The sequence below is a fragment of the Osmia lignaria genome, unplaced genomic scaffold (genome assembly GCF_051020975.1).
Source record: "Osmia lignaria lignaria isolate PbOS001 unplaced genomic scaffold, iyOsmLign1 scaffold0012, whole genome shotgun sequence".
NCBI classification, from domain to species: domain Eukaryota; kingdom Metazoa; phylum Arthropoda; class Insecta; order Hymenoptera; family Megachilidae; genus Osmia; species Osmia lignaria.
Window position 1 is genome coordinate 11076675 of NW_027478166.1, and position 144179 is coordinate 11220853.

Below are 144179 nucleotides of genomic sequence, written 5' to 3' on the forward strand. Positions count from 1 at the left end.
ATATTTAAAAGTTCCGAAGCCGCACCAACATAATAGAGATACAGAAACACCGTGGCCCCTTTCTTTGAGATAACTCTGCACTATTGCGAGCTGGAAATGCCACTTCCAGTTTAGCTGTGCAGAAGAAGAACAACAAGAAGAAGAAATATCTCGAAATATGTCCGTTAGGCCCCTTCCCTTGAGATAAATCTGCAAATATCTCGGAAACGAAGCGAGCTATGGCAAAATGTTAAGAGACCTTTTTTGTAGAGAATTAAGTTTCCTACTTTTTATCTTCTATGATGTTTTTTGATCAGATGCGTAGTTCTCGAGATATATCAAGATATTTAAAAGTTCCGAAGCCGCACCGACATAATAGAGATACAGAAACACCGTGGCCCCTTTCTTTGGGATAACTCTGCACTATTGCTAGCTGCAAATGCCACTTCCAGCTTAGCTGTGCAGAACAAGAACAACAAGAAGAAGAAATATCTCGAAATATGTCCGTCAGGCCACTTCCCTTGAGATAAATCTGCAAATATCTCGGAAACGAAGCGAGCTATGGCAAAATGTTAAGAGACCTTTTTTGTAGAGAATTAAGTTTCCTACTTTTTATGTTCTGTGATATTTTTTGATCAGAAGCGTAGTTTTCGAGATATATCGAGATATTTAAAAGTTCCGAAGCCGCACCAACATAATAGAGATACAGAAACACCGTGGCCCCTTTCTTGGAGATAACTCTGCACTAGTGCGAGCTGCAAATGCCACTTCCAGCTTAGCTGTGCAGAAGAAGAACAACAAGAAGAAGAAATATCTCGAAATATGTCCGTCAGGCCCCTTCCCTTGAGATAAATCTGCAAATATCTCGGAAACGAAGCGAGCTATGGCAAAATGTTAAGAGACCTTTTTTGTAGAGAATTAAGTTTCCTACTTTGTATGTTCTATGATATTTTTTGATCAGATGCGTAGTTCTCGAGATATATCAAGATATTTAAAAGTTCCGAAGCTGCACCAACATAGTAGAGGTACAGAAACACCGTGGCCTCTTGCTTTGAGATAACTCTGCACTATTGCGAGCTGCAAATGCCGCTTCGAGCTTAGCTGTGCAGAAGAAGAACAACAAGAAGAAGAAATATCTCGAAATATGTCCGTCAGACCCCTTCCCTTGAGATGAATCTGCAAATATCTCGGAAACGAAGCGAGCTATGGCAAAATGTTAAGAGACCTTTTTTGTAGAGAATAATGTTTCCTACAATTTACGTTCTATGATATTTTTTGATCAGAAGCGTAGTTTTCGAGATATATCGAGATATTTAAAAGTTCCGAAGACGCACCAACATAATAGAGATACAGAAACACCGTGGCCCCTTTCTTTGAGATAACTCTGCACTATTGCGACCTGCAAATGCCACTTCCAGCTCAGCTGTGCAGAAGAAGAACATCAAGAAGAAGAAATATCTCGAAATATGTCCGTCAGGCCCCTTCCCTTGAGATAAATCTGCAAATATCTCGGAAACGAAGCGAGCTATGGCAAAATGTTAAGAGACCTTTTTTGTAGAGAATTAAGTTTCCTACTTTTTATGTTCTATGATATTTTTTGATCAGATGCGTAGTTCTCGAGATATATCAAGATATTTAAAAGTTCCGAAGCCGCACCAACATAATAGAGATACAGAAACACCGTGGCCCCCTTCTTTGAGATAACTCTGCACTATTGCGAGCTGGAAATGCCACTTCCAGTTTAGCTGTGCAGAAGAAGAACAACAAGAAGAAGAAATATCTCGAAATATGTCCGTTAGGCCCCTTCCCTTGAGATAAATCTGCAAATATCTCGGAAACGAAGCGAGCTATGGCAAAATGTTAAGAGACCTTTTTTGTAGAGAATTAAGTTTCCTACTTTTTATCCTCTATGATATTTTTTGATCAGATGCGTAGTTCTCGAGATATATCAAGATATTTAAAAGTTCCGAAGCCGCACCAACATAATAGAGATACAGAAACACCGTGGCCGCTTTCTTTGGGATAACTCTGCACTATTGCGAGCTGCAAATGCCACTTCCAGCTTAGCTGTGCAGAACAAGAACAACAAGAAGAAGAAATATCTCGAAATATGTCCGTCAGGCCACATCCCTTGAGATAAATCTGCAAATATCTCGGAAACGAAGCGAGCTATGGCAAAATGTTGAGAGACCTTTTTTGTAGAGAATTAAGTTTCCTACTTTTTATGTTCGATGATATTTTTTGATCAGATGCGTAGTTCTCGAGATATATCAAGATATTTAAAAGTTCCGAAGCTGCACCAACATAATAGAGGTACAGAAACACCGTGGCCCCTTTCTTTGAGATAACTCTGCACTATTGCGACCTGCAAATGCCACTTCCAGCTCAGCTGTGCAGAAGAAGAACAACAAGAAGAAGAAATATCTCGAAATATGTCCGTCAGGCCCCTTCCCTTGAGATATATCTGCAAATATCTCGGAAACCAAGCGAGCTATGGCAAAATGTTAAGAGACCTTTTTTGTAGAGAATTATGTTTCCTACAATTTATGTTCTATGATATTTTTTGATCAGAAGCGTAGTTTTCGAGATATATCGAGATATTTGAAAGTTCCGAAGCCGCACCAACATAATAGGGATACAGAAACACCGTGGCCCCTTTCTTTGAGATAACTCTGCACTAGTGCGAGCCGCAAATGCCACTTCCAGCTTAGCTGTGCAGAAGAAGAACAACAAGAAGAAGAAATATCTCGAAATATGTCCGTCAGGCCCCTTCCCTTGAGATCAATCTGCAAATATCTCGGAAACGAAGCGAGCTATGGCAAAACGTTAAGAGACCTTTTTTGTAGAGAATAATGTTTCCTACAATTTACGTTCTATGATATTTTTTGATCAGAAGCGTAGTTTTCGAGATATATCGAGATATTTAAAAGTTCCGAAGCCGCACCAACATAATAGAGATACAGAAACACCGTGGCCCCTTTCTTTGAGATAACTCTGCACTATTGCGACCTGCAAATGCCACTTCCAGCTCAGCTGTGCACAAGAAGAACAACAAGAAGAAGAAATATCTCGAAATATGTCCGTCAGGCCCCTTCCCTTGAGATAAATCTGCAAATATCTCGGAAACGAAGCGAGCTATGGCAAAATGTTAAGAGACATTTTTTGTAGAGAATTAAGTTTCCTACTTTTTATGTTCTATGATATTTTTTGATCAGATGCGTAGTTCTCGAGATATATCAAGATATTTAAAAGTTCCGAAGCCGCACCAACATAATAGAGATACAGAAACACCGTGGCCCCTTTCTTTGAGATAACTCTGCACTATTGCGAGCTGGAAATGCCACTTCCAGTTTAGCTGTGCAGAAGGAGAACAACAAGAAGAAGAAATATCTCGAAATATGTCCGTTAGGCCCCTTCCCTTGAGATAAATCTGCAAATATCTCGGAAACGAAGCGAGCTATGGCAAAATGTTAAGAGACCTTTTTTGTAGAGAATTAAGTTTGCTACTTTTTATCTTCTATGATATTTTTTGATCAGATGCGTAGTTCTCGAGATATATCAAGATATTTAAAAGTTCCGAAGCCGCACCAACATAATAGAGATACAGAAACACCGTGGCCCCTTTCTTTGGGATAACTCTGCACTATTGCGAGCTGCAAATGCCACTTCCAGCTTAGCTGTGCAGAACAAGAACAACAAGAAGGAGAAATATCTCGAAATATGTCCGTCAGGCCACTTCCCTTGAGATAAATCTGCAAATATCTCGGAAACGAAGCGAGCTATGGCAAAATGTTGAGAGACCTTTTTTGTAGAGAATTAAGTTTCCTACTTTTTATGTTCGATGATATTTTTTGATCAGATGCGTAGTTCTCGAGATATATCAAGATATTTAAAAGTTCCGAAGCCGCACCAACATAATAGGGATACAGAAACACCGTGGCCCCTTTCTTTGAGATAACTCTGCACTATTGCGAGCTGTAAATGCCACTTCCAGCTTAGCTGTGCAGAAGAAGAATAACAAGAAGAAGAAATATCTCGAAATATGTCCGTCAGGCCCCTTCCCTTGAGATATATCTGCAAATATCTCGGAAACGAAGCGAGCTATGGCAAAATGTTAAGAGACCTTTTTTGTAGAGAATTATGTTTCCTACAACTTAGGTTCTATGACATTTTTTGATCAGAAGCGTAGTTATCGAGATGTATCGAGATATTTAAAAGTTCCGAAGCCGCACCAACATAATAGAGATACAGAAACACCGTGGCCCCTTTCTTTGAGATAACTCTGCACTAGTGCGAGCCGCAAATGCCACTTCCAGCTTAGCTGTGCAGAAGAAGAACAACAAGAAGAAGAAATATCTCGAAATATGTCCGTCAGGCCCCTTCCCTTGAGATATATCTGCAAATATCTCGGAAACGAAGCGAGCTATGGCAAAATGTTAAGAGACCTTTTTTGTAGAGAATTATGTTTCCTACAATTTATGTTCTATGATATTTTTTGATCAGAAGCGTAGTTTTCGAGATATATCGAGATATTTAAAAGTTCCGAAGCCGCACCAACATAATAGAGATACAGAAACACCGTGGCCCCTTTCTTTGAGATAACTCTGCACTAGTGCGAGCCGCAAATGCCACTTCCAGCTTAGCTGTGCAGAAGAAGAACAACAAGAAGAAGAAATATCTCGAAATATGTCCGTCAGGCCCCTTCCCTTGAGATAAATCTGCAAATATCTCGGAAACGAAGCGAGCTATGGCAAAATGTTAAGAGACCTTTTTTGTAGAGAATTAAGTTTCCTACTTTTTATGTTCTATGATATTTTTTGATCAGATGCGTAGTTCTCGAGATATATCAAGATATTTAAAAGTTCCGAACCCGCACCAACATAACAGAGATACAGAAACACCGTGGCCGCATTCTTTGAGATAACTCTGCACTATTGCGAGCTGCAAATGCCACTTCCAGCTTAGCTGTGCAGAGGAAGAACAACAAGAAGAAGAAATATCTCGAAATATGTCCGTCAGGCCAGTTCCTTTGAGCTGAATCTGCAAATATCTCGGAAACGAAGCGAGCTATGGCAAAATGTTAAGAGACGTTTTTTATAGAGAATTATGTTTCCTACAATTTATGTTCTATGATATTTTTTGATCAGAAGCGTAGTTTTCGAGATATATCGAGATATTTAAAAGTTCCGAAGCCGCACCAACATAATAGGGATACAGAAACACCGTGGCCCCTTTCTTTGAGATAACTCTGCACTAGTGCGAGCCGCAAATGCCACTTCCAGCTTAGCTGTGCAGAAGAAGAACAACAAGAAGAAGAAATATCTCGAAATATGTCCGTCAGGCCCCTTCCCTTGAGATATATCTGCAAATATCTCGGAAACGAAGCGAGCAATGGCAAAATGTTAAGAGACCTTTTTCGTAGAGAATTGTGTTTCCTACAATTTATGTTCTATGATATTTTTTGATCACAAGCGTAGTTTTCGAGATATATCGAGATATTTAAAAGTTCCGAAGCCGCACCAACATAATAGGGATACAGAAACACCGTGGCCCCTTTCTTTGAGATAACTCTGCACTAGTGCGAGCCGCAAATGCCACTTCCAGCTTAGCTGTGCAGAAGAAGAACAACAAGAAGAAGAAATATCTCGAAATATGTCCGTCAGGCCCCTTCCCTTGAGATATATCTGCAAATATCTCGGAAACGAAGCGAGCTATGGCAAAATGTTAAGAGACCTTTTTTGTAGAGCATTATGTTTCCTACAATTTATGTTCTATGATATTTTTTGATCAGAAGCGTAGTTTTCGAGATATATCGAGATATTTAAAAGTTCCGAAGCCGCACCAACATAATAGGGATACAGAAACACCGTGGCCCCTTTCTTTGAGATAACTCTGCACTATTGCGAGCTGTAAATGCCACTTCCAGCTTAGCTGTGCAGAAGAAGAATAACAAGAAGAAGAAATATCTCGAAATATGTCCGTCAGGCCCCTTCCCTTGAGATATATCTGCAAATATCTCGGAAACGAAGCGAGCTATGGCAAAATGTTAAGAGACCTTTTTTGTAGAGAATTATGTTTCCTACAACTTAGGTTCTATGACATTTTTTGATCAGAAGCGTAGTTATCGAGATGTATCGAGATATTTAAAAGTTCCGAAGCCGCACCAACATAATAGAGATACAGAAACACCGTGGCCCCTTTCTTTGAGATAACTCTGCACTAGTGCGAGCCGCAAATGCCACTTCCAGCTTAGCTGTGCAGAAGAAGAACAACAAGAAGAAGAAATATCTCGAAATATGTCCGTCAGGCCAGTTCCTTTGAGCTGAATCTGCAAATATCTCGGAAACGAAGCGAGCTATGGCAAAATGTTAAGAGACCTTTTTTGTAGACAATTATGTTTCCTACAATTTATGTTCTATGATATTTTTTGATCAGAAGCGTAGTTTTCGAGATATATCGAGATATTTAAAAGTTCCGAAGCCGCACCAACATAATAGGGATACAGAAACACCGTGGCCCCTTTCTTTGAGATAACTCTGCACTAGTGCGAGCCGCAAATGCCACTTCCAGCTTAGCTGTGCAGAAGAAGAACAACAAGAAGAAGAAATATCTCGAAATATGTCCGTCAGGCCCCTTCCCTTGAGATATATCTGCAAATATCTCGGAAACGAAGCGAGCTATGGCAAAATGTTAAGAGACCTTTTTTGTAGAGAATTAAGTTTCCTACTTTTTATGTTCTACGATATTTTTTGATCAGATGCGTAGTTCTCGAGATATATCAAGATATTTAAAAGTTCCGAACCCGCACCAACATAATAGAGATACAGAAACACCGTGGCCCCTTTCTTTGAGATAACTCTGCACTATTGCGAGCTGCAAATGCCACTTCCAGCTTAGCTGTGCAGAGGAAGAACAACAAGAAGAAGAAATATCTCGAAATATGTCCGTCAGGCCAGTTCCTTTGAGCTGAATCTGCAAATATCTCGGAAACGAAGCGAGCTATGGCAAAATGTTAAGAGACGTTTTTTGTAGAGAATTACGTTTCCTACAATTTATGTTCTATGATATTTTTTGATCAGAAGCGTAGTTCTCGAGATATATCGAGATATTTAAAAGTTCCGAAGCCGCACCAACATAATAGGGATACAGAAACACCGTGGCCCCTTTCTTTGAGATAACTCTGCACTAGTGCGAGCCGCAAATGCCACTTCCAGCTTAGCTGTGCAGAAGAAGAACAACAAGAAGAAGAAATATCTCGAAACATGTCCGTCAGGCCCCTTCCCTTGAGATAAATCTGCAAATATCTCGGAAACGAAGCGAGCTATGGCAAAATGTTAAGAGACCTTTTTTGTAGAGAATTAAGTTTCCTACTTTCTATGTTCTATGATATTTTTTGATCAGATGCGTAGTTCTCGAGATATATCAAGATATTTAAAAGTTCCGAAGCCGCACCAACATAATAGAGATACAGAAACACCGTGGCCCCTTTCTTTGAGATAACTCTGCACTATTGCGAGCTGTAAATGCCACTTCCAGCATAGCTGTGCAGAAGAAGAATAACAAGAAGAAGAAATATCTCGAAATATGTCCGTCAGGCCCCTTCCCTTGAGATATATCTGCAAATATCTCGGAAACGAAGCGAGCTATGGCAAAATGTTAAGAGACCTTTTTTGTAGAGAATTATGTTTCCTACAATTTAGGTTCTATGATATTTTTTGATCAGAAGCGTAGTTTTCGAGATGTATCGAGATATTTAAAAGTTCCGAAGCCGCACCAACATAATAGAGATACAGAAACACCGTGGCCCCTTTCTTTGAGATAACTCTGCACTAGTGCGAGCCGCAAATGCCACTTCCAGCTTAGCTGTGCAGAAGAAGAACAACAAGAAGAAGAAATATCTCGAAATATGTCCGTCAGGCCCCTTCCCTTGAGATATATCTGCAAATATCTCGGAAACGAAGCGAGCTATGGCAAAATGTTAAGAGACCTTTTTTGTAGAGAATTATGTTTCCTACAATTTATGTTCTATGATATTTTTTGATCAGAAGCGTAGTTTTCGAGATATATCGAGATATTTAAAAGTTCCGAAGCCGCACCAACATAATAGGGATACAGAAACACCGTGGCCCCTTTCTTTGAGATAACTCTGCACTAGTGCGAGCCGCAAATGCCACTTCCAGCTTAGCTGTGCAGAGGAAGAACAACAAGAAGAAGAAATATCTCGAAATATGTCCGTCAGGCCAGTTCCTTTGAGCTGAATCTGCAAATATCTCGGAAACGAAGCGAGCTATGGCAAAATGTTAAGAGACGTTTTTTATAGAGAATTATGTTTCCTACAATTTATGTTCTATGATATTTTTTGATCAGAAGCGTAGTTTTCGAGATATATCGAGATATTTAAAAGTTCCGAAGCCGCACCAACATAATAGGGATACAGAAACACCGTGGCCCCTTTCTTTGAGATAACTCTGCACTAGTGCGAGCCGCAAATGCCACTTCCAGCTTAGCTGTGCAGAAGAAGAACAACAAGAAGAAGAAATATCTCGAAATATGTCCGTCAGGCCCCTTCCCTTGAGATATATCTGCAAATATCTCGGAAACGAAGCGAGCTATGGCAAAATGTTAAGAGACCTTTTTTGTAGAGAATTAAGTTTCCTACTTTTTATGTTCTACGATATTTTTTGATCAGATGCGTAGTTCTCGAGATATATCAAGATATTTAAAAGTTCCGAACCCGCACCAACATAATAGAGATACAGAAACACCGTGGCCCCTTTCTTTGAGATAACTCTGCACTATTGCGAGCTGCAAATGCCACTTCCAGCTTAGCTGTGCAGAGGAAGAACAACAAGAAGAAGAAATATCTCGAAATATGTCCGTCAGGCCAGTTCCTTTGAGCTGAATCTGCAAATATCTCGGAAACGAAGCGAGCTATGGCAAAATGTTAAGAGACGTTTTTTGTAGAGAATTACGTTTCCTACAATTTATGTTCTATGATATTTTTTGATCAGAAGCGTAGTTCTCGAGATATATCGAGATATTTAAAAGTTCCGAAGCCGCACCAACATAATAGGGATACAGAAACACCGTGGCCCCTTTCTTTGAGATAACTCTGCACTAGTGCGAGCCGCAAATGCCACTTCCAGCTTAGCTGTGCAGAAGAAGAACAACAAGAAGAAGAAATATCTCGAAACATGTCCGTCAGGCCCCTTCCCTTGAGATAAATCTGCAAATATCTCGGAAACGAAGCGAGCTATGGCAAAATGTTAAGAGACCTTTTTTGTAGAGAATTAAGTTTCCTACTTTCTATGTTCTATGATATTTTTTGATCAGATGCGTAGTTCTCGAGATATATCAAGATATTTAAAAGTTCCGAAGCCGCACCAACATAATAGAGATACAGAAACACCGTGGCCCCTTTCTTTGAGATAACTCTGCACTATTGCGAGCTGTAAATGCCACTTCCAGCATAGCTGTGCAGAAGAAGAATAACAAGAAGAAGAAATATCTCGAAATATGTCCGTCAGGCCCCTTCCCTTGAGATATATCTGCAAATATCTCGGAAACGAAGCGAGCTATGGCAAAATGTTAAGAGACCTTTTTTGTAGAGAATTATGTTTCCTACAATTTAGGTTCTATGATATTTTTTGATCAGAAGCGTAGTTTTCGAGATGTATCGAGATATTTAAAAGTTCCGAAGCCGCACCAACATAATAGAGATACAGAAACACCGTGGCCCCTTTCTTTGAGATAACTCTGCACTAGTGCGAGCCGCAAATGCCACTTCCAGCTTAGCTGTGCAGAAGAAGAACAACAAGAAGAAGAAATATCTCGAAATATGTCCGTCAGGCCCCTTCCCTTGAGATATATCTGCAAATATCTCGGAAACGAAGCGAGCTATGGCAAAATGTTAAGAGACCTTTTTTGTAGAGAATTATGTTTCCTACAATTTATGTTCTATGATATTTTTTGATCAGAAGCGTAGTTTTCGAGATATATCGAGATATTTAAAAGTTCCGAAGCCGCACCAACATAATAGGGATACAGAAACACCGTGGCCCCTTTCTTTGAGATAACTCTGCACTAGTGCGAGCCGCAAATGCCACTTCCAGCTTAGCTGTGCAGAGGAAGAACAACAAGAAGAAGAAATATCTCGAAATATGTCCGTCAGGCCATTTCCTTTGAGCTGAATCTGCAAATATCTCGGAAACGAAGCGAGCTATGGCAAAATGTTAAGAGACGTTTTTTATAGAGAATTATGTTTCCTACAATTTATGTTCTATGATATTTTTTGATCAGAAGCGTAGTTTTCGAGATATATCGAGATATTTAAAAGTTCCGAAGCCGCACCAACATAATAGGGATACAGAAACACCGTGGCCCCTTTCTTTGAGATAACTCTGCACTAGTGCGAGCCGCAAATGCCACTTCCAGCTTAGCTGTGCAGAAGAAGAACAACAAGAAGAAGAAATATCTCGAAATATGTCCGTCAGGCCCCTTCCCTTGAGATATATCTGCAAATATCTCGGAAACGAAGCGAGCTATGGCAAAATGTTAAGAGACCTTTTTTGTAGAGAATTAAGTTTCCTACTTTTTATGTTCTACGATATTTTTTGATCAGATGCGTAGTTCTCGAGATATATCAAGATATTTAAAAGTTCCGAACCCGCACCAACATAATAGAGATACAGAAACACCGTGGCCCCTTTCTTTGAGATAACTCTGCACTATTGCGAGCTGCAAATGCCACTTCCAGCTTAGCTGTGCAGAGGAAGAACAACAAGAAGAAGAAATATCTCGAAATATGTCCGTCAGACCAGTTCCTTTGAGCTGAATCTGCAAATATCTCGGAAACGAAGCGAGCTATGGCAAAATGTTAAGAGACGTTTTTTGTAGAGAATCACGTTTCCTACAATTTATGTTCTATGATATTTTTTGATCAGAAGCGTAGTTCTCGAGATATATCGAGATATTTAAAAGTTCCGAAGCCGCACCAACATAATAGGGATACAGAAACACCGTGGCCCCTTTCTTTGAGATAACTCTGCACTAGTGCGAGCCGCAAATGCCACTTCCAGCTTAGCTGTGCAGAAGAAGAACAACAAGAAGAAGAAATATCTCGAAATATGTCCGTCAGGCCCCTTCCCTTGAGATAAATCTGCAAATATCTCGGAAACGAAGCGAGCTATGGCAAAATGTTAAGAGACATTTTTTGTAGAGAATTAAGTTTCCTACTTTTTATGTTCTATGATATTTTTTGATCAGATGCGTAGTTCTCGAGATATATCAAGATATTTAAAAGTTCCGAAGCCGCACCAACATAATAGAGATACAGAAACACCGTGGCCCCTTTCTTTGAGATAACTCTGCACTATTGCGAGCTGTAAATGCCACTTCCAGCTTAGCTGTGCAGAAGAAGAATAACAAGAAGAAGAAATATCTCGAAATATGTCCGTCAGGCCCCTTCCCTTGAGATATATCTGCAAATATCTCGGAAACGAAGCGAGCTATGGCAAAATGTTAAGAGACCTTTTTTGTAGAGAATTATGTTTCCTACAATTTAGGTTCTATGATATTTTTTGATCAGAAGCGTAGTTTTCGAGATGTATCGAGATATTTAAAAGTTCCGAAGCCTCACCAACATAATAGAGATACAGAAACACCGTGGCCCCTTTCTTTGAGATAACTCTGCACTAGTGCGAGCCGCAAATGCCACTTCCAGCTTAGCTGTGCAGAAGAAGAACAACAAGAAGAAGAAATATCTCGAAATATGTCCGTCAGGCCCCTTCCCTTGAGATATATCTGCAAATATCTCGGAAACGAAGCGAGCTATGGCAAAACGTTAAGAGACCTTTTTTGTAGAGAATTATGTTTCCTACAATTTATGTTCTATGATATTTTTTGATCAGAAGCGTAGTTTTCGAGATATATCGAGATATTTAAAAGTTCCGAAGCCGCACCAACATAATAGGGATACAGAAACACCGTGGCCCCTTTCTTTGAGATAACTCTGCACTAGTGCGAGCCGCAAATGCCACTTCCAGCTTAGCTGTGCAGAAGAAGAACAACAAGAAGAAGAAATATCTCGAAATATGTCCGTCAGGCCCCTTCCCTTGAGATATATCTGCAAATATCTCGGAAACGAAGCGAGCTATGGCAAAATGTTAAGAGAGCTTTTTTGTAGAGAATTATGTTTCCTACAATTTATGTTCTATGATATTTTTTGATCAGAAGCGTAGTTTTCGAGATATATCGAGATATTTAAAAGTTCCGAAGCCGCACCAACATAATAGAGATACAGAAACACCGTGGCCCCTTTCTTTGAGATAACTCTGTACTAGTGCGAGCCGCAAATGCCACTTCCAGCTTAGCTGTGCAGAAGAAGAACAACAAGAAGAAGAAATATCTCGAAATATGTCCGTCAGGCCCCTTCCCTTGAGATAAATCTGCAAATATCTCGGAAACGAAGCGAGCTATGGCAAAATGTTAAGAGACCTTTTTTGTAGAGAATTAAGTTTCCTACTTTTTATGTTCTATGATATTTTTTGATCAGATGCGTAGTTCTCGAGATATATCAAGATATTTAAAAGTTCCGAACCCGCACCAACATAATAGAGATACAGAAACACCGTGGCCCCTTTCTTTGAGATAACTCTGCACTATTGCGAGCTGCAAATGCCACTTCCAGCTTAGCTGTGCAGAGGAAGAACAACAAGAAGAAGAAATATCTCGAAATATGTCCGTCGGGCCAGTTCCTTTGAGCTGAATCTGCAAATATCTCGGAAACGAAGCGAGCTATGGCAAAATGTTAAGAGACGTTTTTTATAGAGAATTATGTTTCCTACAATTTATGTTCTATGATATTTTTTGATCAGAAGCGTAGTTTTCGAGATATATCGAGATATTTAAAAGTTCCGAAGCCGCACCAACATAATAGGGATACAGAAACACCGTGGCCCCTTTCTTTGAGATAACTCTGCACTAGTGCGAGCCGCAAATGCCACTTCCAGCTTAGCTGTGCAGAAGAAGAACTACAAGAAGAAGAAATATCTCGAAATATGTCCGTCAGGCCCCTTCCCTTGAGCTATATCTGCAAATATCTCGGAAACGAAGCGAGCTATGGCAAAATGTTAAGAGACCTTTTTTGTAGAGAATTATGTTTCCTACAGTTTATGTTCTATGATATTTTTTGATCAGAAGCGTAGTTCTCGAGATATATCGAGATATTTAAAAGTTCCGAAGCCGCACCAACATAATAGAGATACAGAAACACCGTGGCCCCTTTCTTTGAGATAACTCTGCACTAGTGCGAGCCGCAAATGCCACTTCCAGCTTAGCTGTGCAGAAGAAGAACAACAAGAAGAAGAAATATCTCGAAATATGCCCGTCAGGCCCCTTCCATTGAGATAAATCTGCAAATATCTCGGAAACGAAGCGAGCTATGGCAAAATGTTAAGAGACCTTTTTTGTAGAGAATTAAGTTTCCTACTTTTTATGTTCTATGATATTTTTTGATGAGTAGCGTAGTTTTCGAGATATATCGAGATATGTAAAAGTTCCGAAGCCGCACCAACATAATAGGGATACAGAAACACCGTGGCCCCTTTCTTTGAGATAACTCTGCACTAGTGCGAGCCGCAAATGCCACTTCCAGCTTAGCTGTGCAGAAGAAGAACAACAAGAAGAAGAAATATCTCGAAATATGTCCGTCAGGCCCCTTCCCTTGAGATAAATCTGCAAATATCTCGGAAACGAAGCGAGCTATGGCAAAATTTTAAGAGACCTTTTTTGTAGAGAATTAAGTTTCCTACATTTTATGTTCTATGATATTTTTTGATGAGTAGCGTAGTTTTCGAGATATATCGAGATATTTAAAAGTTCCGAAGCCGCACCAACATAATAGGGATACAGAAACACCGTGGCCCCTTTCTTTGAGATAACTCTGCACTAGTGCGAGCCGCAAATGCCACTTCCAGCTTAGCTGTGCAGAAGAAGAACAACAAGAAGAAGAAATATCTCGAAATATGTCCGTCAGGCCCCTTCCCTTGAGATATATCTGCAAATATCTCGGAAACGAAGCGAGCTATGGCAAAATGTTAAGAGACCTTTTTTGTAGAGAATTATGTTTCCTACAATTTATGTTCTATGATATTTTTTGATCAGATGCGTAGTTTTCGAGATATATCGAGATATTTAAAAGTTCCGCAGCCGCACCAAAATAATAGAGATACAGAAACACCGTGGCCCCTTTCTTTGAGATAACTCTGCACTAGTGCGAGCCGCAAATGCCACTTCCAGCTTAGCTGTGCAGAGGAAGAACAACAAGAAGAAGAAATATCTCGAAATATGTCCGTCAGGCTCCTTCCCTTGAGATAAATCTGCAAATATCTCGGAAACGAAGCGAGCTATGGCAAAATGTTAAGAGACCTTTTTTGTAGAGAATTAAGTTTCCTACAATTTATGTTCTATGCTAGTTTTTGATCAGAAGCGTAGTTTTCGAGATATATCGAGATATTTAAAAGTTCCGAAGCCGCACCAACATAATAGGGATACAGAAACACCGTGGCCCCTTTCTTTGAGATAACTCTGCACTAGTGCGAGCCGCAAATGCCACTTCCAGCTTAGCTGTGCAGAAGAAGAACAACAAGAACAAGAAATATCTCGAAATATGTCCGTCAGGCCCCTTCCCTTGAGATATATCTGCAAATCTCTCGGAAACGAAGCGAGCTGTGGCAAAATGTTAAGAGACCTTTTTTGTAGAGAATTATGTTTCCTACAATTTATGTTCTATGATATTTTTTGATCAGAAGCGTAGTTTTCGAGATATATCGAGATATTTAAAAGTTCCGAAGCCGCACCAACATAATAGAGATACAGAAACACCGTGGCCCCTTTCTTTGAGATAACTCTGCACTAGTGCGAGCCGCAAATGCCACTTCCAGCTTAGCTGTACAGAAGAAGAACAACAAGAAGAAGAAATATCTCGAAATATGTCCGTCAGGCCCCTTTCCTTGAGATAAATCTGCAAATAACTCGGAAACGAAGCGAGCTATGGCAAAATGTTAAGAGACTTTTTTTGTAGAGAATTAAGTTTCCTACTTTTTATGTTCTATCATATTTTTTGATCAGATGCGTAGTTCTCGAGATATATCGAGATATTTAAAAGTTCCGAAGCCGCACCAACATAATAGAGATACAGAAACACCGTGGCCCCTTTCTTTGAGATAACTCTGCACTAGTGCGAGCCGCAAATGCCACTTCCAGCTTAGCTGTGCAGAAGAAGAACAACAAGAAGAAGAAATATCTCGAAATATGTCCGTCAGGCCCCTTCCCTTGAGATAAATCTGCAAATATCTCGGAAATGAAGCGAGCTATGGCAAAATTTTAAGAGACCTTTTTTGTAGAGAATTAAGTTTCCTACATTTTATGTTCTATGATATTTTTTGATGAGTAGCGTAGTTTTCGAGATATATCGAGATATTTAAAAGTTCCGAAGCCGCACCAACATAATAGAGATACAGAAACACCGTGGCCCCTTTCGTTGAGATAACTCTGCACTAGTGCGAGCCGCAAATGCCACTTCCAGCTTAGCTGTGCAGAAGAAGAACAACAAGAAGAAGAAATATCTCGAAATATGTCCGTCAGGCCCCTTCCCTTGAGATATATCTGCAAATATCTCGGAAACGCAGCGAGCTATGGCAAAATGTTAAGAGACCTTTTTTGTAGAGAATTATGTTTCCTACAATTTATGTTCTATGATATTTTTTGATCAGAAGCGTAGTTTTCGAGATATATCGAGATATTTAAAAGTTCCGAAGCCGCACCAACATAATAGGGATACAGAAACACCGTGGCCCCTTTCTTTGAGATAACTCTGCACTAGTGCGAGCCGCAAATGCCACTTCCAGCTTAGCTGTGCAGAAGAAGAACAACAAGAAGAAGAAATATCTCGAAATATGTCCGTCAGGCCCCTTTCCTTGAGATAAATCTGCAAATAACTCGGAAACGAAGCGAGCTATGGCAAAATGTTAAGAGACTTTTTTTGTAGAGAATTAAGTTTCCTACTTTTTATGTTCTATGATATTTTTTGATCAGATGCGTAGTTCTCGAGATATATCAAGATATTTAAAAGTTCCGAAGCCGCACCAACATAATAGAGATACAGAAACACCGTGGCCCCTTTCTTTGAGATAACTCTGCACTATTGCGAGCTGTAAATGCCACTTCCAGCTTAGCTGTGCAGAAGAAGAACAACAAGAAGAAGAAATATCTCGAAATATGTCCGTCAGGCCCCTTCCCTTGAGATATATCTGCAAATATCTCGGAAACGAAGCGAGCTATGGCAAAATGTTAAGACACCTTTTTTGTAGAGAATTAAGTTTCCTACTTTTTATATTCTATGATATTTTTTGATCAGATGCGTAGTTCTCGAGATATATCAAGATATTTAAAAGTTCCGAAGCCGCACCAACATAATAGAGATACAGAAACACCGTGGCCCCTCTCTTTGAGATAACTCTGCACTATTGCGAGCTGTAAATGCCACTTCCAGCTTAGCTGTGCAGAAGAAGAACAACAAGAAGAAGAAATATCTCGAAATATGTCCGTCAGGCCCCTTCCCTTGAGATATATCTGCAAATATCTCGGAAACGAAGCGAGCTATGGCAAAATGTTAAGAGACCTTTTTTGTAGAGAATTATGTTTCCTACAATTTATGTTCTATGATATTTTTTGATCAGAAGCGTAGTTTTCGAGATATATCGAGATATTTAAAAGTTCCGAAGCCGCACCAACATAATAGAGATACAGAAACACCGTGGCCCCTTTCGTTGAGATAACTCTGCACTAGTGCGAGCCGCAAATGCCACTTCCAGCTTAGCTGTGCAGAAGAAGAACAACAAGAAGAAGAAATATCTCGAAATATGTCCGTCAGGCCCCTTCCCTTGAGATATATCTGCAAATATCTCGGAAACGAAGCGAGCTATGGCAAAATGTTAAGAGACCTTTTTTGTAGAGAATTATGGTTCCTACAATTTATGTTCTATGATATTTTTTGATCAGAAGCGTAGTTTTCGAGATATATCGAGATATTTAAAAGTTCCGAAGCCGCACCAACATAATAGAGATACAGAAACACCGTGGCCCCTTTCGTTGAGATAACTCTGCACTAGTGCGAGCCGCAAATGCCACTTCCAGCTTAGCTGTGCAGAAGAAGAACAACAAGAAGAAGAAATATCTCGAAATATGTCCGTCAGGCCAGTTCCTTTGAGCTGAATCTGCAAATATCTCGGAAACGAAGCGAGCTATGGCAAAATGTTAAGAGACGTTTTTTGTAGAGAATTATGTTTCCTATAATTTATGTTCTATGATATTTTTTGATCAGAAGCGTAGTTTTCGAGATATATCGAGATATTTAAAAGTTCCGAAGCCGCACCAACATAATAGGGATACAGAAACACCGTGGCCCCTTTCTTTGAGATAACTCTGCACTAGTGCGAGCCGCAAATGCCACTTCCAGCTTAGCTGTGCAGAAGAAGAACAACAAGACGAAGAAATATCTCGAAATATGTCCGTCAGGCCCCTTACCTTGTGATAAATCTGCAAATATCTCGGAAACGAAGCGAGCTATGGCAAAATGTTAAGAGACCTTTTTTGTAGAGAATTAAGTTTCCTACTTTTTATCTTCTATGATATTTTCTGATCAGATGCGTAGTTCTCGAGATATATCAAGATATTTAAAAGTTCCGAAGCCGCACCAACATAATAGAGATACAGAAACACCGTGGCCCCTTTCTTTGAGATAACTCTGCACTAGTGCGAGCCGCAAATGCCACTTCCAGCTTAGCTGTGCAGAAGAAGAACAACAAGAAGAAGAAATATCTCGAAATATGTCCGTCAGGCCCCTTCCCTTGAGATAAACCTGCAAATATCTCGGAAAGGAAGCGAGCTATGGCAAAATGTTGAGAGACCTTTTTTGTAGAGAATTAAGTTTCCTACTTTTTATGTTCTATGATATTTTTTGATCAGATGCGTAGTTCTCGAGATATATCAAGATATTTAAAAGTTCCGAAGCCGCACCAACATAATAGAGATACAGAAACACCGTGGCCCCTTTCTTTGAGATAACTCTGCACTATTGCGAGCTGCAAATGCCACTTCCAGCTTAGCTGTGCAGAAGAAGAACAACAAGAAGAAGAAATATCTCGAAATATGTCCGTCAGGCCCCTTCCCTTGAGATAAATCTGCAAATATCTCGGAAACGAAGCTAGCTATGGCAAAATGTTAAGAGACCTTTTTTGTAGAGAATTCTGTTTCCTACAATTTATGCTCTATGATATTTTTTGATCAGAGGCGTAGTTTTCGAGATATATCGAGATATTTAAAAGTTCCGAAGCCGCACCAACATAATAGGGATACAGAAACACCGTGGCCCCTTTCTTTGAGATAACTCTGCACTAGTGCGAGCCGCAAATGCCACTTCCAGCTTAGCTGTGCAGAAGAAGAACAACAAGAAGAAGAAATATCTCGAAATATGTCCGTCAGGCCCCTTCCCTTGAGATAAATCTGCAAATATCTCGGAAACGAAGCGAGCTATGGCAAAATGTTAAGAGACCTTTTTTGTAGAGAATTAAGTTTCCTACTTTTTATCTTCTATGATATTTTTTGATCAGATGCGTAGTTCTCGAGATATATCGAGATATTTAAAAGTTCCGAAGCCGCACCAACATAATAGAGATACAGAAACACCGTGGCCCCTCTCTTTGAGATAACTCTGCACTATTGCGAGCTGTAAATGCCACTTCCAGCTTAGCTGTGCAGAAGAAGAACAACAAGAAGAAGAAATATCTCGAAATATGTCCGTCAGGCCCCTTCCCTTGAGATATATCTGCAAATATCTCGGAAACGCAGCGAGCTATGGCAAAATGTTAAGAGACCTTTTTTGTAGAGAATTATGTTTCCTACAATTTATGTTCTATGATATTTTTTTATCAGAAGCGTAGTTTTCGAGATATATCGAGATATTTAAAAGTTCCGAAGCCGCACCAACATAATAGGGATACAGAAACACCGTGGCCCCTTTCTTTGAGATAACTCTGCACTAGTGCGAGCCGCAAATGCCACTTCCAGCTTAGCTGTGCAGAAGAAGAACAACAAGAAGAAGAAATATCTCGAAATATATCCGTCAGACCCCTTCCCTTGAGATGAATCTGCAAATATCTCGGAAACGAAGCGAGCTATGGCAAAATGTTAAGAGACCTTTTTTGTAGAGAATAATGTTTCCTACAATTTACGCTCTATGATATTTTTTGATCAGAAGCGTAGTTTTCGAGATATATCGAGATATTTAAAAGTTCCGAAGCCGCACCAACATAATAGAGATACAGAAACACCGTGGCCCCTTTCTTTGAGATAACTCTGCACTATTGCGAGCTGTAAATGCCACTTCCAGCTTAGCTGTGCAGAAGAAGAACAACAAGAAGAAGAAATATCTCGAAATATGTCCGTCAGGCCCCTGCCCTTGAGATATATCTGCAAATATCTCGGAAACCAAGCGAGCTATGGCAAAATGTTAAGAGACCTTTTTTGTAGAGAATTATGTTTCCTACAATTTATGTTCTATGATATTTTTTGATCAGAAGCGTAGTTTTCGAGATATATCGAGATATTTAAAAGTTACGAAGCCGCACCAACATAATAGAGATACAGAAACACCGTGGCCCCTTTCTTTGAGATAACTCTGCAATAGTGCGAGCCGCAAATGCCACTTCCAGCTTAGCTGTGCAGAAGAAGAACAACAAGAAGAAGAAATATTTCGAAATATGTCCGACAGGCCCCTTCCCTTGAGATAAATCTGCAAATATCTCGGAAACGAAGCGAGCTATGGCGAAATGTTAAGAGACCTTTTTTGTAGAGAATTAAGTTTCCTACTTTTTATCTTCTATGATATTTTTTGATCAGATGCGTAGTTCTCGAGATATATCAAGATATTTAAAAGCGCCGAAGCCGCACCAACATAATACAGATACAGAAATACCGTGGCCCCTTTCTTTGAGATAACTCTGCACTAGTGCGAGCCGCAAATGCCACTTCCAGCTTAGCTGTGCAGAAGAAGAACAACAAGAAGAAGAAATATCTCGAAATATGTCCGTCAGGCCCCTTCCCTTGAGATAAATCTGCAAATATCTCGGAAACGAAGCGAGCTATGGCAAAATGTTAAGAGACCTTTTTTGTAGAGAATTAAGTTTCCTACTTTTTATGTTCTATGATATTTTTTGATCAGATGCGTAGTTCTCGACATATATCAAGATATTTAAAAGTTCCGAAACCGCACCAACATAATAGAGATACAGAAGCACCGTGGCCCCTTTCTTTGAGATAACTCTGCACTATTGCGAGCTGTAAATGCCACTTCCAGCTTAGCTGTGCAGAAGAAGAACAACAAGAAGAAGAAATATCTCGAAATATGTCCGTCAGGCCCCTGCCCTTGAGATATATCTGCAAATATCTCGGAAACCAAGCGAGCTATGGCAAAATGTTAAGAGACCTTTTTTGTAGAGAATTATGTTTCCTACAATTTATGTTCTATGATATTTTTTGATCAGAAGCGTAGTTTTCGAGATATATCGAGATATTTAAAAGTTACGAAGCCGCACCAACATAATAGAGATACAGAAACACCGTGGCCCCTTTCTTTGAGATAACTCTGCACTATTGCGAGCTGCAAATGCCACTACCAGCTTAGCTGTGCAGAGGAAGAACAACAAGAAGAAGAAATATCTCGAAATATGTCCGTCAGGCCAGTTCCTTTGAGCTGAATCTGCAAATATCTCGGAAACGAAGCGAGCTATGGCAAAATGTTAAGAGACGTTTTTTGTAGAGAATTATGTTTCCTACAATTTATGTTGTATGATATTTTTTGATCAGAAGCGTAGTTTTCGAGATATATCGAGATACTTAAAAGTTCCGAAGCCGCACCAACATAATAGAGATACAGAAACACCGTGGCCCCTTTCTTTGTGATAACTCTGCACTATTGCGAGCTGCAAATGCCACTTCCAGCTTAGCTGTGCAGAGGAAGAACAACAAGAAGAAGAAATATCTCGAAATATGTCCGTCAGGCCAGTTCCTTTGAGGTGAATCTGCAAATATCTCGGAAACGAAGCGAGCTATGGCAAAATGTTAAGAGACGTTTTTTGTAGAGAATTATGTTTCCTACAATTTATGTTCTATGATATTTTTTGATCAGAAGCGTAGTTTTCGAGATATATCGAGATACTTAAAAGTTCCGAAGCCGCACCAACATATTAGAGATACAGAAACACCGTGGCCCCTTTCTTTGAGATAACTGTGCACTAGTGCGAGCCGCAAATGCCACTTCCAGCTTAGCTGTGCAGAAGAAGAACAACAAGAAGAAGAAATATCTCGAAATATGTCCGTCAGGCCCCTTCCCTTGAGATATTTCTGCAAATATCTCGGAAACGAAGCGAGCTATGGCAAAATCTTAAGAGACCTTTTTTGTAGAGAATTATGTTTCCTACAATTTATGTTCTATGATATTTTTTGATCAGAAGCGTAGTTTTCGAGATATATCGAGATATTTAAAAGTTCCGAAGCCGCACCAACATAATAGAGATACAGAAACACCGTGGCCCCTTTCTTTGAGATAACTCTGCACTATTGCGAGCTGCAAATGCCACTTCCAGCTTAGCTGTGCAGAAGAGGAACAACAAGAAGAAGAAATATCTCGAAATATGTCCGTCAGGCCCCTTCCCTTGAGATAAATCTGCAAATATCTCGGAAACGAAGAGAGCTATGGCAAAATGTTAAGAGACCTTCTTTGTAGAGAATTAAGTTTCCTACTTTTCATGTTCTATGATATTTTTTGATCAGATGCGTAGTTCTCGAGATATATCAAGATATTTAAAAGTTCCGAAGCCGCACCAACATAATAGAGATACAGAAACACCGTGGCCCCTTTCTTTGAGATAACTCTGCACTATTGCGAGCTGTAAATGCCACTTCCAGCTTAGCTGTGCAGAAGAAGAACAACAAGAAGAAGAAATATCTCGAAATATGTCCGTCAGGCCCCTTCCCTTGAGATAAATCTGCAAATATCTCGGAAACGAAGCGAGCTATGGCAAAATGTTAAGAGACCTTTTTTGTAGAGAATTAAGTTTCCTACTTTTTATGTTCTATGATATTTTTTGATCAGATGCGTAGTTCTCGAGATATATCAAGATATTTAAAAGTTCCGAAGCCGCACCAACATAATAGAGATACAGAAACACCGTGGCCCCTTTCTTTGAGATAACTCTGCACTATTGCGAGCTGCAAATGCCACTTCCAGCTTAGCTGTGCAGAGGAAGAACAACAAGAAGAAGAAGTATCTCGAAATATGTCCGTCAGGCCCGTTCCTTTGAGCTGAATCTGCAAATATCTCGGAAACGAAGCGAGCTATGGCAAAATGTTAAGAGACGTTTTTTGTAGAGAATTATCTTTCCTACAATTTATGTTCTATGTTATTTTTTGATCAGAAGCGTAGTTTTCGAGATATATCGAGATATTTAAAAGTTCCGAAGCCGCACCAACATAATAGAGATACAGAAACACCGTGGCCCCTTTCTTTGAGATAACTCTGCACTAGTGCGAGCCGCAAATGCCACTTCCAGCTTAGCTGTGCAGAAGAAGAACAACAAGAAGAAGAAATATCTCGAAATATGTCCGTCAGGCCCCTTCCCTTGAGATAAATCTGCAAATATCTCGGAAACCAAGCGAGCTATGGCAAAATGGTAAGAGATCTTTTTTGTAGAGAATTAAGTTTCCTACTTTTTATGTTCTATGATATTTTTTGATCAGATGCGTAGTTCTCGAGATATATCAAGATATTTAAAAGTTCCGAAGCCGCACCAACATAATAGAGATACAGAAACACCGTGGCCCCTTTCTTTGAGATAACTCTGCACTATTGCGAGCTGTAAATGCCATTTCCAGCTTAGCTGTGCAGAAGAAGAACAACAAGAAGAAGAAATATCTCGAAATATGTCCGTCAGGCCCCTTCCCTTGAGATATATCTGCAAGTATCTCGGAAACGAAGCGAGCTATGGCAAAATGTTAGCAGACCTTTTTTGTAGAGAATTATGGTTTCTACAATTTATGTTCTATGATATTTTTTGATCAGAAGCGTAGTTTTCGAGATATATCGAGATATTTAAAAGTTCCGAAGCCGCACCAACATAATAGAGATACAGAAACACCGTGGCCCCTTTCTTTGAGATAACCCTGCACTAGTGCGAGCCGCAAATGCCACTTCCAGCTTAGCTGTGCAGAAGAAGAACAACAAGAAGAAGAAATATCTCGAAATATGTCCGTCAGGCCCCTTCCCTTGAGATAAATCTGCAAATATCTCGGAAACGAAGCGAGCTATGGCAAAATGTTAAGAGACCTTTTTTGTAGAGAATTAAGTTTCCTACTTTTTATGTTCTATGATATTTTTTGATCAGATGCGTAGTTTTCGAGATATATCGAGATATTTAAAAGTTCCGAAGCCGCACCAACATAATAGGGATACAGAAACACCGTGGCCCCTTTCTTTGAGATAACTCTGCACTAGTGCGAGCCGCAAATGCCACTTCCAGCTTAGCTGTGCAGAAGAAGAACAACAAGAAGAAGAAATATCTCGAAATATTTCCGTTAGGCTCCTTCCCTTGAGATAAATCTGCAAATATCTCGGAAACGAAGCGACCTATGGCAAAATGTTCAGAGATCTTTTTTGTAGAGAATTAAGTTTCCTACTTTTTATGTTCTATGATATTTTTTGATCAGATGCGTAGTTCTCGAGATATATCAAGATATTTAAAAGTTCCGAAGCCGCACCAACATAATAGAGATACAGAAACACCGTGGCCCCTTTCTTTGAGATAACTCTGCACTATTGCGAGCTGTAAATGCCACTTCCAGCTTAGCTGTGCAGAAGAAGAACAACAAGAAGAAGAAATATCTCGAAATATGTCCGTCAGGCCAGTTCCTTTGAGCTGAATCTGCAAATATCTCGGAAACGAAGCGAGCTATGGCAAAATGTTTAGAGACGTTTTTTGTAGAGAATTATGTTTCCTACAATTTATGTTCTATGATATTTTTTGATCAGAAGCGTAGTTTTCGAGATATATCGAGATATTTAAAAGTTCCGAAGACGCACCAACATAATAGAGATACAGAAACACCGTGGCCCCTTTCTTTGAGATAACTGTGCACTAGTGCGAGCCGCAAATGCCACTTCCAGCTTAGCTGTGCAGAAGAAGAACAACAAGAAGAAGAAATATCTCGAAATATGTCCGTCAGGCCCCTTCCCTTGAGATATATCTGCAAATATCTCGGAAACGAAGCGAGCTATGGCAAAATGTTAAGAGACCGTTTTTGTAGAGAATTAAGTTTCCTACTTTTTATGTTCTATGATATTTTTTGATCAGACTCGTAGTTCTCGAGATATATCAAGATATTTAAAAGTTCCGAAGCCGCACCAACATAATAGAGATACAGAAACACCGTGGCCCCTTTCTTTGAGATAACTCTGCACTATTGCGAGCTGCAAATGCCACTTCCAGCTTAGCTGTGCAGAAGAGGAACAACAAGAAGAAGAAATATCTCGAAATATGTCCGTCAGACCCCTTCCCTTGAGATGAATCTGCAAATATCTCGGAAACGAAGCGAGCTATGGCAAAATGTTAAGAGACCTTTTTTGTAGAGAATAATGTTTCCTACAATTTACGTTCTATGATATTTTTTGATCAGAAGCGTAGTTTTCGAGATATATCGAGATATTTAAAAGTTCCGAAGCCGCACCAACATAATAGAGATACAGAAGCACCGTGGCCCCTTTCGTTGAGATAACTCTGCACTAGTGCGAGCCGCAAATGCCACTTCCAGCTTAGCTGTGCAGAAGAAGAATAACAAGAAGAAGAAATATCTCGAAATATGTCCGTCAGGCCCCTTCCCTTGAGATAAATCTGCAAATATCTCGGAAACGAAGCGAGCTATGGCAAAATGTTAAGAGACCTTTTTTGTAGAGAATTAAGTTTCCTACTTTTTATGTTCTATGATATTTTTTGATCAGATGCGTAGTTCTCGAGATATATCAAGATATTTAAAAGTTCCGAAGCCGCACCAACATAATAGAGATACAGAAACACCGTGGCCCCTTTCTTTGAGATAACTCTGCACTATTGCGAGCTGTAAATGCCACTTCCAGCTTAGCTGTGCAGAAGAAGAACAACAAGAAGAAGAAATATCTCGAAATATGTCCGTCAGGCCCCTTCCCTTGAGATATATCTGCAAATATCTCGGAAACGAAGCGAGCTATGGCAAAATGTTAACAGACCTTTTTTGTAGAGAATTATGGTTTCTACAATTTATGTTCTATGATATTTTTTGATCAGAAGCGTAGTTTTCGAGATATATCGAGATATTTAAAAGTTCCGAAGCCGCACCAACATAATAGAGATACAGAAACACCGTGGCCCCTTTCTTTGAGATAACTCTGCACTAGTGCGAGCCGCAAATGCCACTTCCAGCTTAGCTGTGCAGAAGAAGAACAACAAGAAGAAGAAATATCTCGAAATATTTCCGTTGGGCTCCTTCCCTTGAGATAAGTCTGCAAATATCTCGGAAACGAAGCGACCTATGGCAAAATGTTCAGAGATCTTTTTTGTAGAGAATTAAGTTTCCTACTTTTTATGTTCTATGATATTTTTTGATCAGATGCGTAGTTCTCGAGATATATCAAGATATTTAAAAGTTCCGAAGCCGCACCAACATAATAGAGATACAGAAACACCGTGGCCCCTTTCTTTGAGATAACTCTGCACTATTGCGAGCTGTAAATGCCACTTCCAGCTTAGCTGTGCAGAAGAAGAACAACAAGAAGAAGAAATATCTCGAAATATGTCCGTCAGGCCAGTTCCTTTGAGCTGAATCTGCAAATATCTCGGAAACGAAGCGAGCTATGGCAAAATGTTTAGAGACGTTTTTTGTAGAGAATTATGTTTCCTACAATTTATGTTCTATGATATTTTTTGATCAGAAGCGTAGTTTTCGAGATATATCGAGATATTTAAAAGTTCCGAAGACGCACCAACATAATAGAGATACAGAAACACCGTGGCCCCTTTCTTTGAGATAACTGTGCACTAGTGCGAGCCGCAAATGCCACTTCCAGCTTAGCTGTGCAGAAGAAGAACAACAAGAAGAAGAAATATCTCGAAATATGTCCGTCAGGCCCCTTCCCTTGAGATATATCTGCAAATATCTCGGAAACGAAGCGAGCTATGGCAAAATGTTAAGAGACCGTTTTTGTAGAGAATTAAGTTTCCTACTTTTTATGTTCTATGATATTTTTTGATCAGACTCGTAGTTCTCGAGATATATCAAGATATTTAAAAGTTCCGAAGCCGCACCAACATAATAGAGATACAGAAACACCGTGGCCCCTTTCTTTGAGATAACTCTGCACTATTGCGAGCTGCAAATGCCACTTCCAGCTTAGCTGTGCAGAAGAGGAACAACAAGAAGAAGAAATATCTCGAAATATGTCCGTCAGACCCCTTCCCTTGAGATGAATCTGCAAATATCTCGGAAACGAAGCGAGCTATGGCAAAATGTTAAGAGACCTTTTTTGTAGAGAATAATGTTTCCTACAATTTACGTTCTATGATATTTTTTGATCAGAAGCGTAGTTTTCGAGATATATCGAGATATTTAAAAGTTCCGAAGCCGCACCAACATAATAGAGATACAGAAGCACCGTGGCCCCTTTCGTTGAGATAACTCTGCACTAGTGCGAGCCGCAAATGCCACTTCCAGCTTAGCTGTGCAGAAGAAGAATAACAAGAAGAAGAAATATCTCGAAATATGTCCGTCAGGCCCCTTCCCTTGAGATAAATCTGCAAATATCTCGGAAACGAAGCGAGCTATGGCAAAATGTTAAGAGACCTTTTGTGTAGAGAATTAAGTTTCCTACTTTTTATGTTCTATGATATTTTTTGATCAGATGCGTAGTTCTCGAGATATATCAAGATATTTAAAAGTTCCGAAGCCGCACCAACATAATAGAGATACAGAAACACCGTGGCCCCTTTCTTTGAGATAACTCTGCACTATTGCGAGCTGTAAATGCCACTTCCAGCTTAGCTGTGCAGAAGAAGAACAACAAGAAGAAGAAATATCTCGAAATATTTCCGTTGGGCTCCTTCCCTTGAGATAAGTCTGCAAATATCTCGGAAACGAAGCGACCTATGGCAAAATGTTCAGAGATCTTTTTTGTAGAGAATTAAGTTTCCTACTTTTTATGTTCTATGATATTTTTTGATCAGATGCGTAGTTCTCGAGATATATCAAGATATTTAAAAGTTCCGAAGCCGCACCAACATAATAGAGATACAGAAACACCGTGGCCCCTTTCTTTGAGATAACTCTGCACTATTGCGAGCTGTAAATGCCACTTCCAGCTTAGCTGTGCAGAAGAAGAACAACAAGAAGAAGAAATATCTCGAAATATGTCCGTCAGGCCCCTTCCGTTGAGATAATTCTGCAAATATCTCGGAACCGAAGCGAGCTATGGCAAAATGTTAAGAGACCTTTTTTGTAGAGAATTATGTTTCCTACAATTTATGTTCTATGATATTTTTTGATCAGAAGCGTAGTTTTCGAGATATATCGAGATATTTAAAAGTTCCGAAGCCGCACCAACATAATAGAGATACAGAAACACCGTGGCCCCTTTCTTTGAGATAACTCTGCACTATTGCGAGCTGTAAATGCCACTTCCAGCTTAGCTGTGCAGAAGAAGAACAACAAGAAGAAGAAATATCTCGAAATATGTCCGTCAGGCCCGTTTCTTTGAGCTGAATCTGCAAATATCTCGGAAACGAAGCGAGCTATGGCAAAATATTAAGAGACGTTTTTTGTAGAGAATTATGTTTCCTACAATTTATGTTCTATGATATTTTTTGATCAGAAGCGTAGTTTTCGAGATATATCGAGATATTTAAAAGTTCCGAAGCCGCACCAACATAATAGAGATACAGAAACACCGTGGCTCCTTTCTTTGAGATAACTCTGCACTAGTGCGAGCCGCAAATGCCACTTCCAGCTTAGCTGTGCAGAAGAAGAACAACAAGAAGAAGAAATATCTCGAAATATGTCCGTCAGGCCACTTCCCTTGAGATAAATCTGCAAATATCTCGGAAACGAAGCGAGCTATGGCAAAATGTTAAGAGACCTTCTTTGTAGAGAATTATGTTTCCTACTTTTTATGTTCGATGATATTTTTTGAGCAGATGCGTAGTTCTCGAGATATATCAAGATATTTAAAAGTTCCGAAGCTGCACCAACATAATAGAGGTACAGAAACACCGTGGCCTCTTTCTTTGAGATAACTCTGCACTATTGCGAGCTGCAAATGCCACTTCGAGCTTAGCTGTGCAGAAGAAGAACAACAAGAAGAAGAAGTATCTCGAAATATGTCCGTCAGACCCCTTCCCTTGAGATGAATCTGCAAATATCTCGGAAACGAAGCGAGGTATGGCAAAATGTTAAGAGACCTTTTTTGTAGAGAATAATGTTTCCTACAATTTACGTTCTATGATATTTTTTGATCAGAAGCGTAGTTTTCGAGATATATCGAGATATTTAAAAGTTCCGAAGACGCACCAACATAATAGAGATACAGAAACACCGTGGCCCCTTTCTTTGAGATAACTGTGCACTAGTGCGAGCCGCAAATGCCACTTCCAGCTTAGCTGTGCAGAAGAAGAACAACAAGAAGAAGAAATATCTCGAAATATGTCCGTCAGGCCCCTTCCCTTGAGATATATCTGCAAATATCTCGGAAACGAAGCGAGCTGTGGCAAAATGTTAAGAGACCGTTTTTGTAGAGAATTAAGTTTCCTACTTTTTATGTTCTATGATATTTTTTGATCAGACTCGTAGTTCTCGAGATATATCAAGATATTTAAAAGTTCCGAAGCCGCACCAACATAATAGAGATACAGAAACACCGTGGCCCCTTTCTTTGAGATAACTCTGCACTATTGCGAGCTGCAAATGCCACTTCCAGCTTAGCTGTGCAGAAGAGGAACAACAAGAAGAAGAAATATCTCGAAATATGTCCGTCAGGCCCCTTCCCTTGAGATAAATCTGCAAATATCTCGGAAACGAAGAGAGCTATGGCAAAATGTTAAGAGACCTTTTTTGTAGAGAATTAAGTTTCCTACTTTTCATGTTCTATGATATTTTTTGATCAGATGCGTAGTTCTCGAGATATGTCAAGATATTTAAAAGTTCCGAAGCCGCACCAACATAATAGAGATACAGAAACACCGTGGCCCCTTTCTTTGAGATAACTCTGCACTATTGCGAGCTGTAAATGCCACTTCCAGCTTAGCTGTGCAGAAGAAGAACAACAAGAAGAAGAAATATCTCGAAATATGTCCGTCAGGCCCGTTTCTTTGAGCTGAATCTGCAAATATCTCGGAAACGAAGCGAGCTATGGCAAAATATTAAGAGACGTTTTTTGTAGAGAATTATGTTTCCTACAATTTATGTTCTATGATATTTTTTGATCAGAAGCGTAGTTTTCGAGATATATCGAGATATTTAAAAGTTCCGAAGCCGCACCAACATAATAGAGATACAGAAACACCGTGGCTCCTTTCTTTGAGATAACTCTGCACTAGTGCGAGCCGCAAATGCCACTTCCAGCTTAGCTGTGCAGAAGAAGAACAACAAGAAGAAGAAATATCTCGAAATATGTCCGTCAGGCCACTTCCCTTGAGATAAATCTGCAAATATCTCGGAAACGAAGCGAGCTATGGCAAAATGTTAAGAGACCTTCTTTGTAGAGAATTATGTTTCCTACTTTTTATGTTCGATGATATTTTTTGAGCAGATGCGTAGTTCTCGAGATATATCAAGATATTTAAAAGTTCCGAAGCTGCACCAACATAATAGAGGTACAGAAACACCGTGGCCTCTTTCTTTGAGATAACTCTGCACTATTGCGAGCTGCAAATGCCACTTCGAGCTTAGCTGTGCAGAAGAAGAACAACAAGAAGAAGAAGTATCTCGAAATATGTCCGTCAGACCCCTTCCCTTGAGATGAATCTGCAAATATCTCGGAAACGAAGCGAGCTATGGCAAAATGTTAAGAGACCTTTTTTGTAGAGAATAATGTTTCCTACAATTTACGTTCTATGATATTTTTTGATCAGAAGCGTAGTTTTCGAGATATATCGAGATATTTAAAAGTTCCGAAGCCGCACCAACATAATAGAGATACAGAAGCACCGTGGCCCCTTTCGTTGAGATAACTCTGCACTAGTGCGAGCCGCAAATGCCACTTCCAGCTTAGCTGTGCAGAAGAAGAATAACAAGAAGAAGAAATATCTCGAAATATGTCCGTCAGGCCCCTTCCCTTGAGATAAATCTGCAAATATCTCGGAAACCAAGCGAGCTATGGCAAAATGTTAAGAGACCTTTTTTGTAGAGAATTAAGTTTCCTACTTTTTATGTTCTATGATATTTTTTGATCAGATGCGTAGTTCTCGAGATATATCAAGATATTTAAAAGTTCCGAAGCCGCACCAACATAATAGAGATACAGAAACACCGTGGCCCCTTTCTTTGAGATAACTCTGCACTATTGCGAGCTGTAAATGCCACTTCCAGCTTAGCTGTGCAGAAGAAGAACAACAAGAAGAAGAAATATCTCGAAATATGTCCGTCAGGCCCCTTCCCTTGAGATATATCTGCAAATATCTCGGAAACGAAGCGAGCTATGGCAAAATGTTAACAGACCTTTTTTGTAGAGAATTATGGTTTCTACAATTTATGTTCTATGATATTTTTTGATCAGAAGCGTAGTTTTCGAGATATATCGAGATATTTAAAAGTTCCGAAGCCGCACCAACATAATAGAGATACAGAAACACCGTGGCCCCTTTCTTTGAGATAACTCTGCACTAGTGCGAGCCGCAAATGCCACTTCCAGCTTAGCTGTGCAGAAGAAGAACAACAAGAAGAAGAAATATCTCGAAATATGTCCGTCAGGCCCCTTCCCTTGAGATAAATCTGCAAATATCTCGGAAACGAAGCGAGCTATGGCAAAATGTTAAGAGACCTTTTTTGTAGAGAATTAAGTTTCCTACTTTTTATGTTCTATGATATTTTTTGATCAGATGCGTAGTTTTCGAGATATATCGAGATATTTAAAAGTTCCGAAGCCGCACCAACATAATAGGGATACAGAAACACCGTGGCCCCTTTCTTTGAGATAACTCTGCACTAGTGCGAGCCGCAAATGCCACTTCCAGCTTAGCTGTGCAGAAGAAGAACAACAAGAAGAAGAAATATCTCGAAATATTTCCGTTGGGCTCCTTCCCTTGAGATAAGTCTGCAAATATCTCGGAAACGAAGCGACCTATGGCAAAATGTTCAGAGATCTTTTTTGTAGAGAATTAAGTTTCCTACTTTTTATGTTCTATGATATTTTTTGATCAGATGCGTAGTTCTCGAGATATATCAAGATATTTAAAAGTTCCGAAGCCGCACCAACATAATAGAGATACAGAAACACCGTGGCCCCTTTCTTTGAGATAACTCTGCACTATTGCGAGCTGTAAATGCCACTTCCAGCTTAGCTGTGCAGAAGAAGAACAACAAGAAGAAGAAATATCTCGAAATATGTCCGTCAGGCCCCTTCCCTTGAGATAATTCTGCAAATATCTCGGAACCGAAGCGAGCTATGGCAAAATGTTAAGAGACCTTTTTTGTAGAGAATTATGTTTCCTACAATTTATGTTCTATGATATTTTTTGATCAGAAGCGTAGTTTTCGAGATATATCGAGATATTTAAAAGTTCCGAAGCCGCACCAACATAATAGAGATACAGAAACACCGTGGCCCCTTTCTTTGAGATAACTCTGCACTATTGCGAGCTGTAAATGCCACTTCCAGCTTAGCTGTGCAGAAGAAGAACAACAAGAAGAAGAAATATCTCGAAATATGTCCGTCAGGCCCCTTCCCTTGAGATATATCTGCAAATATCTCGGAAACGAAGCGAGCTATGGCAAAATGTTAACAGACCTTTTTTGTAGAGAATTATGGTTTCTACAATTTATGTTCTATGATATTTTTTGATCAGAAGCGTAGTTTTCGAGATATATCGAGATATTTAAAAGTTCCGAAGCCGCACCAACATAATAGAGATACAGAAACACCGTGGCCCCTTTCTTTGAGATAACTCTGCACTAGTGCGAGCCGCAAATGCCACTTCCAGCTTAGCTGTGCAGAAGAAGAAATATCTCGAAATATGTCCGTCAGGCCCCTTCCCTTGAGATAAATCTGCAAATATCTCGGAAACGAAGCGAGCTATGGCAAAATGTTAAGAGACCTTTTTTGTAGAGAATTAAGTTTCCTACTTTTTATGTTCTATGATATTTTTTGATCAGATGCGTAGTTTTCGAGATATATCGAGATATTTAAAAGTTCCGAAGCCGCACCAACATAATAGGGATACAGAAACACCGTGGCCCCTTTCTTTGAGATAACTCTGCACTAGTGCGAGCCGCAAATGCCACTTCCAGCTTAGCTGTGCAGAAGAAGAACAACAAGAAGAAGAAATATCTCGAAATATTTCCGTTGGGCTCCTTCCCTTGAGATAAATCTGCAAATATCTCGGAAACGAAGCGACCTATGGCAAAATGTTCAGAGATCTTTTTTGTAGAGAATTAAGTTTCCTACTTTTTATGTTCTATGATATTTTTTGATCAGATGCGTAGTTCTCGAGATATATCAAGATATTTAAAAGTTCCGAAGCCGCACCAACATAATAGAGATACAGAAACACCGTGGCCCCTTTCTTTGAGATAACTCTGCACTATTGCGAGCTGTAAATGCCACTTCCAGCTTAGCTGTGCAGAAGAAGAACAACAAGAAGAAGAAATATCTCGAAATATGTCCGTCAGGCCCCTTCCCTTGAGATAATTCTGCAAATATCTCGGAACCGAAGCGAGCTATGGCAAAATGTTAAGAGACCTTTTTTGTAGAGAATTATGTTTCCTACAATTTATGTTCTATGATATTTTTTGATCAGAAGCGTAGTTTTCGAGATATATCGAGATATTTAAAAGTTCCGAAGCCGCACCAACATAATAGAGATACAGAAACACCGTGGCCCCTTTCTTTGAGATAACTCTGCACTAGTGCGAGCCGCAAATGCCACTTCCAGCTTAGCTGTGCAGAAGAAGAACAACAAGAAGAAGAAATATCTCGAAATATTTCCGTTGGGCTCCTTCCCTTGAGATAAATCTGCAAATATCTCGGAAACGAAGCGACCTATGGCAAAATGTTCAGAGATCTTTTTTGTAGAGAATTAAGTTTCCTACTTTTTATGTTCTATGATATTTTTTGATCAGATGCGTAGTTCTCGAGATATATCAAGATATTTAAAAGTTCCGAAGCCGCACCAACATAATAGAGATACAGAAACACCGTGGCCCCTTTCTTTGAGATAACTCTGCACTATTGCGAGCTGTAAATGCCACTTCCAGCTTAGCTGTGCAGAAGAAGAACAACAAGAAGAAGAAATATCTCGAAATATGTCCGTCAGGCCCCTTCCCTTGAGATAATTCTGCAAATATCTCGGAACCGAAGCGAGCTATGGCAAAATGTTAAGAGACCTTTTTTGTAGAGAATTATGTTTCCTACAATTTATGTTCTATGATATTTTTTGATCAGAAGCGTAGTTTTCGAGATATATCGAGATATTTAAAAGTTCCGAAGCCGCACCAACATAATAGAGATACAGAAACACCGTGGCCCCTTTCTTTGAGATAACTGTGCACTAGTGCGAGCCGCAAATGCCACTTCCAGCTTAGCTGTGCAGAAGAAGAACAACAAGAAGAAGAAATATCTCGAAATATGTCCGACAGGCCCCTTCCCTTGAGATAAATCTGCAAATATCTCGGAAACGAAGCGAGCTATGGCGAAATGTTAAGAGACCTTTTTTGTAGAGAATTAAGTTTCCTACTTTTTATCTTCTATGATATTTTTTGATCAGATGCGTAGTTCTCGAGATATATCAAGATATTTAAAAGTTCCGAAGCCGCACCAACATAATAGAGATACAGAAACACCGTGGCCCCTCTCTTTGAGATAACTCTGCACTATTGCGAGCTGCAAATGCCACTTCCAGCTTAGCTGTGCAGAAGAAGAACAACAAGAAGAAGAAATATCTCGAAATATGTCCGTCAGGCCAGTTCCTTTGAGCTGAATCTGCAAATATCTCGGAAACGAAGCGAGCTATGGCAAAATGTTAAGAGACCTTTTTTGTAGAGAATTAAGTTTCCTACTTTTTATGTTCTATGATATTTTTTGATCAGAAGCGTAGTTTTCGAGATATATCGAGATATTTAAAAGTTCCGAAGCCGCACCAACATAATAGGGATACAGAAACACCGTGGCCCCTTTCTTTGAGATAACTCTGCACTAGTGCGAGCCGCAAATGCCACTTCCAGCTTAGCTGTGCAGAAGAAGAACAACAAGAAGAAGAAATATCTCGAAATATTTCCGTTGGGCTCCTTCCCTTGAGATAAATCTGCAAATATCTCGGAAACGAAGCGACCTATGGCAAAATGTTCAGAGATCTTTTTTGTAGAGAATTAAGTTTCCTACTTTTTATGTTCTATGATATTTTTTGATCAGATGCGTAGTTCTCGAGATATATCAAGATATTTAAAAGTTCCGAAGCCGCACCAACATAATAGAGATACAGAAACACCGTGGCCCCTTTCTTTGAGATAACTCTGCACTATTGCGAGCTGTAAATGCCACTTCCAGCTTAGCTGTGCAGAAGAAGAACAACAAGAAGAAGAAATATCTCGAAATATGTCCGTCAGGCCCCTTCCCTTGAGATAATTCTGCAAATATCTCGGAACCGAAGCGAGCTATGGCAAAATGTTAAGAGACCTTTTTTGTAGAGAATTATGTTTCCTACAATTTATGTTCTATGATATTTTTTGATCAGAAGCGTAGTTTTCGAGATATATCGAGATATTTAAAAGTTCCGAAGCCGCACCAACATAATAGAGATACAGAAACACCGTGGCCCCTTTCTTTGAGATAACTCTGCACTAGTGCGAGCCGCAAATGCCACTTCCAGCTTAGCTGTGCAGAAGAAGAACAACAAGAAGAAGAAATATCTCGAAATATTTCCGTTGGGCTCCTTCCCTTGAGATAAATCTGCAAATATCTCGGAAACGAAGCGACCTATGGCAAAATGTTCAGAGATCTTTTTTGTAGAGAATTAAGTTTCCTACTTTTTATGTTCTATGATATTTTTTGATCAGATGCGTAGTTCTCGAGATATATCAAGATATTTAAAAGTTCCGAAGCCGCACCAACATAATAGAGATACAGAAACACCGTGGCCCCTTTCTTTGAGATAACTCTGCACTATTGCGAGCTGTAAATGCCACTTCCAGCTTAGCTGTGCAGAAGAAGAACAACAAGAAGAAGAAATATCTCGAAATATGTCCGTCAGGCCCCTTCCCTTGAGATAATTCTGCAAATATCTCGGAACCGAAGCGAGCTATGGCAAAATGTTAAGAGACCTTTTTTGTAGAGAATTATGTTTCCTACAATTTATGTTCTATGATATTTTTTGATCAGAAGCGTAGTTTTCGAGATATATCGAGATATTTAAAAGTTCCGAAGCCGCACCAACATAATAGAGATACAGAAACACCGTGGCCCCTTTCTTTGAGATAACTCTGCACTAGTGCGAGCCGCAAATGCCACTTCCAGCTTAGCTGTGCAGAAGAAGAACAACAAGAAGAAGAAATATCTCGAAATATTTCCGTTGGGCTCCTTCCCTTGAGATAAATCTGCAAATATCTCGGAAACGAAGCGACCTATGGCAAAATGTTCAGAGATCTTTTTTGTAGAGAATTAAGTTTCCTACTTTTTATGTTCTATGATATTTTTTGATCAGATGCGTAGTTCTCGAGATATATCAAGATATTTAAAAGTTCCGAAGCCGCACCAACATAATAGAGATACAGAAACACCGTGGCCCCTTTCTTTGAGATAACTCTGCACTATTGCGAGCTGTAAATGCCACTTCCAGCTTAGCTGTGCAGAAGAAGAACAACAAGAAGAAGAAATATCTCGAAATATGTCCGTCAGGCCCCTTCCCTTGAGATAATTCTGCAAATATCTCGGAACCGAAGCGAGCTATGGCAAAATGTTAAGAGACCTTTTTTGTAGAGAATTATGTTTCCTACAATTTATGTTCTATGATATTTTTTGATCAGAAGCGTAGTTTTCGAGATATATCGAGATATTTAAAAGTTCCGAAGCCGCACCAACATAATAGAGATACAGAAACACCGTGGCCCCTTTCTTTGAGATAACTGTGCACTAGTGCGAGCCGCAAATGCCACTTCCAGCTTAGCTGTGCAGAAGAAGAACAACAAGAAGAAGAAATATCTCGAAATATGTCCGACAGGCCCCTTCCCTTGAGATAAATCTGCAAATATCTCGGAAACGAAGCGAGCTATGGCGAAATGTTAAGAGACCTTTTTTGTAGAGAATTAAGTTTCCTACTTTTTATCTTCTATGATATTTTTTGATCAGATGCGTAGTTCTCGAGATATATCAAGATATTTAAAAGTTCCGAAGCCGCACCAACATAATAGAGATACAGAAACACCGTGGCCCCTCTCTTTGAGATAACTCTGCACTATTGCGAGCTGCAAATGCCACTTCCAGCTTAGCTGTGCAGAAGAAGAACAACAAGAAGAAGAAATATCTCGAAATATGTCCGTCAGGCCAGTTCCTTTGAGCTGAATCTGCAAATATCTCGGAAACGAAGCGAGCTATGGCAAAATGTTAAGAGACCTTTTTTGTAGAGAATTAAGTTTCCTACTTTTTATGTTCTATGATATTTTTTGATCAGAAGCGTAGTTTTCGAGATATATCGAGATATTTAAAAGTTCCGAAGCCGCACCAACATAATAGGGATACAGAAACACCGTGGCCCCTTTCTTTGAGATAACTCTGCACTAGTGCGAGCCGCAAATGCCACTTCCAGCTTAGCTGTGCAGAAGAAGAACAACAAGAAGAAGAAATATCTCGAAATATTTCCGTTGGGCTCCTTCCCTTGAGATAAATCTGCAAATATCTCGGAAACGAAGCGACCTATGGCAAAATGTTCAGAGATCTTTTTTGTAGAGAATTAAGTTTCCTACTTTTTATGTTCTATGATATTTTTTGATCAGATGCGTAGTTCTCGAGATATATCAAGATATTTAAAAGTTCCGAAGCCGCACCAACATAATAGAGATACAGAAACACCGTGGCCCCTTTCTTTGAGATAACTCTGCACTATTGCGAGCTGTAAATGCCACTTCCAGCTTAGCTGTGCAGAAGAAGAACAACAAGAAGAAGAAATATCTCGAAATATGTCCGTCAGGCCCCTTCCCTTGAGATAATTCTGCAAATATCTCGGAACCGAAGCGAGCTATGGCAAAATGTTAAGAGACCTTTTTTGTAGAGAATTATGTTTCCTACAATTTATGTTCTATGATATTTTTTGATCAGAAGCGTAGTTTTCGAGATATATCGAGATATTTAAAAGTTCCGAAGCCGCACCAACATAATAGAGATACAGAAACACCGTGGCCCCTTTCTTTGAGATAACTCTGCACTAGTGCGAGCCGCAAATGCCACTTCCAGCTTAGCTGTGCAGAAGAAGAACAACAAGAAGAAGAAATATCTCGAAATATTTCCGTTGGGCTCCTTCCCTTGAGATAAATCTGCAAATATCTCGGAAACGAAGCGACCTATGGCAAAATGTTCAGAGATCTTTTTTGTAGAGAATTAAGTTTCCTACTTTTTATGTTCTATGATATTTTTTGATCAGATGCGTAGTTCTCGAGATATATCAAGATATTTAAAAGTTCCGAAGCCGCACCAACATAATAGAGATACAGAAACACCGTGGCCCCTTTCTTTGAGATAACTCTGCACTATTGCGAGCTGTAAATGCCACTTCCAGCTTAGCTGTGCAGAAGAAGAACAACAAGAAGAAGAAATATCTCGAAATATGTCCGTCAGGCCCCTTCCCTTGAGATAATTCTGCAAATATCTCGGAACCGAAGCGAGCTATGGCAAAATGTTAAGAGACCTTTTTTGTAGAGAATTATGTTTCCTACAATTTATGTTCTATGATATTTTTTGATCAGAAGCGTAGTTTTCGAGATATATCGAGATATTTAAAAGTTCCGAAGCCGCACCAACATAATAGAGATACAGAAACACCGTGGCCCCTTTCTTTGAGATAACTGTGCACTAGTGCGAGCCGCAAATGCCACTCCCAGCTTAGCTGTGCAGAAGAAGAACAACAAGAAGAAGAAATATCTCGAAATATGTCCGACAGGCCCCTTCCCTTGAGATAAATCTGCAAATATCTCGGAAACGAAGCGAGCTATGGCGAAATGTTAAGAGACCTTTTTTGTAGAGAATTAAGTTTCCTACTTTTTATCTTCTATGATATTTTTTGATCAGATGCGTAGTTCTCGAGATATATCAAGATATTTAAAAGTTCCGAAGCCGCACCAACATAATAGAGATACAGAAACACCGTGGCCCCTCTCTTTGAGATAACTCTGCACTATTGGGAGCTGCAAATGCCACTTCCAGCTTAGCTGTGCAGAAGAAGAACAACAAGAAGAAGAAATATCTCGAAATATGTCCGTCAGGCCAGTTCCTTTGAGCTGAATCTGCAAATATCTCGGAAACGAAGCGAGCTATGGCAAAATGTTAAGAGACCTTTTTTGTAGAGAATTAAGTTTCCTACTTTTTATGTTCTATGATATTTTTTGATCAGAAGCGTAGTTTTCGAGATATATCGAGATATTTAAAAGTTCCGAAGACGCACCAACATAATAGAGATACAGAAACACCGTGGCCACTTTCTTTGAGATAACTGTGCACTAGTGCGAGCCGCAAATGCCACTTCCAGCTTAGCTGTGCAGAAGAAGAACAACAAGAAGAAGAAATATCTCGAAATATGTCCGTCAGGCCAGTTCCTTTGAGCTGAATCTGCAAATATCTCGGAAACGAAGCGAGCTATGGCAAAATGTTAAGAGACGTTTTTTGTAGAGAATTATGTTTCCTACAATTTATGTTCTATGATATTTTTTGATCAGAAGCGTAGTTTTCGAGATATATCGAGATATTTAAAAGTTCCGAAGACGCACCAACATAATAGAGATACAGAAACACCGTGGCCCCTTTCTTTGAGATAACTGTGCACTAGTGCGAGCCGCAAATGCCACTTCCAGCTTAGCTGTGCAGAAGAAGAACAACAAGAAGAAGAAATATCTCGAAATATGTCCGTCAGGCCCCTTCCCTTGAGATATATCTGCAAATATCTCGGAAACGAAGCGAGCTGTGGCAAAATGTTAAGAGACCGTTTTTGTAGAGAATTAAGTTTCCTACTTTTTATGTTCTATGATATTTTTTGATCAGACTCGTAGTTCTCGAGATATATCAAGATATTTAAAAGTTCCGAAGCCGCACCAACATAATAGAGATACAGAAACACCGTGGCCCCTTTCTTTGAGATAACTCTGCACTATTGCGAGCTGCAAATGCCACTTCCAGCTTAGCTGTGCAGAAGAGGAACAACAAGAAGAAGAAATATCTCGAAATATGTCCGTCAGGCCCCTTCCCTTGAGATAAATCTGCAAATATCTCGGAAACGAAGAGAGCTATGGCAAAATGTTAAGAGACCTTTTTTGTAGAGAATTAAGTTTCCTACTTTTCATGTTCTATGATATTTTTTGATCAGATGCGTAGTTCTCGAGATATGTCAAGATATTTAAAAGTTCCGAAGCCGCACCAACATAATAGAGATACAGAAACACCGTGGCCCCTTTCTTTGAGATAACTCTGCACTATTGCGAGCTGTAAATGCCACTTCCAGCTTAGCTGTGCAGAAGAAGAACAACAAGAAGAAGAAATATCTCGAAATATGTCCGTCAGGCCCCTTCCCTTGAGATATATCTGCAAATATCTCGGAAACGAAGCGAGCTATGGCAAAATGTTAAGAGACCTTTTTTGTAGAGAATTATGCTTCCTACAATTTATGTTCTATGATATTTTTTGATCAGAAGCGTAGTTTTCGAGATATATCGAGATATATAAAAGTTCCGAAGCCGCACCAACATAATAGAGATACAGAAACACCGTGGCCCCTTTCGTTGAGACAACTCTGCACTAGTGCGAGCCGCAAATGCCACTTCCAGCTTAGCTGTGCAGAAGAAGAACAACAAGAAGAAGAAATATCTCGAAATATGTCCGTCAGGCCCCTTCCCTTGAGATAAATCTGCAAATATCTCGGAAACGAAGCGAGCTATGGCAAAATGTTAAGAGACCTTTTTTGTAGAGAATTATGTTTCCTACTTTTTATGTTCTATGATATTTTTTGATCAGATGCGTAGTTCTCGAGATATATCAAGATATTTAAAAGTTCCGAAGCCGCACCAACATAATAGAGATACAGAAACACCGTGGCCCCTTTCTTTGAGATAACTCTGCACTATTGCGAGCTGCAAATGCCACTTCCAGCTTAGCTGTGCAGAGGAAGAACAACAAGAAGAAGAAGTATCTCGAAATATGTCCGTCAGGCCCGTTTCTTTGAGCTGAATCTGCAAATATCTCGGAAACGAAGCGAGCTATGGCAAAATATTAAGAGACGTTTTTTGTAGAGAATTATGTTTCCTACAATTTATGTTCTATGATATTTTTTGATCAGAAGCGTAGTTTTCGAGATATATCGAGATATTTAAAAGTTCCGAAGCCGCACCAACATAATAGAGATACAGAAACACCGTGGCTCCTTTCTTTGAGATAACTCTGCACTAGTGCGAGCCGCAAATGCCACTTCCAGCTTAGCTGTGCAGAAGAAGAACAACAAGAAGAAGAAATATCTCGAAATATGTCCGTCAGGCCACTTCCCTTGAGATAAATCTGCAAATATCTCGGAAACGAAGCGAGCTATGGCAAAATGTTAAGAGACCTTCTTTGTAGAGAATTATGTTTCCTACTTTTTATGTTCGATGATATTTTTTGATCAGATGCGTAGTTCTCGAGATATATCAAGATATTTAAAAGTTCCGAAGCTGCACCAACATAATAGAGGTACAGAAACACCGTGGCCTCTTTCTTTGAGATAACTCTGCACTATTGCGAGCTGCAAATGCCACTTCGAGCTTAGCTGTGCAGAAGAAGAACAACAAGAAGAAGAAGTATCTCGAAATATGTCCGTCAGACCCCTTCCCTTGAGATGAATCTGCAAATATCTCGGAAACGAAGCGAGCTATGGCAAAATGTTAAGAGACCTTTTTTGTAGAGAATAATGTTTCCTACAATTTACGTTCTATGATATTTTTTGATCAGAAGCGTAGTTTTCGAGATATATCGAGATATTTAAAAGTTCCGAAGCCGCACCAACATAATAGAGATACAGAAGCACCGTGGCCCCTTTCGTTGAGATAACTCTGCACTAGTGCGAGCCGCAAATGCCACTTCCAGCTTAGCTGTGCAGAAGAAGAATAACAAGAAGAAGAAATATCTCGAAATATGTCCGTCAGGCCCCTTCCCTTGAGATAAATCTGCAAATATCTCGGAAACGAAGCGAGCTATGGCAAAATGTTAAGAGACCTTTTTTGTAGAGAATTAAGTTTCCTACTTTCTATGTTCTATGATATTTTTTGATCAGATGCGTAGTTCTCGAGATATATCAAGATATTTAAAAGTTCCGAAGCCGCACCAACATAATAGAGATACAGAAACACCGTGGCCCCTTTCTTTGAGATAACTCTGCACTATTGCGAGCTGCAAATGCCACTTCCAGCTTAGCTGTGCAGAGGAAGAACAACAAGAAGAAGAAATATCTCGAAATATGTCCGTCAGGCCAGTTCCTTTGAGCTGAATCTGCAAATATCTCGGAAACGAAGCGAGCTATGGCAAAATGTTAAGAGACGTTTTTGGTAGAGAATTATGTTTCCTACAATTTATGTTCTATGATATTTTTTCATCAGAAGCGTAGTTTTCGAGATATATCGAGATATTTAAAAGTTCCGAAGCCGCACCAACATAATAGGGATACAGAAACACCGTGGCCCCTTTCTTTGAGATAACTCTGCACTAGTGTGAGCCGCAAATGCAACTTCCAGCTTAGCTGTGCAGAAGAAGAACAACAAGAAGAAGAAATATCTCGAAATATGTCCGTCAGGCGCCTTCCCTTGAGATAAATCTCCAAATATCTCGGAAACGAAGCGAGCTATGGCAAAATGTTAAGAGACCTTTTTTGTAGAAAATTAGGTTTCCTACTTTTTATGTTCTATGATATTTTTTGATCAGATGCGTAGTTCTCGAGATATATCAAGATACTTAAAAGTTCCGAAGCCGCACCAACATAATAGAGATACAGAAACACCGTGGCCCCTTTCTTTGAGATAACTCTGCACTATTGCGAGCTGTGAATGCCACTTCCAGCTTCGCTGTGCAGAAGAAGAACAACAAGAAGAAGAAATATCTCGAAATATGTCCGTCAGGCCCCTTCCCTTGAGATATATCTGCAAATATCTCGGAAACGAAGCGAGCTATGGCAAAATGTTGAGAGACCTTTTTTGTAGAGAATTATGTTTCCTACAATTCATGTTCTATGATATTTTTTGATCAGAAGCGTAGTTTTCGAGATATATCGAGATATTTAAAAGTTCCGAAGCCGCACCAACATAATAGAGATACAGAAACACCGTGGCCCCTTTCATTGAGATAACTCTGCACTAGTGCGAGCTGCCAATGCCACTTCCAGCTTAGCTATGCAGAAGAAGAACAACAAGAAGAAGAAATATCTCGAAATATGTCCGTCAGGCCCCTTCCCTTGAGATAAATCTGCAAATATCTCGGAAACGAAGCGAGCTATGGCAAAATGTTAAGAGACCTTTTTTGTAGAGAATTAAGTTTCCTACTTTTTATGTTCTATGATATTTTTTGATCAGATGCGTAGTTCTCGAGATATATCAAGATATTTAAAAGTTCCGAAGCCGCACCAACATAATAGAGATACAGAAACACCGTGGCCCCTTTCTTTGAGATAACTCTGCACTATTGCGAGCTGCAAATGCCACTTCCAGCTTAGCTGTGCAGAGGAAGAACAACAAGAAGAAGAAGTATCTCGAAATATGTCCGTCAGGCCCGTTCCTTTGAGCTGAATCTGCAAATCTCTCGGAAACAAAGCGAGCTATGGCAAAATGTTAAGAGACCTTTTTTGTAGAGAATTAAGTTTCCTACTTTTCATGTTCTATGATATTTTTTGATCAGATGCGTAGTTCTCGAGATATATCAAGATATTTAAAAGTTCCGAAGCAGCACCAACATAATAGAGATACAGAAACACCGTGGCCCCTTTCTTTGAGATAACTCTGCACTATTGCGAGCTGTAAATGCCACTTCCAGCGTAGCTGTGCAGAAGAAGAACAACAAGAAGAAGAAATATCTCGAAATATGTCCGTCAGGCCCCTTCCCTTGAGATAAATATGCAAATATCTCGGAAACGAAGCGAGCTATGGCAAAATGTTAAGAGACCTTTTTTGTAGAGAATTAAGTTTCCTACTTTTTATGTTCTATGATATTTTTTGATCAGATGCGTAGTTCTCGAGATATATCAAGATATTTAAAAGTTCCGAAGCCGCACCAACATAATAGAGATACAGAAACACCGTGGCCCCTTTCTTTGAGATAACTCTGCACTATTGCGAGCTGCAAATGCCACTTCCAGCTTAGCTGTGCAGAGGAAGAACAACAAGAAGAAGAAATATCTCGAAATATGTCCGTCAGGCCAGTTCCTTTGAGCTGAATCTGCAAATATCTCGGAAACGAAACGAGCTATGGCAAAATGTTAAGAGACCTTTTTTGTAGAGAATTATGTTTGCTACAATTTATGTTCTATGATATTTTTTGATCAGAAGCGTAGTTTTCGAGATATATCGAGATATTTAAAAGTTCCGAAGCCGCACCAACATAATAGAGATACAGAAACACCGTGGCCCCTTTCTTTGAGATAACTCTGCACTATTGCGAGCTGCAAATGCCACTTCCAGCTTAGCTGTGCAGAAGAAGAACAACAAGAAGAAGAAATATCTCGAAATATGTCCGTCAGGCCCCTTCCCTTGAGATATATCTGCAAATATCTCGGAAACGAAGAGAGCTACGGCAAAATGTTAAGACACCTTTTTTGTAGAGAATTAAGTTTCCTACTTTTCATGTTCTATGATATTTTTTGATCAGATGCGTAGTTCTCGAGATATATCAAGATATTTAAAAGTTCCGAAGCCGCACCAACGTAATAGAGATACAGAAACACCGTGGCCCCTTTCTTTGAGATAACTCTGCACTATTGCGAGCTGTAAATGCCACTTCCAGCTTAGCTGTGCAGAAGAAGAACAACAAGAAGAAGAAATATCTCGAAATATGTCCATCAGGACCCTTCCCTTGAGATAAATCTGCAAATATCTCGGAAACGAAATGAGCTATGGCAAAATGTTAAGAGACCTTTTTTGTAGAGAATTATGTTTCCTACAATTTATGTTCTATGATATTTTTTGATCAGAAGCGTAGTTTTCGAGATATATCGAGATATGTAAAAGTTCCGAAGCCGCACCAACATAATAGAGATACAGAAACACCGTGGCCTCTTTCTTTGGGATAACTCTGCACTCTTGCGAGCTGCAAATGCCACTTCCAGCTTAGCTGTGCAGAAGAAGAACAACAAGAAGAAGAAATATCTCGAAATATGTCCGTCAGGCCACTTCCCTTGAGATAAATCTGCAAATATCTCGGAAACGAAGCGAGCTGTGGCAAAATGTTAAGAGACCTTTTTTGTAGAGAATTAAGTTTCCTACTTTTTATGTTCTATAATATTTTTTGATCAGATGCGTAGTTCTCGAGATATATCAAGATATTTAAAAGTTCCAAAGCCCCACCAACATAATAGAGATACAGAAACACCGTGGCCCCTTTCTTTGAGATAACTCTGCACTATTGCGAGCTGCAAATGCCACTTCCAGCTTAGCTGTGCAGAGGAAGAACAACAAGAAGAAGAAATATCTCGAAATATGTCCGTCAGGCCAGTTCCTTTGAGCTGAATCTGCAAATATCTCGGAAACGAAACGAGCTATGGCAAAATGTTAAGAGACGTTTTTTGTAGAGAATTATGTTTCCTACAATTTATGTTCTATGATATTTTTTGATCAGAAGCGTAGTTTTCGAGATATATCGAGATATTTAAAAGTTCCGAAGACGCACCAACATAATAGAGATACAGAAACACCGTGGCCCCTTTCTTTGAGATAACTCTGCACTAGTGCGAGCCGCAAATGCCACTTCCAGCTTAGCTGTGCAGAAGAAGAACAACAAGAAGAAGAAATATCTCGAAATATGTCCGTCAGGCCCCTTCCCTTGAGATATATCTGCAAATATCTCGGAAACGAAGAGAGCTATGGCAAAATGTTAAGAGACCTTTTTTGTAGAGAATTAAGTTTCCTACTTTTCATGTTCTATGATATTTTTTGATCGGATGCGTAGTTCTCGAGATATATCAAGATATTTAAAAGTTCCGAAGCCGCACCAACATAATAGAGATTCAGAAACACCGTGGCCCCTTTCTTTGAGATAACTCTGCACTATTGCGAGCTGTAAATGCCACTTCCAGCTTAGCTGTGCAGAAAAAGAACAACAAGAAGAAGAAATATCTCGAAATATGCCCGTTAGGCCCCTTCCCTTGAGATATATCTGCAAATATCTCGGAAACGAAGCGAGCTATGGCAAAATGTTGAGAGACCTTTTTTGTACAGAATTATGTTTCCTACTTTTTACGTTCTATGATATTTTTTGATCAGACGCGTAGTTCTCGAGATATATCAAGATATTTAAAAGTTCCGAAGCCGCACCAACATAATAGAGATACAGAAACACCGTGGCCCCTTTCTTTGAGATATCTCTGCACTATTGCGAGCTGCAAATGCCACTTCCAGCTTAGCTGTGCAGAAGAAGAACAACAAGAAGAAGAAATATCTCGAAATATGTCCGTCAGGACCCTGCCCTTGAGATATATCTGCAAATATCTCGGAAACGAAGCGAGCTAACGCAAAATGTTGAGAGACCTTTTTTGTAGAGAATTATGTTTCCTATAATTTATGTTCTATGATATTTTTTGATCAGAAGTGTAGTTTTCGAGATATGTCGAGATATTTAAAAGTTCCGTAGCCGCACCAACATAATAGAGATACAGAAACACCGTGGCCCCTTTCTTTGATATAACTCTGCACTAGTGCGAGCCGCAAATGCCACTTCCAGCTTAGCTGTGCAGAAGAAGAACAACAAGAAGAAGAAATATCTCGAAATATGTCCGTTAGGCCCCTTCCCTTGAGATAAATCTGCAAATATCTCGGAAACGAAGCGAGCTATGGCAAAATGTTAAGCGACCTTTTTTGTAGAGAATTAAGTTTCCTACTTTTTATGTTCTATGATATTTTTTGATCAGATGCGTAGTTCTCGAGATATATCAAGATATTTAAAAGTTCCGAAGCCCCACCAACATAATAGAGATACAGAAACACCGTGGCCCCTTTCTTTGAGATAACTCTGCACTATTGCGAGCTGCAAATGCCACTTCCAGCTTAGCTGTGCAGAGGAAGAACAACAAGAAGAAGAAATATCTCGAAATATGTCCGTCAGGCCAGTTCCTTTGAGCTGAATCTGCAAATATCTCGGAAACGAAGCGAGCTATGGCAAAATGTTAAGCGAGCTTTATTGTAGAGAATTAAGTTTCCTACTTTTTATGTTCTATGATATTTTTTGATCAGATGCGTAGTTCTCGAGATATATCAAGATATTTAAAAGTTCCGAAGCCCCACCAACATAGTAGAGATACAGAAACACCGTGGCCCCTTTCTTTGAGATAACTCTGCACTATTGCGAGCTGCAAATGCCACTTCCAGCTTAGCTGTGCAGAGGAAGAACAACAAGAAGAAGAAATATCTCGAAATATGTCCGTCAGGCCAGTTCCTTTGAGCTGAATCTGCAAATATCTCGGAAACGAAGCGAGCTATGGCAAGATGTTAAGAGACGTTTTTTGTAGAGAATTATGTTTCCTACAATTTATGTTCTATGATATTTTTTGATCAGAAGCGTAGTTTTCGAGATATATCGAGATACTTAAAAGTTCCGAAGCCGCACCAACATAATAGAGATACAGAAACACCGTGGCCCCTTTCTTTGAGATAACTGTGCACTAGTGCGAGCCGCAAATGCCACTTCCAGCTTAGCTGTGCAGAAGAAGAACAACAAGAAGCAGAAATATCTCGAAATATGTCCGTTAGGCCCCTTCCCTTGAGATAAATCTGCAAATATCTCGGAAACAAAGCGAGCTATGGCAAAATGTTAAGAGACCTTTTTTGTAGAGAATTAAGTTTCCTACTTTTTATGTTCTATGATATTTTTTGATCAGATGCGTAGTTCTCGAGATATATTAAGATATTTAAAAGTTCCGAAGCCGCACCAACATAATAGAGATACAGAAACACCGTGGCCCCTTTCTTTGAGATAACTCTGCACTATTGCGAGCTGCAAATGCCACTTCCAGCTTAGCTGTGCAGAAGAAGAACAACAAGAAGAAGAAGTATCTCGAAATATGTCCGTCAGGCCCCTTCCCTTGAGATAAATCTGCAAATATCTCGGAAACGAAGAGAGATATGGCAAAATGTTAAGAGACCTTTTTTGTAGAGAATTAAGTTTCCTACTTTTTATGTTCTATGATATTTTTTGATCAGATGCGTAGTTCTCGAGATATATCAAGATATTTAAAAGTTCCGAAGCCGCACCAACATAATAGAGATACAGAAACACCGTGGCCCCTTTCTTTGAGATAACTCTGCACTATTGCGAGCTGTAAATGCCACTTCCAGCTTAGCTGTGCAGAAGAAGAACAACAAGAAGAAGAAATATCTCGAAATATGTCCGTCAGGCCCCTTCCCTTGAGATAAATCTGGAAATATCTCGGAAACGAAGAGAGCTATGGCAAAATGTTAAGAGACCTTTTTTGTAGAGAATTAAGTTTTCTACAATTTATGTTCTATGATATTTTTTGATCAGAAGCGTAGTTTTCGAGATATATCGAGAGATTTAAAAGATCCGAAGCCGCACCAACATAATAGAGATACAGAAACACCGTGGCCCCTTTCTTTGAGATAACTCTGCACTAGTGCGAGCCGCAAATGCCGCTTCCAGTTTAGCTGTGCAGAAGAAGAACAACAAGAAGAAGAAATATCTCGAAATATGTCCGTCAGGCCCCTTCCCTCGAGATAAATCTGCAAATATCTCGGAAACGAAGCGAGCTATGGCAAAATGTTAAGAGACCTTTTTTGTAGAGAATTAAGTTTCCTACTTTTTATGTTCTATGATATTTTTTGATCGGATGCGTAGTTCTCGAGATATATCAAGATATTTAAAAGTTCCGAAGCCGCACCAACATAATAGAGATACAGAAACACCGTGGCCCCTGTCTTTGAGGTAACTCTGCACTATTGCGAGCTGCAAATGCCACTTCCAGCTTAGCTGTGCAGAAGAAGAACAACAAGAAGAAGAAATATCTCGAAATATGTCCGTCAGGCCCCTTCCCTTGAGATAAATCTGCAAATATCTCGGAAACCAAGCGAGCTATCGCAAAATGTTAAGAGACCTTATTTGTAGAGAATTAAGTTTCCTACTTTTTATGTTCTATGATATTTTTTGATCAGATGCGTAGTTCTCGAGATATATCCTGATACTTAAAAGTTCCGAAGCGGCACCAACATAATAGAGATACAGAAACACCGTGGCCCCTTTCTTTGAGGTAACTCTGCACTATTGCGAGCTGCAAATGCCACTTCCAGCTTAGCTGTGCAGAAGAAGAAGAACAAGAAGAAGAAATATCTCGAAATATGTCCGTCAGGCCCCTTCCCTTGAGATAAATCTGCAAATATCTCGGAAACGAAGCGAGCTATGGCAAAATGTTAAGAGACCTTTTTTGTAGAGAATTAAGTTTCCTACTTTTTATGTTCTATGATATTTTTCGATCAGAGGCGTAGTTCTCGAGATATATCAAGATATTTAAAAGTTCCGAAGCCGCACCAACATAATAGAGATACAGAAACACCGTGGCCCCTCTCTTTGAGATAACTCTGCACGATTGCGAGCTGGAAATGCCACTTCCAGTTTAGCTGTGCAGAAGAAGAACAACAATAAGAAGAAATATCTCGAAATATGTCCGTCAGGCCCCTTCCCTTGAGATAAATCTGCAAATATCTCGGAAACCAAGCGAGCTATCGCAAAATGTTAAGAGACCTTATTTGTAGAGAATTAAGTTTCCTACTTTTTATGTTCTATGATATTTTTTGATCAGATGCGTAGTTCTCGAGATATATCCTGATACTTAAAAGTTCCGAAGCGGCACCAACATAATAGAGATACAGAAACACCGTGGCCCCTTTCTTTGAGGTAACTCTGCACTATTGCGAGCTGCAAATGCCACTTCCAGCTTAGCTGTGCAGAAGAAGAACAACAAGAAGAAGAAATATCTCGAAATATGTCCGTCAGGCCCCTTCCCTTGAGATAAATCTGCAAATATCTCGGAAACGAAGCGAGCTATGGCAAAATGTTAAGAGACCTTTTTTGTAGAGAATTAAGTTTCCTACTTTTTATGTTCTATGATATTTTCTGATCAGATGCGTAGTTCTCGAGATATATCAAGATATTTAAAAGTTCCGAAGCCGCACCAACATAATAGAGATACAGAAACACCGCAGCCCCTTTCTTTGCGATAACTCTGCACTATTGCGAGCTGCAAATGCCACTTCCAGCTTAGCTGTGCAGAAGAAGAACAACAAGAAGAAGGAATATCTCGAAATATGTCCGTCAGGCCCCTTCCCTTGAGATAAATCTGCAAATATCTCGGAAACGAAGCGAGCTACGGCAAAATGTTAAGAGACCTTTTTTGTAGAAAATTAGGTTTCCTACTTTTTATGTTCTATGATATTTTTTGATCAGATGCGTAGTTCTCGAGATATATCAAGATATTTAAACGTTCCGAAGCCGCACCAACATAATAGAGATACAGAAACACCGTGGCCCCTTTCTTTGAGATAACTCTGCACTATTGCGAGCTGCAAATGCCACTTCCAGCTTAGCTGTGCAGAAGAAGAACAACAAGAAGATGAAATATCTCGAAATATGTCCGTCAGGACCCTTCCCTTGAGATAAATCTGCAAATATCTCGGAAACGAAGCGAGCTATTGCAAAACGTTAAAAGACCTTTTTTGTAGAGAATTAAGTTTCCTACTTTTTATGTTCTATGATATTTTTTGATCAGATGCGTAGTTCTCGAGATATATCAAGATATTTAAAAGCTCCGAAGCTGCACCAACATAATAGAGGTACAGAAACACCGTGGCCCCTTTCTTTGAGATAACTCTGCACTATAGCGAGCTGCAAATGCCACTTCCAGCTTAGCTGTGCAGAAGAAGAACAACAAGAATAAGAAATATTTCGAAATATGTCCGTCAGGCCCCGTCCCTTGAGATAAATCTGCAAATATCTCGGAAACGAAGCGAGCTACGGCAAAATGTTAAGAGACCTTTTTTGTAGAAAATTAGGTTTCCTACTTTTTATGTTCTATGATATTTTTTGATCAGATGCGTAGTTCTCGAGATATATCAAGATATTTAAAAGTTCCGAAGCCGCACCAACATAATAGAGATACAGAAACACCGTGGCCCCTTTCTTTGCGATAACTCTGCACTATTGCGAGCTGCAAATGCCACTTCCAGCTTAGCTGTGCAGAAGAAGAACAACAAGAAGAAGAAATATCTCGAAATATGTCCGTCAGGCCCCTTCCCTTGAGATATATCTGCAAATATCTCGGAAACGATGCCAGTTATGGGAAAATGTTAAGAGACCTTTTTTGTAGAGAATTAAGTTTCCTACGTTTTATCTTCTATGATATTTTTTGATCAGATGCGTAGTTCTCGAGATATATCAAGATATTTAAAAGTTCCGAAGCCGCACCAACATAATAGAGATACAGAAACACCGTGGCCCGTTTCTTTGAGATAACTCTGCACTATTGCGCGCTGCAAATGCCACTTCCAGCTTAGCTGTGCAGAAGAGGAACAACAAGAAGAAGAAATATCTCGAAATATGTCCGTCAGGCCCCTTCCCTTGAGATAAATCTGCAAATATCTCGGAAACGAAGCGAGCTATGGCAAAATGTTAAGAGACCTTTTTTGTAGAGAATTAAGTTTCCTACTTTTTATGTTCTATGATATTTTTCGATCAGAGGCGTAGTTCTCGAGATATATCAAGATATTTAAAAGTTCCGAAGCCGCACCAACATAATAGAGATACAGAAACACCGTGGCCCCTCTCTTTGAGATAACTCTGCATGATTGCGAGCTGGAAATGCCACTTCCAGTTTAGCTGTGCAGAAGAAGAACAACAAGAAGAAGAAATATCTCGAAATATGTCCGTCAGGACCCTTCCCTTGAGATAAATCTGCAAATATCTCGGAAACGAAGCGAGCTATGGCAAAATGTTAAGAGACCTTATTTGTAGAGATTTAAGTTTCCTACTTTTTATGTTCTACGATATTTTTTGATCAGATGCGTAGTTCTCGAGATATATCAAGATATTTAAAAGTTCCGAAGCCGCACCAACATAATAGAGATACAGAAACACCGTGGCCCCTTTCTTTGAGATAACTCTGCACTATTGCGAGCTGCAAATGCCACTTCCAGCTTAGCTGTGCAGAAGAAGAACAACAAGAAGAAGAAATATCTCGAAATATGTCCGTCAGGCCCCTTCCCTTGAGATAAATCTGCAAATATCTCGGAAACGAAGCGAGCTATGGCAAAATGTTAAGAGACCATTTTTGTAGAGAATTAAGTTTCCTACCTTTTATGTTCTATGATATTTTTTGATCAGATGCGTAGTTCTCGAGATATATCCTGATATTTAAAAGTTCCGAAGCGGCACCAACATAATAGAGATACAGAAACACCGTGGCCCCTTTCTTTGAGGTAACTCTGCACTATTGCGAGCTGCAAATGCCACTTCCAGCTTAGCTGTGCAGAAGAAGAACAACAAGAAGAAGGAATATCTCGAAATATGTCCGTCAGGCCCCTTCCCTTGAGATAAATCTGCAAATATCTCGGAAACGAAGCGAGCTATGGCAAAATGTTAAGAGACCTTTTTTGTAGAGAATTAAGTTTCCTACTTTTTATGTTCTATGATATTTTTCGATCAGAGGCGTAGTTCTCGAGATATATCAAGATATTTAAAAGTTCCGAAGCCGCACCAACATAATAGAGATACAGAAACACCGTGGCCCCTCTCTTTGAGATAACTCTGCACGATTGCGAGCTGGAAATGCCACTTCCAGTTTAGCTGTGCAGAAGAAGAACAACAAGAAGAAGAAATATCTCGAAATATGTCCGTCAGGCCCCTTCCCTTGAGATAAATCTGCAAATATCTCGGAAACCAAGCGAGCTATCGCAAAATGTTAAGAGACCTTATTTGTAGAGAATTAAGTTTCCTACTTTTTATGTTCTATGATATTTTTTGATCAGATGCGTAGTTCTCGAGATATATCCTGATACTTAAAAGTTCCGAAGCGGCACCAACATAATAGAGATACAGAAACACCGTGGCCCCTTTCTTTGAGGTAACTCTGCACTATTGCGAGCTGCAAATGCCACTTCCAGCTTAGCTGTGCAGAAGAAGAACAACAAGAAGAAGAAATATCTCGAAATATGTCCGTCAGGCCCCTTCCCTTGAGATAAATCTGCAAATATCTCGGAAACGAAGCGAGCTATGGCAAAATGTTAAGAGACCTTTTTTGTAGAGAATTAAGTTTCCTACTTTTTATGTTCTATGATATTTTCTGATCAGATGCGTAGTTCTCGAGATATATCAAGATATTTAAAAGTTCCGAAGCCGCACCAACATAATAGAGATACAGAAACACCGCAGCCCCTTTCTTTGCGATAACTCTGCACTATTGCGAGCTGCAAATGCCACTTCCAGCTTAGCTGTGCAGAAGAAGAACAACAAGAAGAAGGAATATCTCGAAATATGTCCGTCAGGCCCCTTCCCTTGAGATAAATCTGCAAATATCTCGGAAACGAAGCGAGCTACGGCAAAATGTTAAGAGACCTTTTTTGTAGAAAATTAGGTTTCCTACTTTTTATGTTCTATGATATTTTTTGATCAGATGCGTAGTTCTCGAGATATATCAAGATATTTAAACGTTCCGAAGCCGCACCAACATAATAGAGATACAGAAACACCGTGGCCCCTTTCTTTGAGATAACTCTGCACTATTGCGAGCTGCAAATGCCACTTCCAGCTTAGCTGTGCAGAAGAAGAACAACAAGAAGATGAAATATCTCGAAATATGTCCGTCAGGACCCTTCCCTTGAGATAAATCTGCAAATATCTCGGAAACGAAGCGAGCTATTGCAAAACGTTAAAAGACCTTTTTTGTAGAGAATTAAGTTTCCTACTTTTTATGTTCTATGATATTTTTTGATCAGATGCGTAGTTCTCGAGATATATCAAGATATTTAAAAGCTCCGAAGCTGCACCAACATAATAGAGGTACAGAAACACCGTGGCCCCTTTCTTTGAGATAACTCTGCACTATAGCGAGCTGCAAATGCCACTTCCAGCTTAGCTGTGCAGAAGAAGAACAACAAGAATAAGAAATATTTCGAAATATGTCCGTCAGGCCCCGTCCCTTGAGATAAATCTGCAAATATCTCGGAAACGAAGCGAGCTACGGCAAAATGTTAAGAGACCTTTTTTGTAGAAAATTAGGTTTCCTACTTTTTATGTTCTATGATATTTTTTGATCAGATGCGTAGTTCTCGAGATATATCAAGATATTTAAAAGTTCCGAAGCCGCACCAACATAATAGAGATACAGAAACACCGTGGCCCCTTTCTTTGCGATAACTCTGCACTATTGCGAGCTGCAAATGCCACTTCCAGCTTAGCTGTGCAGAAGAAGAACAACAAGAAGAAGAAATATCTCGAAATATGTCCGTCAGGCCCCTTCCCTTGAGATATATCTGCAAATATCTCGGAAACGATGCCAGTTATGGGAAAATGTTAAGAGACCTTTTTTGTAGAGAATTAAGTTTCCTACGTTTTATCTTCTATGATATTTTTTGATCAGATGCGTAGTTCTCGAGATATATCAAGATATTTAAAAGTTCCGAAGCCGCACCAACATAATAGAGATACAGAAACACCGTGGCCCGTTTCTTTGAGATAACTCTGCACTATTGCGCGCTGCAAATGCCACTTCCAGCTTAGCTGTGCAGAAGAGGAACAACAAGAAGAAGAAATATCTCGAAATATGTCCGTCAGGCCCCTTCCCTTGAGATAAATCTGCAAATATCTCGGAAACGAAGCGAGCTATGGCAAAATGTTAAGAGACCTTTTTTGTAGAGAATTAAGTTTCCTACTTTTTATGTTCTATGATATTTTTCGATCAGAGGCGTAGTTCTCGAGATATATCAAGATATTTAAAAGTTCCGAAGCCGCACCAACATAATAGAGATACAGAAACACCGTGGCCCCTCTCTTTGAGATAACTCTGCATGATTGCGAGCTGGAAATGCCACTTCCAGTTTAGCTGTGCAGAAGAAGAACAACAAGAAGAAGAAATATCTCGAAATATGTCCGTCAGGACCCTTCCCTTGAGATAAATCTGCAAATATCTCGGAAACGAAGCGAGCTATGGCAAAATGTTAAGAGACCTTATTTGTAGAGATTTAAGTTTCCTACTTTTTATGTTCTACGATATTTTTTGATCAGATGCGTAGTTCTCGAGATATATCAAGATATTTAAAAGTTCCGAAGCCGCACCAACATAATAGAGATACAGAAACACCGTGGCCCCTTTCTTTGCGATAACTCTGCACTATTGCGAGCTGCAAATGCCACTTCCAGCTTAGCTGTGCAGAAGAAGAACAACAAGAAGAAGAAATATCTCGAAATATGTCCGTCAGGCCCCTTCCCTTGAGATATATCTGCAAATATCTCGGAAACGATGCCAGTTATGGGAAAATGTTAAGAGACCTTTTTTGTAGAGAATTAAGTTTCCTACGTTTTATCTTGTATGATATTTTTTGATCAGATGCGTAGTTCTCGAGATATATCAAGATATTTAAAAGTTCCGAAGCCGCACCAACATAATAGAGATACAGAAACACCGTGGCCCGTTTCTTTGAGATAACTCTGCACTATTGCGCGCTGCAAATGCCACTTCCAGCTTAGCTGTGCAGAAGAGGAACAACAAGAAGAAGAAATATCTCGAAATATGTCCGTCAGGCCCCTTCCCTTGAGATAAATCTGCAAATATCTCGGAAACGAAGCGAGCTATGGCAAAATGTTAAGAGACCTTTTTTGTAGAAAATTAGGTTTCCTACTTTTTATGTTCTATGATATTTTTTGATCAGATGCGTAGTTCTCGAGATATATCAAGATATTTAAAAGTTCCGAAGCCGCACCAACATAATAGAGATACAGAAACACCGTGGCCCCTTTCTTTGCGATAACTCTGCACTATAGCGAGCTGCAAATGCCACTTCCAGCTTAGCTGTGCAGAAGAAGAACAACAAGAATAAGAAATATTTCGAAATATGTCCGTCAGGCCCCGTCCCTTGAGATAAATCTGCAAATATCTCGGAAACGAAGCGAGCTACGGCAAAATGTTAAGAGACCTTTTTTGTAGAAAATTAGGTTTCCTACTTTTTATGTTCTATGATATTTTTTGATCAGATGCGTAGTTCTCGAGATATATCAAGATATTTAAAAGTTCCGAAGCCGCACCAACATAATAGAGATACAGAAACACCGTGGCCCCTTTCTTTGCGATAACTCTGCACTATTGCGAGCTGCAAATGCCACTTCCAGCTTAGCTGTGCAGAAGAAGAACAACAAGAAGAAGAAATATCTCGAAATATGTCCGTCAGGCCCCTTCCCTTGAGATATATCTGCAAATATCTCGGAAACGATGCCAGTTATGGGAAAATGTTAAGAGACCTTTTTTGTAGAGAATTAAGTTTCCTACGTTTTATCTTCTATGATATTTTTTGATCAGATGCGTAGTTCTCGAGATATATCAAGATATTTAAAAGTTCCGAAGCCGCACCAACATAATAGAGATACAGAAACACCGTGGCCCGTTTCTTTGAGATAACTCTGCACTATTGCGCGCTGCAAATGCCACTTCCAGCTTAGCTGTGCAGAAGAGGAACAACAAGAAGAAGAAATATCTCGAAATATGTCCGTCAGGCCCCTTCCCTTGAGATAAATCTGCAAATATCTCGGAAACGAAGCGAGCTATGGCAAAATGTTAAGAGACCTTTTTTGTAGAGAATTAAGTTTCCTACTTTTTATGTTCTATGATATTTTTCGATCAGAGGCGTAGTTCTCGAGATATATCAAGATATTTAAAAGTTCCGAAGCCGCACCAACATAATAGAGATACAGAAACACCGTGGCCCCTTTCTTTGAGATAACTCTGCACTATTGCGAGCTGCAAATGCCACTTCCAGCTTAGCTGTGCAGAAGAAGAACAACAAGAAGAACAAATATGTCCGTCAGGCCCCTTCCCTTGAGATAAATCTGCAAATATCTCGGAAACGAAGCGAGCTACGGCAAAATGTTAAGAGACCTTTTTTGTAGAAAATTAGGATTCCCACTTTTTATGTTCTATGATATTTTTTGAACAGATGCGTAGTTCTCGAGATATATCAAGATATTTAAAAGATCCGAAGCCGCACCAACATAATAGAGATACAGAAACACCGTGGCCCCTTTCTTTGAGATAACTCTGCACTATTGCGACCTGCAAATGCCACTTCCAGCTTAGCTGTGCAGAAGAGGAACAACAAGAAGAAGAAATCTCTCGGAATATGTCCGTCAGGCCCCTTCCCTTGAGCTAAACCTGCAAATATCTCGGAAACGAAGCGAGCTATGGCAAAATGTTAAGAGACCTTTTTTGTAGAGAATTAAGTTTCCTACTTTTTATGTTCTATGATATTATTCGATCAGAGGCGTAGTTCTCGAGATATATCAAGATATTTAAAAGTTCCGAAGCCGCACCAACATAATAGAGGTACAGAAACACCGTGGCCCCTTTCTTTGAGATAACTCTGCACTATTGCGAGCTGCAAATGCCACTTCCAGCTTAGCTGTGCAGAAGAAGAACAACAAGAATAAGAAATATTTCGAAATATGTCCGTCAGGCCCCTTCCCTTGAGATAAATCTGCAAATATCTCGGAAACGAAGCGAGCTACGGCAAAATGTTAAGAGACCTTTTTTGTAGAGAATTATGTTTCCTACAATTTACGCTCTCTGATATTTTTTGATCAGAAGCGTAGTTTTCGAGATATATCGAGATATTTAAAAGTTCCGAAGCCGCACCAACATAATAGAGATACAGAAACACCGTGGCCCCTTTCTTTGAGATAACTCTGCACTATTGCGCGCAGCAAATGCCACTTCCAGCTTAGCTGTGCAGAAGAAGAACAACAAGAAGAAGAAATATCTCGAAATATGTCCGTCAGGCCCCTTCCCTTGAGATAAATCTGCAAATATCTCGGAAACGAAGCGAGCTATCGCAAAATGTTAAGAGACCTTTTTTGTATAGAATTAAGTTTCCTACTTTTTATGTTCTATGATATTTTTTGATCAGATGCGTAGTTCTCGAGATATATCAAGATATTTAAAAGCTCCGAAGCTGCACCAACATAATAGAGGTACAGAAACACCGTGGCCCCTTTCTTTGAGATAACTCTGCACTATTGCGAGCTGCAAATGCCACTTCCAGCTTAGCTGTGCAGAAGAAGAACAACAAGAATAAGAAATATTTCGAAATATGTCCGTCAGGCCCCTTCCCTTGAGATCAATCTGCAAATATCTCGGAAACGAAGCGAGCTACGGCAAAATGTTAAGAGACCTTTTTTGTATAAAATTAGGTTTCCTACTTTTTATGTTCTATGATATTTTTTGATCAGATGCGTAGTTCTCGAGATATATCAAGATAGTTAAAAGTTCCGAAGCCGCACCAACATAATAGAGATACAGAAACACCGTGGCCCCTTTCTTTGCGATAACTCTGCACTATTGCGCGCTGCAAATGCCACTTCCAGCTTAGCTGTGCAGAAGAAGAACAACAAGAAGAAGAAATATCTGGAAATATGTCCGTCAGGCCCCTTCCCTTGAGATAAATCTGCAAATATCTCGGAAACGAAGCGAGCTACGGCAAAATGTTAAGAGACCTTTTTTGTAGAAAATTAGGATTCCAACTTTTTATGTTCTATGATATTTTTTGAACAGATGCCTAGTTCTCGAGATATATCAAGATATTTGAAAGTTCCGAAGCCGCACCAACATAATAGAGATACAGAAACACCGTGGCCCCTTTCTTTGAGATAACTCTGCACTATTGCGCGCTGCAAATGCCACTTCCAGCTTAGCTGTGCAGAAGAAGAACAACAAGAAGAAGAAATATCTCGAAATATGTCCGTCAGGCCCCTTCCCTTGAGATAAATCTGCAAATATCTCGGAAACGAAGCGAGCTATGGCAAAATGTTAAGAGACCTTTTTTGTAGAGAATTAAGTTTCCTACTTTTTATGTTCTATGATATTTTTTGATCAGATGCGTAGTTCTCGAGATATATCAAGATATTTAAAAGCTCCGAAGCTGCACCAACATAATAGAGGTACAGAAACACCGTGGCCCCTTTCTTTGAGATAACTCTGCACTATTGCGAGCTGCAAATGCCACTTCCAGCTTAGCTGTGCAGAAGAAGAACAACAAGAAGAAGAAATATCTCGAAATATGTCCGTCAGGACCCTTCCCTTGAGATAAATCTGCAAATATCTCGGAAACGAATCGAGCTATTGCAAAACGTTAAGAGACCTTTTTTGTAGAGAATTAAGTTTCCTACTTTTTATGTTCTATGATATTTTTTGATCAGATGCGTAGTTCTCGAGATATATCAAGATATTTAAAAGTTCCGAAGCCGCACCAACATAATAGAGATACAGAAACACCGCAGCCCCTTTCTTTGCGATAACTCTGCACTATTGCGAGCTGCAAATGCCACTTCCAGCTTAGCTGTGCAGAAGAAGAACAACAAGAAGAAGAAATATCTCGAAATATGTCCGTCAGGCCCCTTCCCTCGAGATAAATCTGCAAATATCTCGGAAACGAAGCGAGCTATGGCAAAATGTTAAGAGACCTTTTTTGTAGAGAATTAAGTTTCCTACTTTTTATGTTCTATGATATTTTTTGATCAGATGCGTACTTCTCGAGATATATCAAGATATTTAAAAGTTCCGAAGCCGCACCAACATAATAGAGATACAGAAACACCGTGGCCCCTTTCTTTGAGATAACTCTGCACTATTGCGAGCTGCAAATGCCACTTCCAGCTTAGCTGTGCAGAGGAAGAACAACAAGAAGAAGAAATATCTCGAAATATGTCCGTCAGGCCAGTTCCTTTGAGTTGAATCTGCAAATATCTCGGAAACGAAGCGAGCTATGACAAAATGTTAAGAGACCTTTTTTGTAGAGAATTATGTTTCCTACAATTTATGTTCTATGATATTTTTTGATCAGAAGCGTAGTTTTCGAGATATATCGAGATATTTAAAAGTTCCGAAGCCGCACCAACATAATAGAGATACAGAAACACCGTGGCCCCTTTCTTTGAGATAACTCTGCACTATTGCGAGCTGTAAATGCCACTTCCAGCTTAGCTGTGCAGAAGAAGAACAACAAGAAGAAGAAATATCTCGAAATATGTCCGTCAGGACCCTTCCCTTGAGATAAATCTGCAAATATCTCGGAAACGAATCGAGCTATTGCAAAACGTTAAGAGACCTTTTTTGTAGAGAATTAAGTTTCCTACTTTTTATGTTCTATGATATTTTTTGATCAGATGCGTAGTTCTCGAGATATATCAAGATATTTAAAAGTTCCGAAGCCGCACCAACATAATAGAGATACAGAAACACCGTAGCCCCTTTCTTTGCGATAACTCTGCACTATTGCGAGCTGCAAATGCCACTTCCAGCTTAGCTGTGCAGAAGAAGAACAACAAGAAGAAGAAATATCTCGAAATATGTCCGTCAGGCCCCTTCCCTTGAGATAAATCTGCAAATATCTCGGAAACGAAGCGAGCTATGGCAAAATGTTAAGAGACCTTTTTTGTAGAGAATTAAGTTTCCTACTTTTTATGTTCTATGATATTTTTCGATCAGAGGCGTAGTTCTCGAGATATATCAAGATATTTAAAAGTTCCGAAACCGCACCAACATAATAGAGATACAGAAACACCGTGGCCCCTTTCTTTGAGATAACTCTGCACTATTGCGAGCTGCAAATGCCACTTCCAGCTTAGCTGTGCAGAAGAAGAACAACAAGAAGAAGAAATATCTGGAAATATGTCCGTCAGGCCCCTTCCCTTGAGATAAATCTGCAAATATCTCGGAAACGAAGCGAGCTACGGCAAAATGTTAAGAGACCTTTTTTGTAGAGAATTATATTTCCCACAATTTAGGTTCTATGATATTTTTTGATCAGAAGCGTAGTTTTCGAGATAAATCGAGATATTTAAAAGATCCGAAGCCGCACCAACATAATAGAGATACAGAAACACCGTGGCCCCTTTCTTTGAGATAACTCTGCACTATTGCGAGCTGCAAATGCCACTTCCAGCTTAGCTGTGCAGAAGAAGAACAACAAGAAGAAGAAATATCTCGAAATATGTCCGTCAGGCCCCTTCCCTTGAGATAAATCTGCAAATATCTCGGAAACGAAGCGAGCTATGGCAAAATGTTAAGAGACCTTTTTTGTAGAGAATTAAGTTTCCTACTTTTTATGTTCTATGATATTTTTTGATCAGATGCGTAGTTCTCGAGATATATCAAGATATTTAAAAGTTCCGAAGCCGCACCAACATAATAGAGATACAGAAACACCGTGGCCCCTTTCTTTGAGATAACTCTGCACTATTGCGAGCTGCAAATGCCACTTCCAGCTTAGCTGTGCAGAAGAAGAACAACAAGAAGAAGAAATATCTGGAAATATGTCCGTCAGGCCCCTTCCCTTGAGATAAATCTGCAAATATCTCGGAAACGAAGCGAGCTACGGCAAAATGTTAAGAGACCTTTTTTGTAGAGAATTATATTTCCCACAATTTAGGTTCTATGATATTTTTTGATCAGAAGCGTAGTTTTCGAGATAAATCGAGATATTTAAAAGATCCGAAGCCGCACCAACATAATAGAGATACAGAAACACCGTGGCCCCTTTCTTTGAGATAACTCTGCACTATTGCGAGCTGCAAATGCCACTTCCAGCTTAGCTGTGCAGAAGAAGAACAACAAGAAGAAGAAATATCTCGAAATATGTCCGTCAGGCCCCTTCCCTTGAGATAAATCTGCAAATATCTCGGAAACGAAGCGAGCTATGGCAAAATGTTAAGAGACCTTTTTTGTAGAGAATTAAGTTTCCTACTTTTTATGTTCTATGATATTTTTTGATCAGATGCGTAGTTCTCGAGATATATCAAGATATTTAAAAGTTCCGAAGCCGCACCAACATAATAGAGATACAGAAACACCGTGGCCCCTTTCTTCGAGATAACTCTGCACTATTGCGAGCTGCAAATGCCACTTCCAGCTTAGCTGTGCAGAAGAAGAACAACAAGAAGAAGAAATATCTCGAAAAATGTCCGTCAGGCCCCTTCCCTTGAGATAAATCTGCAAATATCTCGGAAACGAAGCGAGCTATGGCAAAATGTTAAGAGACCTTATTTGTAGAGAATTAAGTTTCCTACTTTTTATGTTCTATGATATTTTTTGATCAGATGCGTAGTTCTCGAGATATATCAAGATATTTAAAAGTTCCGAAGCCGCACCAACATAATAGAGATACAGAAACACCGTGGCCCCTTTCTTTGAGATAACTCTGCACTATTGCGAGCTGTAAATGCCACGTCCAGCTTAGCTGTGCAGAAGAAGAACAACAAGAAGAAGAAATATCTCGAAATATGTCCGTCAGGCCCCTTCCCTCGAGATAAATCTGCAAATATCTCGGAAACGAAGCGAGCTATGGCAAAATGTGAAGAGACCTTTTTTGTAGAGAATTAAGTTTCCTACTTTTCATGTTCTATGATATTTTTTGATCAGATGCGTAGTTCTCGAGATATATCAAGATATTTAAAAGTTCCGAAGCCGCACCAACATAATAGAGATACAGAAACACCGTGGCCCCTTTCTTTGAGATAACTCTGCACTATTGCGAGCTGTAAATGCCACTTCCAGCTTAGCTGTGCAGAAGAAGAACAACAAGAAGAAGAAATATCTCGATATATGTCCGTCAGGCCCCTTCCCTTGAGATATATGTGCAAATATCTCGGAAACGAAGTGAGCTATGGCAAAATGTTAAGAGACCTTTTTTGTAGAGAATTATGTTTCCTACAATTTATGTTCTATGATATTTTTTGATCAGAAGCGTTGTTTTCGAGATATATCGAGATATTTAAAAGTTCCGAAGCCGCACCAACATAATAGAGATACAGAAACACCGTGGCCCCTTTCTTTGAGATAACTCTGCACTAGTGCGAGCCGCAAATGCCACTTCCAGCTCAGCTGTGCAGAAGAAGAACAACAAGAAGAAGAAGTATCTCGAAATATGTCCGTCAGGCCCGTTCCTTTGAGCTGAATCTGCAAATATCTCGGAAACGAAGCGAGCTATGGCAAAATGTTAAGAGACGGTTTTGTAGAGAATTATGTTTCCTACAATTTATGTTCTATGATATTTTTTGATCAGAAGCGTAGTTTTCGAGATATATCGAGATATTTAAAAGTTCCGAAGCCGCACCAACATAATAGAGATACAGAAACACCGTGGCCCCTTTCTTTGAGATAACTCTGCACTAGTGCGAGCCGCAAATGCCACTTCCAGCTTAGCTGTGCAGAAGAAGAACAACAAGAAGAAGAAGTATCTCGAAATATGTCCGTCAGGCCCGTTCCTTTGAGCTGAATCTGCAAATATCTCGGAAACGAAGCGAGCTATGGCAAAATGTTGAGAGACGTTTTTTGTAGAGAATTATGTTTCCTACAATTTATGTTCTATGATATTTTTTGATCAGAAGCGTAGTTTTCGAGATATATCGAGATATTTAAAAGTTCCGAAGCCGCACCAACATAATAGAGATACAGAAACACCGTGGCCCCTTTCTTTGAGATAACTCTGCACGATTGCGAGCTGGAAATGCCACTTCCAGTTTAGCTGTGCAGAAGAAGAACAACAAGAAGAAGAAATATCTCGAAATATGTCCATCAGGACCCTTCCCTTGAGATAAATCTGCAAATATCTCGGAAACGAAGCGAGCTATGGCAAAATGTTAAGAGACCTTTTTTGTAGAGAATTAAGTTTCCTACTTTTTATTTTCGATGATATTTTTTGATCAGATGCGTAGTTCTCGAGATATATCAAGATATTTAAAAGTTCCGAAGCCGCACCAACATAATAGAGATACAGAAACACCGTGGCCCCTTTCTTCGAGATAACTCTGCACTATTGCGAGCTGCAAATGCCACTTCCAGCTTAGCTGTGCAGAAGAAGAACAACAAAAAGAAGAAATATCTCGAAATATGTCCGTCAGGCCCCTTCCCTTGAGATAAATCTGCAAATATCTCGGAAACGAAGCGAGCTATGGCAAAATGTTAAGAGACCTCTTTTGTAGACAATTAAGTTTCCTACTTTTTATGTTCTATGATATTTTTCGATCAGATGCGTAGTTCTCGAGATATATCGAGATATTTAAAAGTTCCGAAGCCGCACCAACATAATAGAGATACAGAAACACCGTGGCCCCTTTCTTTGAGATAACTCTGCACTATTGCGAGCTGCAAATGCCACTTCCAGCTTAGCTGTGCAGAAGAAGAACAACAAGAAGAAGAAATATCTGGAAATATGTCCGTCAGGCCCCTTCCCTTGAGATAAATCTGCTAATATCTCGGAAACGAAGCGAGCTATGGCAAAATGTTAAGAGACCTTTTTTGTAGAGAATTAAGTTTCCTACTTTTTATGTTCTATGATATTTTTTGATCAGATGCGTAGTTCTCGAGATATATCAAGATATCTAAAAGTTCCGAAGCCGCACCAACATAATAGAGATACAGAAACACCGTGGCCCCTTTCTTCGAGATAACTCTGCACTATTGCGAGCTGCAAATGCCACTTCCAGTTTAGCTGTGCAGAAGAAGAACAACAAGAAGAGGAAATATCTCGAAATATTTCCGTCAGGCCCCTTCCCTTGAGATATATCTGCAAATATCTCGGAAACGAAACGAGCTATGGCAAAATGTTAAGAGACCTTTTTTGTAGAGAATTATGTTTCCTACAATTTATGTTCTATGATATTTTTTGATCAGAAGCGTAGTTTTCGAGATATATCGAGATATTTAAAAGATCCGAAGCTGCACCAACATAATAGAGATACAGAAACACCGTGGCCCGTTTCTTTGAGATAACCCTGCACTAGTGCGAGCCGCAAATGCCGCTTCCAGCTTAGCTGTGAAGAAGAAGAACAACAAGAAGAAGAAATATCTCGAAATATGTCCGTCAGGCCCCTTCCCTCGAGATAAATCTGCAAATATCTCGGAAACGATGCGAGCTATAGCAAAATGTTAAGAGACCTTTTTTGTAGAGAATTAAGTTTCCTACTTTTTACGTTCTATGATATTTTTTGATCGGATGCGTAGTTCTCGAGATATATCAAGATATTTAAAAGTTCCGAAGCCGCACCAACATAATAGAGATACAGAAACACCGTGGCCCCTTTCTTTGAGATAACTCTGCACTATTGCGAGCTGCAAATGCCACTTCCAGCTTAGCTGTGCAGAAGAAGAACAACAAGAAGAAGAAATATCTGGAAATATGTCCGTCAGGCCCCTTCCCTTGAGATAAATCTGCAAATATCTCGGAAACGAAGCGAGCTACGGCAAAATGTTAAGAGACCTTTTTTGTAGAGAATTATATTTCCCACAATTTAGGTTCTATGATATTTTTTGATCAGAAGCGTAGTTTTCGAGATATATCGAGATATTTAAAAGATCCGAAGCCGCACCAACATAATAGAGATACAGAAACACCGTGGCCCCTTTCTTTGAGATAACTCTGCACCATTGCGAGCTGCAAATGCCACTTCCAGCTTAGCTGTGCAGAAGAAGACCAACAAGAAGAAGAAATATCTCGAAATATGTCCGTCAGGCCCCTTCCCTTGAGATAAATCTGCAAATATCTCGGAAACGAAGCGAGCTATGGCAAAATGTTAAGAGACCTTATTTGTAGAGAATTAAGTTTCCTACTTTTTATGTTCTATGATATTATTTGATCAGATGCGTAGTTCTCGAGATATATCAAGATATTTAAAAGTTCCGAAGCCGCACCAACATAATAGAGATACAGAAACACCGTGGCCCCTTTCTTTCAGATAACTCTGCACTATTGCGAGCTGGAAATGCCACTTCCTGTTTAGCTGTGCAGAAGAAGAACAACAAGAAGAAGAAATATCCCGAAATATGTCCGTCAGGCCCCTTCCCTTGAGATAAATCTGCATATATCTCGGAAACGAAGCGAGCTATGGCAAAATGCTAAGAGACCTTTTTGGTAGAGAATGAAGTTTCCTACTTTTTATGTTCTATGATATTTTTTGATCAGATGCGTAGTTCTCGAGATATATCAAGATATTTAAAAGTTCCGAAGCCGCACCAACATAATAGAGATACAGAAACACCGTGGCCCCTTTCTTTGAGATAACTCTGCACTATTGCGAGCTGTAAATGCCACTTCCAGCTTAGCTGTGCAGAAGAAGAACAACAAGAAGAAGAAATATCTCGAAATATGTCCGTCAGGCCCCTTCCCTTGAGATATATCTGCAAATATCTCGGAAACGAAGCGAGCTATGGCAAAATGTTAAGAGACCTTTTTTGTAGAGAATTATGTTTCCTACAATTTATGTTCTATGATATTTTTTGATCAGAAGCGTAGTTTTCGAGATATATCGAGATATTTAAAAGTTCCGAAGCCGCACCAACATAATAGAGATACAGAAACACCGTGGCCCCTCTCTTTGAGATAACTCTGCACTACTGCGAGCTGGAAATGCCACTTCCAGTTTAGCTGTGCAGAAGAAGAACAACAAGAAGAAGAAATATCTCGAAATATGTCCGTTAGGCCCCTTCCCTTGAGATAAATCTGCAAATATCTCGGAAACGAAGCGAGCTATGGCAAAATGTTAAGAGACCTCTTTTGTAGAGAATTAAGCTTCCTACTTTTTATGTTCTATGATATTTTTTGATCAGATGCGTAGTTCTCGAGATATATCAAGATATTTAAAAGTTCCGAAGCCGCACCAACATAATAGAGATACAGAAACACCGTGGCCCCTTTCTTTGAGATAACTCTGCAGTATTGCGCGCTGTAAATGCCACTTCCAGCTTAGCTGTGCAGACGAAGAACAACAAGAAGAAGAAATATCTCGAAATATGTCCGTCAGGTCCCTTCCCTTGAGATAAATCTGCAAATATCTCGGAAACGAAGCGAGCTATGGCAAAATGTTAAGAGACCTTTTTTGTAGAGAATTAAGTTTCCTACTTTTTATGTTCTATGATATTTTTTGATCAGATGCGTAGTTCTCGAGATATATCAAGATATCTAAAAGTTCCGAAGCCGCACCAACATAATAGAGATACAGAAACACCGTGGCCCCTTTCTTTGAGATAACTCTGCACTATTGCGAGCTGCAAATGCCACTTCCAGCTTAGCTGTGCAGAAGAAGAACAACAAGAAGAAGAAATATCTCGAAATATGTCCGTCAGGCCCCTTCCCTTGAGATAAATCTGCAAATATCTCGGAAACGAAGAGAGCTATGGCAAAATGTTAGGAGACCTTTTTTGTAGAGAATTAAGTTTCCTACTTTTTATGTTCTATGATATTTTTTGATTAGATGCGTAGTTCTCGAGATATATCAAGATATTTAAAAGTTCCGAAGCCGCACCAACATAATAGAGATACAGAAACACCGTGGCCCCTTTCTTTCAGATAACTATGCACTATTGCGAGCTGCAAATGCCACTTCCAGCTTAGCTGTGCAGAAGAACAACAAGAAGAAGAAATATCTCGAAATATGTCCGTCAGGCCCCTTCCCTTGAGATAAATCTGCAAATATCTCGGAAACGAAGAGAGCTATGGCAAAATGTTAAGAGACCTTTTTTGTAGAGAATTAAGTTTCCTACAATTTATGTTCTATGATATTTTTTGATCAGAAGCGTAGTTTTCGAGATATATCGAGATATTTAAAAGTTCCGAAGCCGCACCAACATAATAGAGATACAGAAACACCGTGGCCCCTTTCGTTGAGATAACTCTGCACTAGTGCGAGCCGCAAATGCCACTTCAAGCTTAGCTGTGCAGAAGATGAACAACAAGAAGAAGAAATATCTCGAAATATGTCCGTCAGGCCCCTTCCCTTGAGATAAATCTGCAAATATCTCGGAAACGAAGCGAGCTATGGCAAAATGTTAAGAGACCTTTTTTGTAGAGAATTAAGTTTCCTACTTTTTATGTTCTATGATATTTTTTGATCAGATGCGTAGTTCTCGAGATATATCAAGATATCTAAAAGTTCCGAAGCCGCACCAACATAATAGAGATACAGAAACACCGTGGCCCCTTTCTTTGAGATAACTCTGCACTATTGCGAGCTGCAAATGCCACTTCCAGCTTAGCTGTGCAGAAGAAGAACAACAAGAAGAAGAAATATCTCGAAATATGTCCGTCAGGCCCCTTCCCTTGAGATAAATCTGCAAATATCTCGGAAACGAAGAGAGCTATGGCAAAATGTTGAGAGACCTTTTTTGTAGAGAATTAAGTTTCCTACTTTTTATGTTCTATGATATTTTTTGATTAGATGCGTAGTTCTCGAGATATATCAAGATATTTAAAAGTTCCGAAGCCGCACCAACATAATAGAGATACAGAAACACCGTGGCCCCTTTCTTTCAGATAACTATGCACTATTGCGAGCTGCAAATGCCACTTCCAGCTTAGCTGTGCAGAAGAACAACAAGAAGAAGAAATATCTCGAAATATGTCCGTCAGGCCCCTTCCCTTGAGATAAATCTGCAAATATCTCGGAAACGAAGAGAGCTATGGCAAAATGTTAAGAGACCTTTTTTGTAGGGAATTAAGTTTCCTACTTTCTATGTTCTATGATATTTTTTGATCAGATGCGTAGTTCTCGAGATATATCAAGATATTTAAAAGTTCCGAAGCCGCACCAACATAATAGAGATACAGAAACACCGTGGCCCCTTTCTTTGAGATAACTCTGCACTATTGCGAGCTGCAAATGCCACTTCCAGCTTAGCTGTGCAGAAGAAGAACAACAAGAAGAAGAAATATCTGGAAATATGTCCGTCAGGCCCCTTCCCTTGAGATAAATCTGCAAATATCTCGGAAACGAAGCGAGCTATGGCAAAATGTTAAGAGACCTTTTTTGTAGAGAATTAAGTTTCCTACTATTTATGTTCTATGATATTTTTGGATCAGATGCGTAGTTCTCGAGATATATCAAGATATTTAAAAGTTCCGAAGCCGCACCAACATAATAGAGATACAGAAACACCGTGGCCCCTTTCTTTGAGATAACTCTGCACTAGAGCGAGCTGCAAATGCCACTTCCAGCTTAGCTGTGCAGAAGAAGAACAACAAGAAGAAGAAATATCTCGAAATATGTCCGTCAGGCCCCTTCCCTTGAGATATATCTGCAAATATCTCGGAAACGAAGCGAGCTATAGCAAAATGTTAAGAGACCTTTTTTGTAGAGAATTAAGTTTCCTACTTTTTATGTTCTATAATATTTTTTGATCAGATGCGTAGTTCTCGAGATATATGAAGATATTTAAAAGTTCCGAAGTCGCACCAACATAATAGAGATACAGAAACAGCGTGGCCCCTTTCTTTGAGATATCTCTGCACTATTGCGGGCTGCAAATGCCACTTCCAGCTTAGCTGCGCAGAAGAAGAACAACAAGAAGAAGAAATATCTCGAAATATGTCCGTCAGGCCCCTTCCCTTGAGATAAATCTGCAAATATCTCGGAAACGAAGCGAGCTATGGCAAAATGTTAAGAGACCTTATTTGCAGAGAATTAAGTTTCCTACTTTTTATGTTCTATGATATTTTTTGATCAGATGCGTAGTTCTCGAGATATATCAAGATATTTAAAAGTTCCGAAACCGCACCAACATAATAGAGATACAGAAACACGGTGGCCCCTTTCTTTGAGATAACTCTGCACTAGTGCGAGCCGCAAATGCCACTTCCAGCTTAGCTGTGCAGAAGAAGAACAACAAGAAGAAGAAATATCTCGAAATATGTCCGTCAGGCCCCTTCCCTTGAGATAAATCTGCAAATATCTCGGAAACGAAGCGAGCTATGGCAAAAGGTTAAGAGACCTTTTTTGTAGAGAATTAAGTTTCCTACTTTTTATGTTCTATGATATTTTTTGATCAGATGCGTAGTTCTCGAGATATATCAAGATATTTAAAAGTTCCGAAGCCGCACCAACATAATAGAGATACAGAAACACCGTGGCCCCTTTCTTTGAGATAACTCTGCACTAGAGCGAGCCGCAAATGCCACTTCCAGCTTAGCTGTGCAGAAGAAGAACAACAAGAAGAAGAAATATCTCGAAATATGTCCGTCAGGCCACTTCCCTTGAGATAAATCTGCAAATATCTCGGAAACGAAGCGAGCTATGGCAAAATGTTAAGAGACCTTTTTTGTAGAGAATTATGTTTCCTACTTTTTATGTTCTATGATATTTTTTGATCAAACGCGTAGCTCTCGAGATATATCAAGATATTTAAAAGTTCCGAAGCCGCACCAACATAATAGAGATACAGAAACAGCGTGGCCCCTTTCTTTGAGATATCTCTGCACTGTTGCGAGCTGTAAATGCCACTTCCAGCTTAGCTGTGCAGAAGAAGAACAACAAGAAGAAGAAATATCTCGAAATATGTCCGTCAGGCCCCTTCCCTTGAGATAAATCTGCAAATATCGCGGAAACGAAGCGAGCTATGGCAAAATGTTAAGAGACCTTTTTTGTAGAGAATTAAGTTTCCTACTTTTTATGTTCTATGATATTTTTTGATCAGATGCGTAGTTCTCGAGATATATCAAGATATTTAAAAGTTCCGAAGCCGCACCAACATAATAGAGATACAGAAACACCGTGGCCCCTTTCTTTGAGATAACTCTGCACTATTGCGAGCTGCAAATGCCACTGCCAGCTTAGCTGTGCAGAGGAAGAACAACAAGAAGAAGAAATATCTCGAAATATGTCCGTCAGGCCAGTTCCTTTGAGCTGAATCTGCAAATATCTCGGAAACGAAGCGAGCTATGGCAAAATGATAAGAGACGTTTTTTATAGAGAATTATGTTTCCTACAATTTATGTTCTATGATATTTTTTGATCAGAAGCGTAGTTTTCGAGATATATCGAGATATTTAAAAGTTCCGAAGCCGCACCAACATAATAGGGATACAGAAACACCGTGGCCCCTTTCTTTGAGATAACTCTGCACTAGTGCGAGCCGCAAATGCCACTTCCAGCTTAGCTGTGCAGAAGAAGAACAACAAGAAGAAGAAATATCTCGAAATATGTCGGTCAGGCCCCTTCCCTTGAGATATATCTGCAAATATCTCGGAAACGAAGCGAGCTATGGCAAAATGTTAAGAGACCTTTTTTGTAGAGAATTATGCTTCCTACAATTTATGTTCTATGATATTTTTTGATCAGAAGCGTAGTTTTCGAGATATATCGAGGTATTTAAAAGTTCCGAAGCCGCACCAACATAATAGGGATACAGAAACACAGTGGCCCCTTTCTTTGAGATAACTCTGCACTAGTGCGAGCCGCAAATGCCACTTCCAGCTTAGCTGTGCAGAAGAAGAACAACAAGAAGAAGAAATATCTCGAAATATGTCCGTCAGGCCCCTTCCCTTGAGATAAATCTGCAAATATCTCGGAATCGAAGCGAGCTATGGCAAAATGTTAAGAGACCTTTTTTGTAGAGAATTAAGTTTCCTACTTTTTATCTTCTATGATATTTTTTGATCAGATGCGTAGTTCTCGAGATATATCAAGATATTTAAAAGTTCCGAAGCCGCACCAACATAATAGAGATACAGAAACACCGTGGCCCCTTTCTTTGAGATAACTCTGCACGATTGCGAGCTGTAAATGCCACTTCCAGCTTAGCTGTGCAGAAGAAGGACAACAAGAAGAAGAAATATCTCGAAATATGTCCGTCAGGCCCCTTCCCTTGAGATAAATCTGCAAATATCTCGGAAACGAAGCGAGCTATGGCGAAATGTTAAGAGACCTTTTTTGTAGAGAATTAAGTTTCCTACTTTTTATGTTCTATGATATTTTTTGATCAGATGCGTAGTTCTCGAGATATATCAAGATATTTAAAAGCTCCGAAGCCGCACCAACATAATAGAGATACAGAAACACCGTGGCCCCTTTCTTTGAGATAACTCTGCACTATTGCGAGCTGCAAATGCCACTGCCAGCTTAGCTGTGCAGAGGAAGAACAACAAGAAGAAGAAATATCTCGAAATATGTCCGTCAGGCCAGTTCCTTTGAGCTGAATCTGCAAATATCTCGGAAACGAAGCGAGCTATGGCAAAATGATAAGAGACGTTTTTTATAGAGAATTATGTTTCCTACAATTTATGTTCTATGATATTTTTTGATCAGAAGCGTAGTTTTCGAGATATATCGAGATATTTAAATGTTCCGAAGCCGCACCAACATAATAGGGATACAGAAACACCGTGGCCCCTTTCTTTGAGATAACTCTGCACTAGTGCGAGCCGCAAATGCCACTTCCAGCTTAGCTGTGCAGAAGAAGAACAACAAGAAGAAGAAATATCTCGAAATATGTCGGTCAGGCCCCTTCCCTTGAGATATATCTGCAAATATCTCGGAAACGAAGCGAGCTATGGCAAAATGTTAAGAGACCTTTTTTGTAGAGAATTATGCTTCCTACAATTTATGTTCTATGATATTTTTTGATCAGAAGCGTAGTTTTCGAGATATATCGAGGTATTTAAAAGTTCCGAAGCCGCACCAACATAATAGGGATACAGAAACACAGTGGCCCCTTTCTTTGAGATAACTCTGCACTAGTGCGAGCCGCAAATGCCACTTCCAGCTTAGCTGTGCAGAAGAAGAACAACAAGAAGAAGAAATATCTCGAAATATGTCCGTCAGGCCCCTTCCCTTGAGATAAATCTGCAAATATCTCGGAATCGAAGCGAGCTATGGCAAAATGTTAAGAGACCTTTTTTGTAGAGAATTAAGTTTCCTACTTTTTATCTGCTATGATATTTTTTGATCAGATGCGTAGTTCTCGAGATATATCAAGATATTTAAAAGTTCCGAAGCCGCACCAACATAATAGAGATACAGAAACACCGTGGCCCCTTTCTTTGAGATAACTCTGCACGATTGCGAGCTGTAAATGCCACTTCCAGCTTAGCTGTGCAGAAGAAGGACAACAAGAAGAAGAAATATCTCGAAATATGTCCGTCAGGCCCCTTCCCTTGAGATAAATCTGCAAATATCTCGGAAACGAAGCGAGCTATGGCGAAATGTTAAGAGACCTTTTTTGTAGAGAATTAAGTTTCCTACTTTTTATGTTCTATGATATTTTTTGATCAGATGCGTAGTTCTCGAGATATATCAAGATATTTAAAAGCTCCGAAGCCGCACCAACATAATAGAGATACAGAAACACCGTGGCCCCTTTCTTTGAGATGACTCTGCACTATTGCGAGCTGGAAATGCCACTTCCAGTTTAGCTGTGCAGAAGAAGAACAACAAGAAGAAGAAATATCTCGAAATATGTCCGTTAGGCCCCTTCCCTTGAGATAAATCTGCAAATATCTCGGAAACGAAGCGAGCTATGGCAAAATGTTAAGAGACCTTTTTTGTAGAGAATTAAGTTTCCTACTTTTCATGTTCTATGATATTTTTTGATCAGATGCGTAGTTCTCGAGATATATCAAGATATTTAAAAGTTCCGAAGCCGCACCAACATAATAGAGATACAGAAACACCGTGGCCCCTTTCTTTGAGATAACTCTGCACTATTGCGAGCTGCAAATGCCACTTCCAGCTTAGCTGTGCAGAAGAAGAACAACAAGAAGAAGAAATATCTCGAAATATGTCCGTCAGGCCCCTTCCCTTGAGATAAATCTGGAAATATCTCGGAAACGAAGAGAGCTATGGCAAAATGTTAAGAGACCTTTTTTGTAGAGAATTAAGTTTCCTACTTTTTACGTTCTATGACATTTTTTGATCAGATGCGTAGTTCTCGAGATATATCAAGATATTTAAAAGTTCCGAAGCCGCATCAACATAATAGAGATACAGAAACACCGTGGCCCCTTTCTTTGAGATAACTCTGCACTATTGCGAGCTGTAAATGCCACTTCCAGCTTAGCTGTGCAGAAGAAGAACAACAAGAAGAAGAAATATCTCGAAATATGTCCGTCAGGCCCCTTCCCTTGAGATATATCTGCAAATATCTCGGAAACGAAGCGAGCTATGGCAAAATGTTAAGAGACCTTTTTTGTCGAGAATTATGTTTCCTACAATTTATGTTCTATGATATTTTTTGATCAGAAGCGTAGTTTTCGAGATATATCGAGATATTTAAAAGTTCCGAAGCCGCACCAACATAATAGAGATACAGAAACACCGTGGCCCCTTTCTTTGAGATGACTCTGCACTATTGCGAGCTGGAAATGCCACTTTCAGTTTAGCTGTGCAGAAGAAGAACAACAAGAAGAAGAAATATCTCGAAATATGTCCGTTAGGCCCCTTCCCTTGAGATAAATCTGCAAATATCTCGGAAACGAAGCGAGCTATGGCAAAATGTTAAGAGACCTTTTTTGTAGAGAATTAAGTTTCCTACTTTTCATGTTCTATGATATTTTTTGATCAGATGCGTAGTTCTCGAGATATATCAAGATATTTAAAAGTTCCGAAGCCGCACCAACATAATAGAGATACAGAAACACCGTGGCCCCTTTCTTTGAGATAACTCTGCACTATTGCGAGCTGCAAATGCCACTTCCAGCTTAGCTGTGCAGAAGAAGAACAACAAGAATAAGAAATATTTCGAAATATGTCCGTCAGGCCCCTTCCCTTGAGATAAATCTGCAAATATCTCGGAAACGAAGCGAGCTACGGCAAAATGTTAAGCGACCTTTTTTGTAGAAAATTAGGTTTCCTACTTTTTATGTTCTATGATATTTTTTGATCAGATGCGTAGTTCTCGAGATATATCAAGATATTTAAAAGTTCCGAAGCCGCACCAACATAATAGAGATACAGAAACACCGTGGCCCCTTTCTTTGAGATAACTCTGCACTACTGCGAGCTGCAAATGCCACTTCCAGCTTAGCTGTGCAGAAGAAGAACAACAAGAAGAAGAAATATCTCGAAATATGTCCGTCAGGCCCCTTCCCTTGAGATAAATCTGCAAATATCTCGGAAACGAAGCGAGCTATGGCAAAATGTTAAGAGACCTTTTTTGTAGAGAATTATGTTTCCTACAATTTACGTTCTCTGATATTTTTTGATCAGAAGCGTAGTTTTCGAGATATATCAAGATATTTAAAAGTTCCGAAGCCGCACCAACATAATAGAGATACAGAAACACCGTGGCCCCTTTCTTTGAGATAACTCTGCACGATTGCGAGCTGGAAATGCCACTTCCAGTTTAGCTGTGCAGAAGAAGAACAACAAGAAGAAGAAATATCTCGAAATATGTCCATCAGGACCCTTCCCTTGAGATAAATCTGCAAATATCTCGGAAACGAAGCGAGCTATGGCAAAATGTTAGGAGACCTTTTTTGTAGAGAATTATGTTTCCTACAATTTATGTTGTATGATATTTTTTGATCAGAAGCGTAGTTTTCGAGATATATCGAGATATTTAAAAGTTCCGAAGCCGCACCAACATAATAGAGATACGGAAACACCGTGGCCCCTTTCTTTGGGATAACTCTGCACTATTGCGAGCTGGAAATGCCACTTCCAGTTTAGCTGTGCAGAAGAAGAACAACAAGAAGAAGAAATATCTCGAAATATGTCCGTCAGGACCCTTCCCTTGAGATAAATCTGCAAATATCTCGGAAACGAAGCGAGCTATTGCAAAACGTTAAGAGACCTTTTTTGTAGAGAATTAAGTTTCCTACTTTTTATGTTCTATGATATTTTTTGATCAGATGCGTAGTTCTCGAGATACATCAAGATATTTAAAAGCTCCGAAGCTGCACCAACATAATAGAGGTACAGAAACACCGTGGCCCCTTTCTTTGAGATAACTCTGCACTATTGCGAGCTGCAAATGCCACTTCCAGCTTAGCTGTGCAGAAGAAGAACAACAAGCATAAGAAATATTTCGAAATATGTCCGTCAGGCCCCTTCCCTTGAGATAAATCTGCAAATATCTCGGAAACGAAGCGAGCTACGGCAAAATGTTAAGCGACCTTTTTTGTAGAAAATTAGGTTTCCTACTTTTTATGCTCTACGATATTTTTTGATCAGATGCGTAGTTCTCGAGATATATCAAGATATTTAAAAGTTCCGAAGCCGCACCAACATAATAGAGATACAGAAACACCGTGGCCCCTTTCTTTGAGATAACTCTGCACTATTGCGCGCTGCAAATGCCACTTCCAGCTTAGCTGTGCAGAAGAAGAACAACAAGAAGAAGAAATATCTCGAAATATGTCCCTCAGGCCCCTTCCCTTGAGATAAATCTGCAAATATCTCGGAAACCAAGCGAGCTATGGCAAAATGTTAAGAGACCTTATTTGTAGAGAATTAAGTTTCCTACTTTTTATGTTCTACGATATTTTTTGATCAGATGCGTAGTTCTCGAGATATATCAAGATATTTAAAAGTTCCCAAGCCGCACCAACATAATAGAGATACAGAAACACCGTGGCCCCTTTCTTTGAGATAACTCTGCACTATTGCGAGTTGCAAATGCCACTTCCAGCTTAGCTGTGCAGAAGAAGAACAACAAGAACAAGAAATATCTCGAAATATGTCCGTCAGGCCCCTTCCCTTGAGATAAATCTGCAAATATCTCGGAAACGAAGCGAGCTATGGCAAAATGTTAAGAGACCTTTTTTATAGAGAATTATGTTTCCTACAATCTACGTTCTCTGATATTTTTTGATCAGAAGCGTAGTTTTCGAGATATATCGAGATATTTAAAAGTTCCGAAGCCGCACCAACATAATAGAGATACAGAAACACGGTGGCCCCTTTCTTTGAGATAACTCTGCACTATTGCGACGTGCAAATGCCACTTCCAGCTTAGCTGTGCAAAAGAGGAACAACAAGAAGAAGAAATATCTCGGAATATGTCGTCAGGCCCCTTCCCTTGAGCTAAATCTGCAAATATCTCGGAAACGATGCCAGCTATGGGAAAATGTTAAGAGACCTTTTTTGTAGAGAATTAGGATTCCTACTTTTTATGTTCTATGATATTTTTTGAACAGATGCGTAGTTCTCGAGATATATCGAGATATTTAAAAGTTCCGAAGCCGCACCAACATAATAGAGATACAGAAACATCGTGGCCCCTTTCTTTGGGATAACTCTGCACTATTGCGAGTTGGAAATGCCACTTCCAGTTTAGCTGTGCAGAAGAAGAACAACAAGAACAAGAAATATCTCGAAATATGTCCGTCAGGACCCTTCCCTTGAGATAGATCTGCAAATATCTCGGAAACGAAGCGAGCTATTGCAAAACGTTAAGAGACCTTTTTTGTAGAGAATTAAGTTTCCTACTTTTTATGTTCTATGATATTTTTTGATCAGATGCGTAGTTCTCGAGATATATCAAGATATTTAAAAGTTCCGAAGCCGCACCAACATAATAGAGATACAGAAACACCGTGGCCCCTTTCTTTGAGATAACTCCGCACTATTGCGAGCTGCAGATGCCACTTCCAGCTTAGCTGTGCAGAAGAAGAACAACAAGAAGAAGAAATATCTGGAAATATGTCCGTCAGGCCCCGTCCCTTGAGATAAATCTGCAAATATCTCGGAAACGAAGCGAGCTACGGCAAAATGTTAAGAGACCTTTTTTGTAGAAAATTAGGATTCCTACTTTTTATGTTCTATGATATTTTTTGAACAGATGCGTAGTTCTCGAGATATATCAAGATATTTAAAAGTTCCGAAGCCGCACTAACATAATAGAGATACAGAAACACCGTGGCCCCTTTCTATGAGATAACTCTGCACTATTGCGCGCTGCAAATGCCACTTCCAGCTTAGCTGTGCAGAAGAAGAACAACAACAAGAAGAAATATCTGGAAATATGTCCGTCAGGCCCCTTCCCTTGAGATAAATCTGCAAATATCTCGGAAACGAAGCGAGCTACGGCAAAATGTTAAGAGACCTTTTTTGTAGAAAATTAGGATTCCTACTTTTTATGTTCTATGATATTTTTTGAACAGATGCGTAGTTCTCGAGATATATCAAGATATTTAAAAGTTCCGAAGCCGCACCAACATAATAGAGATACAGAAACACCGTGGCCCCTTTCTTTGAGATAACTCTGCACTATTGCGAGCTGCAGATGCCACTTCCAGCTTAGCTGTGCAGAAGAAGAACAACAAGAAGAAGAAATATCTGGAAATATATCCGTCAGGCCCCGTCCCTTGAGATAAATCTGCAAATATCTCGGAAACGAAGCGAGCTACGGCGAAATGTTAAGAGACCTTTTTTGTAGAAAATTAGGATTCCTACTTTTTATGTTCTATGATATTTTTTGAACAGATGCGTAGTTCTCGAGATATATCAAGATATTTAAAAGTTCCGAAGCCGCACTAACATAATAGAGATACAGAAACACCGTGGCCCCTTTCTTTGAGATAACTCTGCACTATTGCGAGCTGCAAATGCCACTTCCAGCTTAGCTGTGCAGAAGAAGAACAACAAGAACAAGAAATATTTCGAAATATGTCCGTCAGGCCCCTTCCCTTGAGATAAATCTGCAAATATCTCGGAAACGAAGCGAGCTATGGCAAAATGTTAAGAGACCTTTTTTGTAGAGAATTATGTTTCCTACAATTTACGTTCTCTGATATTTTTTGATCAGAAGCGTAGTTTTCGAGATATATCGAGATATTTAAAAGTTCCGAAGCCGCACCAACATAATAGAGATACAGAAACACCGTGGCCCCTTTCTTTGAGATAACTCTGCACTAGGGCGTCCTGCAAATGCCACTTCCAGCTTAGCTGTGCAGAAGAGGAACAACAAGAAGAAGAAATATCTCGGAATATGTCCGTCAGGCCCCTTCCCTTGAGCTAAATCTGCAAATATCTCGGAAACGATGCCAGCTATGGGAAAATGTTAAGAGACCTTTTTTGTAGAGAATTAAGTTTCCTACTTTTTATGTTCTATGATATTTTTTGATCAGATGCGTAGTTCTCGAGATATATCAAGATATTTAAAAGTTCCGAAGCCGCACCAACATAATAGAGATACAGAAACACCGTGGCCCCTTTCTTTGAGATAACTCTGCACTATTGCGAGCTGCAAATGCCACTTCCAGCTTAGCTGTGCAGAAGAAGAACAACAAGAATAAGAAATATTTCGAAATATGTCCGTCAGGCCCCTTCCCTTGAGATAAATCTGCAAATATCTCGGAAACGAAGCGAGCTACGGCAAAATGTTAAGCGACCTTTTTTGTAGAAAATTAGGTTTCCTACTTTTTATGTTCTATGATATTTTTTGATCAGATGCGTAGTTCTCGAGATATATCAAGATATTTAAAAGTTCCGAAGCCGCACCAACATAATAGAGATACAGAAACACCGTGGCCCCTTTCTTTGAGATAACTCTGCACTACTGCGAGCTGCAAATGCCACTTCCAGCTTAGCTGTGCAGAAGAAGAACAACAAGAAGAAGAAATATCTCGAAATATGTCCGTCAGGCCCCTTCCCTTGAGATAAATCTGCAAATATCTCGGAAACGAAGCGAGCTACGGCAAAATGTTAAGAGACCTTTTTTGTAGAGAATTATGTTTCCTACAATTTACGTTCTCTGATATTTTTTGATCAGAAGCGTAGTTTTCGAGATATATCAAGATATTTAAAAGTTCCGAAGCCGCACCAACATAATAGAGATACAGAAACACCGTGGCCCCTTTCTTTGAGATAACTCTGCACTATTGCGCGCTGCAAATGCCACTTCCAGCTTAGCTGTGCAGAAGAAGAACAACAAGAAGAAGAAATATCTCGAAATATGTCCGTCAGGCCCCTTCCCTTGAGATAAATCTGCAAATATCTCGGAAACGAAGCGAGCTATGGCAAAATGTTAAGAGACCTTTTTTGTAGAGAATTAAGTTTCCTACTTTTTATGTTCTATGATATTTTTTGATCAGATGCGTAGTTCTCGAGATATATCAAGATATTTAAAAGTTCCGAAGCCGCACCAACATAATAGAGATACAGAAACACCGTGGCCCCTTTCTTTGAGATAGCTCTGCACTATTGCGAGCTGCAAATGCCACTTCCAGCTTAGCTGTGCAGAAGAAGAACAACAAGAATAAGAAATATTTCGAAATATGTCCGTCAGGCCCCTTCCCTTGAGATAAATCTGCAAATATCTCGGAAACGAAGCGAGCTACGGCAAAATGTTAAGCGACCTTTTTTGTAGAAAATTAGGTTTCCTACTTTTTATGTTCTATGATATTTTTTGATCAGATGCGTAGTTCTCGAGATATATCAAGATATTTAAAAGTTCCGAAGCCGCACCAACATAATAGAGATACAGAAACACCGTGGCCCCTTTCTTTGAGATAACTCTGCACTACTGCGAGCTGCAAATGCCACTTCCAGCTTAGCTGTGCAGAAGAAGAACAACAAGAAGAAGAAATATCTCGAAATATGTCCGTCAGGCCCCTTCCCTTGAGATAAATCTGCAAATATCTCGGAAACGAAGCGAGCTATGGCAAAATGTTAAGAGACCTTTTTTGTAGAGAATTATGTTTCCTACAATTTACGTTCTCTGATATTTTTTGATCAGAAGCGTAGTTTTCGAGATATATCAAGATATTTAAAAGTTCCGAAGCCGCACCAACATCATAGAGATACAGAAACACCGTGGCCCCTTTCTTTGAGATAACTCTGCACTATTGCGCGCTGCAAATGCCACTTCCAGCTTAGCTGTGCAGAAGAAGAACAACAAGAAGAAGAAATATCTCGAAATATGTCCGTCAGGCCCCTTCCCTTGAGATAAATCTGCAAATATCTCGGAAACGAAGCGAGCTATGGCAAAATGTTAAGAGACCTTTTTTGTAGAGAATTAAGTTTCCTACTTTTTATGTTCTATGATATTTTTCGATCAGATGCGTAGCTCTCGAGATATATCAAGATATTTAAAAGCTCCGAAGCTGCACCAACATAATAGAGGTACAGAAACACCGTGGCCCCTTTCTTTGAGGTAACTCTGCACTATTGCGAGCTGCAAATGCCACTTCCAGCTTAGCTGTGCAGAAGAAGAACAACAAGAAGAAGAAATATCTCGAAATATGTCCCTCAGGCCCCTTCCCTTGAGATAAATCTGCAAATATCTCGGAAACCAAGCGAGCTATGGCAAAATGTTAAAAGACCTTATTTGTAGAGAATTAGGATTCCTACTTTTTATGTTCTATGATATTTTTTGAACAGATGCGTAGTTCTCGAGATATATCAAGATATTTAAAAGTTCCGAAGCCGCACTAACATAATAGAGATACAGAAACACCGTGGCCCCTTTCTATGAGATAACTCTGCACTATTGCGCGCTGCAAATGCCACTTCCAGCTTAGCTGTGCAGAAGAAGAACAACAACAAGAAGAAATATCTGGAAATATGTCCGTCAGGCCCCTTCCCTTGAGATAAATCTGCAAATATCTCGGAAACGAAGCGAGCTACGGCAAAATGTTAAGAGACCTTTTTTGTAGAAAATTAGGATTCCTACTTTTTATGTTCTATGATATTTTTTGAACAGATGCGTAGTTCTCGAGATATATCAAGATATTTAAAAGTTCCGAAGCCGCACTAACATAATAGAGATACAGAAACACCGTGGCCCCTTTCTTTGAGATAACTCTGCACTATTGCGCGCTGCAAATGCCACTTCCAGCTTAGCTGTGCAGAAGAAGAACAACAACAAGAAGAAATATCTCGAAATATGTCCGTCAGGCCCCTTCCCTTGAGATAAATCTGCAAATATCGCGGAAACGAAGCGAGCTATGGCAAAATGTTAAGAGACCTTTTTTGTAGAGAATTAAGTTTCCTACTTTTTATGTTCTATGATGTTTTTTGATCAGATGCGTAGGTCTCGAGATATATCAAGATATTTAAAAGTTCCGAAGCCGCACCAACATAATAGAGATACAGAAACACCGTGGCCCCTTTCTTTGAGATAACTCTGCACTATTGCGAGCTGCAGATGCCACTTCCAGCTTAGCTGTGCAGAAGAAGAACAACAAGAAGAAGAAATATCTGGAAATATGTCCGTCAGGCCCCGTCCCTTGAGATAAATCTGCAAATATCTCGGAAACGAAGCGAGCTACGGCGAAATGTTAAGAGACCTTTTTTGTAGAAAATTAGGATTCCTACTTTTTATGTTCTATGATATTTTTTGAACAGATGCGTAGTTCTCGAGATATATCAAGATATTTAAAAGTTCCGAAGCCGCACTAACATAATAGAGATACAGAAACACCGTGGCCCCTTTCTTTGAGATAACTCTGCACTATTGCGAGCTGCAAATGCCACTTCCAGCTTAGCTGTGCAGAAGAAGAACAACAAGAACAAGAAATATTTCGAAATATGTCCGTCAGGCCCCTTCCCTTGAGATAAATCTGCAAATATCTCGGAAACGAAGCGAGCTATGGCAAAATGTTAAGAGACCTTTTTTGTAGAGAATTATGTTTCCTACAATTTACGTTCTCTGATATTTTTTGATCAGAAGCGTAGTTTTCGAGATATATCGAGATATTTAAAAGTTCCGAAGCCGCACCAACATAATAGAGATACAGAAACACCGTGGCCCCTTTCTTTGAGATAACTCAGCACTATTGCGACCTGCAAATGCCACTTCCAGCTTAGCTGTGCAGAAGAAGAACAACAAGAAGAAGAAATATCTCGAAATATGTCCCTCAGGCCCCTTCCCTTGAGATAAATCTGCAAATATCTCGGAAACCAAGCGAGCTACGGCAAAATGTTAAGAGACCTTATTTGTAGAGAATTAAGTTTCCTACTTTTTATGTTCTACGATATTTTTTGATCAGATGCGTAGTTCTCGAGATATATCAAGATATTTAAAAGTTCCGAAGCCGCACCAACATAATAGAGATACAGAAACACCGTGGCCCCTTTCTTTGAGATAACTCTGCACTATTGCGAGCTGCAAATGCCACTTCCAGCTTAGCTGTGCAGAAGAAGAACAACAAGAAGAAGAAATATCTCGAAATATGTCCGTCAGGCCCCTTCCCTTGAGATAAATCTGCAAATATCTCGGAATCGAAGCGAGCTATGGCAAAATGTTAAGAGACCTTTTTTGTAGAGAATTAAGTTTCCTACTTTTTATCTTCTATGATATTTTTTGATCAGATGCGTAGTTCTCGAGATATATCAAGATATTTAAAAGTTCCGAAGCCGCACCAACATAATAGAGATACAGAAACACCGTGGCCCCTTTCTTTGAGATAACTCTGCACGATTGCGAGCTGTAAATGCCACTTCCAGCTTAGCTGTGCAGAAGAAGGACAACAAGAAGAAGAAATATCTCGAAATATGTCCGTCAGGCCCCTTCCCTTGAGATAAATCTGCAAATATCTCGGAAACGAAGCGAGCTATGGCGAAATGTTAAGAGACCTTTTTTGTAGAGAATTAAGTTTCCTACTTTTTATGTTCTATGATATTTTTTGATCAGATGCGTAGTTCTCGAGATATATCAAGATATTTAAAAGCTCCGAAGCCGCACCAACATAATAGAGATACAGAAACACCGTGGCCCCTTTCTTTGAGATGACTCTGCACTATTGCGAGCTGGAAATGCCACTTTCAGTTTAGCTGTGCAGAAGAAGAACAACAAGAAGAAGAAATATCTCGAAATATGTCCGTTAGGCCCCTTCCCTTGAGATAAATCTGCAAATATCTCGGAAACGAAGCGAGCTATGGCAAAATGTTAAGAGACCTTTTTTGTAGAGAATTAAGTTTCCTACTTTTCATGTTCTATGATATTTTTTGATCAGATGCGTAGTTCTCGAGATATATCAAGATATTTAAAAGTTCCGAAGCCGCACCAACATAATAGAGATACAGAAACACCGTGGCCCCTTTCTTTGAGATAACTCTGCACTATTGCGAGCTGCAAATGCCACTTCCAGCTTAGCTGTGCAGAAGAAGAACAACAAGAAGAAGAAATATCTCGGAATATGTCCGTCAGGCCCCTTCCCTTGAGATAAATCTGGAAATATCTCGGAAACGAAGAGAGCTATGGCAAAATGTTAAGAGACCTTTTTTGTAGAGAATTAAGTTTCCTACCTTTTACGTTCTATGACATTTTTTGATCAGATGCGTAGTTCTCGAGATATATCAAGATATTTAAAAGTTCCGAAGCCGCACCAACATAATAGAGATACAGAAACACCGTGGCCCCTTTCTTTGAGATAACTCTGCACTAGGGCGTCCTGCAAATGCCACTTCCAGCTTAGCTGTGCAGAAGAGGAACAACAAGAAGAAGAAATATCTCGGAATATGTCCGTCAGGCCCCTTCCCTTGAGCTAAATCTGCAAATATCTCGGAAACGATGCCAGCTATGGGAAAATGTTAAGAGACCTTTTTTGTAGAGAATTAAGTTTCCTACTTTTTATGTTCTATGATATTTTTTGATCAGATGCGTAGTTCTCGAGATATATCAAGATATTTAAAAGTTCCGAAGCCGCACCAACATAATAGAGATACAGAAACACCGTGGCCCCTTTCTTTGAGATAACTCTGCACTATTGCGAGCTGCAAATGCCACTTCCAGCTTAGCTGTGCAGAAGAAGAACAACAAGAATAAGAAATATTTCGAAATATGTCCGTCAGGCCCCTTCCCTTGAGATAAATCTGCAAATATCTCGGAAACGAAGCGAGCTACGGCAAAATGTTAAGCGACCTTTTTTGTAGAAAATTAGGTTTCCTACTTTTTATGTTCTATGATATTTTTTGATCAGATGCGTAGTTCTCGAGATATATCAAGATATTTAAAAGTTCCGAAGCCGCACCAACATAATAGAGATACAGAAACACCGTGGCCCCTTTCTTTGAGATAACTCTGCACTACTGCGAGCTGCAAATGCCACTTCCAGCTTAGCTGTGCAGAAGAAGAACAACAAGAAGAAGAAATATCTCGAAATATGTCCGTCAGGCCCCTTCCCTTGAGATAAATCTGCAAATATCTCGGAAACGAAGCGAGCTACGGCAAAATGTTAAGAGACCTTTTTTGTAGAGAATTATGTTTCCTACAATTTACGTTCTCTGATATTTTTTGATCAGAAGCGTAGTTTTCGAGATATATCAAGATATTTAAAAGTTCCGAAGCCGCACCAACATAATAGAGATACAGAAACACCGTGGCCCCTTTCTTTGAGATAACTCTGCACTATTGCGCGCTGCAAATGCCACTTCCAGCTTAGCTGTGCAGAAGAAGAACAACAAGAAGAAGAAATATCTCGAAATATGTCCGTCAGGCCCCTTCCCTTGAGATAAATCTGCAAATATCTCGGAAACGAAGCGAGCTATGGCAAAATGTTAAGAGACCTTTTTTGTAGAGAATTAAGTTTCCTACTTTTTATGTTCTATGATATTTTTTGATCAGATGCGTAGTTCTCGAGATATATCAAGATATTTAAAAGTTCCGAAGCCGCACCAACATAATAGAGATACAGAAACACCGTGGCCCCTTTCTTTGAGATAACTCTGCACTATTGCGAGCTGCAAATGCCACTTCCAGCTTAGCTGTGCAGAAGAAGAACAACAAGAATAAGAAATATTTCGAAATATGTCCGTCAGGCCCCTTCCCTTGAGATAAATCTGCAAATATCTCGGAAACGAAGCGAGCTACGGCAAAATGTTAAGCGACCTTTTTTGTAGAAAATTAGGTTTCCTACTTTTTATGTTCTATGATATTTTTTGATCAGATGCGTAGTTCTCGAGATATATCAAGATATTTAAAAGTTCCGAAGCCGCACCAACATAATAGAGATACAGAAACACCGTGGCCCCTTTCTTTGAGATAACTCTGCACTATTGCGAGCTGCAAATGCCACTTCCAGCTTAGCTGTGCAGAAGAAGAACAACAAGAAGAAGAAATATCTCGGAATATGTCCGTCAGGCCCCTTCCCTTGAGATAAATCTGGAAATATCTCGGAAACGAAGAGAGCTATGGCAAAATGTTAAGAGACCTTTTTTGTAGAGAATTAAGTTTCCTACCTTTTACGTTCTATGACATTTTTTGATCAGATGCGTAGTTCTCGAGATATATCAAGATATTTAAAAGTTCCGAAGCCGCACCAACATAATAGAGATACAGAAACACCGTGGCCCCTTTCTTTGAGATAACTCTGCACTAGGGCGTCCTGCAAATGCCACTTCCAGCTTAGCTGTGCAGAAGAGGAACAACAAGAAGAAGAAATATCTCGGAATATGTCCGTCAGGCCCCTTCCCTTGAGCTAAATCTGCAAATATCTCGGAAACGATGCCAGCTATGGGAAAATGTTAAGAGACCTTTTTTGTAGAGAATTAAGTTTCCTACTTTTTATGTTCTATGATATTTTTTGATCAGATGCGTAGTTCTCGAGATATATCAAGATATTTAAAAGTTCCGAAGCCGCACCAACATAATAGAGATACAGAAACACCGTGGCCCCTTTCTTTGAGATAACTCTGCACTATTGCGAGCTGCAAATGCCACTTCCAGCTTAGCTGTGCAGAAGAAGAACAACAAGAATAAGAAATATTTCGAAATATGTCCGTCAGGCCCCTTCCCTTGAGATAAATCTGCAAATATCTCGGAAACGAAGCGAGCTACGGCAAAATGTTAAGCGACCTTTTTTGTAGAAAATTAGGTTTCCTACTTTTTATGTTCTATGATATTTTTTGATCAGATGCGTAGTTCTCGAGATATATCAAGATATTTAAAAGTTCCGAAGCCGCACCAACATAATAGAGATACAGAAACACCGTGGCCCCTTTCTTTGAGATAACTCTGCACTACTGCGAGCTGCAAATGCCACTTCCAGCTTAGCTGTGCAGAAGAAGAACAACAAGAAGAAGAAATATCTCGAAATATGTCCGTCAGGCCCCTTCCCTTGAGATAAATCTGCAAATATCTCGGAAACGAAGCGAGCTACGGCAAAATGTTAAGAGACCTTTTTTGTAGAGAATTATGTTTCCTACAATTTACGTTCTCTGATATTTTTTGATCAGAAGCGTAGTTTTCGAGATATATCAAGATATTTAAAAGTTCCGAAGCCGCACCAACATAATAGAGATACAGAAACACCGTGGCCCCTTTCTTTGAGATAACTCTGCACTATTGCGCGCTGCAAATGCCACTTCCAGCTTAGCTGTGCAGAAGAAGAACAACAAGAAGAAGAAATATCTCGAAATATGTCCGTCAGGCCCCTTCCCTTGAGATAAATCTGCAAATATCTCGGAAACGAAGCGAGCTATGGCAAAATGTTAAGAGACCTTTTTTGTAGAGAATTAAGTTTCCTACTTTTTATGTTCTATGATATTTTTTGATCAGATGCGTAGTTCTCGAGATATATCAAGATATTTAAAAGTTCCGAAGCCGCACCAACATAATAGAGATACAGAAACACCGTGGCCCCTTTCTTTGAGATAACTCTGCACTATTGCGAGCTGCAAATGCCACTTCCAGCTTAGCTGTGCAGAAGAAGAACAACAAGAATAAGAAATATTTCGAAATATGTCCGTCAGGCCCCTTCCCTTGAGATAAATCTGCAAATATCTCGGAAACGAAGCGAGCTACGGCAAAATGTTAAGCGACCTTTTTTGTAGAAAATTAGGTTTCCTACTTTTTATGTTCTATGATATTTTTTGATCAGATGCGTAGTTCTCGAGATATATCAAGATATTTAAAAGTTCCGAAGCCGCACCAACATAATAGAGATACAGAAACACCGTGGCCCCTTTCTTTGAGATAACTCTGCACTACTGCGAGCTGCAAATGCCACTTCCAGCTTAGCTGTGCAGAAGAAGAACAACAAGAAGAAGAAATATCTCGAAATATGTCCGTCAGGCCCCTTCCCTTGAGATAAATCTGCAAATATCTCGGAAACGAAGCGAGCTATGGCAAAATGTTAAGAGACCTTTTTTGTAGAGAATTATGTTTCCTACAATTTACGTTCTCTGATATTTTTTGATCAGAAGCGTAGTTTTCGAGATATATCAAGATATTTAAAAGTTCCGAAGCCGCACCAACATAATAGAGATACAGAAACACCGTGGCCCCTTTCTTTGAGATAACTCTGCACTATTGCGCGCTGCAAATGCCACTTCCAGCTTAGCTGTGCAGAAGAAGAACAACAAGAAGAAGAAATATCTCGAAATATGTCCGTCAGGCCCCTTCCCTTGAGATAAATCTGCAAATATCTCGGAAACGAAGCGAGCTATGGCAAAATGTTAAGAGACCTTTTTTGTAGAGAATTAAGTTTCCTACTTTTTATGTTCTATGATATTTTTCGATCAGATGCGTAGCTCTCGAGATATATCAAGATATTTAAAAGCTCCGAAGCTGCACCAACATAATAGAGGTACAGAAACACCGTGGCCCCTTTCTTTGAGGTAACTCTGCACTATTGCGAGCTGCAAATGCCACTTCCAGCTTAGCTGTGCAGAAGAAGAACAACAAGAAGAAGAAATATCTCGAAATATGTCCCTCAGGCCCCTTCCCTTGAGATAAATCTGCAAATATCTCGGAAACCAAGCGAGCTATGGCAAAATGTTAAAAGACCTTATTTGTAGAGAATTAAGTTTCCTACTTTTTATGTTCTACGATATTTTTTGATCAGATGCGTAGTTCTCGAGATATATCAAGATATTTAAAAGTTCCGAAGCCGCACCAACATAATAGAGATACAGAAACACCGTGGCCCCTTTCTTTGAGATAACTCTGCACGATTGCGAGCTGGAAATGCCACTTCCAGTTTAGCTGTGCAGAAGAAGAACAACAAGAAGAAGAAATATCTCGAAATATGTCCGTCAGGACCCTTCCCTTGAGATAAATCTGCAAATATCTCGGAAACGAAGCGAGCTATGGCAAAATGTTAAGAGACCTTTTTTGTAGAGAATTATGTTTCCTACAATTTAGGTTCTCTGATATTTTTTGATCAGAAGCGTAGTTTTCGAGATATATCGAGATATTTAAAAGTTCCGAAGCCGCACCAACATAATAGAGATACAGAAACACCGTGGCCCCTTTCTTTGAGATAACTCTGCACGATTGCGAGCTGGAAATGCCACTTCCAGTTTAGCTGTGCAGAAGAAGAACAACAAGAAGAAGAAATATCTCGAAATATGTCCATCAGGACCCTTCCCTTGAGATAAATCTGCAAATATCTCGGAAACGAAGCGAGCTATGGCAAAATGTTAGGAGACCTTTTTTGTAGAGAATTATGTTTCCTACAATTTATGTTGTATGATATTTTTTGATCAGAAGCGTAGTTTTCGAGATATATCGAGATATTTAAAAGTTCCGAAGCCGCACCAACATAATAGAGATACGGAAACACCGTGGCCCCTTTCTTTGGGATAACTCTGCACTATTGCGAGCTGGAAATGCCACTTCCAGTTTAGCTGTGCAGAAGAAGAACAACAAGAAGAAGAAATATCTCGAAATATGTCCGTCAGGACCCTTCCCTTGAGATAAATCTGCAAATATCTCGGAAACGAAGCGAGCTATTGCAAAACGTTAAGAGACCTTTTTTGTAGAGAATTAAGTTTCCTACTTTTTATGTTCTATGATATTTTTTGATCAGATGCGTAGTTCTCGAGATACATCAAGATATTTAAAAGCTCCGAAGCTGCACCAACATAATAGAGGTACAGAAACACCGTGGCCCCTTTCTTTGAGATAACTCTGCACTATTGCGAGCTGCAAATGCCACTTCCAGCTTAGCTGTGCAGAAGAAGAACAACAAGCATAAGAAATATTTCGAAATATGTCCGTCAGGCCCCTTCCCTTGAGATAAATCTGCAAATATCTCGGAAACGAAGCGAGCTACGGCAAAATGTTAAGCGACCTTTTTTGTAGAAAATTAGGTTTCCTACTTTTTATGCTCTACGATATTTTTTGATCAGATGCGTAGTTCTCGAGATATATCAAGATATTTAAAAGTTCCGAAGCCGCACCAACATAATAGAGATACAGAAACACCGTGGCCCCTTTCTTTGAGATAACTCTGCACTATTGCGCGCTGCAAATGCCACTTCCAGCTTAGCTGTGCAGAAGAAGAACAACAAGAAGAAGAAATATCTCGAAATATGTCCCTCAGGCCCCTTCCCTTGAGATAAATCTGCAAATATCTCGGAAACCAAGCGAGCTATGGCAAAATGTTAAGAGACCTTATTTGTAGAGAATTAAGTTTCCTACTTTTTATGTTCTACGATATTTTTTGATCAGATGCGTAGTTCTCGAGATATATCAAGATATTTAAAAGTTCCCAAGCCGCACCAACATAATAGAGATACAGAAACACCGTGGCCCCTTTCTTTGAGATAACTCTGCACTATTGCGAGTTGCAAATGCCACTTCCAGCTTAGCTGTGCAGAAGAAGAACAACAAGAACAAGAAATATCTCGAAATATGTCCGTCAGGCCCCTTCCCTTGAGATAAATCTGCAAATATCTCGGAAACGAAGCGAGCTATGGCAAAATGTTAAGAGACCTTTTTTATAGAGAATTATGTTTCCTACAATCTACGTTCTCTGATATTTTTTGATCAGAAGCGTAGTTTTCGAGATATATCGAGATATTTAAAAGTTCCGAAGCCGCACCAACATAATAGAGATACAGAAACACGGTGGCCCCTTTCTTTGAGATAACTCTGCACTATTGCGACGTGCAAATGCCACTTCCAGCTTAGCTGTGCAGAAGAGGAACAACAAGAAGAAGAAATATCTCGGAATATGTCGTCAGGCCCCTTCCCTTGAGCTAAATCTGCAAATATCTCGGAAACGATGCCAGCTATGGGAAAATGTTAAGAGACCTTTTTTGTAGAGAATTAGGATTCCTACTTTTTATGTTCTATGATATTTTTTGAACAGATGCGTAGTTCTCGAGATATATCGAGATATTTAAAAGTTCCGAAGCCGCACCAACATAATAGAGATACAGAAACATCGTGGCCCCTTTCTTTGGGATAACTCTGCACTATTGCGAGTTGGAAATGCCACTTCCAGTTTAGCTGTGCAGAAGAAGAACAACAAGAACAAGAAATATCTCGAAATATGTCCGTCAGGACCCTTCCCTTGAGATAGATCTGCAAATATCTCGGAAACGAAGCGAGCTATTGCAAAACGTTAAGAGACCTTTTTTGTAGAGAATTAAGTTTCCTACTTTTTATGTTCTATGATATTTTTTGATCAGATGCGTAGTTCTCGAGATATATCAAGATATTTAAAAGTTCCGAAGCCGCACCAACATAATAGAGATACAGAAACACCGTGGCCCCTTTCTTTGAGATAACTCCGCACTATTGCGAGCTGCAGATGCCACTTCCAGCTTAGCTGTGCAGAAGAAGAACAACAAGAAGAAGAAATATCTGGAAATATGTCCGTCAGGCCCCGTCCCTTGAGATAAATCTGCAAATATCTCGGAAACGAAGCGAGCTACGGCAAAATGTTAAGAGACCTTTTTTGTAGAAAATTAGGATTCCTACTTTTTATGTTCTATGATATTTTTTGAACAGATGCGTAGTTCTCGAGATATATCAAGATATTTAAAAGTTCCGAAGCCGCACTAACATAATAGAGATACAGAAACACCGTGGCCCCTTTCTATGAGATAACTCTGCACTATTGCGCGCTGCAAATGCCACTTCCAGCTTAGCTGTGCAGAAGAAGAACAACAACAAGAAGAAATATCTGGAAATATGTCCGTCAGGCCCCTTCCCTTGAGATAAATCTGCAAATATCTCGGAAACGAAGCGAGCTACGGCAAAATGTTAAGAGACCTTTTTTGTAGAAAATTAGGATTCCTACTTTTTATGTTCTATGATATTTTTTGAACAGATGCGTAGTTCTCGAGATATATCAAGATATTTAAAAGTTCCGAAGCCGCACTAACATAATAGAGATACAGAAACACCGTGGCCCCTTTCTTTGAGATAACTCTGCACTATTGCGCGCTGCAAATGCCACTTCCAGCTTAGCTGTGCAGAAGAAGAACAACAACAAGAAGAAATATCTCGAAATATGTCCGTCAGGCCCCTTCCCTTGAGATAAATCTGCAAATATCGCGGAAACGAAGCGAGCTATGGCAAAATGTTAAGAGACCTTTTTTGTAGAGAATTAAGTTTCCTACTTTTTATGTTCTATGATATTTTTTGATCAGATGCGTAGTTCTCGAGATATATCAAGATATTTAAAAGTTCCGAAGCCGCACCAACATAATAGAGATACAGAAACACCGTGGCCCCTTTCTTTGAGATAACTCTGCACTATTGCGAGCTGCAGATGCCACTTCCAGCTTAGCTGTGCAGAAGAAGAACAACAAGAAGAAGAAATATCTGGAAATATGTCCGTCAGGCCCCGTCCCTTGAGATAAATCTGCAAATATCTCGGAAACGAAGCGAGCTACGGCGAAATGTTAAGAGACCTTTTTTGTAGAAAATTAGGATTCCTACTTTTTATGTTCTATGATATTTTTTGAACAGATGCGTAGTTCTCGAGATATATCAAGATATTTAAAAGTTCCGAAGCCGCACTAACATAATAGAGATACAGAAACACCGTGGCCCCTTTCTTTGAGATAACTCTGCACTATTGCGAGCTGCAAATGCCACTTCCAGCTTAGCTGTGCAGAAGAAGAACAACAAGAACAAGAAATATTTTGAAATATGTCCGTCAGGCCCCTTCCCTTGAGATAAATCTGCAAATATCTCGGAAACGAAGCGAGCTATGGCAAAATGTTCAGAGACCTTTTTTGTAGAGAATTATGTTTCCTACAATTTACGTTCTCTGATATTTTTTGATCAGAAGCGTAGTTTTCGAGATATATCGAGATATTTAAAAGTTCCGAAGCCGCACCAACATAATAGAGATACAGAAACACCGTGGCCCCTTTCTTTGAGATAACTCAGCACTATTGCGACCTGCAAATGCCACTTCCAGCTTAGCTGTGCAGAAGAGGAACAACAAGAAGAAGAAATATCTCGGAATATGTCGTCAGGCCCCTTCCCTTGAGCTAAATCTGCAAATATCTCGGAAACGATGCCAGCTATGGGAAAATGTTAAGAGACCTTTTTTGTAGACAATTAAGTTTCCTACTTTTTATGTTCTATGATATTTTTTGATCAGAAGCGTAGTTTTCGAGATATATCGAGATATTTAAAAGTTCCGAAGCCGCACCAACATAATAGGGATACAGAAACACCGTGGCCCCTTTCTTTGAGATAACTCTGCACTAGTGCGAGCCGCAAATGCCACTTCCAGCTTAGCTGTGCAGAAGAAGAACAACAAGAAGAAGAAATATCTCGAAATATGTCCGTCAGGCCCCTTCCCTTGAGATAAATCTGCAAATATCGCGGAAACGAAGCGAGCTATGGCAAAATGTTAAGAGACCTTTTTTGTAGAGAATTAAGTTTCCTACTTTTTATATTCTATGATATTTTTTGATCAGATGCGTAGTTCTCGAGATATATCAAGATATTTAAAAGTTCCGAAGCCGCACCAACATAATAGAGATACAGAAACACCGTGGCCCCTTTCTTTGAGATAACTCTGCACTACTGCGAGCTGCAAATGCCACTTCCAGCTTAGCTGTGCAGAAGAAGAACAACAAGAAGAAGAAATATCTCGAAATATGTCCGTCAGGCCCCTTCCCTTGAGATAAATCTGCAAATATCTCGGAAACGAAGCGAACTATGGCAAAATCTTAAGAGCCCTTTTTTGTAGAGAATTATGTTTCCTACAATTTACGTTCTCTGATATTTTTTGATCAGACGCGTAGTTCTCGAGATATATCGAGATATTTAAAAGTTCCGAAGCCGCACCAACATAATAGAGATACAGAAACACCGTGGCCCCTTTCTTTGAGATAACTCTGCACTATTGCGAGCTGCAAATGCCACTTCCAGCTTAGCTGTGCAGAAGAAGAACAACAAGAAGAAGAAATATCTGGAAATATGTCCGTCAGGCCCCTTCCCTTGAGATAAATCTGCAAATATCTCGGAAACGAAGCGAGCTATGGCAAAATGTTAAGAGACCTTTTTTGTAGAGAATTAAGTTTCCTACTTTTTATGTTCTATGATATTTTTTGATCAGATGCGTAGTTCTCGAGATATATCAAGATATTTAAAAGTTCCGAAGCCGCACCAACATAATAGAGATACAGAAACACCGTGGCCCCTTTCTTTGAGATAACTCTGCACTACTGCTAGCTGCAAATGCCACTTCCAGCTTAGCTGTGCAGAAGAAGAACAACAAGAAGAAGAAATATCTCGAAATATGTCCGTCAGGCCCCTTCCCTTGAGATAAATCTGCAAATATCTCGGAAACGAAGCGAGCTATGGCAAAATGTTAAGAGACCTTTTTTGTAGAGAATTATGTTTCCTACAATTTATGTTCTATGATATTTTTTGATCAGAAGCGTAGTTTTCGAGATATATCGAGATATTTAAAAGTTCCGAAGCCGCACCAACATAATAGAGATACAGAAACACCGTGGCCCCTTTCTTTGAGATAACTCTGCACTATTGCGACCTGGAAATGCCACTTCCAGCTTAGCTGTGCAGAAGAAGAACAACAAGAAGAAGAAATATCTCGAAATATGTCCCTCAGGCCCCTTCCCTTGAGATAAATCTGCAAATATCTCGGAAACGAAGCGAGCTATGGCAAAATGTTAAGAGACCTTTTTTGTAGCGAATTAAGTTTCCTACTTTTTATGTTCTATGATATTTTTTGATCAGATGCGTAGTTCTCGAGATATATCAAGATATTTAAAAGTTCCGAAGCCGCACCAACATAATAGAGATACAGAAACACCGTGGCCCCTTTCTTTCAGATAGCTATGCACTATTGCGAGCTGCAAATGCCACTTCCAGCTTAGCTGTGCAGAAGAAGAACAACAAGAAGAAGAAATATCTCGAAATATGTCCGTCAGGCCCCTTACCATGAGATAAATCTGCAAATATCTCGGAAACGAAGCGAGCTATGGCAAAATGTTAAGAGACCTTTTTTGTAGAGAATTAAGTTTCCTACTTTTTATCTTCTATGATATTTTCTGATCAGATGCGTAGTTCTCGAGATATATCAAGATATTTCAAAGTTCCGAAGCCGCACCAACATAATAGAGATACAGAAACACCGTGGCCCCTCTCTTTGAGATAACTCTGCACAATTGCGAGCTGCAAATGCCACTTCCAGCTTAGCTGTGCAGAAGAAGAACAACAAGAAGAAGAAATATCTCGAAATATGTCCGTCAGGACCCTTCCCTTGAGATAAATCTGCAAATATCTCGGAAACGAAGCGAGCTATTGCAAAACGTTAAGAGACCTTTTTTGTAGAGAATTAAGTTTCCTACTTTTTATGTTCTATGATATTTTTTGATCAGATGCGTAGTTCTCGAGATATATCAAGATATTTAAAAGCTCCGAAGCTGCACCAACATAATAGAGGTACAGAAACACCGTGGCCCCTTTCTTTCAGATAGCTATGCACTATTGCGAGCTGCAAATGCCACTTCCAGCTTAGCTGTGCAGAAGAAGAACAACAAGAAGAAGAAATATCACGAAATATGTCCGTTAGGCCCCTTCCCTTGAGATAAATCTGCAAATATCTCGGAAACGAAGCGAGCTATGGCAAAATGTTAAGAGACCTTTTTTGTAGCGAATTAAGTTTCCTACTTTTTATGTTCTATGATATTTTTTGATCAGATGCGTAGTTCTCGAGATATATCAAGATATTTAAAAGTTCCGAAGCCGCACCTACATAATAGAGATACAGAAACACCGTGGCCCCTTTCTTTCAGATAGCTATGCACTATTGCGAGCTGCAAATGCCACTTCCAGCTTAGCTGTGCAGAAGAAGAACAACAAGAAGAAGAAATATCTCGAAATATGTCCGTCAGGCCCCTTACCTTGAGATAAATCTGCAAATATCTCGGAAACGAAGCGAGCTATGGCAACATGTTAAGAGACCTTTTTTGTAGAGAATTAAGTTTCCTACTTTTTATCTTCTATGATATTTTCTGATCAGATGCGTAGTTCTCGAGATATATCAAGATATTTAAAAGTTCCGAAGCCGCACCAACATAATAGAGATACAGAAACACCGTGGCTCCTTTCTTTGAGATAACTCTGCACTATTGCGACCTGGAAATGCCACTTCCAGTTTAGCTGTGCAGAAGAAGAACAACAAGAAGAAGAAATATCTCGAAATATGTCCGTCAGGCCCCTTCCCTTGAGATATATCTGCAAATATCTCGGAAACGAAGCGAGCTATGGCAAAATGTTAAGAGATGTTTTTTGTAGAGAATTAAGTTTCCTACTTTTTATGTTCTATGATATTTTTTGATCAGATGCGTAGTTCTCGAGATATATCAAGATATTTAAAAGTTCCGAAGCCGCACCAACATAATAGAGATACAGAAACACCGTGGCCCCTTTCTTTCAGATAGCTATGCACTATTGCGAGCTGCAAATGCCACTTCCAGCTTAGCTGTGCAGAAGAAGAACAACAAGAAGAAGAAATATCTCGAAATATGTCCGTCAGGCCCCTTACCTTGAGATAAATCTGCAAATATCTCGGAAACGAAGCGAGCTATGGCAAAATGTTAAGAGACCTTATTTGTAGAGAATTAAGTTTCCTACCTTTTATCTTCTATGATATTTTCTGATCAGATGCGTAGTTCTCGAGATATATCAAGATATTTAAAAGTTCCGAAGCCGCACCAACCTAATAGAGATACAGAAACACCGTGGCCCCTCTCTTTGAGATAACTCTGCACAATTGCGAGCTGCAAATGCCACTTCCAGCTTAGCTGTGCAGAAGAGGAACAACAAGAAGAAGAAATATCTCGAAATATGTCCGTCAGGCCCCTTCCCTTGAGATAAATCTGCAAATATCTCGGAAACGAAGCGAGCTATGGCAAAATGTTAAGAGACCTTTTTTGTAGAGAATTATGTTTCCTACTTTTTATGTTCTATGATATTTTTTGATCAGACGCGTAGTTCTCGAGATATATCAAGATATTTAAAAGTTCCGAAGCCGCACCAACATAATAGAGATACAGAAACAGCGTGGCTCCTTTCTTTGAGATAACTCTGCACTATTGCGACCTGGAAATGCCACTTCCAGCTTAGCTGTGCAGAAGAAGAACAACAAGAAGAAGAAATATCTCGAAATATGTCCGTCAGGCCCCTTCCCTTGAGATATATCTGCAAATATCTCGGAAACGAAGCGAGCTATGGCAAAATGTTAAGAGAGCTTTTTTGTAGAGAATTATGTTTCCTACTTTTTATGTTCTATGATATTTTTTGATCAGATGCGTAGTTCTCGAGATATATCAAGATATTTAAAAGTTCCGAAGCCGCACCAACATAATAGAGATACAGAAACACCGTGGCCCCTTTCTTTCAGATAGCTATGCACTATTGCGAGCTGCAAATGCCACTTCCAGCTTAGCTGTGCAGAAGAAGAACAACAAGAAGAAGAAATATCTCGAAATATGTCCGTCAGGCCCCTTACCTTGAGATAAATCTGCAAATATCTCGGAAACGAAGCGAGCTATGGCAAAATGTTAAGAGACCTTATTTGTAGAGAATTAAGTTTCCTACTTTTTATCTTCTATGATATTTTCTGATCAGATGCGTAGTTCTCGAGATATATCAAGATATTTAAAAGTTCCGAAGCCGCACCAACATAATAGAGATACAGAAACACCGTGGCCCCTCTCTTTGAGATAACTCTGCACAATTGCGAGCTGCAAATGCCACTTCCAGCTTAGCTGTGCAGAAGAGGAACAACAAGAAGAAGAAATATCTCGAAATATGTCCGTCAGGCCCCTTCCCTTGAGATAAATCTGCAAATATCTCGGAAACGAAGCGAGCTATGGCAAAATGTTAAGAGACCTTTTTCGTAGAGAATTATGTTTCCTACTTTTTATGTTCTATGATATTTTTTGATCAGACGCGTAGTTCTCGAGATATATCAAGATATTTAAAAGTTCCGAAGCCGCACCAACATAATAGAGATACAGAAACACCGTGGCCCCTTTCTTTGAGATAACTCTGCACTATTGCGACCTGGAAATGCCACTTCCAGCTTAGCTGTGCAGAAGAAGAACAACAAGAAGAAGAAATATCTCGAAATATGTCCGTCAGGCCCCTTCCCTTGAGATATATCTGCAAATATCTCGGAAACGAAGCGAGCTATGGCAAAATGTTAAGAGATGTTTTTTGTAGAGAATTAAGTTTCCTACTTTTTATGTTCTATGATATTTTTTGATCAGATGCGTAGTTCTCGAGATATATCAAGATATTTAAAAGTTCCGAAGCCGCACCAACATAATAGAGATACAGAAACACCGTGGCCCCTTTCTTTCAGATAGCTATGCACTATTGCGAGCTGCAAATGCCACTTCCAGCTTAGCTGTGCAGAAGAAGAACAACAAGAAGAAGAAATATCTCGAAATATGTCCGTCAGGCCCCTTACCATGAGATAAATCTGCAAATATCTCGGAAACGAAGCGAGCTATGGCAAAATGTTAAGAGACCTTTTTTGTAGAGAATTATGTTTCCTACAGTTTATGTTCTATGATATTTTTTGATCAGAAGCGTAGTTTTCGAGATATATCGAGATATTTAAAAGTTCCGAAGCCGCACCAACATAATAGAGATACAGAAACACCGTGGCCCCTTTCGTTGAGATAACTCTGCACTAGTGCGAGCCGCAAATGCCACTTCCAGCTTAGCTGTGCAGAAGAAGAACAACAAGAAGAAGAAATATCTCGAAATATGTCCGTCAGGCCCCTTCCCTTGAGATAAATCTGCAAATATCTCGGAAACGAAGCGAGCTATGGCAAAATGTTAAGAGACCTTTTTTGTAGAGAATTAAGTTTCCTACTTTGTATGTTCTATAATATTTTTTGATCAGACGCGTAGTTCTCGAGATATATCAAGATATTTAAAAGTTCCGAAGCCGCACCAACATAATAGAGATACAGAAACACCGTGGCCCCTTTCTTTGAGATATCTCTGCACTATTGCGAGCTGCAAATGCCACTTCCAGCTTAGCTGCGCAGAAGAAGAACAACAAGAAGAAGAAATATCTCGAAATATGTCCGTCAGGCCCCTTCCCTTGAGATATATCTGCAAATATCTCGGAAACGAAGCGAGCTATGGCAAAATGTTAAGAGACCTTTTTTGTAGAGAATTATGTTTCCTACAATTTATGTTCTATGATATTTTTTGATCAGATGCGTAGTTCTCGAGATATACCAAGATATTTAAAAGTTCCGAAGCCGCACCAACATAATAGAGATACAGAAACACCGTGGCCCCTTTCTTTGAGATAACTCTGCACTATTGCGAGCTGCAAATGCCACTTCCAGCTTAGCTGTGCAGAGGAAGAACAACAAGAAGAAGGAATATCTCGAAATATGTCCGTCAGGCCAGTTCCTTTGAGCTGAATCTGCAAATATCTCGGAAACGAAGCGAGCTATGGCAAAATGTTAAGAGACGTTTTTTGTAGAGAATTATGTTTCCTACAATTTATGTTCTATGATATTTTTTGATCAGAAGCGTAGTTTTCGAGATATATCGAGATATTTAAAAGTTCCGAAGCCGCACCAACATAATAGAGATACAGAAACACCGTGGCCCCTTTCTTTGAGATAACTCTGCACTAGTGCGAGCCGCAAATGCCACTTCCAGCTTAGCTGTGCAGAAGAAGAACAACAAGAAGAAGAAATATCTCGAAATATGTCCGTCAGGCACCTTCCCTCGAGATAAATCTGCAAATATCTCGGAAACGAAGCGAGCTATTGCAAAATGTTAAGAGACCTTTTTTGTATAGAATTGAGTTTCCTACTTTTTATGTTCTATGATATTTTTTGATCAGATGCGTAGTTCTCGAGATATATCAAGATATTTAAAAGTTCCGAAGCCGCACCAACATAATAGAGATACAGAAACACCGTGGCCCCTTTCTTTCAGATAACTATGCACTATTGCGAGCTGCAAATGCCACTTCCACTTTAGCTGTGCAGAAGAAGAACACCAAGAAGAAGAAATATCTCGAAATATGTCCGTTAGGCCCCTTCCCTTGAGATAAATCTGCAAATATCTCGGAAACGAAGCGAGCTATGGCAAAATGTTAAGAGACTTTTTTGTAGAGAATTAAGTTTCCTACTTTTTATGTTCTATGATATTTTTTGATCAGACGCGTAGTTCTCGAGATATATCAAGATATTTAAAAGTTCCGAAGCCGCACCAACATAATAGAGATACAGAAACACCGTGGCCCCTTTCTTTGAGATAACTCTGCACTATTGCGAGCTGCAAATGCCACTTCCAGCTTAGCTGTGCAGAAGAAGAACAACAAGAAGAAGAAATATCTCGAAATATGTCCGTCAGGCCCCTTCCCTTGAGATAAATCTGCAAATATCTCGGAAACGAAGAGAGCTATGGCAAAATGATAAGAGACCTTTTTTGTAGAGAAATAAGTTGCCTACTTTTTATGTTCTATGATATTTTTTGATCAGATGCGTAGTTCTCGAGATATATCAAGATATTTAAAAGTTCCGAAGCCGCACCAACATAATAGAGATACAGAAAGACCGTGGCCCCTTTCTTTGAGATAACTCTGCACTATTGCGAGCTGCAAATGCCACTTCCAGCTTAGCTGTGCAGAGGAAGAACAACAAGAAGAAGAAATATCTCGAAATATGTCCGTCAGGCCAGTTCCTTTGAGCTGAATCTGCAAATACCTCGGAAACGAAGCGAGGTATGGCAAAATGTTAAGAGACGTTTTTTGTAGAGAATTATGTTTCCTACAATTTATGTTCTATGATATTTTTTGATCAGAAGCGTAGTTTTCGAGATATATCGAGATATTTAAAAGTTCCGAAGCCGCACCAACATAATAGAGATACAGAAACACCGTGGCCCCTTTCTTTGAGATAACTCTGCACTAGTGCGAGCCGCAAATGCCACTTCCAGCTTAGCTGTGCAGAAGAAGAACAACAAGAAGAAGAAATATCTCGAAATATGTCCGTCAGGCCCCTTCCCTTGAGATAAATCTGCAAATATCTCGGAAACGAAGCGAGCTATTGGAAAATGTTAAGAGACCTTTTTTGTACAGAATTGAGTTTCCTACTTTTTATGTTCTATGATATTTTTTGATCAGACGCGTAGTTCTCGAGATATATCAAGATATTTAAAAGTTCCGAAGCCGCACCAACATAATAGAGATACAGAAACACCGTGGCCCCTTTCTTTCAGATAGCTATGCACTATTGCGAGCTGCAAATGCCACTTCCAGCTTAGCTGTGCAGAAGAAGAACAACAAGAAGAAGAAATATCTCGAAATATGTCCGTCAGGCCCCTTACCTTGAGATAAATCTGCAAATATCTCGGAAACGAAGCGAGCTATGGCAAAATGTTAAGAGACCTTTTTTGTAGAGAATTAAGTTTCCTACTTTTTATCTTCTATGATATTTTCTGATCAGATGCGTAGTTCTCGAGATATATCAAGATATTTAAAAGTTCCGAAGCCGCACCAACATAATAGAGATACAGAAACACCGTGGCCCCTCTCTTTGAGATAACTCTACACAATTGCGAGCTGCAAATGCCACTCCCAGCTTAGCTGTGCAGAAGAGGAACAACAAGAAGAAGAAATATCTCGAAATATGTCCGTCAGGCCCCTTCCCTTGAGATAAATCTGCAAATATCTCGGAAACGAAGCGAGCTATGGCAAAATGTTAAGAGACCTTTTTTGTAGAGAATTATGTTTCCTACTTTTTATGTTCTATGATATTTTTTGATCAGACGCGTAGTTCTCGAGATATATCAAGATATTTAAAAGTTCCGAAGCCGCACCAACATAATAGAGATACAGAAACACCGTGGCTCCTTTCTTTGAGATAACTCTGCACTATTGCGACCTGGAAATGCCACTTCCAGTTTAGCTGTGCAGAAGAAGAACAACAAGAAGAAGAAATATCTCGAAATATGTCCGTCAGGCCCCTTCCCTTGAGATATATCTGCAAATATCTCGGAAACGAAGCGAGCTATGGCAAAATGTTAAGAGATGTTTTTTGTAGAGAATTAAGTTTCCTACTTTTTATGTTCTATGATATTTTTTGATCAGATGCGTAGTTCTCGAGATATATCAAGATATTTAAAAGTTCCGAAGCCGCACCAACATAATAGAGATACAGAAACACCGTGGCCCCTTTCTTTGAGATAACTCTGCACTATTGCGAGCTGCAAATGCCACTTCCAGCTTAGCTGTGCAGAAGAAGAACAACAAGAAGAAGAAATATCTCGAAATATGTCCGTCAGGCCCCTTACCTTGAGATAAATCTGCAAATATCTCGGAAACGAAGCGAGCTATGGCAAAATGTTAAGAGACCTTTTTTGTAGAGAATTAAGTTTCCTACTTTTTATCTTCTCTGATATTTTCTGATCAGATGCGTAGTTCTCGAGATATATCAAGATATTTAAAAGTTCCGAAGCCGCACCCACATAATAGAGATACAGAAACACCGTGGCCCCTCTCTTTGAGATAACTCTGCACTATTGCGACCTGGAAATGCCACTTCCAGCTTAGCTGTGCAGAAGAAGAACAACAAGAAGAAGAAATATCTCGAAATATGTCCCTCAGGCCCCTTCCCTTGAGATAAATCTGCAAATATCTCGGAAACGAAGCGAGCTATGGCAAAATGTTAAGAGACCTTTTTTGTAGCGAATTAAGTTTCCTACTTTTTATGTTCTATGATATTTTTTGATCAGATGCGTAGTTCTCGAGATATATCAAGATATTTAAAAGTTCCGAAGCCGCACCAACATAATAGAGATACAGAAACACCGTGGCCCCTTTCTTTCAGATAGCTATGCACTATTGCGAGCTGCAAATGCCACTTCCAGCTTAGCTGTGCAGAAGAAGAACAACAAGAAGAAGAAATATCTCGAAATATGTCCGTCAGGCCCCTTACCATGAGATAAATCTGCAAATATCTCGGAAACGAAGCGAGCTATGGCAAAATGTTAAGAGACCTTTTTTGTAGAGAATTAAGTTTCCTACTTTTTATCTTCTATGATATTTTCTGATCAGATGCGTAGTTCTCGAGATATATCAAGATATTTAAAAGTTCCGAAGCCGCACCAACATAATAGAGATACAGAAACACCGTGGCCCCTCTCTTTGAGATAACTCTGCACAATTGCGAGCTGCAAATGCCACTTCCAGCTTAGCTGTGCAGAAGAAGAACAACAAGAAGAAGAAATATCTCGAAATATGTCCGTCAGGACCCTTCCCTTGAGATAAATCTGCAAATATCTCGGAAACGAAGCGAGCTATTGCAAAACGTTAAGAGACCTTTTTTGTAGAGAATTAAGTTTCCTACTTTTTATGTTCTATGATATTTTTTGATCAGATGCGTAGTTCTCGAGATATATCAAGATATTTAAAAGCTCCGAAGCTGCACCAACATAATAGAGGTACAGAAACACCGTGGCCCCTTTCTTTCAGATAGCTATGCACTATTGCGAGCTGCAAATGCCACTTCCAGCTTAGCTGTGCAGAAGAAGAACAACAAGAAGAAGAAATATCACGAAATATGTCCGTTAGGCCCCTTCCCTTGAGATAAATCTGCAAATATCTCGGAAACGAAGCGAGCTATGGCAAAATGTTAAGAGACCTTTTTTGTAGCGAATTAAGTTTCCTACTTTTTATGTTCTATGATATTTTTTGATCAGATGCGTAGTTCTCGAGATATATCAAGATATTTAAAAGTTCCGAAGCCGCACCTACATAATAGAGATACAGAAACACCGTGGCCCCTTTCTTTCAGATAGCTATGCACTATTGCGAGCTGCAAATGCCACTTCCAGCTTAGCTGTGCAGAAGAAGAACAACAAGAAGAAGAAATATCTCGAAATATGTCCGTCAGGCCCCTTACCTTGAGATAAATCTGCAAATATCTCGGAAACGAAGCGAGCTATGGCAAAATGTTAAGAGACCTTTTTTGTAGAGAATTAAGTTTCCTACTTTTTATCTTCTATGATATTTTCTGATCAGATGCGTAGTTCTCGAGATATATCAAGATATTTAAAAGTTCCGAAGCCGCACCAACATAATAGAGATACAGAAACACCGTGGCCCCTCTCTTTGAGATAACTCTACACAATTGCGAGCTGCAAATGCCACTCCCAGCTTAGCTGTGCAGAAGAGGAACAACAAGAAGAAGAAATATCTCGAAATATGTCCGTCAGGCCCCTTCCCTTGAGATAAATCTGCAAATATCTCGGAAACGAAGCGAGCTATGGCAAAATGTTAAGAGACCTTTTTTGTAGAGAATTATGTTTCCTACTTTTTATGTTCTATGATATTTTTTGATCAGACGCGTAGTTCTCGAGATATATCAAGATATTTAAAAGTTCCGAAGCCGCACCAACATAATAGAGATACAGAAACACCGTGGCTCCTTTCTTTGAGATAACTCTGCACTATTGCGACCTGGAAATGCCACTTCCAGTTTAGCTGTGCAGAAGAAGAACAACAAGAAGAAGAAATATCTCGAAATATGTCCGTCAGGCCCCTTCCCTTGAGATATATCTGCAAATATCTCGGAAACGAAGCGAGCTATGGCAAAATGTTAAGAGACCTTTTTTGTAGAGAATTAAGTTTCCTACTTTTTATGTTCTATGATATTTTTTGATCAGATGCGTAGTTCTCGAGATATATCAAGATATTTAAAAGTTCCGAAGCCGCACCAACATAATAGAGATACAGAAACACCGTGGCCCCTTTCTTTGAGATAACTCTGCACTATTGCGAGCTGCAAATGCCACTTCCAGCTTAGCTGTGCAGAAGAAGAACAACAAGAAGAAGAAATATCTCGAAATATGTCCGTCAGGCCCCTTACCTTGAGATAAATCTGCAAATATCTCGGAAACGAAGCGAGCTATGGCAAAATGTTAAGAGACCTTTTTTGTAGAGAATTAAGTTTCCTACTTTTTATCTTCTCTGATATTTTCTGATCAGATGCGTAGTTCTCGAGATATATCAAGATATTTAAAAGTTCCGAAGCCGCACCAACATAATAGAGATACAGAAACACCGTGGCCCCTCTCTTTGAGATAACTCTGCACAATTGCGAGCTGCAAATGCCACTTCCAGCTTAGCTGTGCAGAAGAGGAACAACAAGAAGAAGAAGTATCTCGAAATATGTCCGTCAGGCCCCTTCCCTTGAGATAAATCTGCAAATATCTCGGAAACGAAGCGAGCTATGGCAAAATGTTAAGAGACCTTTTTTGTAGAGAATTACGTTTCCTACTTTTTATGTTCTATGATATTTTTTGATCAGACGCGTAGTTCTCGAGATATATCAAGATATTTAAAAGTTCCGAAGCCGCACCAACATAATAGAGATACAGAAACACCGTGGCTCCTTTCTTTGAGATAACTCTGCACTATTGCGACCTGGAAATGCCACTTCCAGTTTAGCTGTGCAGAAGAAGAACAACAAGAAGAAGAAATATCTCGAAATATGTCCGTCAGGCCCCTTCCCTTGAGATATATCTGCAAATATCTCGGAAACGAAGCGAGCTATGGCAAAATGTTAAGAGACCTTTTTTGTAGAGAATTATGTTTCCTACAATTTATGTTCTATGATATTTTTTGATCAGAAGCGTAGTTTTCGAGATATATCGAGATATTTAAAAGTTCCGAAGCCGCACCAACATAATAGGGATACAGAAACACCGTGGCCCCTTTCTTTGAGATAACTCTGCACTAGTGCGAGCCGCAAATGCCACTTCCAGCTTAGCTGTGCAGAAGAAGAACAACAAGAAGAAGAAATATCTCGAAATATGTCCGTCAGGCCCCTTCCCTTGAGATATATCTGCAAATATCTCGGAAAGGAAGCGAGCTATGGCAAAATGTTAAGAGACCTTTTTTGTAGAGAATTATGTTTCCTACAATTTATGTTCTATGATATTTTTTGATCAGAAGCGTAGTTTTCGAGATATATCGAGATATTTAAAAGTTCCGAAGCCGCACCAACATAATAGAGATACAGAAACACCGTGGCCCCTTTCTTTGAGATAACTCTGCACTATTGCGAGCTGCAAATGCCACTGCCAGCTTAGCTGTGCAGAGGAAGAACAACAAGAAGAAGAAATATCTCGAAATATGTCCGTCAGGCCCCTTCCCTTGAGATAAATCTGCAAATATCTCGGAAACGAAGCGAGCTATGGCAAAATGTTAAGAGACCTTTTTTGTAGAGAATTAAGTTTCCTACTTTTTATGTTCTATGATATTTTTTGATCAGATGCGTAGTTCTCGAGATATATCAAGATATTTAAAAGTTCCGAAGCCGCACCAACATAATAGAGATACAGAAACACCGTGGCCCCTTTCTTTGAGATAACTCTGCACTATTGCGAGCTGCAAATGCCACTTCCAGCTTAGCTGTGCAGAAGAAGAACAACAAGAAGAAGAAATATCTCGAAATATGTCCGTCAGGCCCCTTACCTTGAGATAAATCTGCAAATATCTCGGAAACGAAGCGAGCTATGGCAAAATGTTAAGAGACCTTTTTTGTAGAGAATTAAGTTTCCTACTTTTTATCTTCTCTGATATTTTCTGATCAGATGCGTAGTTCTCGAGATATATCAAGATATTTAAAAGTTCCGAAGCCGCACCAACATAATAGAGATACAGAAACACCGTGGCCCCTCTCTTTGAGATAACTCTGCACAATTGCGAGCTGCAAATGCCACTTCCAGCTTAGCTGTGCAGAAGAGGAACAACAAGAAGAAGAAATATCTCGAAATATGTCCGTCAGGCCCCTTCCCTTGAGATAAATCTGCAAATATCTCGGAAACGAAGCGAGCTATGGCAAAATGTTAAGAGACCTTTTTTGTAGAGAATTACGTTTCCTACTTTTTATGTTCTATGATATTTTTTGATCAGACGCGTAGTTCTCGAGATATATCAAGATATTTAAAAGTTCCGAAGCCGCACCAACATAATAGAGATACAGAAACACCGTGGCTCCTTTCTTTGAGATAACTCTGCACTATTGCGACCTGGAAATGCCACTTCCAGTTTAGCTGTGCAGAAGAAGAACAACAAGAAGAAGAAATATCTCGAAATATGTCCGTCAGGCCCCTTCCCTTGAGATATATCTGCAAATATCTCGGAAACGAAGCGAGCTATGGCAAAATGTTAAGAGACCTTTTTTGTAGAGAATTATGTTTCCTACAATTTATGTTCTATGATATTTTTTGATCAGAAGCGTAGTTTTCGAGATATATCGAGATATTTAAAAGTTCCGAAGCCGCACCAACATAATAGGGATACAGAAACACCGTGGCCCCTTTCTTTGAGATAACTCTGCACTAGTGCGAGCCGCAAATGCCACTTCCAGCTTAGCTGTGCAGAAGAAGAACAACAAGAAGAAGAAATATCTCGAAATATGTCCGTCAGGCCCCTTCCCTTGAGATATATCTGCAAATATCTCGGAAACGAAGCGAGCTATGGCAAAATGTTAAGAGACCTTTTTTGTAGAGAATTAAGTTTCCTACTTTTTATGTTCTATGATATTTTTTGATCAGATGCGTAGTTCTCGAGATATATCAAGATATTTAAAAGTTCCGAAGCCGCACCAACATAATAGAGATACAGAAACACCGTGGCCCCTTTCTTTGAGATAACTCTGCACTATTGCGAGCTGCAAATGCCACTTCCAGCTTAGCTGTGCAGAAGAAGAACAACAAGAAGAAGAAATATCTCGAAATATGTCCGTCAGGCCCCTTACCTTGAGATAAATCTGCAAATATCTCGGAAACGAAGCGAGCTATGGCAAAATGTTAAGAGACCTTTTTTGTAGAGAATTAAGTTACCTACTTTTTATCTTCTCTGATATTTTCTGATCAGATGCGTAGTTCTCGAGATATATCAAGATATTTAAAAGTTCCGAAGCCGCACCAACATAATAGAGATACAGAAACACCGTGGCCCCTCTCTTTGAGATAACTCTGCACAATTGCGAGCTGCAAATGCCACTTCCAGCTTAGCTGTGCAGAAGAGGAACAACAAGAAGAAGAAGTATCTCGAAATATGTCCGTCAGGCCCCTTCCCTTGAGATAAATCTGCAAATATCTCGGAAACGAAGCGAGCTATGGCAAAATGTTAAGAGACCTTTTTTGTAGAGAATTACGTTTCCTACTTTTTATGTTCTATGATATTTTTTGATCAGACGCGTAGTTCTCGAGATATATCAAGATATTTAAAAGTTCCGAAGCCGCACCAACATAATAGAGATACAGAAACACCGTGGCTCCTTTCTTTGAGATAACTCTGCACTATTGCGACCTGGAAATGCCACTTCCAGTTTAGCTGTGCAGAAGAAGAACAACAAGAAGAAGAAATATCTCGAAATATGTCCGTCAGGCCCCTTCCCTTGAGATATATCTGCAAATATCTCGGAAACGAAGCGAGCTATGGCAAAATGTTAAGAGACCTTTTTTGTAGAGAATTATGTTTCCTACAATTTATGTTCTATGATATTTTTTGATCAGAAGCGTAGTTTTCGAGATATATCGAGATATTTAAAAGTTCCGAAGCCGCACCAACATAATAGGGATACAGAAACACCGTGGCCCCTTTCTTTGAGATAACTCTGCACTAGTGCGAGCCGCAAATGCCACTTCCAGCTTAGCTGTGCAGAAGAAGAACAACAAGAAGAAGAAATATCTCGAAATATGTCCGTCAGGCCCCTTCCCTTGAGATATATCTGCAAATATCTCGGAAAGGAAGCGAGCTATGGCAAAATGTTAAGAGACCTTTTTTGTAGAGAATTATGTTTCCTACAATTTATGTTCTATGATATTTTTTGATCAGAAGCGTAGTTTTCGAGATATATCGAGATATTTAAAAGTTCCGAAGCCGCACCAACATAATAGAGATACAGAAACACCGTGGCCCCTTTCTTTGAGATAACTCTGCACTATTGCGAGCTGCAAATGCCACTGCCAGCTTAGCTGTGCAGAGGAAGAACAACAAGAAGAAGAAATATCTCGAAATATGTCCGTCAGGCCCCTTCCCTTGAGATAAATCTGCAAATATCTCGGAAACGAAGCGAGCTATGGCAAAATGTTAAGAGACCTTTTTTGTAGAGAATTAAGTTTCCTACTTTTTATGTTCTATGATATTTTTTGATCAGATGCGTAGTTCTCGAGATATATCAAGATATTTAAAAGTTCCGAAGCCGCACCAACATAATAGAGATACAGAAACACCGTGGCCCCTTTCTTTGAGATAACTCTGCACTATTGCGAGCTGCAAATGCCACTTCCAGCTTAGCTGTGCAGAAGAAGAACAACAAGAAGAAGAAATATCTCGAAATATGTCCGTCAGGCCCCTTACCTTGAGATAAATCTGCAAATATCTCGGAAACGAAGCGAGCTATGGCAAAATGTTAAGAGACCTTTTTTGTAGAGAATTAAGTTTCCTACTTTTTATCTTCTCTGATATTTTCTGATCAGATGCGTAGTTCTCGAGATATATCAAGATATTTAAAAGTTCCGAAGCCGCACCAACATAATAGAGATACAGAAACACCGTGGCCCCTCTCTTTGAGATAACTCTGCACAATTGCGAGCTGCAAATGCCACTTCCAGCTTAGCTGTGCAGAAGAGGAACAACAAGAAGAAGAAATATCTCGAAATATGTCCGTCAGGCCCCTTCCCTTGAGATAAATCTGCAAATATCTCGGAAACGAAGCGAGCTATGGCAAAATGTTAAGAGACCTTTTTTGTAGAGAATTACGTTTCCTACTTTTTATGTTCTATGATATTTTTTGATCAGACGCGTAGTTCTCGAGATATATCAAGATATTTAAAAGTTCCGAAGCCGCACCAACATAATAGAGATACAGAAACACCGTGGCTCCTTTCTTTGAGATAACTCTGCACTATTGCGACCTGGAAATGCCACTTCCAGTTTAGCTGTGCAGAAGAAGAACAACAAGAAGAAGAAATATCTCGAAATATGTCCGTCAGGCCCCTTCCCTTGAGATATATCTGCAAATATCTCGGAAACGAAGCGAGCTATGGCAAAATGTTAAGAGACCTTTTTTGTAGAGAATTATGTTTCCTACAATTTATGTTCTATGATATTTTTTGATCAGAAGCGTAGTTTTCGAGATATATCGAGATATTTAAAAGTTCCGAAGCCGCACCAACATAATAGGGATACAGAAACACCGTGGCCCCTTTCTTTGAGATAACTCTGCACTAGTGCGAGCCGCAAATGCCACTTCCAGCTTAGCTGTGCAGAAGAAGAACAACAAGAAGAAGAAATATCTCGAAATATGTCCGTCAGGCCCCTTCCCTTGAGATATATCTGCAAATATCTCGGAAAGGAAGCGAGCTATGGCAAAATGTTAAGAGACCTTTTTTGTAGAGAATTATGTTTCCTACAATTTATGTTCTATGATATTTTTTGATCAGAAGCGTAGTTTTCGAGATATATCGAGATATTTAAAAGTTCCGAAGCCGCACCAACATAATAGAGATACAGAAACACCGTGGCCCCTTTCTTTGAGATAACTCTGCACTAGTGCGAGCCGCAAATGCCGCTTCCAGCTTAGCTGTGCAGAAGAAGAACAACAAGAAGAAGAAATATCTCGAAATATGTCCGTCAGTCCCCTTCCCTTGAGATAAATCTGCAAATATCTCGGAAACGAAGCGAGCTATGGCAAAATGTTAAGAGCCCTTTTTTGTAGAGAATTAAGTTTCCTACTTTTTATGTTCTATGATATTTTTTGATCAGATGCGTAGTTCTCGAGATATATCAAGATATTTAAAAGTGCCGAAGCCGCACCAACATAATAGAGATACAGAAACACCGTGGCCCCTTTCTTTGAGATAACTCTGCACTATTGCGAGCTGCAAATGCCACTGCCAGCTTAGCTGTGCAGAGGAAGAACAACAAGAAGAAGAAATATCTCGAAATATGTCCGTCAGGCCCCTTCCCTTGAGATAAATCTGCAAATATCTCGGAAACGAAGCGAGCTATGGCAAAATGTTAAGAGACCTTTTTTGTAGAGAATTAAGTTTCCTACTTTTTATCTTCTCTGATATTTTCTGATCAGATGCGTAGTTCTCGAGATATATCAAGATATTTAAAAGTTCCGAAGCCGCACCAACATAATAGAGATACAGAAACACCGTGGCCCCTCTCTTTGAGATAACTCTGCACAATTGCGAGCTGCAAATGCCACTTCCAGCTTAGCTGTGCAGAAGAGGAACAACAAGAAGAAGAAATATCTCGAAATATGTCCGTCAGGCCCCTTCCCTTGAGATATATCTGCAAATATCTCGGAAACGAAGCGAGCTATGGCAAAATGTTAAGAGACCTTTTTTGTAGAGAATTATGTTTCCTACAATTTATGTTCTATGATATTTTTTGATCAGAAGCGTAGTTTTCGAGATATATCGAGATATTTAAAAGTTCCGAAGCCGCACCAACATAATAGGGATACAGAAACACCGTGGCCCCTTTCTTTGAGATAACTCTGCACTAGTGCGAGCCGCAAATGCCACTTCCAGCTTAGCTGTGCAGAAGAAGAACAACAAGAAGAAATATCTCGAAATATGTCCGTCAGGCCCCTTCCCTTGAGATAAATCTGCAAATATCTCGGAAACGAAGCGAGCTATGGCAAAATGTTAAGAGACCTTTTTTGTAGAGAATTAAGTTTCCTACTTTTTATGTTCTATGATATTTTTTGATCAGATGCGTAGTTCTCGAGATATATCAAGATATTTAAAAGTTCCGAAGCCGCACCAACATAATAGAGATACAGAAACACCGTGGCCCCTTTCTTTGAGATAACTCTGCACTATTGCGAGCTGCAAATGCCACTTCCAGCTTAGCTGTGCAGAAGAAGAACAACAAGAAGAAGAAATATCTCGAAATATGTCCGTCAGGCCCCTTCCCTTGAGATAAATCTGCAAATATCTCGGAAACGAAGCGAGCTATGGCAAAATGTTAAGAGACCTTTTTTGTAGAGAATTCTGTTTCCTACAATTTATGTTCTATGATATTTTTTGATCAGAAGCGTAGTTTTCGAGATATATCGAGATATTTAAAAGTTCCGAAGCCGCACCAACATAATAGGGATACAGAAACACCGTGGCCCCTTTCTTTGAGATAACTCTGCACTAGTGCGAGCCGCAAATGCCACTTCCAGCTTAGCTGTGCAGAAGAAGAACAACAAGAAGAAGAAATATCTCGAAATATGTCCGTCAGGCCCCTTCCCTTGAGATAAATCTGCAAATATCTCGGAAACGAAGCGAGCTATGGCAAAATGTTAAGAGACCTTTTTTGTAGAGAATTAAGTTTCCCACTTTTTATGTTCTATGATATTTTTTGATCAGATGCGTAGTTCTCGAGATATATCAAGATATTTAAAAGTTCCGAACCCGCACCAACATAATAGAGATACAGAAACACCGTGGCCCCTTTCTTTGAGATAACTCTGACCTTTGCGAGCTGCAAATGCCACTTCCAGCTTAGCTGTGCAGAGGAAGAACAACAAGAAGAAGAAATATCTCGAAATATGTCCGTCAGGCCAGTTCCTTTGAGCTGAATCTGCAAATATCTCGGAAACGAAGCGAGCTATGGCAAAATGTTAAGAGACGTTGTTTATAGAGAATTATGTTTCCTACAATTTATGTTCTATGATATTTTTTGATCAGAAGCGTAGTTTTCGAGATATATCGAGATATTTAAAAGTTCCGAAGCCGCACCAACATAATAGGGATACAGAAACACCGTGGCCCCTTTCTTTGAGATAACTCTGCACTAGTGCGAGCCGCAAATGCCACTTCCAGCTTAGCTGTGCAGAAGAAGAACAACAAGAAGAAGAAATATCTCGAAATATGTCCGTCAGGCCCCTTCCCTTGAGATAAATCTGCAAATATCTCGGAAACGAAGCGAGCTATGGCAAAATGTTAAGAGACCTTTTTTGTAGATAATTAAGTTTCCTACTTTTTATGTTCTATGATATTTTTTGATCAGATGCGTAGTTCTCGAGATATATCAAGATATTTAAAAGTTCCGAAGCCGCACCAACATAATAGAGATACAGAAACACCGTGGCCCCTTTCTTTGAGATAACTCTGCACTATGGCGAGCTGCAAATGCCACTTCCAGCTTAGCTGTGCAGAAGAAGAACAACAAGAAGAAGAAATATCTCGAAATATGTCCGTCAGGCCCCTTCCCTTGAGATAAATCTGCAAATATCTCGGAAACGAAGAGAGCTATGGCAAAATGTTAAGAGACCTTTTTTGTAGAGAATTAAGTTTCCTACAATTTATGTTCTATGATATTTTTTGATCAGAAGCGTAGTTTTCGAGATATATCGAGATATTTAAAAGTTCCGAAGCCGCACCAACATAATAGGGATACAGAAACACCGTGGCCCCTTTCTTTGAGATGACTCTGCACTAGTGCGAGCCGCAAATGCCACTTCCAGCTTAGCTGTGCAGAAGAAGAAAAACAAGAAGAAGAAATATCTCGAAATATGTCCGTCAGGCCCCTTCCCTTGAGATATATCTGCAAATATCTCGGAAACGAAGCGAGCTATGGCAAAATGTTAAGAGACCTTTTTTGTAGAGAATTATGTTTCCTACAATTTATGTTCTATGATATTTTTTGATCAGAAGCGTAGTTTTCGAGATATATCGAGATATTTAAAAGTTCCGAAGCCGCACCAACATAATAGAGATACAGAAACACCGTGGCCCCTTTCTTTGAGATAACTCTGCACTATTGCGAGCTGCAAATGCCACTGCCAGCTTAGCTGTGCAGAGGAAGAACAACAAGAAGAAGAAATATCTCGAAATATGTCCGTCAGGCCCCTTCCCTTGAGATAAATCTGCAAATATCTCGGAAACGAAGCGAGCTATGGCAAAATGTTAAGAGACCTTTTTTGTAGAGAATTAAGTTTCCTACTTTTTATGTTCTATGATATTTTTTGATCAGATGCGTAGTTCTCGAGATATATCAAGATATTTAAAAGTTCCGAAGCCGCACCAACATAATAGAGATACAGAAACACCGTGGCCCCTTTCTTTGAGATAACTCTGCACTATTGCGAGCTGCAAATGCCACTTCCAGCTTAGCTGTGCAGAAGAAGAACAACAAGAAGAAGAAATATCTCGAAATATGTCCGTCAGGCCCCTTACCTTGAGATAAATCTGCAAATATCTCGGAAACGAAGCGAGCTATGGCAAAATGTTAAGAGACCTTTTTTGTAGAGAATTAAGTTTCCTACTTTTTATCTTCTCTGATATTTTCTGATCAGATGCGTAGTTCTCGAGATATATCAAGATATTTAAAAGTTCCGAAGCCGCACCAACATAATAGAGATACAGAAACACCGTGGCCCCTCTCTTTGAGATAACTCTGCACAATTGCGAGCTGCAAATGCCACTTCCAGCTTAGCTGTGCAGAAGAGGAACAACAAGAAGAAGAAATATCTCGAAATATGTCCGTCAGGCCCCTTCCCTTGAGATAAATCTGCAAATATCTCGGAAACGAAGCGAGCTATGGCAAAATGTTAAGAGACCTTTTTTGTAGAGAATTACGTTTCCTACTTTTTATGTTCTATGATATTTTTTGATCAGACGCGTAGTTCTCGAGATATATCAAGATATTTAAAAGTTCCGAAGCCGCACCAACATAATAGAGATACAGAAACACCGTGGCCCCTTTCTTTGAGATAACTCTGCACTATTGCGAGCTGCAAATGCCACTTCCAGCTTAGCTGTGCAGAAGAAGAACAACAAGAAGAAGAAATATCTCGAAATATGTCCGTCAGGCCCCTTCCCTTGAGATAAATCTGCAAATATCTCGGAAACGAAGAGAGCTATGGCAAAATGTTAAGAGACCTTTTTTGTAGAGAATTAAGTTTCCTACAATTTATGTTCTATGATATTTTTTGATCAGAAGCGTAGTTTTCGAGATATATCGAGATATTTAAAAGTTCCGAAGCCGCACCAACATAACAGGGATACAGAAACACCGTGGCCCCTTTCTTTGAGATAACTCTGCACTAGTGCGAGCCGCAAATGCCACTTCCAGCTTAGCTGTGCAGAAGAAGAACAACAAGAAGAAATATCTCGAAATATGTCCGTCAGGCCCCTTCCCTTGAGATAAATCTGCAAATATCACGGAAACGAAGCGAGCTATGGCAAAATGTTAAGAGACCTTTTTTGTAGAGAATTAAGTTTCCTACTTTTTATGTTCTATGATATTTTTTGATCAGATGCGTAGTTCTCGAGATATATCAAGATATTTAAAAGTTCCGAAGCCGCACCAACATAATAGTGATACAGAAACACCGTGGCCCCTTTCTTTGAGATAACTCTGCACTATTGCGAGCTGCAAATGCCACTTCCAGCTTAGCTGTGCAGAAGAAGAACAACAAGAAGAAGAAATATCTCGAAATATGTCCGTCAGGCCCCTTCCCTTGAGATAAATCTGCAAATATCTCGGAAACGAAGCGAGCTATGGCAAAATGTTAAGAGACCTTTTTTGTAGAGAATTCTGTTTCCTACAATTTATGTTCTATGATATTTTTTGATCAGAAGCGTAGTTTTCGAGATATATCGAGATATTTAAAAGTTCCGAAGCCGCACCAACATAATAGGGATACAGAAACACCGTGGCCCCTTTCTTTGAGATAACTCTGCACTAGTGCGAGCCGCAAATGCCACTTCCAGCTTAGCTGTGCAGAAGAAGAACAACAAGAAGAAGAAATATCTCGAAATATGTCCGTCAGGCCCCTTCCCTTGAGATAAATCTGCAAATATCTCGGAAACGAAGCGAGCTATGGCAAAATGTTAAGAGACCTTTTTTGTAGAGAATTAAGTTTCCCACTTTTTATGTTCTATGATATTTTTTGATCAGATGCGTAGTTCTCGAGATATATCAAGATATTTAAAAGTTCCGAACCCGCACCAACATAATAGAGATACAGAAACACCGTGGCCCCTTTCTTTGAGATAACTCTGACCTTTGCGAGCTGCAAATGCCACTTCCAGCTTAGCTGTGCAGAGGAAGAACAACAAGAAGAAGAAATATCTCGAAATATGTCCGTCAGGCCAGTTCCTTTGAGCTGAATCTGCAAATATCTCGGAAACGAAGCGAGCTATGGCAAAATGTTAAGAGACGTTGTTTATAGAGAATTATGTTTCCTACAATTTATGTTCTATGATATTTTTTGATCAGAAGCGTAGTTTTCGAGATATATCGAGATATTTAAAAGTTCCGAAGCCGCACCAACATAATAGGGATACAGAAACACCGTGGCCCCTTTCTTTGAGATAACTCTGCACTAGTGCGAGCCGCAAATGCCACTTCCAGCTTAGCTGTGCAGAAGAAGAACAACAAGAAGAAGAAATATCTCGAAATATGTCCGTCAGGCCCCTTCCCTTGAGATAAATCTGCAAATATCTCGGAAACGAAGCGAGCTATGGCAAAATGTTAAGAGACCTTTTTTGTAGATAATTAAGTTTCCTACTTTTTATGTTCTATCATATTTTTTGATCAGATGCGTAGTTCTCGAGATATATCAAGATATTTAAAAGTTCCGAAGCCGCACCAACATAATAGAGATACAGAAACACCGTGGCCCCTTTCTTTGAGATAACTCTGCACTATGGCGAGCTGCAAATGCCACTTCCAGCTTAGCTGTGCAGAAGAAGAACAACAAGAAGAAGAAATATCTCGAAATATGTCCGTCAGGCCCCTTCCCTTGAGATAAATCTGCAAATATCTCGGAAACGAAGAGAGCTATGGCAAAATGTTAAGAGACCTTTTTTGTAGAGAATTAAGTTTCCTACAATTTATGTTCTATGATATTTTTTGATCAGAAGCGTAGTTTTCGAGATATATCGAGATATTTAAAAGTTCCGAAGCCGCACCAACATAATAGGGATACAGAAACACCGTGGCCCCTTTCTTTGAGATGACTCTGCACTAGTGCGAGCCGCAAATGCCACTTCCAGCTTAGCTGTGCAGAAGAAGAAAAACAAGAAGAAGAAATATCTCGAAATATGTCCGTCAGGCCCCTTCCCTTGAGATATATCTGCAAATATCTCGGAAACGAAGCGAGCTATGGCAAAATGTTAAGAGACCTTTTTTGTAGAGAATTATGTTTCCTACAATTTATGTTCTATGATATTTTTTGATCAGAAGCGTAGTTTTCGAGATATATCGAGATATTTAAAAGTTCCGAAGCCGCACCAACATAATAGAGATACAGAAACACCGTGACCCCTTTCTTTGAGATAACTCTGCACTAGTGCGAGCCGCAAATGCCACTTCCAGCTTAGCTGTGCAGAAGAAGAACAACAAGAAGAAGAAATATCTCGAAATATGTCCGTCAGGCCCCTTCCCTTGAGATAAATCTGCAAATATCTCGGAAACGAAGCGAGCTATGGCAAAATGTTAAGAGACCTTTTTTGTAGAGAATTAAGTTTCCTACTTTTTATGTTCTATGATATTTTTTGATCAGATGCGTAGTTCTCGAGATATATCAAGATATTTAAAAGTTCCGAAGCCGCACCAACATAATAGAGATACAGAAACACCGTGGCCCCTTTCTTTGAGATAACTCTGCACTAGTGCGAGCCGCAAATCTCACTTCCAGCTTAGCTGTGCAGAAGAAGAACAACAAGAAGAAGAAATATCTCGAAATATGTCCGTCAGGCCCCTTCCCTTGAGATATATCTGCAAATATCTCGGAAACGAAGCGAGCTATGGCAAAATGTTAAGAGACCTTTTTTGTAGAGAATTAAGTTTCCTACTTTTTATGTTCTATGATATTTTTTGATCAGATGCGTAGTTCTCGAGATATATCAAGATATTTAAAAGTTCCGAAGCCGCACCAACATAATAGAGATACAGAAACACCGTGGCCCCTTTCTTTGAGATAACTCTGCACTAGTGCGAGCCGCAAATGCCACTTCCAGCTTAGCTGTGCAGAAGAAGAACAACAAGAAGAAGAAATATCTCGAAATATGTCCGTCAGGCCCCTTCCCTTGAGATATATCTGCAAATATCTCGGAAACGAAGCGAGCTATGGCAAAATGTTAAGAGACCTTTTTTGTAGAGAATTCTGTTTCCTACAATTTATGTTCTATGATATTTTTTGATCAGAAGCGTAGTTTTCGAGATATATCGAGATATTTAAAAGTTCCGAACCCGCACCAACATAATAGAGATACAGAAACACCGTGGCCCCTTTCTTTGAGATAACTCTGACCTTTGCGAGCTGCAAATGCCACTTCCAGCTTAGCTGTGCAGAGGAAGAACAACAAGAAGAAGAAATATCTCGAAATATGTCCGTCAGGCCAGTTCCTTTGAGCTGAATCTGCAAATATCTCGGAAACGAAGCGAGCTATGGCAAAATGTTAAGAGAAGTTGTTTATAGAGAATTATGTTTCCTACAATTTATGTTCTATGATATTTTTTGATCAGAAGCGTAGTTTTCGAGATATATCGAGATATTTAAAAGTTCCGAAGCCGCACCAACATAATAGGGATACAGAAACACCGTGGCCCCTTTCTTTGAGATAACTCTGCACTAGTGCGAGCCGCAAATGCCACTTCCAGCTTAGCTGTGCAGAAGAAGAACAACAAGAAGAAGAAATATCACGAAATATGTCCGTTAGGCCCCTTCCCTTGGGATAAATCTGCAAATATCTCGGAAACGAAGCGAGCTATGGCAAAATGTTAAGAGACCTTTTTTGTAGAGAATTAAGTTTCCTACTTTTTATGTTCTATGATATTTTTTGATCAGATGCGTAGTTCTCGAGATATATCAAGATATTTAAAAGTTCCGAAGCCGCACCAACATAATAGAGATACAGAAACACCGTGGCCCCTTTCTTTGAGATAACTCTGCACTATTGCGAGCTGCAAATGCCACTTCCAGCTTAGCTGTGCAGAAGAAGAACAACAAGAAGAAGAAATATCTCGAAATATGTCCGTCAGGCCCCTTCCCTTGAGATAAATCTGCAAATATCTCGGAAACGAAGAGAGCTATGGCAAAATGTTAAGAGACCTTTTTTGTAGAGAATTAAGTTTCCTACAATTTATGTTCTATGATATTTTTTGATCAGAAGCGTAGTTTTCGAGATATATCGAGATATTTAAAAGTTCCGAAGCCGCACCAACATAATAGGGATACAGAAACACCGTGGCCCCTTTCTTTGAGATAACTCTGCACTAGTGCGAGCCGCAAATGCCACTTCCAGCTTAGCTGTGCAGAAGAAGAACAACAAGAAGAAATATCTCGAAATATGTCCGTCAGGCCCCTTCCCTTGAGATAAATCTGCAAATATCTCGGAAACGAAGCGAGCTATGGCAAAATGTTAAGAGACCTTTTTTGTAGAGAATTAAGTTTCCTACTTTTTATGTTCTATGATATTTTTTGATCAGATGCGTAGTTCTCGAGATATATCAAGATATTTAAAAGTTCCGAAGCCGCACCAACATAATAGAGATACAGAAACACCGTGGCCCCTTTCTTTGAGATAACTCTGCACTATTGCGAGCTGCAAATGCCACTTCCAGCTTAGCTGTGCAGAAGAAGAACAACAAGAAGAAGAAATATCTCGAAATATGTCCGTCAGGCCCCTTCCCTTGAGATAAATCTGCAAATATCTCGGAAACGAAGCGAGCTATGGCAAAATGTTAAGAGACCTTTTTTGTAGAGAATTCTGTTTCCTACAATTTATGTTCTATGATATTTTTTGATCAGAAGCGTAGTTTTCGAGATATATCGAGATATTTAAAAGTTCCGAAGCCGCACCAACATAATAGGGATACAGAAACACCGTGGCCCCTTTCTTTGAGATAACTCTGCACTAGTGCGAGCCGCAAATGCCACTTCCAGCTTAGCTGTGCAGAAGAAGAACAACAAGAAGAAGAAATATCTCGAAATATGTCCGTCAGGCCCCTTCCCTTGAGATAAATCTGCAAATATCTCGGAAACGAAGCGAGCTATGGCAAAATGTTAAGAGACCTTTTTTGTAGAGAATTAAGTTTCCCACTTTTTATGTTCTATGATATTTTTTGATCAGATGCGTAGTTCTCGAGATATATCAAGATATTTAAAAGTTCCGAACCCGCACCAACATAATAGAGATACAGAAACACCGTGGCCCCTTTCTTTGAGATAACTCTGACCTTTGCGAGCTGCAAATGCCACTTCCAGCTTAGCTGTGCAGAGGAAGAACAACAAGAAGAAGAAATATCTCGAAATATGTCCGTCAGGCCAGTTCCTTTGAGCTGAATCTGCAAATATCTCGGAAACGAAGCGAGCTATGGCAAAATGTTAAGAGACGTTGTTTATAGAGAATTATGTTTCCTACAATTTATGTTCTATGATATTTTTTGATCAGAAGCGTAGTTTTCGAGATATATCGAGATATTTAAAAGTTCCGAAGCCGCACCAACATAATAGGGATACAGAAACACCGTGGCCCCTTTCTTTGAGATAACTCTGCACTAGTGCGAGCCGCAAATGCCACTTCCAGCTTAGCTGTGCAGAAGAAGAACAACAAGAAGAAGAAATATCTCGAAATATGTCCGTCAGGCCCCTTCCCTTGAGATAAATCTGCAAATATCTCGGAAACGAAGCGAGCTATGGCAAAATGTTAAGAGACCTTTTTTGTAGATAATTAAGTTTCCTACTTTTTATGTTCTATGATATTTTTTGATCAGATGCGTAGTTCTCGAGATATATCAAGATATTTAAAAGTTCCGAAGCCGCACCAACATAATAGAGATACAGAAACACCGTGGCCCCTTTCTTTGAGATAACTCTGCACTATGGCGAGCTGCAAATGCCACTTCCAGCTTAGCTGTGCAGAAGAAGAACAACAAGAAGAAGAAATATCTCGAAATATGTCCGTCAGGCCCCTTCCCTTGAGATAAATCTGCAAATATCTCGGAAACGAAGAGAGCTATGGCAAAATGTTAAGAGACCTTTTTTGTAGAGAATTAAGTTTCCTACAATTTATGTTCTATGATATTTTTTGATCAGAAGCGTAGTTTTCGAGATATATCGAGATATTTAAAAGTTCCGAAGCCGCACCAACATAATAGGGATACAGAAACACCGTGGCCCCTTTCTTTGAGATGACTCTGCACTAGTGCGAGCCGCAAATGCCACTTCCAGCTTAGCTGTGCAGAAGAAGAAAAACAAGAAGAAGAAATATCTCGAAATATGTCCGTCAGGCCCCTTCCCTTGAGATATATCTGCAAATATCTCGGAAACGAAGCGAGCTATGGCAAAATGTTAAGAGACCTTTTTTGTAGAGAATTATGTTTCCTACAATTTATGTTCTATGATATTTTTTGATCAGAAGCGTAGTTTTCGAGATATATCGAGATATTTAAAAGTTCCGAAGCCGCACCAACATAATAGAGATACAGAAACACCGTGACCCCTTTCTTTGAGATAACTCTGCACTAGTGCGAGCCGCAAATGCCACTTCCAGCTTAGCTGTGCAGAAGAAGAACAACAAGAAGAAGAAATATCTCGAAATATGTCCGTCAGGCCCCTTCCCTTGAGATAAATCTGCAAATATCTCGGAAACGAAGCGAGCTATGGCAAAATGTTAAGAGACCTTTTTTGTAGAGAATTAAGTTTCCTACTTTTTATGTTCTATGATATTTTTTGATCAGATGCGTAGTTCTCGAGATATATCAAGATATTTAAAAGTTCCGAAGCCGCACCAACATAATAGAGATACAGAAACACCGTGGCCCCTTTCTTTGAGATAACTCTGCACTAGTGCGAGCCGCAAATGCCACTTCCAGCTTAGCTGTGCAGAAGAAGAACAACAAGAAGAAGAAATATCTCGAAATATGTCCGTCAGGCCCCTTCCCTTGAGATAAATCTGCAAATATCTCGGAAACGAAGCGAGCTATGGCAAAATGTTAAGAGACCTTTTTTGTAGAGAATTAAGTTTCCTACTTTTTATGTTCTATGATATTTTTTGATCAGATGCGTAGTTCTCGAGATATATCAAGATATTTAAAAGTTCCGAAGCCGCACCAACATAATAGAGATACAGAAACACCGTGGCCCCTTTCTTTGAGATAACTCTGCACTATTGCGAGCTGCAAATGCCACTTCCAGCTTAGCTGTGCAGAAGAAGAACAACAAGAAGAAGAAATATCTCGAAATATGTCCGTCAGGCCCCTTCCCTTGAGATAAATCTGCAAATATCTCGGAAACGAAGAGAGCTATGGCAAAATGTTAAGAGACCTTTTTTGTAGAGAATTAAGTTTCCTACAATTTATGTTCTATGATATTTTTTGATCAGAAGCGTAGTTTTCGAGATATATCGAGATATTTAAAAGTTCCGAAGCCGCACCAACATAATAGGGATACAGAAACACCGTGGCCCCTTTCTTTGAGATAACTCTGCACTATTGCGAGCTGCAAATGCCACTTCCAGCTTAGCTGTGCAGAGGAAGAACAACAAGAAGAAGAAATATCTCGAAATATGTCCGTCAGGCCCCTTCCCTTGAGATAAATCTGCAAATATCTCGGAAACGAAGCGAGCTATGGCAAAATGTTAAGAGACCTTTTTTGTAGAGAATTCTGTTTCCTACAATTTATGTTCTATGATATTTTTTGATCAGAAGCGTAGTTTTCGAGATATATCGAGATATTTAAAAGTTCCGAAGCCGCACCAACATAATAGGGATACAGAAACACCGTGGCCCCTTTCTTTGAGATAACTCTGCACTAGTGCGAGCCGCAAATGCCACTTCCAGCTTAGCTGTGCAGAAGAAGAACAACAAGAAGAAGAAATATCTCGAAATATGTCCGTCAGGCCCCTTCCCTTGAGATAAATCTGCAAATATCTCGGAAACGAAGCGAGCTATGGCAAAATGTTAAGAGACCTTTTTTGTAGAGAATTAAGTTTCCCACTTTTTATGTTCTATGATATTTTTTGATCAGATGCGTAGTTCTCGAGATATATCAAGATATTTAAAAGTTCCGAACCCGCACCAACATAATAGAGATACAGAAACACCGTGGCCCCTTTCTTTGAGATAACTCTGCACTAGTGCGAGCCGCAAATCTCACTTCCAGCTTAGCTGTGCAGAAGAAGAACAACAAGAAGAAGAAATATCTCGAAATATGTCCGTCAGGCCCCTTCCCTTGAGATATATCTGCAAATATCTCGGAAACGAAGCGAGCTATGGCAAAATGTTAAGAGACCTTTTTTGTAGAGAATTAAGTTTCCTACTTTTTATGTTCTATGATATTTTTTGATCAGATGCGTAGTTCTCGAGATATATCAAGATATTTAAAAGTTCCGAAGCCGCACCAACATAATAGAGATACAGAAACACCGTGGCCCCTTTCTTTGAGATAACTCTGCACTAGTGCGAGCCGCAAATGCCACTTCCAGCTTAGCTGTGCAGAAGAAGAACAACAAGAAGAAGAAATATCTCGAAATATGTCCGTCAGGCCCCTTCCCTTGAGATAAATCTGCAAATATCTCGGAAACGAAGCGAGCTATGGCAAAATGTTAAGAGACCTTTTTTGTAGAGAATTAAGTTTCCTACTTTTTATGTTCTATGATATTTTTTGATCAGATGCGTAGTTCTCGAGATATATCAAGATATTTAAAAGTTCCGAAGCCGCACCAACATAATAGAGATACAGAAACACCGTGGCCCCTTTCTTTGAGATAACTCTGCACTATTGCGAGCTGCAAATGCCACTTCCAGCTTAGCTGTGCAGAAGAAGAACAACAAGAAGAAGAAATATCTCGAAATATGTCCGTCAGGCCCCTTCCCTTGAGATAAATCTGCAAATATCTCGGAAACGAAGAGAGCTATGGCAAAATGTTAAGAGACCTTTTTTGTAGAGAATTAAGTTTCCTACAATTTATGTTCTATGATATTTTTTGATCAGAAGCGTAGTTTTCGAGATATATCGAGATATTTAAAAGTTCCGAAGCCGCACCAACATAATAGGGATACAGAAACACCGTGGCCCCTTTCTTTGAGATAACTCTGCACTATTGCGAGCTGCAAATGCCACTTCCAGCTTAGCTGTGCAGAGGAAGAACAACAAGAAGAAGAAATATCTCGAAATATGTCCGTCAGGCCCCTTCCCTTGAGATAAATCTGCAAATATCTCGGAAACGAAGCGAGCTATGGCAAAATGTTAAGAGACCTTTTTTGTAGAGAATTCTGTTTCCTACAATTTATGTTCTATGATATTTTTTGATCAGAAGCGTAGTTTTCGAGATATATCGAGATATTTAAAAGTTCCGAAGCCGCACCAACATAATAGGGATACAGAAACACCGTGGCCCCTTTCTTTGAGATAACTCTGCACTAGTGCGAGCCGCAAATGCCACTTCCAGCTTAGCTGTGCAGAAGAAGAACAACAAGAAGAAGAAATATCTCGAAATATGTCCGTCAGGCCCCTTCCCTTGAGATAAATCTGCAAATATCTCGGAAACGAAGCGAGCTATGGCAAAATGTTAAGAGACCTTTTTTGTAGAGAATTAAGTTTCCCACTTTTTATGTTCTATGATATTTTTTGATCAGATGCGTAGTTCTCGAGATATATCAAGATATTTAAAAGTTCCGAACCCGCACCAACATAATAGAGATACAGAAACACCGTGGCCCCTTTCTTTGAGATAACTCTGACCTTTGCGAGCTGCAAATGCCACTTCCAGCTTAGCTGTGCAGAGGAAGAACAACAAGAAGAAGAAATATCTCGAAATATGTCCGTCAGGCCAGTTCCTTTGAGCTGAATCTGCAAATATCTCGGAAACGAAGCGAGCTATGGCAAAATGTTAAGAGACGTTGTTTATAGAGAATTATGTTTCCTACAATTTATGTTCTATGATATTTTTTGATCAGAAGCGTAGTTTTCGAGATATATCGAGATATTTAAAAGTTCCGAAGCCGCACCAACATAATAGGGATACAGAAACACCGTGGCCCCTTTCTTTGAGATAACTCTGCACTAGTGCGAGCCGCAAATGCCACTTCCAGCTTAGCTGTGCAGAAGAAGAACAACAAGAAGAAGAAATATCTCGAAATATGTCCGTCAGGCCCCTTCCCTTGAGATAAATCTGCAAATATCTCGGAAACGAAGCGAGCTATGGCAAAATGTTAAGAGACCTTTTTTGTAGATAATTAAGTTTCCTACTTTTTATGTTCTATGATATTTTTTGATCAGATGCGTAGTTCTCGAGATATATCAAGATATTTAAAAGTTCCGAAGCCGCACCAACATAATAGAGATACAGAAACACCGTGGCCCCTTTCTTTGAGATAACTCTGCACTATGGCGAGCTGCAAATGCCACTTCCAGCTTAGCTGTGCAGAAGAAGAACAACAAGAAGAAGAAATATCTCGAAATATGTCCGTCAGGCCCCTTCCCTTGAGATAAATCTGCAAATATCTCGGAAACGAAGAGAGCTATGGCAAAATGTTAAGAGACCTTTTTTGTAGAGAATTAAGTTTCCTACAATTTATGTTCTATGATATTTTTTGATCAGAAGCGTAGTTTTCGAGATATATCGAGATATTTAAAAGTTCCGAAGCCGCACCAACATAATAGGGATACAGAAACACCGTGGCCCCTTTCTTTGAGATAACTCTGCACTAGTGCGAGCCGCAAATGCCACTTCCAGCTTAGCTGTGCAGAAGAAGAACAAAAAGAAGAAGAAATATCTCGAAATATGTCCGTCAGGCCCCTTCCCTTGAGATAAATCTGCAAATATCTCGGAAACGAAGCGAGCTATGGCAAAATGTTAAGAGACCTTTTTTGTAGAGAATTAAGTTTCCCACTTTTTATGTTCTATGATATTTTTTGATCAGATGCGTAGTTCTCGAGATATATCAAGATATTTAAAAGTTCCGAACCCGCACCAACATAATAGAGATACAGAAACACCGTGGCCCCTTTCTTTGAGATAACTCTGACCTTTGCGAGCTGCAAATGCCACTTCCAGCTTAGCTGTGCAGAGGAAGAACAACAAGAAGAAGAAATATCTCGAAATATGTCCGTCAGGCCAGTTCCTTTGAGCTGAATCTGCAAATATCTCGGAAACGAAGCGAGCTATGGCAAAATGTTAAGAGACGTTGTTTATAGAGAATTATGTTTCCTACAATTTATGTTCTATGATATTTTTTGATCAGAAGCGTAGTTTTCGAGATATATCGAGATATTTAAAAGTTCCGAAGCCGCACCAACATAATAGGGATACAGAAACACCGTGGCCCCTTTCTTTGAGATAACTCTGCACTAGTGCGAGCCGCAAATGCCACTTCCAGCTTAGCTGTGCAGAAGAAGAACAACAAGAAGAAGAAATATCTCGAAATATGTCCGTCAGGCCCCTTCCCTTGAGATAAATCTGCAAATATCTCGGAAACGAAGCGAGCTATGGCAAAATGTTAAGAGACCTTTTTTGTAGAGAATTAAGTTTCCTACTTTTTATGTTCTATGATATTTTTTGATCAGATGCGTAGTTCTCGAGATATATCAAGATATTTAAAAGTTCCGAAGCCGCACCAACATATAAGAGATACAGAAACACCGTGGCCCCTTTCTTTGAGATAACTCTGCACTATTGCGAGCTGCAAATGCCACTTCCAGCTTAGCTGTGCAGAGGAAGAACAACAAGAAGAAGAAATATCTCGAAATATGTCCGTCAGGCCCCTTCCCTTGAGATAAATCTGCAAATATCTCGGAAACGAAGCGAGCTATGGCAAAATGTTAAGAGACCTTTTTTGTAGAGAATTAAGTTTCCTACTTTTTATGTTCTATGATATTTTTTGATCAGATGCGTAGTTCTCGAGATATATCAAGATATTTAAAAGTTCCGAATCCGCACCAACATAATAGAGATACAGAAACACCGTGGCCCCTTTCTTTGAGATAACTCTGCACTATTGCGAGCTGTAAATGCCACTTCCAGCTTAGCTGTGCAGAAGAAGAATAACAAGAAGAAGAAATATCTCGAAATATGTCCGTCAGGCCCCTTCCCTTGAGATATATCTGCAAATATCTCGGAAACGAAGCGAGCTATGGCAAAATGTTAAGAGACCTTTTTTGTAGAGAATTATGTTTCCTACAATTTAGGTTCTATGATATTTTTTGATCAGAAGCGTAGTTTTCGAGATATATCGAGATATTTAAAAGTTCCGAAGCCGCACCAACATAATAGGGATACAGAAACACCGTGGCCCCTTTCTTTGAGATAACTCTGCACTAGTGCGAGCCGCAAATGCCACTTCCAGCTTAGCTGTGCAGAAGAAGAACAACAAGAAGAAGAAATATCTTGAAATATGTCCGTCAGGCCCCTTCCCTTGAGATAAATCTGCAAATATCTCGGAAACGAAGCGAGCTATGGCAAAATGTTAAGAGACCTTTTTTGTAGAGAATTAAGTTTCCCACTTTTTATGTTCTATGATATTTTTTGATCAGATGCGTAGTTCTCGAGATACATCAAGATATTTAAAAGTTCCGAACCCGCACCAACATAATAGAGATACAGAAACACCGTGGCCCCTTTCTTTGAGATAACTCTGACCTTTGCGAGCTGCAAATGCCACTTCCAGCTTAGCTGTGCAGAGGAAGAACAACAAGAAGAAGAAATATCTCGAAATATGTCCGTCAGGCCAGTTCCTTTGAGCTGAATCTGCAAATATCTCGGAAACGAAGCGAGCTATGGCAAAATGTTAAGAGACGTTGTTTATAGAGAATTATGTTTCCTACAATTTATGTTCTATGATATTTTTTGATCAGAAGCGTAGTTTTCGAGATATATCGAGATATTTAAAAGTTCCGAAGCCGCACCAACATAATAGGGATACAGAAACACCGTGGCCCCTTTCTTTGAGATAACTCTGCACTAGTGCGAGCCGCAAATGCCACTTCCAGCTTAGCTGTGCAGAAGAAGAACAACAAGAAGAAGAAATATCTCGAAATATGTCCGTCAGGCCCCTTCCCTTGAGATAAATCTGCAAATATCTCGGAAACGAAGCGAGCTATGGCAAAATGTTAAGAGACCTTTTTTGTAGATAATTAAGTTTCCTACTTTTTATGTTCTATGATATTTTTTGATCAGATGCGTAGTTCTCGAGATATATCAAGATATTTAAAAGTTCCGAAGCCGCACCAACATAATAGAGATACAGAAACACCGTGGCCCCTTTCTTTGAGATAACTCTGCACTATGGCGAGCTGCAAATGCCACTTCCAGCTTAGCTGTGCAGAAGAAGAACAACAAGAAGAAGAAATATCTCGAAATATGTCCGTCAGGCCCCTTCCCTTGAGATAAATCTGCAAATATCTCGGAAACGAAGAGAGCTAAGGCAAAATGTTAAGAGACCTTTTTTGTAGAGAATTAAGTTTCCTACAATTTATGTTCTATGATATTTTTTGATCAGAAGCGTAGTTTTCGAGATATATCGAGATATTTAAAAGTTCCGAAGCCGCACCAACATAATAGGGATACAGAAACACCGTGGCCCCTTTCTTTGAGATAACTCTGCACTAGTGCGAGCCGCAAATGCCACTTCCAGCTTAGCTGTGCAGAAGAAGAACAACAAGAAGAAGAAATATCTCGAAATATGTCCGTCAGGCCCCTTCCCTTGAGATAAATCTGCAAATATCTCGGAAACGAAGCGAGCTATGGCAAAATGTTAAGAGACCTTTTTTGTAGAGAATTAAGTTTCCCACTTTTTATGTTCTATGATATTTTTTGATCAGATGCGTAGTTCTCGAGATATATCAAGATATTTAAAAGTTCCGAACCCGCACCAACATAATAGAGATACAGAAACACCGTGGCCCCTTTCTTTGAGATAACTCTGACCTTTGCGAGCTGCAAATGCCACTTCCAGCTTAGCTGTGCAGAGGAAGAACAACAAGAAGAAGAAATATCTCGAAATATGTCCGTCAGGCCAGTTCCTTTGAGCTGAATCTGCAAATATCTCGGAAACGAAGCGAGCTATGGCAAAATGTTAAGAGACGTTGTTTATAGAGAATTATGTTTCCTACAATTTATGTTCTATGATATTTTTTGATCAGAAGCGTAGTTTTCGAGATATATCGAGATATTTAAAAGTTCCGAAGCCGCACCAACATAATAGGGATACAGAAACACCGTGGCCCCTTTCTTTGAGATAACTCTGCACTAGTGCGAGCCGCAAATGCCACTTCCAGCTTAGCTGTGCAGAAGAAGAACAACAAGAAGAAGAAATATCTCGAAATATGTCCGTCAGGCCCCTTCCCTTGAGATAAATCTGCAAATATCTCGGAAACGAAGCGAGCTATGGCAAAATGTTAAGAGACCTTTTTTGTAGAGAATTAAGTTTCCTACTTTTTATGTTCTATGATATTTTTTGATCAGATGCGTAGTTCTCGAGATATATCAAGATATTTAAAAGTTCCGAAGCCGCACCAACATAATAGAGATACAGAAACACCGTGGCCCCTTTCTTTGAGATAACTCTGCACTATTGCGAGCTGCAAATGCCACTTCCAGCTTAGCTGTGCAGAGGAAGAACAACAAGAAGAAGAAATATCTCGAAATATGTCCGTCAGGCCCCTTCCCTTGAGATAAATCTGCAAATATCTCGGAAACGAAGCGAGCTATGGCAAAATGTTAAGAGACCTTTTTTGTAGAGAATTAAGTTTCCTACTTTTTATGTTCTATGATATTTTTTGATCAGATGCGTAGTTCTCGAGATATATCAAGATATTTAAAAGTTCCGAATCCGCACCAACATAATAGAGATACAGAAACACCGTGGCCCCTTTCTTTGAGATAACTCTGCACTATTGCGAGCTGTAAATGCCACTTCCAGCTTAGCTGTGCAGAAGAAGAATAACAAGAAGAAGAAATATCTCGAAATATGTCCGTCAGGCCCCTTCCCTTGAGATATATCTGCAAATATCTCGGAAACGAAGCGAGCTATGGCAAAATGTTAAGAGACCTTTTTTGTAGAGAATTATGTTTCCTACAATTTAGGTTCTATGATATTTTTTGATCAGAAGCGTAGTTTTCGAGATGTATCGAGATATTTAAAATTTCCGAAGCCGCACCAACATAATAGAGATACAGAAACACCGTGGCCCCTTTCTTTGAGATAACTCTGCACTAGTGCGAGCCGCAAATGCCACTTCCAGCTTAGCTGTGCAGAAGAAGAACAACAAGAAGAAGAAATATCTCGAAATATGTCCGTCAGGCCCCTTCCCTTGAGATATATCTGCAAATATCTCGGAAACGAAGCGAGCTATGGCAAAATGTTAAGAGACCTTTTTTGTAGAGAATTCTGTTTCCTACAATTTATGTTCTATGATATTTTTTGATCAGAAGCGTAGTTTTCGAGATATATCGAGATATTTAAAAGTTCCGAACCCGCACCAACATAATAGAGATACAGAAACACCGTGGCCCCTTTCTTTGAGATAACTCTGACCTTTGCGAGCTGCAAATGCCACTTCCAGCTTAGCTGTGCAGAGGAAGAACAACAAGAAGAAGAAATATCTCGAAATATGTCCGTCAGGCCAGTTCCTTTGAGCTGAATCTGCAAATATCTCGGAAACGAAGCGAGCTATGGCAAAATGTTAAGAGACGTTGTTTATAGAGAATTATGTTTCCTACAATTTATGTTCTATGATATTTTTTGATCAGAAGCGTAGTTTTCGAGATATATCGAGATATTTAAAAGTTCCGAAGCCGCACCAACATAATAGGGATACAGAAACACCGTGGCCCCTTTCTTTGAGATAACTCTGCACTATGGCGAGCTGCAAATGCCACTTCCAGCTTAGCTGTGCAGAAGAAGAACAACAAGAAGAAGAAATATCTCGAAATATGTCCGTCAGGCCCCTTCCCTTGAGATAAATCTGCAAATATCTCGGAAACGAAGAGAGCTATGGCAAAATGTTGAGAGACCTTTTTTGTAGAGAATTAAGTTTCCTACAATTTATGTTCTATGATATTTTTTGATCAGAAGCGTAGTTTTCGAGATATATCGAGATATTTAAAAGTTCCGAAGCCGCACCAACATAATAGGGATACAGAAACACCGTGGCCCCTTTCTTTGAGATAACTCTGCACTAGTGCGAGCCGCAAATGCCACTTCCAGCTTAGCTGTGCAGAAGAAGAACAACAAGAAGAAGAAATATCTCGAAATATGTCCGTCAGGCCCCTTCCCTTGAGATATATCTGCAAATATCTCGGAAACGAAGCGAGCTATGGCAAAATGTTAAGAGACCTTTTTTGTAGAGAATTAAGTTTCCTACTTTTTATGTTCTATGATATTTTTTGATCAGATGCGTAGTTCTCGAGATATATCAAGATATTTAAAAGTTCCGAAGCCGCACCAACATAATAGAGATACAGAAACACCGTGGCCCCTTTCTTTGAGATAACTCTGCACTAGTGCGAGCCGCAAATCTCACTTCCAGCTTAGCTGTGCAGAAGAAGAACAACAAGAAGAAGAAATATCTCGAAATATGTCCGTCAGGCCCCTTCCCTTGAGATATATCTGCAAATATCTCGGAAACGAAGCGAGCTATGGCAAAATGTTAAGAGACCTTTTTTGTAGAGAATTAAGTTTCCTACTTTTTATGTTCTATGATATTTTTTGATCAGATGCGTAGTTCTCGAGATATATCAAGATATTTAAAAGTTCCGAAGCCGCACCAACATAATAGAGATACAGAAACACCGTGGCCCCTTTCTTTGAGATAACTCTGCACTATTGCGAGCTGCAAATGCCACTTCCAGCTTAGCTGTGCAGAGGAAGAACAACAAGAAGAAGAAATATCTCGAAATATGTCCGTCAGGCCCCTTCCCTTGAGATAAATCTGCAAATATCTCGGAAACGAAGCGAGCTATGGCAAAATGTTAAGAGACCTTTTTTGTAGAGAATTAAGTTTCCTACTTTTTATGTTCTATGATATTTTTTGATCAGATGCGTAGTTCTCGAGATATATCAAGATATTTAAAAGTTCCGAATCCGCACCAACATAATAGAGATACAGAAACACCGTGGCCCCTTTCTTTGAGATAACTCTGCACTATTGCGAGCTGTAAATGCCACTTCCAGCTTAGCTGTGCAGAAGAAGAATAACAAGAAGAAGAAATATCTCGAAATATGTCCGTCAGGCCCCTTCCCTTGAGATAAATCTGCAAATATCTCGGAAACGAAGGGAGCTATGGCAAAATGTTGAGAGACCTTTTTTGTAGAGAATTAAGTTTCCTACAATTTATGTTCTATGATATTTTTTGATCAGAAGCGTAGTTTTCGAGATATATCGAGATATTTAAAAGTTCCGAAGCCGCACCAACATAATAGGGATACAGAAACACCGTGGCCCCTTTCTTTGAGATAACTCTGCACTAGTGCGAGCCGCAAATGCCACTTCCAGCTTAGCTGTGCAGAAGAAGAACAACAAGAAGAAGAAATATCTCGAAATATGTCCGTCAGGCCCCTTCCCTTGAGATATATCTGCAAATATCTCGGAAACGAAGCGAGCTATGGCAAAATGTTAAGAGACCTTTTTTGTAGAGAATTAAGTTTCCTACTTTTTATGTTCTATGATATTTTTGATCAGATGCGTAGTTCTCGAGATATATCAAGATATTTAAAAGTTCCGAAGCCGCACCAACATAATAGAGATACAGAAACACCGTGGCCCCTTTCTTTGAGATAACTCTGCACTAGTGCGAGCCGCAAATCTCACTTCCAGCTTAGCTGTGCAGAAGAAGAACAACAAGAAGAAGAAATATCTCGAAATATGTCCGTCAGGCCCCTTCCCTTGAGATATATCTGCAAATATCTCGGAAACGAAGCGAGCTATGGCAAAATGTTAAGAGACCTTTTTTGTAGAGAATTAAGTTTCCTACTTTTTATGTTCTATGATATTTTTTGATCAGATGCGTAGTTCTCGAGATATATCAACATATTTAAAAGTTCCGAAGCCGCACCAACATAATAGAGATACAGAAACACCGTGGCCCCTTTCTTTGAGATAACTCTGCACTATTGCGAGCTGCAAATGCCACTTCCAGCTTAGCTGTGCAGAGGAAGAACAACAAGAAGAAGAAATATCTCGAAATATGTCCGTCAGGCCCCTTCCCTTGAGATAAATCTGCAAATATCTCGGAAACGAAGCGAGCTATGGCAAAATGTTAAGAGACCTTTTTTGTAGAGAATTAAGTTTCGTACTTTTTATGTTCTATGATATTTTTTGATCAGTAGCGTAGTTCTCGAGATATATCAAGATATTTAAAAGTTCCGAATCCGCACCAACATAATAGAGATACAGAAACACCGTGGCCCCTTTCTTTGAGATAACTCTGCACTATTGCGAGCTGTAAATGCCACTTCCAGCTTAGCTGTGCAGAAGAAGAATAACAAGAAGAAGAAATATCTCGAAATATGTCCGTCAGGCCCCTTCCCTTGAGATATATCTGCAAATATCTCGGAAACGAAGCGAGCTATGGCAAAATGTTAAGAGACCTTTTTTGTAGAGAATTATGTTTCCTACAATTTAGGTTCTATGATATTTTTTGATCAGAAGCGTAGTTTTCGAGATATATCGAGATATTTAAAAGTTCCGAAGCCGCACCAACATAATAGGGATACAGAAACACCGTGGCCCCTTTCTTTGAGATAACTCTGCACTAGTGCGAGCCGCAAATGCCACTTCCAGCTTAGCTGTGCAGAAGAAGAACAACAAGAAGAAGAAATATCTCGAAATATGTCCGTCAGGCCCCTTCCCTTGAGATAAATCTGCAAATATCTCGGAAACGAAGCGAGCTATGGCAAAATGTTAAGAGACCTTTTTTGTAGAGAATTAAGTTTCCCACTTTTTATGTTCTATGATATTTTTTGATCAGATGCGTAGTTCTCGAGATATATCAAGATATTTAAAAGTTCCGAACCCGCACCAACATAATAGAGATACAGAAACACCGTGGCCCCTTTCTTTGAGATAACTCTGACCTTTGCGAGCTGCAAATGCCACTTCCAGCTTAGCTGTGCAGAGGAAGAACAACAAGAAGAAGAAATATCTCGAAATATGTCCGTCAGGCCAGTTCCTTTGAGCTGAATCTGCAAATATCTCGGAAACGAAGCGAGCTATGGCAAAATGTTAAGAGACGTTGTTTATAGAGAATTATGTTTCCTACAATTTATGTTCTATGATATTTTTTGATCAGAAGCGTAGTTTTCGAGATATATCGAGATATTTAAAAGTTCCGAAGCCGCACCAACATAATAGGGATACAGAAACACCGTGGCCCCTTTCTTTGAGATAACTCTGCACTAGTGCGAGCCGCAAATGCCACTTCCAGCTTAGCTGTGCAGAAGAAGAACAACAAGAAGAAGAAATATCTCGAAATATGTCCGTCAGGCCCCTTCCCTTGAGATAAATCTGCAAATATCTCGGAAACGAAGCGAGCTATGGCAAAATGTTAAGAGACCTTTTTTGTAGATAATTAAGTTTCCTACTTTTTATGTTCTATGATATTTTTTGATCAGATGCGTAGTTCTCGAGATATATCAAGATATTTAAAAGTTCCGAAGCCGCACCAACATAATAGAGATACAGAAACACCGTGGCCCCTTTCTTTGAGATAACTCTGCACTATGGCGAGCTGCAAATGCCACTTCCAGCTTAGCTGTGCAGAAGAAGAACAACAAGAAGAAGAAATATCTCGAAATATGTCCGTCAGGCCCCTTCCCTTGAGATAAATCTGCAAATATCTCGGAAACGAAGAGAGCTATGGCAAAATGTTAAGAGACCTTTTTTGTAGAGAATTAAGTTTCCTACAATTTATGTTCTATGATATTTTTTGATCAGAAGCGTAGTTTTCGAGATATATCGAGATATTTAAAAGTTCCGAAGCCGCACCAACATAATAGGGATACAGAAACACCGTGGCCCCTTTCTTTGAGATAACTCTGCACTAGTGCGAGCCGCAAATGCCACTTCCAGCTTAGCTGTGCAGAAGAAGAACAACAAGAAGAAGAAATATCTCGAAATATGTCCGTCAGGCCCCTTCCCTTGAGATAAATCTGCAAATATCTCGGAAACGAAGCGAGCTATGGCAAAATGTTAAGAGACCTTTTTTGTAGAGAATTAAGTTTCCCACTTTTTATGTTCTATGATATTTTTTGATCAGATGCGTAGTTCTCGAGATATATCAAGATATTTAAAAGTTCCGAACCCGCACCAACATAATAGAGATACAGAAACACCGTGGCCCCTTTCTTTGAGATAACTCTGACCTTTGCGAGCTGCAAATGCCACTTCCAGCTTAGCTGTGCAGAGGAAGAACAACAAGAAGAAGAAATATCTCGAAATATGTCCGTCAGGCCAGTTCCTTTGAGCTGAATCTGCAAATATCTCGGAAACGAAGCGAGCTATGGCAAAATGTTAAGAGACGTTGTTTATAGAGAATTATGTTTCCTACAATTTATGTTCTATGATATTTTTTGATCAGAAGCGTAGTTTTCGAGATATATCGAGATATTTAAAAGTTCCGAAGCCGCACCAACATAATAGGGATACAGAAACACCGTGGCCCCTTTCTTTGAGATAACTCTGCACTAGTGCGAGCCGCAAATGCCACTTCCAGCTTAGCTGTGCAGAAGAAGAACAACAAGAAGAAGAAATATCTCGAAATATGTCCGTCAGGCCCCTTCCCTTGAGATAAATCTGCAAATATCTCGGAAACGAAGCGAGCTATGGCAAAATGTTAAGAGACCTTTTTTGTAGAGAATTAAGTTTCCTACTTTTTATGTTCTATGATATTTTTTGATCAGATGCGTAGTTCTCGAGATATATCAAGATATTTAAAAGTTCCGAAGCCGCACCAACATAATAGAGATACAGAAACACCGTGGCCCCTTTCTTTGAGATAACTCTGCACTATTGCGAGCTGCAAATGCCACTTCCAGCTTAGCTGTGCAGAAGAAGAACAACAAGAAGAAGAAATATCTCGAAATATGTCCGTCAGGCCCCTTCCCTTGAGATATATCTGCAAATATCTCGGAAACGAAGCGAGCTATGGCAAAATGTTAAGAGACCTTTTTTGTAGAGAATTCTGTTTCCTACAATTTATGTTCTATGATATTTTTTGATCAGAAGCGTAGTTTTCGAGATATATCGAGATATTTAAAAGTTCCGAACCCGCACCAACATAATAGAGATACAGAAACACCGTGGCCCCTTTCTTTGAGATAACTCTGACCTTTGCGAGCTGCAAATGCCACTTCCAGCTTAGCTGTGCAGAGGAAGAACAACAAGAAGAAGAAATATCTCGAAATATGTCCGTCAGGCCAGTTCCTTTGAGCTGAATCTGCAAATATCTCGGAAACGAAGCGAGCTATGGCAAAATGTTAAGAGACGTTGTTTATAGAGAATTATGTTTCCTACAATTTATGTTCTATGATATTTTTTGATCAGAAGCGTAGTTTTCGAGATATATCGAGATATTTAAAAGTTCCGAAGCCGCACCAACATAATAGGGATACAGAAACACCGTGGCCCCTTTCTTTGAGATAACTCTGCACTAGTGCGAGCCGCAAATGCCACTTCCAGCTTAGCTGTGCAGAAGAAGAACAACAAGAAGAAGAAATATCTCGAAATATGTCCGTCAGGCCCCTTCCCTTGAGATAAATCTGCAAATATCTCGGAAACGAAGCGAGCTATGGCAAAATGTTAAGAGACCTTTTTTGTAGAGAATTAAGTTTCCCACTTTTTATGTTCTATGATATTTTTTGATCAGATGCGTAGTTCTCGAGATATATCAAGATATTTAAAAGTTCCGAACCCGCACCAACATAATAGAGATACAGAAACACCGTGGCCCCTTTCTTTGAGATAACTCTGACCTTTGCGAGCTGCAAATGCCACTTCCAGCTTAGCTGTGCAGAGGAAGAACAACAAGAAGAAGAAATATCTCGAAATATGTCCGTCAGGCCAGTTCCTTTGAGCTGAATCTGCAAATATCTCGGAAACGAAGCGAGCTATGGCAAAATGTTAAGAGACGTTGTTTATAGAGAATTATGTTTCCTACAATTTATGTTCTATGATATTTTTTGATCAGAAGCGTAGTTTTCGAGATATATCGAGATATTTAAAAGTTCCGAAGCCGCACCAACATAATAGGGATACAGAAACACCGTGGCCCCTTTCTTTGAGATAACTCTGCACTAGTGCGAGCCGCAAATGCCACTTCCAGCTTAGCTGTGCAGAAGAAGAACAACAAGAAGAAGAAATATCTCGAAATATGTCCGTCAGGCCCCTTCCCTTGAGATAAATCTGCAAATATCTCGGAAACGAAGCGAGCTATGGCAAAATGTTAAGAGACCTTTTTTGTAGAGAATTAAGTTTCCTACTTTTTATGTTCTATGATATTTTTTGATCAGATGCGTAGTTCTCGAGATATATCAAGATATTTAAAAGTTCCGAAGCCGCACCAACATAATAGAGATACAGAAACACCGTGGCCCCTTTCTTTGAGATAACTCTGCACTATTGCGAGCTGCAAATGCCACTTCCAGCTTAGCTGTGCAGAAGAAGAACAACAAGAAGAAGAAATATCTCGAAATATGTCTGTCAGGCCCCTTCCCTTGAGATATATCTGCAAATATCTCGGAAACGAAGCGAGCTATGGCAAAATGTTAAGAGACCTTTTTTGTAGAGAATTCTGTTTCCTACAATTTATGTTCTATGATATTTTTTGATCAGAAGCGTAGTTTTCGAGATATATCGAGATATTTAAAAGTTCCGAACCCGCACCAACATAATAGAGATACAGAAACACCGTGGCCCCTTTCTTTGAGATAACTCTGACCTTTGCGAGCTGCAAATGCCACTTCCAGCTTAGCTGTGCAGAGGAAGAACAACAAGAAGAAGAAATATCTCGAAATATGTCCGTCAGGCCAGTTCCTTTGAGCTGAATCTGCAAATATCTCGGAAACGAAGCGAGCTATGGCAAAATGTTAAGAGACGTTGTTTATAGAGAATTATGTTTCCTACAATTTATGTTCTATGATATTTTTTGATCAGAAGCGTAGTTTTCGAGATATATCGAGATATTTAAAAGTTCCGAAGCCGCACCAACATAATAGGGATACAGAAACACCGTGGCCCCTTTCTTTGAGATAACTCTGCACTAGTGCGAGCCGCAAATGCCACTTCCAGCTTAGCTGTGCAGAAGAAGAACAACAAGAAGAAGAAATATCTCGAAATATGTCCGTCAGGCCCCTTCCCTTGAGATATATCTGCAAATATCTCGGAAACGAAGCGAGCTATGGCAAAATGTTAAGAGACCTTTTTTGTAGAGAATTAAGTTTCCTACTTTTTATGTTCTATGATATTTTTTGATCAGATGCGTAGTTCTCGAGATATATCAAGATATTTAAAAGTTCCGAAGCCGCACCAACATAATAGAGATACAGAAACACCGTGGCCCCTTTCTTTGAGATAACTCTGCACTATTGCGAGCTGCAAATGCCACTTCCAGCTTAGCTGTGCAGAGGAAGAACAACAAGAAGAAGAAATATCTCGAAATATGTCCGTCAGGCCCCTTCCCTTGAGATAAATCTGCAACTATCTCGGAAACGAAGCGAGCTATGGCAAAATGTTAAGAGACCTTTTTTGTAGAGAATTAAGTTTCCTACTTTTTATGTTCTATGATATTTTTTGATCAGATGCGTAGTTCTCGAGATATATCAAGATATTTAAAAGTTCCGAATCCGCACCAACATAATAGAGATACAGAAACACCGTGGCCCCTTTCTTTGAGATAACTCTGCACTATTGCGAGCTGTAAATGCCACTTCCAGCTTAGCTGTGCAGAAGAAGAATAACAAGAAGAAGAAATATCTCGAAATATGTCCGTCAGGCCCCTTCCCTTGAGATAAATCTGCAAATATCTCGGAAACGAAGGGAGCTATGGCAAAATGTTGAGAGACCTTTTTTGTAGAGAATTAAGTTTCCTACAATTTATGTTCTATGATATTTTTTGATCAGAAGCGTAGTTTTCGAGATATATCGAGATATTTAAAAGTTCCGAAGCCGCACCAACATAATAGGGATACAGAAACACCGTGGCCCCTTTCTTTGAGATAACTCTGCACTAGTGCGAGCCGCAAATGCCACTTCCAGCTTAGCTGTGCAGAAGAAGAACAACAAGAAGAAGAAATATCTCGAAATATGTCCGTCAGGCCCCTTCCCTTGAGATATATCTGCAAATATCTCGGAAACGAAGCGAGCTATGGCAAAATGTTAAGAGACCTTTTTTGTAGAGAATTAAGTTTCCTACTTTTTATGTTCTATGATATTTTTTGATCAGATGCGTAGTTCTCGAGATATATCAACATATTTAAAAGTTCCGAAGCCGCACCAACATAATAGAGATACAGAAACACCGTGGCCCCTTTCTTTGAGATAACTCTGCACTATTGCGAGCTGCAAATGCCACTTCCAGCTTAGCTGTGCAGAGGAAGAACAACAAGAAGAAGAAATATCTCGAAATATGTCCGTCAGGCCCCTTCCCTTGAGATAAATCTGCAAATATCTCGGAAACGAAGCGAGCTATGGCAAAATGTTAAGAGACCTTTTTTGTAGAGAATTAAGTTTCCTACTTTTTATGTTCTATGATATTTTTTGATCAGATGCGTAGTTCTCGAGATATATCAAGATATTTAAAAGTTCCGAATCCGCACCAACATAATAGAGATACAGAAACACCGTGGCCCCTTTCTTTGAGATAACTCTGCACTATTGCGAGCTGTAAATGCCACTTCCAGCTTAGCTGTGCAGAAGAAGAATAACAAGAAGAAGAAATATCTCGAAATATGTCCGTCAGGCCCCTTCCCTTGAGATATATCTGCAAATATCTCGGAAACGAAGCGAGCTATGGCAAAATGTTAAGAGACCTTTTTTGTAGAGAATTATGTTTCCTACAATTTAGGTTCTATGATATTTTTTGATCAGAAGCGTAGTTTTCGAGATGTATCGAGATATTTAAAAGTTCCGAAGCCGCACCAACATAATAGAGATACAGAAACACCGTGGCCCCTTTCTTTGAGATAACTCTGCACTAGTGCGAGCCGCAAATGCCACTTCCAGCTTAGCTGTGCAGAAGAAGAACAACAAGAAGAAGAAATATCTCGAAATATGTCCGTCAGGCCCCTTCCCTTGAGATATATCTGCAAATATCTTGGAAACGAAGCGAGCTATGGCAAAATGTTAAGAGACCTTTTTTGTAGAGAATTCTGTTTCCTACAATTTATGTTCTATGATATTTTTTGATCAGAAGCGTAGTTTTCGAGATATATCGAGATATTTAAAAGTTCCGAACCCGCACCAACATAATAGAGATACAGAAACACCGTGGCCCCTTTCTTTGAGATAACTCTGACCTTTGCGAGCTGCAAATGCCACTTCCAGCTTAGCTGTGCAGAGGAAGAACAACAAGAAGAAGAAATATCTCGAAATATGTCCGTCAGGCCAGTTCCTTTGAGCTGAATCTGCAAATATCTCGGAAACGAAGCGAGCTATGGCAAAATGTTAAGAGAAGTTGTTTATAGAGAATTATGTTTCCTACAATTTATGTTCTATGATATTTTTTGATCAGAAGCGTAGTTTTCGAGATATATCGAGATATTTAAAAGTTCCGAAGCCGCACCAACATAATAGGGATACAGAAACACCGTGGCCCCTTTCTTTGAGATAACTCTGCACTAGTGCGAGCCGCAAATGCCACTTCCAGCTTAGCTGTGCAGAAGAAGAACAACAAGAAGAAGAAATATCTCGAAATATGTCCGTCAGGCCCCTTCCCTTGAGATAAATCTGCAAATATCTCGGAAACGAAGCGAGCTATGGCAAAATGTTAAGAGACCTTTTTTGTAGATAATTAAGTTTCCTACTTTTTATGTTCTATGATATTTTTTGATCAGATGCGTAGTTCTCGAGATATATCAAGATATTTAAAAGTTCCGAAGCCGCACCAACATAATAGAGATACAGAAACACCGTGGCCCCTTTCTTTGAGATAACTCTGCACTATGGCGAGCTGCAAATGCCACTTCCAGCTTAGCTGTGCAGAAGAAGAACAACAAGAAGAAGAAATATCTCGAAATATGTCCGTCAGGCCCCTTCCCTTGAGATAAATCTGCAAATATCTCGGAAACGAAGAGAGCTATGGCAAAATGTTGAGAGACCTTTTTTGTAGAGAATTAAGTTTCCTACAATTTATGTTGTATGATATTTTTTGATCAGAAGCGTAGTTTTCGAGATATATCGAGATATTTAAAAGTTCCGAAGCCGCACCAACATAATAGGGATACAGAAACACCGTGGCCCCTTTCTTTGAGATAACTCTGCACTAGTGCGAGCCGCAAATGCCACTTCCAGCTTAGCTGTGCAGAAGAAGAACAACAAGAAGAAGAAATATCTCGAAATATGTCCGTCAGGCCCCTTCCCTTGAGATAAATCTGCAAATATCTCGGAAACGAAGAGAGCTATGGCAAAATGTTAAGAGACTTTTTTGTAGAGAATTAAGTTTCCTACAATTTATGTTCTATGATATTTTTTGATCAGAAGCGTAGTTTTCGAGATATATCGAGATATTTAAAAGTTCCGAAGCCGCACCAACATAATAGGGATACAGAAACACCGTGGCCCCTTTCTTTGAGAAAACTCTGCACTAGTGCGAGCCGCAAATGCCACTTGCAGCTTAGCTGTGCAGAAGAAGAACAACAAGAAGAAGAAATATCTCGAAATATGTCCGTCAGGCCCCTTCCCTTGAGATATATCTGCAAATATCTCGGAAACGAAGCGAGCTATGGCAAAATGATAAGAGACCTTTTTTGTAGAGAATTAAGTTTCCTACTTTTTATCTTCTATGATATTTTTTGATCAGATGCGTAGTTCTCGAGATATATCAAGATATTTAAAAGTTCCGAAGCCGCACCAACATAATAGAGATACAGAAACACCGTGGCCCCTCTCTTTGAGATAACTCTGCACTATTGCGAGCTGGAAATGCCACTTCCAGGTTAGCTGTGCAGAAGAAGAACAACAACAAGAAGAAATATCTCGAAATATGTCCGTTAGGCCCCTTCCCTTGAGATAAATCTGCAAATATCTCGGAAACGAAGCGAGCTATGGCAAAATGTTAAGAGACCTTTTTTGTAGAGAATTAAGTTTCCTACTTTTTATGTTCTATGATATTTTTTGATCAGAAGCGTAGTTTTCGAGATATATCGAGATATTTAAAAGTTCCGAAGCCGCACCAACATAATAGAGATACAGAAACACCGTGGCCCCTTTCTTTGAGATAACTCTGCACGATTGCGAGCTGGAAATGCCACTTCCAATTTAGCTGTGCAGAAGAAGAACAACAAGAAGAAGAAATATCTCGAAATATGTCCGTCAGGCCCCTTCCCTTGAGATATATCTGCAAATATCTCGGAAACGAAGCGAGCTATGGCAAAATGTTAAGAGACCTTTTGTGTAGAGAATAAAGTTTCCTACTTTTTATGTAGTATGATATTTTTTGATCAGATGCGTAGTTCTCGAGATATATCAAGATATTTAAAAGTTCCGAAGCCGCACCAACATAATAGAGATACAGAAACACCGTGGCCCCTTTCTTTGAGATAACTCTGCACTATTGCGCGCTGCAAATGCCACTTCCAGCTTAGCTGTGCAGAGGAAGAACAACAAGAAGAAGAAATATCTCGAAATATGTCCGTCAGGCCCCTTCCCTTGAGATAAATCTGCAAATATCTCGGAAACCAAGCGAGCTATGGCAAAATGTTAAGAGACCTTTTTTGTAGAGAATTATGTTTCCTACAATTTATGTTCTATGATATTTTTGATCAGAAGCGTAGTTTTCGAGATATATCGAGATATTTAAAAGTTCCGAAGCCGCACCAACATAATAGAGATACAGAAACACCGTGGCCCCTTCCTTTGAGATAACTCTGCACTAGTGCGAGCCGCAAATGCCACTTCCAGCTTAGCTGTGCAGAAGAAGGACAACAAGAAGAAGAAATATCTCGAAATATGTCCGTCAGGCCCCTTCCCTTGAGATAAATCTGCAAATATCTCGGAAACGAAGCGAGCTATTGCAAAATGTTTAGAGACCTTTCTTGTAGAGAATTAAGTTTCCTACTTTTTATGTAGTATGATATTTTTTGATCAGATGCGTAGTTCTCGAGATATATCAAGATATTTAAAAGTTCCGAAGCCGCACCAACATAATAGAGATACAGAAACACCGTGGCCCCTTTCTTTGAGATAACTCTGCACTATTGCGCGCTGCAAATGCCACTTCGAGCTTAGCTGTGCAGAAGAAGAACAACAAGAAGAAGAAATACCTCGAAATATGTCCGTCAGACCCCTTCCCTTGAGATGAATCTGCAAATATCTCGGAAACGAAGCGAGCTATGGCAAAATGTTAAGAGACCTTTTTTGTAGAGAATTAAGTTTCCTACTTTTTATGTTCTATGATATTTTTTGATCAGATGCGTAGTTCTCGAGATATATCAAGATATTTAAAAGTTCCGAAGCCGCACCAACATAATAGAGATACAGAAACACCGTGGCCTCTTTCTTTGAGATAACTCTGCACTATTGCGAGCTGCAAATGCCACTTCGAGCTTAGCTGTGCAGAAGAAGAACAACAAGAAGAAGAAATATCTCGAAATATGTCCGTCAGACCCCTGCCCTTGAGATGAATCTGCAAATATCTCGGAAACGAAGCGAGCTATGGCAAAATGTTAAGAGACCTTTTTTGTAGAGAATTAAGTTTCCTACTTTTTATGTTCGATGATATTTTTTGATCAGATGCGTAGTTCTCGAGATATATCAAGATATTTAAAAGTTCCGAAGCTGCACCAACATAATAGAGGTACAGAAACACCGTGGCCTCTTTCTTTGAGATAACTCTGCACTATTGCGAGCTGCAAATGCCACTTCGAGCTTAGCTGTGCAGAAGAAGAACAACAAGAAGAAGAAATATCTCGAAATATGTCCGTCAGACCCCTTCCCTTGAGATGAATCTGCAAATATCTCGGAAACGAAGCGAGCTATGGCAAAATGTTAAGAGACCTTTTTTGTAGAGAATTAAGTTTCCTACTTTTTATGTTCTATGATATTTTTTGATCAGATGCGTAGTTCT